A 144179-nucleotide genomic window follows, 5' to 3' on the forward strand; every position below is an offset into this window, starting at 1 on the left:
GGAAATGTTGAAGAGGAGGAAAGTTTAGTCAGCAGATAATTAGTTTTTTTAAATAAGCGCAAGGGGAAAAAAGAAAACCTTCCATCAGTCTCGTGTTTGTAAAAGTTGTCAGCAATCCTGCTTTGACTGTGAAGGGTTTACAGCTATATGTTTGAATAGCTGAAACATCTGTTCAGCAACGTTGTGGAATCCTCGTGTTCGGAACCCCTGATAAGGGGGACTGCTGAGCGATTGGCTCGTCGAGGCTCTACAGGCAGCAAGGGCTGCACATACAGTGGTCACCGCTCGCCTTCCCTCCTCCTGGCCAGAGGAAGACGTAGGAGACCGCTACTATTTTACGCGTGATTTTCCTTTGAGAGGGGGAGAGCAGGAAGTGCCTAGGAAATGGTTCACGAGAGAAACCTAGGAGAGAGGCGGAGGAGAGCTCATGGGTGCAGTCTGTGAACAGTTGAAATACTGATACCACAGCAGCACTGGAAAACCAGACTCCTGCAAGAGCAAGCGCTTCCCAAGCCATCCCGATGGAAGGAGAGGCGGTACCCGAGGCCAGGAGAGCGGCCAGCAAAGCCACACGGATCGCCCTCGGCATCTTTGTGAGTGGCACCGTCGTGCTTGGCACCACACTTTTCTTGGGTGAGTGAAAAAGTTGAAGCTAACCTGAGCATAGCCCTCCCCGGACTGTCTGCTCGGAGAGGGTGTGTGTGCTTCACAACGTGTTTCGATGAAAATCTTGGTCTCTTCTTCCCCCCCCCCCCCCAACTTTTATATTTACCCTGAAATGGAAGTGTGTCAGGAAAGGGATTTGTTATGGGAACATAAGAGCTGGAAGCTGCAACGTGAGCTCATGTAACTTTTGAATGCTGAATTTAAATTTGGATGCTCAGTTAAATGTGTTCCAGCCAGAGCTGGGCTCTTTCACAGAACAGGGAGAAACCGGTGAGATTATGCACATAGGGTGTAGCTCATAGACTGTGACCGATGTGGGCTAATATTCTCTGTTTCCTGAATATGAATCTGTAGTGCACACATTTTATGGAATCTTTTGGGTTTTCCTTCATTTGGTTTTCATTTAGGGCTTTGCTAGAATTCCTGTAGAAGGCTTCAATACTGTGTATGCTTGCACATTTTTTGGATGTTTCTGTTCTACGATGAATTGCAAAGTTGCCTTTGCAAAAATCATAGAGTGCATCCGGGATGAAATTAAAATGTTTTGATCAGATTTATGAGCTCTAGCTGGACACAGCAGAGAAAGAATTAGTTTTTTCTCTCCGGGATTTGGAATCATCTATAGATTGGTTTTGTTGGGATATCACATGGAAGCATATACCTACACCTATAAAATGATGTGAAGAAGTATAAATGTACCCAGAAACCACCAGGCAGAGAAGAGAAAGCCGTGTTGTTTCCTGTAAAAGCTTGCAGAGACAGATCCTCTTTTGGAATAATTCGATCCAACTTTTCATTGCTTTCGACCAACACGGATTTCCCTGGACTGGAGGGAACTTAACCTCTAAGCAGATCTTTTGCTTCCCTCTGATCCTTTATGATCTTGTGGTCTTGTTTGAAGGGTCTGCTTAGTTTATAATCACAACAGAGAAAATTGTGCCAGGTTTTCTACAGAATATTAAAACACCAGGCTCGCACTCAGTTAGTGTTTTTTTGCTCTAGAGCAAGTTCTACAAACATTTCCAGACAAGTAACTTTTGTGTATGTGAGTAATCCCACTCAATTTGACAAAAGTCTTTATAAACTTGAGCAGGATTGAATCTTCAACTTGTTAGTGCAAAATATTTTTTTCTAGATTAAAAATAATGTTTTTCACTTAAAGAACACAATATCAAACACCAGGGAGTAATGGAGACACCTTTTTTTTAGCACTAGTTTGTTTTTGTCTTGCTTGTGAAAAAGCAATAGATGTTTACCACCATAACTTGTCAGAGATAGAAGTGCTTTATCCATAGACCAGATGTGAAAATTCAAGCACATGTATTGATTCTTAGAGATAGTTTTCTAAGTATGCCAAGGCCTATTCTGTAGCCAGTGATTCAGTGTCAAAGTTTTTGTTGGCATAACTGCTAAGGAAATGAAAATGCTGGCCTTGGGTCAACCAAAATGCTTTTAGGATTTGTTTTGAAATTGTCTGAGGTTTTCAACCTAAAGAATAAAGGAAAAAAGTTAAATTGTTTTGGTTTAACATTCTGTCAATGCAATATTTCCATGTTTCATTGTGAAGCTGTGTTTTGTTTGTAAGCTTGAGTTTAACTCTTTTGTAGTTTTATTAAACTGCAGAAAAGGAGGCCATTATTTCTGTTCATGTGAAACATTCTAGGCATCTCAGAATGACCTTTTTTCTTCAGTTTTCACTTAATCTGAAAAACTTACTGTTTCTGGTAGACCTGAAACAATTTCCCTTCCATTTTCCAGCCTGAGGAGTGAAACGTAGCCTTCTCCTGCTTCTCTTGTTTCTTCTTCTCAGAGTTCCTACGACTCTAAGGGGAATCTGTGGGAATCACGTATTTTTATTTAGTGTTGCTCGCTCGTACCTGCTGTAGCCATACTGGGACTTCAGCGGGAGCTACCGGGGGAGTCACTTGGCATCCCACAGGGTCCTGCCTGCAGCTCTCCGGACGGGGCTGTGGGCTGTGGCAGGACAGGACAGGAGCCACCTCCTCCTCGGGAGCTGGGGCCAGAGCAAAAGGAAGCAAACTGGTCTCCAGTCCTCTCTGGGAAAAAGTTAGGCAGCTTTGAACCCCAATTTGGTAGCCTCTCCTCCAGGCTTGGTAGCCCTTGAACTTCTCAGATTATAGGAACATCCGCATTGTTTGCGTCTGCATACTTGTGTGCCTTTTCTCCTTTCAGATTTTTGGGGGGGAATTTTATTACAGTGTATATTTGCTTAAGAATCTGGGAAAAGGCTTAAAGAGGAAGAAGCTGGGACACTGGGTGTTATAACCACAAATGTAGGTAGTAGTGTAACGGTTAGTTCTCTTAACAACAACAAAAAGGCAAGAGAACAAAAGCAAGGCAAAGTGTTTCAGTCAAAATTAGCTGTTAATTAAAAGGGAAACGTTGCTGCCAAAGAATTTTTAAAATTTGCTCTAATGTTGAAATTGTAATTGAACAAAACCATTTGAAATGGCATTTTGCTTTTGTTCGTAAGCACCAAAACATGAGGTCTTCTTCAGATTCTTTACTGTTTTTTTTCTTTCTCCCTTATTTTCCATCAAGTGCAAAATAATTAAGTGGTGTCTGGGAGTTTTTTCTCACTTCTCTGTTAAGAAAAAAATATAGCAGACTTTCAAGGCCTGGACGGGTTCTAAAAGGCTAACTTTGAAGCAGGGAAAAGGTGAGTTGGGAGTAGTGCAACACTTAATTAATAGGCACATTATCAATTATTTGTATTTCATGTGGCTCAAAATTGTATGCTGGAGACCTCCACTTCTCCATTTTCTGCTGTACTTCAATATTCCAATTACAATCTTTATAGGCCTCAAAATCTCGTGTATTTCTTGGCTGATTTGCAAAGGTCGTTGAGGAGGTGTGTTTCACTGAGTCAATGCAAGCTTTAGTAAAGTTGTCCAGAAATATTTTCACATTCTCAGTTATCTAGGAAAATTTGATTGAAATCCAGCCATTTCTGTCATTAATTGTCACTAAAGCTGTAAGCTTGGAAGAGATGAAACAGCTTTATATTAAATTCTAGCTTTAGGTTTTTTATGGTAAAATTTTCCTGTGCTGAAATACCATTTCACACCTTCCAATCCCTTTTTGAACAATATGTAACTACAGGAGAAATTGCTTTATAACTATCAGCACTGGTAGAGCCACGATACCTTACTATATTCCATTGTTCAGGTTTTTTTGTTTGAGTTTTTTTGCTTTTTTTGCCGTGGAGTGAGTTATTAAGCTAATGGATATAACAAGACATTCCTTTATGTGTACCGAGCACATCTACTGAGTCTTATTTCATCCGCCCCTCGGGACTATCCCACCCTCATCCCGAGTATCAATTATCCGCATATTTGCTGCCTGGCAGCAGTGTCTGAAATTAGCAATTCCTATGCTTAAGATTCAGTGGCAAATGTAATACACATTTTTAAAAGATGAGCAAAATGAAGTGGCAGTTTCATAGTTCTTGTCAGCAAGGTTTTTGGAAGCAGACACGAATACAATACTTTTGGGAGCCAGTTCAGACAGGAATTGTGCTGTGCCTTATAAAGCACAGCCATCTGTGCGCCCATCGCTATCGGGTTTATTCCAAGCTGGAGCCAGGGGACCCTGCAAGCGCCCCGTCGGCGCTGGGTCATGCTGCTGGAGGAGGAGGTGCAGCGGAGCAGCAGCTCAGAAGGAGCTGCAAAAACCTGGCAGAAGGTGACCGGGTAGCTCCATGTTGCATCGCCAGCTGCAAAAGGTGCATCGCTGGAAAATGATAGCAGCAATGATTAATTGTTTGTATCGTGGTGGCTGGTGCTCGCCGTCCGTGAGTAAGGCTGAAGGGTTGTCACTCCAGGCGCTGTGCAAAAGTACAGTGAGGGAAAGCCCTCGCTCCATGCTGCCTATGAGCAAAGACAGACGAAGGGGCAAGCAGGCACAGGAGGGGAAAATAATTTGTTAGGAGCTGCAGTATTTACTTAATACACATTCTAACTGTTTTAAATCAGTGCAGTCAGAGATGCATTAAGGCCAGAGCTTGCACTGACATTTGAATGATAAAGTACACAACATTTGGCCGCAATGGTCAAAATTCATTACAAATGATCTCATTATGGTTTTCCATTTTGCAGTTAGCCAAGGTCTTATAAAGTTTCATCAGAAGCAGCAGTACTGTTTGACCTCAGAATGCATTGAAGCTGGTAAGCAACAATTTTATCCTCTCTTTTATGTTATGATTATGGTATGTTAATGAGATATTTATACTGTTAAAATTTTTTCCGTGATACACTTTACTCAGAAAGATTCATTAATAATGAGAGAAAAAAACCCAAACTTTTTTAAAAGTCATTGTTGAAGTGCTGCAGATCTGTTTATTTTCTACAATTAAAATCCATGGTTTAAATTTTTTTAACTCTATTCTACCCAGCTTAACTCAAAGTTTCCTATGGGGTTTATTTATTTTTTTAACAGGAAGCAAAATGGTGGGTGACTTGACCTCCAGGTGTACTTTGTTGTTTCCTTCCCAGTAGTCAGAAAACTAGCAAGTGAATTGTTGAACACAGAGATGCTGTAGGGCCAGATCTTGCACGCACTTGCACAACTTGTAATGTGGTGACTACAACTCAAAATCTGCAGCTACTTCCATAGTGGCAGGTTCTTTTCCCCATGCAGAAATACATGTGGCAACCCTTATAGAGCTGGGACATCCATTAGTATGAAATGCAAACTAAAGGGAATGGGCTTGGTAGGACCTGAGAGAGACCCATTTTGCACTGGTCAGTTCTGACAGAGTTTTGCTCACGCTGAATGAAGGAGAGTTTCACCATCGAGTGTAACGAGACCACAGATCCAACAATAGTTACCATATCTAGAAATCTGCCTCTAGAGGTGTTTTACTGGAAACAGGGTGCATGCTGTATGAACTTATAACAGTATTTATTTCCATTCTGAACAGTATTAAGCGATAAAGTGAGGTGCTTGGTATGTGTTTGAAATCCTGAAAAGTTCTGTGGGGCTCCATAAATTGAAAAGTTTGTAGATCTCAATATGACCAGGACTTTTCTTGTCATTCTGCTTCCGCTCTGCGCTGCACTGACAGTGCTCTTGGCTGCCCTGGGCACCACCCTCCAGAGCTGATTCTTGGATGAGTGCAAATATCTAAGTAAAGTGGGAGACTAATCAACACACCACCACCCCTAAAACCCCAACAAAAAGAAGTGTGTGGGCTTTGTCTCGAGCTTCAGAGCAAAAAAAATGTCACTTAAGAAGTCTGAATCTGAATTTTCTTTCTTCTTCTCATGTGCACATGAAATAACATGGATTTTTTTCTAAGCTCAGCAGAAGCTGGGATTTTGCACCAAGGCAGATTTGGACACCTGCACAACCTGACTGTTTTAGCTCAGTGGACTGCATAGTGACTGCATAGTGTCTCAAGACCTGAGCCCTGCCTTGCCGAACAGCATTTCAGGAGTGATAGAAAATTGCCAAGGACCAAAATGTCTTCAGTGTGGTCAGTTAGAAAGTTGCTAATGTGAGAGAGAGAATACAGCTGATACATAGAAATATCATAGGAAGGGTCACTCTAAGTGGATGAAGAATAGTTACTGGATGCTAGAGATAGCACCATGAAGTCTGTAGAAGTTATCAGATTTCCTGCTAGGATTTTTAATCAGTTATTTGGATAAGCCTCAAAACACATCGTTGTTTAGCCAAAAATGTCCAGTATCCACATATTCCATGTTACTCGACCCATGTAGATTTATGCCACAATAATGCATGACCATTTGAATAGATACTCAAGAGTTATAAAGTCTCTGGCTTGTCAGACTGATCTCTCTCTTACCAGTCTCACCTGCAATAGCTGGCGGGGCTGCAGCCACATGACGGAACTGAAAATACTAGTTATCTTTTCCAATGGTAGATCAGAACTTGATTTGTTTTCTTGTGCAGCTATTCAGCTGAAGGTAAACAGTGCATAATTTCTGGAATGCTAATTACAATCTGTTTGATATGTATTGCTGCTAAATTCCTGAGGCAATTAATTCCATCATGCCAATAGTGGAAACTCTGTCTTCAGGTGTCTGGTTCCAACAGTTCACGTTCCTGTAGTGCTAGGTTCAGTGGTCCTTGCTGTACAGCTCTCAAGAACATTCACTGCAGATATTTTGTCTTTTTTTGGCTTCTCATGTAGGCACTGCTAGATGCTAGAGAGGTTGGGCGATGTTCTTGCTGCTCTTTAAAAAATGGCAGAGATTGGGGCAGCAAGACTTACCTTGCAAGTGAGGTCAGCATCACGTTGCAGAGACTGGTAAATGTTAATTGTCATTTCTGGGCTGTGGCCTCATGTAATTCTCTGTTTAGGAAAAGGTGTTCCAGAAAATCTATGTGGTGTGTTTTTTACAGCTGCTGCGATATTAAGCAAGATAAATCAATCTGTAGACCCATGTGAGAATTTTTATCGATTTGCATGTGATGGCTGGATACATAATCACCCTATTCCTGAAGACATGTCAAACTATGGTGTTTATCCTTGGCTGCGACATAATGTGGACCTCAAACTAAAGGGTAAGTATGTCACTTCTGAAAGTGGTTGGCTGGCTTTTCAATGTGGCTTGTTAACCAGCTGGTTTTGAAATGGGTAAAGACTCCATGCTCCTTTCTGATTGTTGGATGGTATCCAACAGCCCAACTTGATGTTCTCTTTTAAGTACAGTTTTGTTGTTTTTTATTGAAAATAACATGGAGAGATAATGAATTATAACAGAAACAGAATCTAGAAGGAAGAATACAACTGCTGGCAACTCTACAAGTTAAGAACGGAGAGACAGAAGGATACTCCTTATACCAGGGGGCAGGATTTGAGCTCTTTTCCCTGTGCAGTAGACGGGTGGATGAGAGCACAGGAGCAGAGCACACACCTTTAAAAATGTCCCAGATCCAGACAAACATCAGCCTAGGACAGCACTCTGTCTCTGACAGTGGCCAATAGCAGGAAAAGAATATAATAAGGCAAAACCAGAGTGATATTTTCCAGCCTACTTACCTCGCTCTGGCAGGAGGCAATTTATGGACTTCGGAGGTGGAAGTTGTTCGGGTATTGCGTTTCCTTCGCGTTGCCATTCAGGCTGCCGTTGAAGTACCTGAGCTATCATCAGTGAAACAGAAGGCTGCTTAAAAATGTGTGTTTGCAGGAAAAAATAGCCCCAGGGTGGAAACGTGTAGGAAGAGAGGTATTTTAATCTCTGTGTGATGTGGCTTTGTGCTATACTCTGCAGCAAGGCCACCTCATCAGGAAGCTCTGCAGACCAGTTGGGGAGAAAGGGCAATGATTATCGTTAGGTAGGAAAACCCGCCCAGATTCTTATAATCTTTGCTAAAAGCAAGTCATGCAAAACGAGGGGAGATGTGCAACATTTATTATTGTTGGTGGTGTGCTTGAGTGTTGTGCACCTTGAGCACATTATTGACCTATTAGTTGACGTAAGAGTCTGCTTTGAGCTCACTGCAGAACAGAGGTCAGGTTTAGGATGCTGTGCTTAAATAAAGCATTTTTTTTTCTCTGAGATTTTGCACATATGTGCGTGTGTAGGCATCAAAGCCCATCTCCATTTGCTTTCTTCATTCGTATCGTATTCAATTTTTGCATCGTTAAGTATTTTAAAAGCTGCATTCAGTTTCAGAATATGAGTTTGGAGTTTCAGCATAGGACACGATCTGATAACTGCTGTTTTAAGTCTGCTGAAGATGTCACAACCAAAGGGAAAAAATATTGTCAGAGCCTGTTTTAAGTTATGCTTTGCATTCTAATTGTTCTGCTGCCAGAATCAGGCTGTATTAGATAACTGTACATCCTACATGAACCACAGCCACAAAGAAGCCAGGACTAATTGAATATAGAGTAGCAAGCTGTGACTCTCATTCTTAATTTCCTCTTTTTACAGAGCCTAGTCAAGGACATCATGCTAAGCCACATTTTTATATGGTTTTCTTACTGCAGTCCCTTTAGAAGTTGCTAATCCCTAGCTAGGAAAATACAAGACAAAGAAAGAAACATCTAAGTGAGAAGTATTTGCTTAATGGAAACTCCATATCAAAAAAGGTGTGTAATGAAGTGCCTCATAATGACTGAATTAGGAGGCCTAAACTGCTCCTTGGCACGGTGCAGGGACAGAGATGTGAAGTGTTGAGTGGTGTACAGGAGTTGATTTAATGGAAGATTTGTCATCTCCCTAACTTTTTACTTAATAAATTTTCGAAAATATATTCTTGGTGATTAGAAAAGGAAAAGGAGAAAAAAAGTGTTGTATGTCAGTGTTGGTAGCTGAAACAACAAGGCGTACCGTCAGCCTTGGTGTATGTTTGTGTTGTAACTTGAGTTACTTTGATAAATTAGTTTGCCACTCTGAGTTACTCATTTGTGGATGACCACAACCATGCTATCAAATGTTTTAGCAAGGTGAAGAACTCTTGCATAGAGAAACATATATATGGCTGACCAGACCCTGGAAGTCAATTTAACCTCTCCTTCGTAAAGAACTTAGTGGAATTTTGTACTTCATTATAAATGTCCCTGTTTGACATTCAGTAGATTGAAAAAGCCCCAGTCTTTAAAGAGCTGGTTATTACACAAGTTCTATGTTCTGAAATATTTATTATATTAAAGAAAACTATTAATCTTAAAGTGATAACATGGCTTGGTCAGAAAGCCGCATTTTTCATATTTGGTGTTCTTTGATGGTGTGATATAGACGGAGGTATTTATTCAGGCAATATATTAAAAAATTATGTTACTTGAAATAAATTATTTGAACATCTAATCTATTTTCTGGTCCCTGAGTGTTCCTGAATCTTATGTAGAAAGGGAGTTTGGGTATTTGTGAAAAGACCTGTGTATGGCCTTGGTTGCACAAGGGTATCTTCAGTTTTCTGGAAGCTTCATTTTTTGTTCAGAGTAATTTCTACAGAAGACCTTCCCATCAATAATGGGTAGCAAGTGTGAGAATTAGTTTTGCCTTACCATGAAGTGGTAGATGTGGCTGTATAATGTGCTGGTCCCTGCATTAAGTATTGCTGGGTTTGGGAGCAAAGCTCTTTTTTTTATTATCCTGGTTTTTTTTTTCCTTTTTTTTTTCTTTTTTTTTACCTTTTTTTTTTTCCTTTTTTTTGAGGTTGCAGACACACAAGAGCATATAACTTTGCAGGTATCAGCTTCAAGAAAGAGTAGAACTTTTTTTCTTTATCAGTGAAGGTTTTTGGTGCTTTAATAGGGAATTCCAAAGAGAAGAATGGCAATGGGTCAATGGAAAATAGAACTACTCAGCAGTAGATTTTTTGCCTGCATATCTCTGGTTGATTGACAGAACTGGAGAAGAAACATTCGTTTCAGGGTTCTTCTAGATTTGTAAAATTTAATGTGATAGTTAAAAATACTTTTTTTTGTAAGTTTAGGCTTTATAATGGGGTAGGAATATATCATGGAATCATAGAATCATTAAGGTTGGAAAAGAACTCTAAAGTCATGAAGTCCAACTGTCAACCCATCACCGCCATGCCTGATAAAACCTGTCCCTAATCTCCGTATCTATAGGTCTTTTAAATACCTCCAGGGATGGTGCCTCAACCACTTCACTGGGCAGCCTGTTCCAATGCTTTACAACTCTTTCAGTAAAGAAGTTTTTCCTAATATCCAATCTAACCCTCCCCTGTCGCAACTTGAGGCCATTCTTTCTCCAGCTGTCTTAGGGTGGATTCAGACTAAAATTATATCATGATTTCCCCATTAATTTCTTTTCCATCCTTTGTTTGAGGGTCACTTGGATTTCTTTTTCTGCTCTCAGAGGAATCCACGAACCACATGTGCAACTCACTTTGATCTCCTGGCTACATAAAAAGAATAAAATCCTAGCCTGGTGAAAGCAGTGGTAGGTCTTTCCTTGGGTGTCAGCAACAGCAGGATTTCACGTGTTGTGGAGGGCTGTACAGAGGACAATTGCAGATAACCAAAGATATGTTAAAGGCAGAGACTTGTGGTTTTGGTTATACTCCGATCCAGATAATGGACATCTAATATTTAGGTTAATATTTCTTGATTCCTTATAGAACTGTCCTGGGGAGGACAGAGGTACTCCTACTTCCAGTTAACCGTTCCTGGCTGGACCAGACTGTCCCCGACTTGAAGCCAGACTTTCTTTTGCAGTTACACTGTAGGCACATTAAAAAGTGCCTCTCATTGGTTAAGAACAACCCCTTTTAGCGCTGATGGGTCTCTGAGGAAGCTCTTGGAGTCCCTCAAAATGGAAAAAATGGTTTAACTGTGGCACCTGTTGTATGAACAAAAGCTATCTCAAACTGCAACTGTTTCAGCCTCATGTCAGGTTAAGATTGCAACATCTCTGTGAGTTAATAAATGTTTCTCACCTACCACAAAATTTCCTGCAAAGCTATTTGTTTTTTTGCTGAATTTTTCTATATTGATTCATGAGCTTTATTGAGAGTTTAGGAGCGCTGTTGTCTATACTGTTGAAATGCAAGTGGCTTTTTGTGAATATCTCAGAACTGGAAATCAGAGGCAAGTAAATCAGTGCCTATTACCTGTGGTGAATGTTGATCGCAAACCAGGAGGTTTCTTTTCCTTTCTCTGAAGTCTACAGAACAATGATATACAGCTGAGTTTTGGGTTGTTTTTTTTTTCAAGTGACCATGCAGGAAGCAATAAATTAAAAAAAAAAAAAAAAAGAACCCTACGCAAACATTCCTAAGTCTCAGCACTGCAAAGGAGCTGACTTATGTGAATCATTTGTGAACATGTCTTCCAGGCCTTTCAAATTTAATTTATTTCTGTGGAAACCAGTTTACAGATTAAGTCTCCATACTGATCCTGGCCCAGTGAGACACCTACTTCAGACTAATTTGCTGTGCTAAGCTTTCTAACGTGGCTATTTTCTGAATGCCAGTCAATTTAAAGTGAGGAATTGTCAATGTGGCAAAGAGAAAGAAATGGAAGCCATTTAGGAGGATATGGTGTGTGGGTTTTTAAGGAACATGAGACAGACAGCAAACAAAATAACTTGGCAGTGTAGGCAACTTTTCTCAAGATAATTTGCAATGATTCTCTTTAAAAAATAAATTATGTTTAAAGTAGAACCAGTAAGGTAAAAATATCTCAGTATGGAAATTTATGCTATTTGACCATAGGATAGTCCTTTCAGACAAATTCCAGAAGTCAGTGTTGAGCAGCCGCTGTCCTACACAGAGGATCCTGTGCCACAGTGCACTTTAGGGCTGGTTTCTTTTCTCCCACCCTTCAACAGGTTCTCAGTTGGGACCACTAGGATGGCATGGATGTGGCCCGTGGAATCTGTAAGGTAGTTGCTGTCACTTATCCCTAGGTTTCTGTATTAGCTGACCTATGTTTTTTGATTTCTTCCTTCAGAGGTAGCTGGTTGAGAGCTGTCCCAAGTATGAGGGAGAATACCAGTAGTACCTAAAAAAACCCCAAGCCTCAGAGGATATTTATGTTATTGCCTCTAGCATCCTCTTGTTGGAGAGCTGCTCCTGGATAACAAGAGAGTAGCAAACGGCAACAGCACGTAACGCTGCTTTGCTTGGTCATTTCTACTACAAATGTATCTCTTTTTAATGGTGCAGACATTTTTTTTTTTTGTCCAGTGGTCCAGATCTTTCCTATAATGCCTTATTCATCTAAATGTAAGAGAAAACATAAATGGCAAAAATCAGGTGAATGTCTCTGGGCAGCTTTTCAATAAAATGAAGTACCTGAGTGAAAGGTGGAGAAACCAGGACTTTTTCCAGGCTTTGTGGCTGCTCAAAATGAAAGTTGTATTTGTAATCGGTGATTCTGGGAAACCATGAGTACAGAAAGGAGATAATTTTGGTTCCTAAATGAGGTTTTAAGGCAACACAGTAACTGAGCCACAGGATTCCCACAGCATCTCCCTGGTTGGGAGACCAGAGCGGCATCCTCCTGCGAGCCCTGTGCCAGGCTGCTGTTCCTCATGCAGCACAGTATTCCCCCTGGATTTACAGTAAACCTCTATTCTGGCTGTTGCCTGCAGAAGGTTGATATGCTCATATCTGCAGATATTGAGTTTCAGAATTACTGTATGACTGTACATTAGATTACTGTATGACTGGTAATTTTGCAGAAAGAGGATTCATACCTTGGAAGTCATAGCAATCCATGACATCTGATTTCCCATTTTCTGACTAACAAAAAAAATTACACAACTACATGTTAAAAGTATGAATATAATGAAGTAAAGCTTGATGCTGCCACCTAGCACGGAGCTCCACCTATATTGTAACAACTGGGGATCTCACAATCTTCTGATTTCAATGCAGTTTAAACTCTTGTGCCTAATACTGTCATGATGTGTTATCCCCTGCAGCATAATACTGGCAGGCTAGAGGGGCAGGGTAGGTGAGAGGGAAGTATTGCTCAAAAGATTAAGATTTATTATTGAAATCAGATTTATGAACAGAGGCTTTCACATCCCCACAAGTTGGTTATTGGTTTTGTTACAGTTTGTGTACAGTTATGTTAGTTGACTTTTGGAGGAACTAACATGATGTGCTTATCTTCTCATACACAAACTCGGAGAATTTACAAAATGCTGAAACTGTAGAAACAAACAGCATTGACATTTAGGAAATGTGCTGTATATTAGGGCATGGAGCAGCATTAGGAAGCTTTTATGTAAGCACAGCTGTTTGAATGCCATTTCTATGAGAACTTCCATATTGCCAAAATGGATACTTAAGAAAAGGATTGGGGAATTTCTTCTAGGGGTGTGGGGGGCAACTCTAAAATGGCGATATATTAGTTAGATTTATTTGTATAAATACAGCATCCTTTCATGAAACTGGTGTTTGGAAACATTTGTTTGATTTACTTGATTTATGTTCCTTGGGAAGCAGAACCTGTATGAATTGATTAATTACTAAATCTTCATGAATTCCTGTGGACATACATATTAATTATATCCTCACTAATGCAAAATTAATTCATAAGGATTATATGTTCTATCACAATGTCAGAGGAATTAATAATGATGAGCTGGTTATTTTCAAGAGTCACTAGTCTAACCATGGTGAGATGGACGCTGCCATCAAGAAATAGGCTAATGGACCTTAACTGTATCAAATATGAAACATGTTTGCCTGAATTGATTAATGGTGTGTTGGTCATCATTAAATGCCTTTTAAAAAACCCAACAAAACAAACAAACAAACAACCCTCCCCCAGCCCACGAAACAGAACAAGGGGTGGGAGAGATGCAGTTTATCAAAACAAGGCAGGCCTAGATTAAGGCATCCGCTCCACAAAGACAAATCTAAGGAATGAGCTCCTGAAGCTGCAGAATACACTAATGGTTTCTATTTTTAAAAAAAGAAAAAAAAATGGTTTGAAAATATGGAAATTATTATATTTAAGGCGTACCTGAGGGTGCGTAAGCCGACACAAGGCCTTCCAAAAAGGACCAATAGCCCCATTCACTGGCATCCTGGATGCTTCTGCTTTCCAAAGAGGTGGGAATATACAGTACGGCAGGAGGTAGGACAATCTGAGTTGTGTCTAGCACTCTGCCTTATTTCATATTCCTGTGTGAAGAAGGAGTTTGCCTTTATGATAGTTGCTTGGAGTGATTACTTTGAGTCCTTATGTACTCCAGTAAGATGATTCTGGTGACCTGATTATTTACAATATGGAACTGAGAGAAAAAAAGTGAGAAAGTAGTAGAACGCTGATGAAGGAGGGAACACAAAATATGTGAAAGTGGAAATAATATGTGCTTTGGTAGAATTTAAAAGCTACATTATAAGCACCAAAAAAGTGTATCAATTTGCTATTTTATTTTATTTTAGACTCAAAGGGAAAAGCTTTATTGAGGTAAAGGCAGTTTTAAGCATACAGAGAAAGATTTTTGTAAGCCTTTGATGCTAGTATGTTTTTGCATATAAATATATTTAGCAAACAGTAGAGAAATCTGGACCATAATGCATTAGAAATTCAAAATAGGTCTTTATAAAATGCATTTAAATAATTTTTGTAGTGCATTAGACTCTATCTGCTTTGCCTCCAGTCCTCTGAGACTAAACAATATTTACAGCCACCAAGAAAAAAAAGGAAGAGCCTTAATGTCAGTAAGGTGCTGATATTTTTAGAAATTATGTAACTGCAGTGGTGAGAAAATTTTTCATTTTTTGTCTTTTTAGTTGTGAAGGAGTGAAGTTATATCTTTAAACAGTGCATTTTCATATTTTGGAATTCTGAAAACAAACTTTTATTTAAAAAGCAATGGTTTGCAGGTCACGTCCTTTAAAGAGTCTGGTGGGGAAGAAGACTCCAGACTGCATGTGTTGGACTGTGCACCAGACACCTGAACTAGCAAGAAGCATTGCACAACAAATAGCAGACCAGGTGGTTTACAAAAATAAATACATTTAGATTAGTTTATATTTTAGGGAAGCCTCAAAAAACAAATATTGTTATAAATTGTTAATAGAGGAAGTGGGTTGTACTGTACACTAAAGCTGCATATCAGGAGAAATTCTAGGAAGAACTTGTGTTTTAAAGGCATGAAGGAATTTAAGCAGGCCTTGAAATTACGTATTTGAAGTTTGGCTACACTGGTGTCAAAAGAGACCTGTAAATATGCTTCTTTGCCTTCCGCTGAGGTTTGTCTCTGTGGTGTTTTCCAGGCAGGTGAGAACTTGCTTGGCTCTTCTCCCAAGGCTTTCAGATGCATAGCAGCTCTGAAATGGAAGCTGGGCAGGTGCCTTAGTGTGGGAGTTTGACCTGTGCTAATAAACCTGCTAAGAGGGATAAAGTTGTACTGAAATATTACACATTGCGTCCGACAGCAGGAGGTGTCTGTGTCTTTTTCAGGAGAGTGCTCTGACAAAACAGATTTAACTCTAAGAATAATCTTGGCTGAACTATACTTGTCTTGTTCCCAAGAACTATCTACAGCTTTGAAATATGTCAGTTAAGTCTATCACTTCCTTTTAGAACACATGCATGTCAGATTTTCTTCTTTGACAGTCTCATAACCTGGACTGTCTGTGTTGCAGTCTATTAAACTCATATTTTCATGGAGCAAGATGGTGAAGTTACCATTGGTCGAGTGATCGCAATAGTCTTGTGTATAATTTTAGATGCTGTGGCCAGTGCTTTTATTTTGTGGTAGAACACTGTGCCCCTCGTAGGCCTTCATCCATAAAATTTGCCACTGCCAGCTCTCCTTCGCTTAGCTTCGGGCTCTGAAAAAAAGCAACTGGAAACCAGATACTCTAAATGAACGTCAGCTGACCCCAAACCATTCTGAAATAATCACTCCTGGAACATTATAAGCTTGTATTACTGTAATTAAGACTGTAGATTTGTCTAGCTGTGATTTCCATAACAGCAACGTGATTCTGAAGTTTTTTTTGTGTGCCCTTTGGCATCCTGGCCAAATCACTGCTCTGTGAACTGTACTGATCTTGACTTCTCAAGTCCACTGCACTGAGAGTCTGAAGAAAGGGCAGTGCCTTCATGATGGTTGGAGTCCTTAGATTCCCATAATGGCACAAGTGCAGTTGGCTACTTGGGTTTTAGGGGTTACAGTTGCTTTTCAGGAACTCCTTTGCCATAGCTCTTTAGAGTGAAGAAAATATGAGGTTTAAGGATTAGACATTCATAGTGAGGACTGAATTAATCATGGTTATCTTATGGCTCAGGGACCTCCTGGAATGACATTCTGCACACGAGTGTTGTATGTTTGGTTTGACTGCCAAACTCAAACCAAGGTTTGAGTCGATTTTTCTCTACTTTTAACCGGAAATTCCTCACAAGACATCCTTAAAACATCCTGCTGCTGGCATCAGAGGATCTCCTGCAAATTTCCAGAAGATATCTTGGGTTTTGCTTCTTCACAGAGGTAGCACATAACAGTGCTAACCTGAGAAGGAAACAAACCTTGTGACTTATAGCTGGAGAGGGGTGAACAGCTCTTTTAATTATTCTTCTCATCAGTTTAGAAACCTGACCCCTGTAGCTGTAGAGCAGCGTAGAGGGACAGGTGAAGAACTGAGTCTTTGTTTCTCAAGAATTGAAAGAGAAATCTACCTTCTCTGTCATCAGGTATTCACAAAGAAACTCCCTTCCCACAAGCAGAGTTCCCGCATTTTGGTCTAAGAAACTGAAGCTCATAAGCATCATGCAATGCAGAGCAAAATTCTGGTTGCTAGCTACTGCTAACCAAACCAAAGGGAGCATGCTGTTGCCGTGAGGCTTTGACAGGCTCTTACTGTGGACACGGCTGATGAAAGAACATCTGCTACCTTTGGTCCAGTGAATGAGTAAGCATAGGTTTCTGAGAGGCCCTTGGGCTGCTTTCTGGATCTGCTCCTGAAAACAATGCATTACAAATTATTTTCAGTTGTGGTACTGAGCATCATCTGGGCAATGCTGAGCGACTCCCACTGTCACTGACATTAAAGGAATTGAGGGCCATTCACCATCTCCACAGGATCATGCTCTTTGAGTATCTGGATCAAGTTCAGCAAGATCTATGCTCATAAAGGAGCGCCACTCCAATCAGTAGGGTTCTGACATGAGTTAGATAAGGAGGAATTAATCCTCTGTGGTTCACTTTATCTGCAACAACGGATGATGGCTGTATCTCCATGGTCGCACATGTCTAAGTGCTTTGAGATCCTTATCCTATATATATAGAGTGCAATGCTAGAAGTAACCATTAGATTATCTCCTATGACCTTTCTTGTATCACAGACAATTACATTACCCACGTAATGCAGCTCGATAGTTTGCACTGGGATAAAACATAATTCACATTGGGCTAAAGCTTATCTTTGAGAAAAGCATCAAGTCTTGAAGATGTTAAGGGGCAGAGAAGCCACTATCTGTTCTGGTTGCTTGGCTCCAGTGGTTAATCACTGTCACTGCTGAATTTGTCTTCATCTTCGAACAGTTGGCTTTCTATGTGCCTTTTTTCAATAGACTCAAGACCTCTGTGGCACCAAGCATTTTCTAATGGTGAAGTACTTTCATACTATAATCTCATCAGCCTTCTGCCATCTTTTGTGAGACAAATTATGCTCTCTCACTGCATGGCTTTTTTTCCCCCGTTCTATTTCTCAAGCCACTCCACCTCAAGGAATACTCAAGTGGATGTGATATTTTTCTGTACCCGGTCCAGCTGTCCATTGTTTTAAAATGTTGTTTTAAAAATACAGACAGCCAAAGGGCAGGTAGTGTTCCAGTCTGTCTCACCAGCCTGTGATCAATAAGATTGTCTCCTCACTTTGATATTTGTCTGTTTTGGCAGTCCAAGACTGCTGTTTGCTCTAGCACTGCCCTGGGAGTTCATGCTGAATTATTTGTCTGCTTCTGGTTGTTCACCGCTCCAGGATTACAACTTTCCAGGAAATGGGATGTCCCCTTGGGGTTCTTGTGTAGCTTTTTTTTTGTTTGTTTGAAGTCCAAGCTTATTCCCAGTGGGATATTTGCACATGCAGTTGTTTTTATTCAAGATATAAAGCATTATAATATATTTCAAATCATCATCAGATATCACTGTGCAAATACTTCAGTTTGCATTTTCCACATACAACAAATGTTTATAAAAAGATAGAACAAAAATGAATGGAAAAAAACCCCCTGCTACTGTCTTTGCTAGCACAAAGTATTCTCCATATCTAGGGTTAGATAGTGCAGGGAAAACTTACATTTTTCTCTCTAGAACAAGAAACAAGTTTAGCAAATCACACAGTGACTCTCAGGAATGCAGCTCAACTGTATATGTAGAAAACTGTCTGGTAGCATGCAGAAAATACACAAACCGCAGATCAGGACACTGATAAATAGAATCAATACTCCGAATGTGAATAAATGGTAGGTATCTTTCACTGCACAATCCCTTTTCCATGCACTCCGAGTCAGAAGAGAGAAAGGTACTGGATTTCTCAGTGCCATAAATAAAGTATGGTGGTTGAAAACCAAAGTGAAGCTGTGTAAGACAGTAGGCTGGAAAATCAACAAAGGCTAGAAATGGAAAGTAAAATTAAAGGTAACACTTAGCCACAAGACTATCCTTAGCAGCATTAGAATAGTATGCAGTTAAATAAACATACACAAACACAAGCAAAGCTTACTTTGTAAAGTGCCTTGCTCTCACTTTTAACAGAAGATGATTGCTATTTACTGAAGGGTGGTGAGCCACGGGAAGCTGGCCTTTTTTAGCCCTCTTGCCCTGGAAAAGCACTGTCTGAAGGCAAGTCAATATAAATCTCCCTCCTTCCTTCCTTTCCCAACCCCAGCTCCCTGCCCTCTCCAGCTGTGCCTTTTTTGATGTGACTCTGTATCTGAGCATCTACAATTCATACAGCTGAGGATCATTCCCAGCTGTGGCGTGATTTTTGTTGGTGATGCTGAGTCTTTGTGTTTTGTACAAGAGCCAGGGAGAGCGGTGATGCAAACCTGACTGACCTGAAGTACAAGAACTTTGATTTGCAATGGGAACCTGCCTACCCTCAGCCCCTTGGCAGAAGAAAGGGAGTGATGAAGCAGTTTGCTGCCTCAGAAAGTTTAAGATATAATAGATAGATATAAAAGATATAACTACTACTGTTGTGTGCTTTTTCTAGTTCAAAGTGTTGTAACAGTATATTAAGAATTTGCTGAGTACAAGTTGCAGAATTGGTTCCCTCAATTCCAACCGGTCTGTTACGGTCAGATTCTTGTTACAGCCAAAAGGAGCACATCATGCATTCAGAGAAGGAAATTATTGTTAATCTAAGTAAAGTCTTAATACTCTAATCAAATAACTGTTGTTAGACCAGTTATCATTATGCTAACACTTATATTTTATACAGGTAAGGTGGTATATCAGCTCAGGATTTCTAGAATTCATCCTGCTATTACAGTCACCCTTCCACTGCCTCTCTGGCACTTAAGATCAATGATTTCAGCCTGGAGGGGAGGACTATGGAAAACTTTTGGCATCCCAGATCCTTTATGCGGATGAGGATAATGTTGTGTTGACTGTTACTTTCTTGCCACTCCAGGATCTGCCTTGCATCATTTTTGCTGACATGCTTTACACTTTATTTACTGGCTTGCAAGTCCACAGTACATCCAAATTCACATCCACATTCACTATATATAATAAAAAACACCTTTAGCCAGTTTCTGACTGTGCAAGTGGTAGTTGCTTGATGAAATGATTTATGTTACTTCAGCGCTGTGGAGCAGAATTACCAATAGGTTTTGACACTTGCAATAACCAAGCTTTATGTGAAGAGAAACATGAATCTTGCCTTTGGGCATACTGTGCATATGGAGACATGGACAATGAGGTGCTGAGATCAGTAGTGAAGGCCAAGATCCCTTTGATTTTGAAGAGAATGACTTTGGAATGAATTTGAAAGTGAAGGAAACAAAAGACATGACTGAAGAAGAGCTGCTTTGCTAGAACAGCCATTCAAACATGTACTTTATATTTGGCTGGGGAAACGTGATCACAGTCGTTATATTCAAGGGGGCTAAACTGGTGATTTTTGGCTATGATATTCTGCTTTGCATTTGCAGCAGGCTAGTGATAGAAGTCAGAAACAGCAACAAGTTGTTAAGTTGCAGTTGCTCTTAATAATGATCCTGTGCTCTTACAGAGGGTTGTAAATCAGCTTGGACCGTGGTCATTTTTAATATCTTCAGCTAGATTTCTATTCCACCTCTAGCACTATAACATTTAACTGGGACCTAACAAATGAACTTCTTTGAAGGGTTTTCTTTTAATACTGTTGGAGTGCTGTGTGTTTCCTAGTCTGGTGAAAGCCATTTGTTCCTAAAATTTCTTATTTAAAGATGAAGCTAAAAAATGTTGATGGAAGCCTGACAGAATTTCTTTCATAATCAGTGAATATGGTGAAGGATATGTTTTTTTGGTCTATTGAAACTATCTATAGATTCAAGTTGATTTCAGTTAATGTTTGAAGTCCTAAAATGGAAGATTGCTTTAGGGAGTTGGAGCTTTTCATTTTGAAACAAGAAAATGAAGTTTTAAAAAAAAAAGAAAGCTGGAAGAAGAACAGACTCAATGTCCTTCTTAGCACTGAGTGAGCTGCTTTAGTCAAAACGCTGGTAACCCTGATCTCCGTAACTTGGCCACAGTTTCTAATTCCAGCCACTGGACTTTAGAAAAACATATTAGACTGAACTTCTCGGTGGATTTTCATGAACACACACAATCTACTGGTGAAGGATGAGAGCAGGTGCTTGGAAAGGCAGAGCAGGCAACTCAACAGCAGCTCTGTGGGCATCTCACGTGGCTGAACATTAACTGATCTGTGGTTGTCTTTCTCTTCCTATCCCTTGGAAGACCTCATAACTTTTGCTTTCTGTTGTCCAAACAGAAAATATCTGCAGCCATTAAAATTTTTCGAGATAGAAAGACAGTTCTCTCAGCCAACTATAGATAAGAGTTGAATTTTCTCAGAGGGTCTGGATTTGCTCTCTGTGGGTCACTGCCTGGCATTTTCCTCAGTGTAGGTGAGAGCCTGAAATGCCACACTGCACATCAAGAGATGGAGCACTGCTCAGAGGGTGCCTCTCTGTGTTGGTGAGAGTGCAGGATAGCCCTGAGGCAGTTCTGCTCAGCTTGTGGATATCCTCGGATAGCAGAGACTCTGAACTTCAGCCCTTCAAAGTGCTGCACTGCAGTGCTCCGCATGAACCGACCCACAGATGCGGAGATACGGTCAGTGCAGGAGGGGGCCTGTTGCAATCTGCTGCTATGGCCAGGCTAATCACAGTGCCTGAAATTGCTAATTTAAAGATACTTTCATGTGTCTACATTGATTTCAATCCCAGTGGTGACTTTCTTTCCATGGATTCAGCAACCTGTAGATAGACTAATTGATTACCCATATTTTTGATTAGTAGGTGTTGTTTCGTGCCTTTTCCTTCTCTTCTTCTTTAAGAAGAATATAAATTTTCAAGGACATGTAAAATTCACATGTATTTGTGAGTTCAATAAGAAACTAATTTCTAAATCTAGTGTTTGCATTTTATATTAGCTAATGCAGAAATCAAGTGGATCTGACCAGTGCTCCATGTTTGAGCTTCTAAATCTTTCTGGAAGATTGAAGCTAAGGCAGAGGAACCTCTGTAGCCTAAAGAGCACTCATGGATCACATGCCCTATTTCAATGTCCACAGGATTCAGCCACCTTATTAAAGCTTTCCTGATTGATCACTGGATTTTACATCATCACAGAATCACAGAATGGTAGGGGTTGGAAGGGACCTCTGTGGATCATCTAGTCCAACCCCCCTGCCAAAGCAGGGTCACCTACTGTAGGCTGTAGAGGACCTTGTCCAGGTGGGTCTTGAATATCACCAGAGAAGGAGACTCCACAACCTCCCTGGGCAGCCTGTTGCAGTGCTCCGTCACCCTCAGAGGGAAGAAGTTCTTCCTCATGTTCAGTTTGTGCCCATTGCCCCTTGTCCTGTTGCTGGGCACCACTGAAAAGAGTCTGGCCCCATCCTCCTGACACCCACTCTTGAGATATTTATAAGAATTTATTAGGTCCCCTCTCAGCCTTCTCTTCTTCAGGCTGAACAAGCCCAGCTCCCTCAGCCTCTCCTCATAGGAGAGATGCTCCAGTCCCCTCATCATCCTTGTAGCCCTCCGCTGGACTCTCTCCAGTAGCTCTTCATTTTCTTGAAGTGGGGAGCCCAGAACTGGACTCAGTACTCCAGATGAGGCCTCACTAGGGCAGTGTAGAGGGGGAGGAGAACCTCCTTCGACCTACTGGCCACACTCCCCCTAATGCACCCCAGGATCCCATTGGCTTTCTTGGCAGCCAGGGCACACTGCTGGCTCATGGTCAACCTGTCGTCCACCAGGACATCCAGGTCCCTCTCCACAGAGCTGCTCTCCAGCAGGTCCGCCCCAAGCCTGTACTGATGCGTGGGGTTGTTCCTCCCCAGGTGCAGGACCCTGCACTTGCCCTTGTTGAACTTCATCAGGTTCCTCTCTGCTCAGCTCTCCAGCCTGTCCAGGTCACGCTGAATGGCAGCACAGCCTTCTGGTGTATCTACCACTCCTCCCAGTGTGGTGTCATCAGCAAACTTGCTGAGGGTACATTCTAACTCTTCATCCAGGTCATTGATGAAGAATCAGAACCAAGAATTTTCTTTGTAAATTGATTCTGAGCAAACTGGCAGCATCTGCCCTACCTTAGTCTTTGTAATAGTGCAGGGAGTGTTACAGCTTCCTTCGGTCACATAATGAGAGCATTTGATGGGAAAACACCAGGCCTGATTTTAACAAGATTTTATGCAGGTGTATTCCTAGAGTTCATTTTATTTTATTAGATCTCATCCTCCATATCTCTCCTGAGCTTTAGCTGGGCTTTAGCCATTGAATTTTATTAGCCTGAAAATTTCATGACTGTGCAGCTCACTGGCAAGGAACAGAAGTTATTGCAATGGCTTTAAATGAAGTGTATTTTTTCGTCCTTTATTTTATGTAGTTTTCATTTATAGTTTCTTCTAAAATTCCATTCTTAAAATGTGGACAGGTCTGATTATTCTGCTAAGAACTGTGCACACTAGACATATGTGTCAATGATTGGTATTATACTGTATTTAACAAGCTGAGAAATATTAACAATTTGAGGATTGGAAACCAAAGCTATCGGGAAACCTGTCCAGCAGTATTTTTAGGGAAAAGCTTATCCATAACTAAAATGGAATAATCTCATCACATCTCTCAAGAATTCAAGAAAATGAGTTGTGGTCATTTTGTTCGTTTGTTTGTTTTTTAAGGAGAAAAGAGATTGATGGGAGAGAACAAGTGGCATCTGTTCATCACTAGGATATTCTTTGACTAATGAACAGTTTGAGGTCAGCAGTATGGTCCTCAGAGTGTAGATGCTTAGATGAGAACAGGTGGGGAATATCTGAGAGGTGCAGCATGGCAGGTTCTTCAAGGTGCTATCAAAATCCTGGGAAAGAAGTGTCTTTAAATCCTACCTCCAGCAGTGAGCTCCTAATACTGAGCGGAGCAGTGCAAATCCAGACCCTTCTCAGCCATAGAATCCAGTGGTGCCACTGAGCTGGACTTTCGCCTCCTGCAAGAGGTGACATTGGAGGGAGGGCTCTGGCGAGCTGCTGGAAAGGGCAGGGGCAGGAGACCGAGCAGCTGCCACTCATTGCAGGAGGGTGCTGCTCTTGGGTGGCAGCACCACCACTCTTCAGTGCTCTGCATCACCCCAGCCAGTACTGGCAGGGAAGAGTGACCATGCATTGACACCTGGTTAAGCTCCGTGTGGCAGCGGTTTGGTTTTGCCACAGCTTGGTGAGGTTATGAAGTCCAGCGGCCCTCTGCTTTGACAGGTCACTGGGATGCCCATGTTGTACTTTGTTCCCGCTTTTGTGCAGGGTGCGCATCTGAGCTCAGGCACAGCTCCACGTAGGGCCAGTCTGCTCCAAAAAACCCTCTTGAAACCCAGAGCACTGGGGAGTATGATATAGGGAAGGCACTCTCAAATTTGTCAAGGCTGTGTAGCTCTGGCTGAGGATATGACAGGAGGGACTTGGGATGCTTCCAGCGAAGCACTCTCTCCAGCGGTCCCAGTAACAATAATGTAATGGTGTGCAGGACCTGGTTGGGTCTTAGAAAACCGGGTGAGGTCTGACAGGGTTTGCTAGCTGTGTTTCCGTGCTGTGTTGAAGTGCTACCCCTGCTTCTCTTGGCCATGGAAATGCTCATGCTATACTGCACCGGAGCTGATAGATCTCACTGAAGCTAAGCTGTCTCTGCGTTTAGCTGTAGTATGTGTATCTGCAACTGCATCGTGGCTGGTTTACAACTTGGATAAAATGGCTTGAGGCAGCTGAAAGCAGACTGCTGAGTTTCAGATACACTTTTCATGCAATTTCACTTCTGTGACACAATGTGAAGAACACAAGGAATGCAGAGTGATGACAGCTTAGAAAAGCTAGTCTGGCTTTCAGATACCAAGGCGGTTGACACCTATAATGCGAGGGATCTATATAGTGCAGCTTTTCAAACATTAAGCTGGACAATTGACCTCCTGTGTCATTTACAAGACTGAGGTTGTGTGTGTTTGACAGACAGTGGGGCAGTTCTCTGCCGCTTGCTTTCAGCGGCAGCAAAGCTGGCAGAAGTGAATGCCAGTGGTCTTGCTCCTGGGATCCTGTCACCTTCTCCATTAGACTCCGGTTTCGCAACGTACCGGCACCAGAGGCTGAGCTGCTTGCAAAAATTCCTGACTCCTATCCTGTGCACTGGTTCTCACCCTTGCCCCATGATTCCCTGTCTCCTCAGTCTGCTGAACTTGGCTGTTTGTGAGGATGAGCAAGAAACAGTATCTGTCAACTGGCTTTGCAAAAGTCCTTGCAAAAATAAATAAAGAAAATATCCTTCTCTGTTGGGGGTGGAAAAATTGTAAATACCTCTTACGTCTATGTTACTGCTTGAGAAAATATATGTGGAACTTCATCCTTAATTAAATAAATGCTACGATTAAAGCGAATGCTGAGTCAGGCAGATAGTTCCTATGTTTTCCAACATATTGAAATAAAATGTCACTTGTTTTTTCAGCATTGCTGGAGAAACCCATCAGCAAAAGGCGAGACAGTGAAGCTGTACAGAAGGCCAAGATCCTTTACGCATCCTGCATGAACGAGAGTAAGTGGCCTGATTTGAAAGGGACATATACGTGCTACCTGTGTTTACAGAGGCAGGCTCTTCTGCTCTCTGCTGAGCTCTGTGAAGCTCTGTGCAGATGCACAGGTTTTGCTCTTTTAGATTCAACTGAATGCAAAGGGTCTTCTACACATATCTGAAGCTGGCTATCAAAACTGAGGTACAAGGCATGAGAAATCAGTTTTACAGAGACCTCTGCTTGTCAGGGAACTGTGAAGGGACATTTATCTGTGGAAAAGGATGACAAAACTGGGGGTGTGGGAGTAGTGCCTGGTAAATCAGAGGAGCCCTCTGATGAAATTCTCATACTGACCCTTTCAAGAGCCTGTTGCTCAGCAGCGTCCACCTTTGTATAAATCCTTTTAATCAAAACACTTCCACAGGGATGGGTGTAGACAGCCGTGGACTCTTTAGCTTTGAGTCAACTGGATGTCAAGCAAGTTTGGACATGGAGCCCTATAGCCACATTTGTGGAGTATTTATCCTGAGCTTGTAGATGTTGCTGTAAGGTGATGTACGCTAGCCTGGGAGATATCACAACCTTTATGTAGCTACACAGGTGAAAGATGAGTTGGGAGGGAGTGGACTTTGTCCTTCTAAGTACCCTTAGTTCTTCTGAATATTTCAGACTTTATTTCCTGAGCAGTTTTCTTCCCACATAGCCGGAGACTGACTGTCAGCAATTGAGGTAGCCCACCCTGCAGCTTTGGTGCCGAGATGCCGACCCCTCTAGCTTTCATTACGTACAATAATCCCCTCTCAGAACCAGTGAAGTTTCTATGCTAGTTCCTAAGCGGGGAATTTTTTTTAATGACTTAATTTCAGCCCTTTGCCTTTTCTGAAAAGCACTGATTTACCTCTCTTATTCTTGATTCAGATAAACTAGGTTGGACTCCTGCACTTCTGTGCTCACAGCCAGAGCAGAGGCTTTGGGTTTCAGCTATTGTGTTTTGTCTTACCTAGAAACTGATCAATGCCAATCAATCCTTATATCTTGTGTGGCTGCTGCTGGATTTGAATTGTCTCGAATGTAATTGTTGTCACACTTTGACATTTCAGATAAAATTGAAAAAGCCGATATGAAACCCCTGTTAAGTATACTGAGGCATTCACCTTTCCGCTGGCCTGTACTGGAATCCAACATTGGACCTGAAGGGCAGTGGTCAGAAAGGAGGTTTAGCTTAGTCCAAGCCTTGGCAACCCTTCGTGGTCAATACAGCAACTCTGTCTTCATCCGTTTATATGTGGCTGCTGATGACAAAATATCCAATCAGTATATCCTGAAGGTACAATATAGCATATCTAATAGGTTACTTTGGCATGGTATTTTGTGGTCTCATTTTTTTTAAAAACATGTTTACATTCCAAATGTTTACACTTGATTATTGTCGCTGTTATCTACTGACTTACAGATGTACATAGGTGTCAATTTATGGGGCTGTAGAAGCCACTAGGAGCCACAGGCTATTGAAAAATACTTCTTTGCAGGATATTTTCTCCTTTCAAATGGCATAACAAAGGTAAAATATGTTCCCAGTGAACCAATGTCCAGGGTCTATGTGCGTGAAAATGAGAGAGGTGGATATCCAGTCCTGGAGGTGTTCTGGATGCTGCTTGTGACTCACCAGTTGCGTGAAGAATGTTTTTTGTCTGTGAAGATGAAAAATGGTGCATCAGTAGCAGATATTTTGAACCTGAGCTATTTTTCTTGAGATGGAAACACATTATCTTGTGCTTATACAACATCTTACAAGACAGAAGTATCCCAAACACTTCTAAACATGAAATACACAATTTACCTTTTTACTGAAATGCTATTACTTTTGGACCAAAGCATTACCAATTTGTTAACAGTGCATGGCATTACACAATGGTTTAGATTAGTGGGTCTTTTTCCCAAGAAATGTTGCCTCACTGTAGTCTGACAAAACTCCAGAGAGAATTGTAACTGTTACTGTGAGATGTCACCACTGCAAGACCGAGTGCCTGGGCCAAACGCATTGTTGTTGTTTAAGAAGCAGAGATGAGTAGCCAGAGTGGACCAGCCCTCCACTGCTACAAGGAAATAGTTTGTGCAGGCAAGAAAGAAAGGACAAAGAAGAAAGTTATGATGTCATTCAATCCAGCAAAATAGAATCTATGATCTTTACGTTGCTGGCATTTTGAGTAGCTGTAGGAATATAGCAAATAATACATTGTATTTGTGGATCAAACACCAGTTAACTGTGGTGGTAGTGGAGCAGATGTCAATTCTAAGGCAGTTCTTTAAAAATGTCTTTTGACTGAGGTGTTAACTGGTATGAAATTGAAGTGTAACTTTCCCCCATCTCTGGGACATTTTCCTGCACAGTCAAGTCAACAGCAGATCAACGGTTTGCTGTATTAAAGATGTCACTCCGCTAAGATGCTGCTCAGATCCCGTCAGGATTGCTTCAGCTAAGGACTTGTATAAAAGAACTGAAACAGTAGAATCACAGAGATATTTAGGTATCTCCTGTCATAATATTTCAGTCCAGATCACCTGTCAGTGAAAGGCTGGGCAGTTACATCCTGATTGCTGGTCTCTGGGAAATGAATTGTGCCTAGCAGTACAATTCAGTCAGTATGCCTAGTTGCACCTAGGAGTTAGGTTTCTAAATAGCTGAAGCACTACTTGCTATGAATAACATATTATTCCCTAGGGCATTCTGTTGTTGTTAATGTGATTAAGAACTTGATCTGCACAATACATCAGCCACTATTCTACTTTGTCCGTGTTTTAACAAATTCCCAAGGGTGCAGATTTACCACGGAGTATTTCAATCTGCTTGTGAAAACGGTTCTATTGCAAAATTCTTTTTGTTCAGCATTGCAAAATCATGAATGCATCAGAAATAAGTAGAAACTCCAAATAAAACTTGGTTTAGTATTCAACATAATATTTTTTTCTGGAGGGCTAAAGGAGTTGGTTAACTTTTTTGTTTATTCCTCATATTTGTGTTTTCTTTGTTTCAGTGGGTTGTCAAATCTGACTCTTAAGCCAGGAAAATTTGGATAAGCATTTCATGCAACATTCACGTAATTGAAATAGACCAAATCATTTGAAGTTAACTACTACCAGGACACACATATGCAGAGCATAAGAGTATATTCTTTTTGCTTCAATACACTGAAAAAACGAGGTGATACTGTTTTCAAAGAATCAGAGTAGCACTGAGCATTACAGCTACTCTTGTTTTACTGGATGATTTGTTTTATTTTGTTTATGGTATATTTTGAAGGTTGAGAACATCAGTCAATAGAGGAAAAGATGACATTGATTAATTCATTTGTGATTCTAGTTGTATTTATTTAGGTAATTTTCATAAAAGTAGAAAATATGTAATAAAAATGATGTAGGATTTAGAGTAAAAAAGGCTTATGTGAAATTGTATGAATAAATATAATCCTTGTTCATTAGACTTATCTTTCAAAAATCAAACACAGCGTCAAAATAAGAATTTTAGAACATCAAAACTGTTGTTTCTGTTCCCATCATTGTCTTCTTCAGAGTTTGGAAGCAGTTTGAATTGTGTTTTCAGCTTCGGCTTCCATACCCTAACCTAACCTCACCACATTGAAGTGTTTTGGGAAAACTCAGTTTCCAGTAGTAATTTTAAGATATCTACTGCACAGTGATTTTTGCCTGTTAGGAACTTGAAAAGGTATGCAAATACTCCCCTGCAGTTATTTCACTCAAAAAACTAACTGCAGATCTTAATGAATTTTCGAGACTGTCTTAGAAGTTACTCTGAGGACCTTATTCCAATATTAATGTGACCATAGACCAACAAACTTTATCCACATTTAGAAAGAGAAGTGAAAGTCAAAGATCTACCTGGATCTACCAGACGTCTTTAGCTAATGTACTGGAGGCATAACAATTTCCCATGCATGCATGCAATCGTCTCTGTGGCTGGTATCCAGCTGTTTCAGTACATCTGTTCAAAAAGCCAAATACGGCACTCAGTGCTGGTCTAGGGTGAAACTCAGAAGTGTCACCTCAACTTTAGTCAAAGAAGGCTAAAGATACTTTCCAGGCATGCAGCAGCTGACATGCTCCAACACCTAATGCGCATTTATTCCAAATATTGGACTAGTGTTTGTCTCAAGCTGACTCTTGTGCCCCTGAAATATGTATAGCCTGAATGGTCATCAGCACAAACTGTTTGATCCTGTAGACCCAGTCCTATTGCATTACCTACTCACTAATAGAGCCATAAACACATAATCATGTGGGTGATTGTTTGCTGTATTAGGTGGCTCAGATATTGCAAGGAGCATCTGAGGCTCCCCAGATCACAGTAAGGTGACTTAGATAATGTCTGTCAGCACGGCATATAATTTTTCTTTTTTGAAATCCTGTGAAACTCAGGCTGGTGCAATGCATTATGTATTAGATATTTACACACATCTACCATAATTGCCAGAAAAACATGAACTCTTCCAGGGTTGCTCATAGCGCTACCTTTGAATTCTGAAGAACTTTCCTATTAAATGCGTTTTCTTGTTATTTTTAACAGCTCGATCAAGCGACCCTGTCCCTTGCGTCTCGAGAGGATTACCTAGAAAACACCACAGAAGCTAAATCTGTAAGTATTACTAACTGCACTCAGAGTGACAATTTTTCCCCACAGTTTTTTTTCATTGTTACTTTTGCATTGCCAAGCTTCAAAATGAGAAAGGATTGTGACTTGTTTGGTTTTAAATTCTTCAGGATATCTTCCATCAGAAAACACCACCACCACAAGTACCACTACCTCAAACACTCTTGCAAAGTTTCTCAAATTAAGATTTTTGTAAGATTTGGAGTCAGTCCTTCTTTTCTTCCCACTTGGAAGGAGCCTCTAGAGTTCATCTAGTCCAACCCCTCTGCTGAAGCAGGGTTAGTTACAGCAGGTGTCCCAGGACAGTGTCCAGCCAGGTTTTGAATATCTCCACAGATGAAGACTCCACAACCTCTCTGAGCCACCTGTGCCAACCCCCGGTGAAAAAGTGTTTTCTTGTGTTCAGATGAAACGTGGTGTTTCTATTTGTGTCCTTGCTTTTAGTCCTGGCAGCACTGAAAACAGTCTGGCTCTCGTGACTTCTTTATTCTCCTCCATCAGGTATTCGTACATGGGCATGAGATTCCTCTGACCCTTCCCTTCTGTAGGCGGAGGAGTCTTAGCTCTCTCAGCTTCTCAGTGCATAAAAGATGCTCTGGTCCCTTAATCGGCTTTGTTGCCCTGTGCTGGACCCGCTTCAGTACAGCCATGTCTCTGTTGTACTGGAGAACCATGAACTGGACCCAGCCACACCGGTGCTGAGCAAAGGGGAAGGATCACCTTGACCTGCTGGTGATGCTTTGCCTAATGCAGCTCAGGGAGCTGTTGGCCACTTTTGCTGCGAGGGCACATTGCTGGTTCATGTGCAACTTGGTGTCCACCAGGACTCCCAGGGTTTTTTCTGCAGAGCTGTTTTCTAGCAAGTCAGCCACCAGCCTGTGCCCTTTCCTGGGGTTATTTTTCTCCCCCAGTGCAGGACTTGGCACTTCCCCTTGTTGAGCTTCATGAGATTTCCATTGGCCCATTTCTTGAGTCTGTCAAGGTCCCTCTGAACAGCAGCATGACCTTATGGTGCATCAGTCACTCCTCCCAGTTTTGTACTGTCAGCAAACATGATGAGGGTGCACTCTGTCCCAGCATCCAGCTCATTAATGAAAAAGTGGAGCTTTTTTTTTTTCAGCCCCACTGTCAGTCTCTGGGGTGTATTACTTGTGACTGACCTCCAATGGACTTTGTGCTGCTGATCACAATGATTTGGGCCTGGTCATTCAGCTCATTTTCAATCCACCTCACTGTGCACTTCTGTAACCCTGACTTTTTCAGCTTGTCTCTGAGGATGTTAAGGAAGGCAATAATGAAAGCCTTAATAATGTGGTGAACAACAGCAACTGCTCTCCCCTCATCCACCAAGCTATCCATGTAATTGTAGAAGGTTGATTAAGTGTGATTTCTCCTTCATAAATTCATGCTCACTACTGCTGATCGCCTTGTCATGTGTTTGGAAATAATTTCCAGGAGGATTTTCTCCATCACCTTCCCAGGGACTGATATGAAGGTCACCAGCCTGTAGTTCCCTGGAACTTGCTTCTTGCATTTCTTGAAGATATGGGTGATACTTGCCCTCTTCCTGAGGAACCTCTTCCCATAGCTATGACCTTCCAAAGGTTATTGGGAGTGGCCTTGCAATGGGGTTAGCCAGTTCCATCAGCATTCATGAGTGCAACCTATCAGACCTGGATTTAGTTATGTCCTCTTTGCTCCCTAATCTGGTCCTCTTCCATCAAGGATAAGCCCTCCTTGCTCCAGACTTCACCTCCGGTCGAAGGAACCTGGGATTCCTGAAGGCTAGTCTTACTAGTAAAGACTGGAGCAAAGGTAGCATTAAGCATCTTGGCCTTGCCAGTGTCATTTGTCACCCTGCCGCATTTAGCAGCAGGTCTACCTGCTCCCTAATCTTCCTTTCACTGTTAGATACTCATAGGGTCTTTTCTTGTTGGTCTTCACTTGCCTCACCAGATTCAACTTCAGGTTGACCTTGGCTTTCCTAACTATATCCCTGCAAGACTGGTCAGCAGCTCTATACTCCTAGATCATCTGCCCCTGCTTCTACCTCTTGTACACTTCCTTCTTATGTTGGAGTTCAATTAGGAGCTCCTTGTACACCCATGCAGGCCTTCTGCCATCTTTACTTGATTTCCTATTTGTCAGGATGGACCTTACTTGGGTTTGGAGGAGGTCAGGCAGAGCTGCATGCATTCCCACTCATCTCTGCCACAAAAGGCAACTCCCTCTCCTCACCTTCCCAGCCTGTCCTTCCTGAAAATACTGTATCCACCCATTTCAGCACTCCAGTTGTGCAGGTTATCCCACTATGTTTCTGTGATCCCAGTGAGGTCATAGCCATATAACTGCACACAGACTTCTGACTCCTCCTGTTTGTTCCCCATGCTGTGTGCATTAGTGTAAAGCTATTTCCAAGGGACATCCAGTCATACTGACTCCTCAGTATGGCCTTGAGAGCTTTCCCTATGAGGCTAACCTGCAGGCACTTCCTTTTTTACATACCTACCCTCAAAGTCATTTCATTTCAGCTCTGTTTTGTTGGTTGCCATGTCCTCTCTTTTCACTTTGCCCTGGGCCCTTGACTTGCCTACTCTACCCTCACTTGCCTCAGTTATTTTTTGAGGAATCACTCCCTCCTCGTTTCTCATTTAAAGCTTTCTCTACCACGTTCGCCAGCCTGTTGGCAAAGATACTCTTGCCCTGTTTAGTCAGATGGATCCTGTGTCTTCCAAGACACTGTGAATTCTCAAGAGGGTCCCATGATGAGCCTGGGGACCATGCCCCGTGGCGTGTGACCACCATACCTAAGGATGGGTGTGCCAGATTGAGTTTGCTGGCCTTTTCTCTGTGAACTGCTGCATCTATCGACAGCCTTTGGGAGATATGCTCTGGGCCTGGCTCTGATGTCGGCCTCTCTCTGGCATGGGCTCAAAGGGTGCTCGACCCTCCCTCATCTTTCTCCACTGAGAGGGTGGTTGGTCTCTGGACCAGGCTCCCCAGAGAAGAGGTCATGGCACTGAGTCTGTCAGTTCAAATAGGTGTATCCATGCTCAGACTAAAATGTGCTTGACTAGGATAGCCCGAGGAGGGCAGAGCAGAGCACTGTAGCAGGTGCATGTGCTGCAGCGCCGTGGCAGGAATAGCAGGGAGAGCTCAGTGGACTGTCCCTTTATCTCCCTATCTTCTCAGCCACTTGCACTTGTATTTAAGTACTTTTTAAGTCCTACACTAATTACTGTATGAGTTTGCGTAAAATATTGGTGTACACTCATACACGTTGTCTAATCCCACTGTAAGAGCTGTAAGCATTGTCAGTCTGATCTGAAAGTGTCATTTGCATTTCCTGAGATTTATGCTATGTGAACGACAGCAGGTATCTCCATCATTCACAGTATGTTTATAGATTTATTTCTCTTTTTCTCCTTGATGACAGCCAGTGTTCAAGGTAAGGAAAGTACAATTTCGGTTGCTAGGTCATAAAAGTACAAAGTACTATACTCTTTGCTATAGCTGGTCTTTTCTGGCCTACTGCTACAGCTGTGCTCAAGGGCAAATCCAGTGGTCATCTCACTTTTGCTCTCTTTCTTTTTCTTTTTTTTCTTTTATTTACAGTACCGGGATGCCTTTTTGCAGTTCATGGTTGATACAGCAGTGCTTCTGGGTGCAAACGCTTCACGAGCCGAATCTGATATGAAGTCAGTTCTAAGACTGGAAGTTAAAATAGCTGAGGTTGGTAATTTAATGCAGCATTGAAGCTAGATTTTTTAAGAAAACAAAAGTACAAACCTGTTTCAAAATTGAAAGCCATTTTATCAACAGCCTTGGCAACAGTGTTTTTTGGAAGTAGAAGGAAAGGAACAGAACATGATGAAGAAATTATGAACAGCCTTCCTCCCTTAGTTAATTGTTAAACTGATTATTTTATTCTTGGGGGGGGAAAAAATCTTAGCCAAGTACCCTTGTCCTTTAAATTGTTAATATTTCTTAATTTTGAACTTGGGCAGACTTTGAGTCCCTGCTGTGTGGCTGTGTTGTGAATACCTTACTATCTATTCAAGAAGCAGACCAGGCTGATTCTCTGAGGAAGAGTCTCAAAGCAGTGCAAGGCTGAGGTGGGATATTGATGCTTGGTGGTGAGAGGGCAGTGATTACGGTAGGGCCACAGTTAGCTCAAGAGCTGCTTTCACCAGCTACCCTGGGAAAGGGGACGAGAAACTCCGTGAGTTTTCATTTAGGGACCAACTGAGCTTGGTAAAGCTAAGCAGATTTAGTCAGACACTCAGTTCTGACTGATTTATTTGGTGAAATTTTTGCCCCTTTGTGGCATTTAATTTACATATTAGGACTGTTGCAGGCTGAAGGAGCATTTCTCCTTTCCCATATCCCTATTTCAGTATGGATACTGCAGGAATCCCGCTTCTGGGAGCTCTAACTCCCCCATGGTTTCCACTTCTTCCAAAGTGAGATAGGCATGAGCCTCAATGTTGGGAAACCAGCAAAAGTTAAGGCTGCAAACTTGACGCTGATTTGCAGAACTGCCAACTGTGCTGAGGATTTCTTCATATCGCCAGGGAAAGATGCTATCTTTCCCACTAGCCCCTGTGGAATGCTGGGTGTCCTGTTAACAGAGAAGCCTGTTGCACAGGGCAGATGATGCAACAGAAAATGACGTTTCGCTGGGTTCTGCTGTTGCCATCTACAGGAGGAAAGGCAGTGATGCTGCTTAATGGTGCTTGTGCACAGAACTGAGGGCCATCCACAACAGTGAATCAGTTTCCATGTCTCCACTGAAAAAGGAGATGAAATTTTGTCAAACCTTGAAATAAAGCCCAATATTTAGATTTAGTTACTAGCCTGGATGGACTAATGAGCAGATACTTTAGCAAATTTATTTATTTAGCAAAATACCCAGTAGACTCAAAAACCAGTAAAAGTTTCTTCCGTTTATCGTTGATGTGATAAGAAGATGCATTGCTGTCTCTGGTAGTTTTAATGCTTTACTTAATGAATGTCTTACAGAGCTTTAATCCACAAAGTATATAGGTGAAGTTTCCATACAACGTGACATGGATTGTGTAACAGACTTCAGGATCCATGAAGCATACATACTATGACGCAACAGGCCATACTTGCTCACCGTTACCTAATCTCCCTTTAGTGTCAATAATCTTCCTAAAATATATCCATATTTTAGGCATGAGTGCAGCAATGTGGATTATTGCATGAACCCTAATGAGCACAATGAATTATATAAATATCTTACCATGATTGACTTCAGAGGAGATAGATAGTCCTGTTTGTTAGTTGGGCTTTTACTGTATCCTGTGTTTCTCAGTATTTGTTTTAAGTGAACGCACGTAATGGAGAACTTGCATGCTCAGAAAGAGAGACAGCAAGAATAAAGGGAAGATAAGTTGGATGCAGGAAGGAGTGGCATGCTTTGAGAGAACCTGTTGTGTACAAGGAAGATTTCAAGTAGGTTTGAATTACTGGAGGGAGAGGGAAAGTTTTGAGAAGAAGGGAGCAAATGGGTTCAAGCAGAGTGTAAAGATTTGTCAGATAAATGAAATTTGCTGAAGCAGAGAAGGAAGTGATTTTTTTTTTCTGTGTGGCTTGAGCAATAGTAAAACTGCAGACACTTACTGGAGAATTTTGGTTGGAGAACTGCCAGCTGTCTGGTTAGTCTGGCATCAATCACTGTCCCCTTTAAACTGCACAGCATACAGCCTGTTGTGTAGGATTCAGCTTAGAGCGGGGCTGGAATTGCCATCGGGAATTCTTGTTTCTCTTGAACGCTGAGAAAATGTTGAGCTATATCTTGTACTTGGTTTGTTTTTCTATTATGAACCATACTGACATCTTGGAATCTGAATGTCCCCTGTCAGTTGTAAAAGGACTTGCTTTATATTTAGGATTCCTTTTGCTATGTCCTTGGACTTTGACACTACAGAAGATCCTGAGATCTGGCTCCTCTGATCACCCAGATGAGAGGCCTGGTTGGAGAATGCTTTAACTCATGTCTCACCTATATGCCCAGATTTCCTGCTATGGAAATCAGGATGCTGGTGTAAAATGAGTAGAAACGTGTGTGTATCTGGCTCTTCCCGTCAACGGAGTCAGTCCGTATCAAGAACGTATTCAAATCCAAGAGATGAGATGCACTTCCAGCATTGCTATCCCATATTTGACCTTTTAAACCACATAGTTTGGAGCTGGCTTCTACCTGACATGACAGGATGAAGAAGTGTTAATGCTCTAGGTGTGCTTTTATATCTGATGAGTCAACATGCATTTCCTTAGGATAATCAATCTAAAATCAGTCTCATGTGTTCAAAGAAGACATGCAGCTCATTAAATTTCCCAGTAAGGAGTTAAACTGACAATCAACTCCGTTCCCTTTCTCCTAGTAAAATGCCATCCTCAGAAAGGGAAGTTAATGCCATGAATGCTTGACAAACAGGTGGTGAGATATTTCTGCACTGGAACTATGATGGACAGTAATGGTGTAAGAGTAGGTCTTTGCAAGATAATCATTGTTCTAATGGATTTTTTGGTTTGTTTTTTTTTTTTTTTTCGTCCAGATCATGATCCCATATGAAAATCGAACAAGTGAGGTGATGTACAACAAAATGAACGTATCGGAGCTGAGTGCCATGATTCCACAGGTTGGTTGGGGATAATTGCAAAACTATTCTTTTAATGTCTGATCTATGTAATTAAAATTGCATGTAGTGCACAGAGCAGCGTGTTAAAGGAATATCACTAGGAATTTGTGTACTCAATTACAATATATGTTCTTTTAAATACGATTACAACTTTAATGAGGTTTGAAAACACATGTAATGACAAAGTGCAATAGTTTCTAAATTTTGAATAAGTAAAGCTTTGAATCCATTAGTCTCAAAGGTGCCACTTTGTTAATAAATCATCTCTCTTCATAATCTGCTTTAGCCAGTCTTCTCTTTGTCATTGCAGTTTGACTGGCTGGGGTACATCAAGAAGGTGATTGACACCAGACTCTATCCTGAGCTCAAAGATATAGGTCCTTCAGAAAATGTGATTGTCCGTGTTCCCCAGTACTTCAAAGATTTATTCAGGATACTAGAAAATGAAAGGAAAAAGTAAGTATCCTATGATGGCTTCACCTGCATTTATGAGGGGACATCAAGTACTGGGCTTTTCCTGTTTTTTTCAGGTGCTTCAGATATTCTTGGAATCAAGTCTTTAGGCAAAACGTCTGCTTGGTTTTGTCTGAATGAGGATATAGATATTAGCTTGTGTGTAGCAGGAGAATTTGCGGTTTCAACAAGTTCCTTTTTTTACTGAAAACATAGGTTGCACTAAAGATGCTTTTTGCAGATGCATTCAGCATCTCTTCACTTGTACAGGGTCTTGTATTGTGTGAAATCATTTACACCTGTAGAACATAGTTGTAAAATGCAGGTAGCTCAGATTAAACATAGTAGATGTGCTTTGCACAGAGAAGCAAGACAGCTTTGGGCAGTGTGATGAAAAAGTGTGTGTGAAGATGATATCCCACTTTGAAACAGCATTATTGATGACATTAAGTGATTTCTGTGATGATTTGCTTTCTGCTGAGCCTGTTGCTGAACTTTATAAAAAACGTTGTTAGGCTGTTGTCTCCAAAAATCATTTCATTCTTTGCTGATTGTACAGTATGACCACAACTATATTTATATTTCAGAAAAAAGACTGATTCAGAAGTGTTATTCCTATACTGTTGCTCTATGTCTCCAGTGACAGAATGATTGCAATAATCCATAGTACCTCTAAAAATAACATAGAGATCAAACAATAAGAAAAATAAAAATAATTGATCTGCCTACAGATCATCAAACATCCTTACTTTATAAAATTCAGACAAATATTGTTAGTGTGCCACCAGTTTTAATCATCTGAAGAAAGCCTTCTAAATGGTTTGGCCTGTCCATGCTTTATATCTCACAAATTGAATTATGTAAGTGGGGATAAAACTGATTTAGAGCATGCACATGTAGCAAGACAACAGAGAATTAGTTATTCTCTGTGTAGAAATACACTTACATGCAAATATTTTCTCTAACTACAGAGTAAATACCTGGAGGCTTTTTCCATTCGTGTGTTATTCAGGGAAAATCTGGCTCCGAGTGTTGAAGAGAATTTAAGCCAGCCAGTGTGTCATGGCAGAGGGAGGCTGGAGTAATGACCAGAAAGAATGGCAATGCCTGACTTCAGCAAAGCTTGAGACCACCCTCCTCATCCCCATAGGTCGGTGGGGTGGGCAAAAAAGCAGTATCTGATTTGCAATATATTCAGGCTGAATATCTTATAGCTGACAATGGTTTAGGCATCTTCTGCTCAGTCTTACCCTAAGAAATTTGCATCGTAAAATGTTAGAAAAAGCAAATAGAGTGATAAACTCAACCCAAGCAGACTTCAGGTTCTTATATGTAAAATCCATCCAAACAGTCACTGCATGATAATAAAAATCATGTTTTTCTATTAGATGATAGCGTTCATTACTGAAAGTGTTATAGCTTGCTCCAGAAGTAACCTTGTTATCTGGCCTGAGGAAATTAGGAAATAATCTTAATGTGAACTCGTAACAATGAGGTCTTAACATTTTTCCCTGTAGGGTGAACTCTAAAATCTTGACAAGGATATTTTCTTTTAGGTAATCTCATTTGTCATTCTCCATATGAAATTTTAAAGGTTAAATTAATGCAAACAACGTGAATTTGGTTTGTTACAGTAAATATCTAGACCAATCAAATTCCTAGTAAAGCATTCAAAAATTTCAGACTTGCTTCAGTGACTAGAATGTGAATGAACTTTTCATCATTTCAGGAGATGCAGTGTCATTAGGAGACACAGGTACTTTCACTCAGTTCATATTGTTTTTAGTTACAAACCTTCTATACCTAAATTATACTTTTATTCCAATGCTTTGTCTGTCCTCTTCCCAGACGAGCACCCTGCTGGCATGGGTGCTATTCAAAATGGCAGAGAAAGATGGTTCACACCACAGTGATCTGGCAAAGTACTCTGTGAAGTTTGTTTCAGGTGGAGGGAAGAAAGGAGTGAAAATTAAGTCTGGCTACAGAAGCAGTTCTTACTGATAGAGGTGAGAAGTCATATGGACTCACAATCACCATATTAAAAACTGCTCCCTCAGAAAACCTGCTGAACAATCTTGAATTGTGAAGTCATTCACATGGCATTGTTACTAGAAAATAGCACACTGGCAGGCTGTAGAGTGAATTTAGTAGAATGAGACTGTTATTTACCTGACAGCCCTGCTGCATATAATCAAGTTACCTTGTGGAGCTTGAAATATGTGCAGCAGGGTGGTTCAGAAGTCTGCCTGAAATTCCCAAGCCAGGGAATTCACTGCTGTGAATCCAGCCTAGAGCATGAGTCTCTGTAGCAAGCTGTTCAAGAAGCTGAATAACTAGCCTGCAGGAGTTTTCATCAGCCCTGGGCTAGCTAGTGTAATGCGTGTCGAATGTTCAGTGCCAAAGTCACACCTTCGTAAGAAGTCTTCAGGGATTCCTTCAGTTTTTTAGTGTACTGGTTGATTTTTAATGGAGTTTATATCTATTACAGAAAGAGGAGGTGTATGTTGAAAACATAGATGTAGCTGTGGTATAAGTTAGGTAACAGCAGAGCTCCAGTGCACTTGTGCCCTATGAGGGGGTAGATGGGACTGTGCTGGCAGCAGTTAGCAGCCCCTTGTATCCCTTCCCTAATACCTGCATGATGGTACTTTGTGTGTGAGATGATAGAAATAGAATACAGTAAATTATGTCCTTGTTGGAGACACTTGCAGCTGTTGAAGGAAGCAGTCTTATTGTCCTCGTGGATGTCAGAATGAATAACTGGTTTCCTTTGCCTTTCCTTACCCCATCTTTAAAGTACGGGACAATTAATAGAGAAGTACTGTATAATTCCTGCAGCATAAGAGGAATTTTCTTCAGAGAGGGATGGGGGCACTAGATCTATTTTCTGGTCTCAGCCTGCCTCTGAAAAATTATTTAGAGAGGGAAGTTACGATAATTTGTCTTGAACTTCTGCCTCTAGCAATAGAGACAGAAGTTTTCCAGTACTTTATAATTTGATTCATGACTCAATTATGAATACAATTTTCAGATAGATCTCAAAATTTGTGAAAGGGATCTTTTTCTTAAAATGTCAGTTAGTTTGTCCATCTATCTCATATTAAATCTATCCTCTTTAATTGCCACTGTGTCTGTTGATCGAAATATTACAAACTCACAGAATTTTACATGAGCAACCTACTTTATTCCCAGACAGGGTAGAGCATTCCTTAGTAGATATTCATAAGAGCTGGTATAATTTTAACTGTTCCAGCAAACAAGATCTCTACCACTTCCTTTGGAAATGTGTATCACAAGAATGGTCACACTGGTTTAGAAAGAGCCTACACTTGTTTCTGTAACAGTCATTTTGAAGTTAAAACAAGGCACTATGTACTGTACTCTTCCAAAAGGTTACAACAACAAATGCTGTGGTCTCCTTGAAAGAGCAGAGTGGATTTATATGGTTTATTTGTGTGTTGGATTTTGCTCCATGTGAAGAGGTTAACTTCTCTGAGCTTACTTGTGAAAGCAGGGTGAAAGTCACCCCAAGATAGGCACTGGAGAAATTTCATGACCAAGAAGTGTCAGTTTTTAAACCAAATGAAGATGACCAAATTTTAAGTTTGTATAGTTAGCCAAAAAGGTAAAATGATCATCCCCCAAACAAGTAAACAAATTCAGATAAAATACAATTCTGTTTTGTTTTGAAAAACAAAATGAAAAGTACCACTCCTCAAACAAACAACAACAAAACCCCCTCAACCTTTCCCAGCCTTATGCCCACCCAGCAAATAAACATACCTCTGGGCTTTGAAGTGAAACCTTCCTGTTCTTTTATGCATCATATGCTTCAGTGGATTCTAGTGTGATTACAATCAGAAATTATTACCGTCTCATCAGACATCTTGGTTTTAAGATAAGTCAGCCTTATTTTCCTTACCAAATTAAAAGAAACCTCAATTAATTGTGGGATATTTTCTGCAACTCACAGCTGTCTTTATTACTTATGCCTGATGATACAAAAGTTTTTGAATTCCCGTTGATAACAGTGTCTTTGAAGAAGTCACCTTTATGAGACTCATCCTTTACAAATATCAATCTTTCATTCACTGCCAATTTGACAAAGGTTCTCCAACTCAAATGTTAAGGACAAACACTGCTGGATGAGAACAAGAAGCACACAGAAAGGAGAACTGATTTTTTCGTAGCAATTATGTACTGAATTTTAACAAATAATTGGTTTATGACAGCGGACTACTTAGCTGAGGTTTTTTACCTAAGACTTTTGATCAAAATTAAATCTTTACACATTTTAATCTGTAGGACTTGCGTGAATACTGTTTTAGATCCGCAAAGTAGTTACTGCAGGATTGTGGATGCTTTTCAGCCATGCTGAAATACCTGAGCCAGATAGTTGTGAGACTTGTGGAGTATGAGTCATTTACAGAACCAGGGAGAGCTGAGCACTTTTAGGGTGCTTCATTTGCCATTGAGTGAGGAAATTCCACATCGTTGGAAATGTGCTAAGTGGAAAATCTATACTTTCTGGTATCTCGTAGGCTGGAATGAATTTTTAATGACCCTAAGTGTTATCTCAGAATGGTTTGATCATCTAAGCAGAGCTAACTATTTTGGCTTTTTTAACATGTACTCTGTTATAAATGTACATTACTCATGCTAAAAAGCTTTTTCAGATATGTTTTATGATTATTGTGGGGATTTATGTGTACTATATGATATATCTGTATACTGAAAGAGGGAATATGCCCAGGGTTATGCGGCATGTCTGAAGTTACGTCAGGCTGCACAGGATGAATTCAGACCTGAGTGCCTAGGAAATGAAATGGAAGAAAGGCTTTACATTAATGCTTTGTGAAAGCCTCTCTCCACAGCGTGAGAGATGAGGAGTAGAAAAGGCGGGACTTACAAATCACAGCAATTCTTTGCTCCCCTGTAGAAGTTGCCACTGGCCACAAAGACTCGTTGAGTACCAGGTGCCTACCTTTGCGGTAACCGTTGGCTTGAGACTGCACTCTCAAGTTTTCCTGTGTGAAATTGGTAGAGCATATATCTGACCTATAAGCATATGCAGACCTAACTGGTGAGAAGCACAGGCTTCACCAAGGCTGTCGCAGACGCACAACTGCCGTGCAGGTTCACATGAGTATGGACGCTTGTGCCAGCTTCAGTTTGGCTGGAGCAGCCTGCAGGGACAGCCAAATCCAGCAGCACTGCAGAGTGCCTGCCTTCCGTGGCCACTCACCGCTGTGCCTGACCAGGCTGGTCCCCAGCGCACCTCTCAGCCAGCTCAGAGAGAGCAGGCAGCCACCCCTCTGCTCTTGGTGTAGTGTCCTGCTTGACGTGTGCGTGCTGCTGGAGTTACTGGGTTATCGTGTGCTCAGTCAGTAACAGACAACGCATAGTCTTAAAACTCTCTGTTGTCACCTCTTTATCACCTCCGTGGCTGAACAACCAGGAGTGTAAGCTTGTAGCAAAAACATAGCTTGAGCTGGAGTCTTTGTATGGATGGACTGGAGCTTAGTTAGAGGCAAAACTCAGGTTAAGGCTCAGGTGAATGCTGCTGTGAAGACAACACGCCCACAAAATGTGTTTACAACCTGCTGTGATTCAGAGGATGGGACAGTATGGGATGTGTCTGTGAATGAAGCCAAAAGAGTGACACTGTAGGAACAGCTACTCTGCTCCACTCCTGTGGTATAGGGAGCTTGCAGAAATGGGATTTTTAGAGAAGGGGGAGTTCTTCAGACAGTCCATAACGGCATCTTCTGTTGCAAAGCAGCAGTTTTCACCCCTATGGAGAAGTCTGTGGCCTGCCCAAAATGTTACATATATTGCAAAGTAGAGCAAACAACTTTTGGATATCCATAGCTTTAGAGCAGACTGTCTTTGAAAAGTATGTGAAGTATAAGACGAGGAAAATGTTTTTAGGCCATTGCTGGCCTTGTTTTGAGACTGTTTGAAGCTGAATTGCCTATTTCACAATGCACCTTTACCTCATACAGCTTCTGCTGAGTATGGAGAGAGAGCTCAGTCTAGACTAGGTAAATCCTTCAGTGAAGCATTTGAAGTTTTAGAAAAGGGGCTTGGATGTTAGGTCTCTTGGGAAGTTTGAACAACTTCTTCCTGGATCTCTCAGCATCAGTTCTTACGAGATTTTTGTGACTGAGACCTCCCTTTTTTGGTATTTCAATTATCCATCTGCAAAAGAGTGGTAATATTTTAATAACTCTGTGGGTAGTAAGAAATTTTGAAAGCATATTGACAACTTCTAATCAAAGGTACAAATATGAGATAATGATAGTATATATGGGCTGGACCGTTATCTATTCTGCTCCATAGTTACAATTTCTGTGCTCTACTAATGAGGAGAGATAACATTCACTTTGATTTATGAAAGAAAAATCGGTTATTTTCTTATCTCTGGAGAGAACTTTTATGCAGCTATTATTATGACACGGTTCTTGCCACTTCTATGGAAAATGAAAACTGCCTTTTGAAAACAGCATTACCTAAAAATGACATGCTAGGAGATGGACTCATAATAAATATGTGCTAGAAGATAGTTATCATGGTGCAATTACATATTAACTGGCTGCAATCATACAGGTTCTTCTGTGTAATAGGAATTTATCAATTTGGTCATCACTTATTAATTTTCAAGGTGAAATTTCCACCGTTTGGTTGAAATGTTCATAGAGATATTTCTGTGAGTGCTTTGAGGTACATCATATGCATTCAGATGTCTGATAAAAATATGTTTGATTTAACAGGACTCTTGCCAACTATCTGGTGTGGAGGATGGTTTATTCAAGGTTATTTAACCTCAGTAGACGTTTTCAGTATCGGTGGCTGGAATTTTCTCGGGTAAGTTAGAATTTTTATGGCATTTACAATGGTACTAATGTTGACACTATTAGTTTTCCTTATAGCTGCTTATACCTTTGCAAAACACAAAATGCTTTCCATGCTGGATAAATTTCTTGAATAAACTTTTATTGTTAAAGACTCCCTCTAAAACAATTAAGACTTATATATTCTTATAGATGACACTAAGATTATGTTAAGGAGTTCTTGAGACTTCCCCCTTAAAAAGCTAAGTCTTCTTATGCAGTAACTTGAAATCTGGAAAGTTTTAAAGGTATGTGTGCATGTGTTAATATAGTTCTGGTAAAACAAAAGTCTAAGATTTCATCCTTTCTAAGCTTGTTCAAAGCTCTTTCATGCTCTAGTGCCAGCTTTACATGAGCTCTAACACATACATCCATCTGCCATTTCCACAGAGAAGCTGATCAGGTGCCTTCTAGCTTGGGGTTGAAGAAGCCCCAGAAGACATTAGTCAGTCACTGCCCAAAGCTATGAGAGAAGAGCTAATTACCTATAAACTAGTATGGGCATTTATGTAAAACACACACATTTGATTAAGTGAACCCTGACTAGAAATCCACCCTGATGATCCTGTGGGCAGCATGAAGGCCCTTTAAGCAAACCAAGGATGAAACTGAAATGTGCTTTATCATCTTGTTTCCATGCCACCTTAGTTTAGACAGTGAACTTTTTGGTTGTTATGAAAATTGGCTGCTTGGTGACATCACGATGAGAGAAGGCTGTCATGATGCTGCCGGAGATGTGGCACAGGAGGTGTGGGAGCTGTGTTTTCCGTGGTGAGACATGCAGATGGCTAATTGAAGCACCCGTAATGTCTTTCCTGAGTGGTACTGGAATAGTTCTGAGTTGATCACATATCTAAAAATAAACTCCAAAGAGCTTGATGGAAACAACACAGAAAAGGCAGTCTCTTATACTTCTGAAGTCATATTCAAAGAAGTCTTGTTAAAGATACCATTTTCTTCATGCAAAAATGTGAGAAACTGGCTGCCAGAACCACAGCAACAAGTTTGTAAGTGTGTCCCCACCTAGGACATTCCTTGCTAGCCAGGTAAAACAGATTGATACTGGCCGTCAGCCAGTCTGCAGCATAATACTGAGTTAGATTGAGTTACATTATGGCCAGAAAAATTTCTGGAAGGAAACTTTAAGCTTTGGATACTGTGTGTTTTGATATGGTAACTAGCTGCTGTCACTTCTCTGGGTACTTTCTGCAGAAGCTTAGGGAAACATCTAATTCAAGCTGATTCAATGCTTATTAACAATGTCATCAAGTGTGTCACGTAGGTGATTGTGAAAACTTAAGAACAGCACAGTAAGGGCAGTGAGCCAGCAGCTCATTCCTGTTATCTGCCCCTGGGACCTGGAGATGGAGCGTTAGTTAAGTGCAGTAAACAGCAATAGCGAATAGTTAATAGCTAAAGTTAAGCACAGTAAACAGCTCGGGGGAACAGACTTCACAGGTCAGCAGAAAGGACTTGAGGAATGCAGTCCAAGGCAAAAGCTTTGTTGAACAGATTTGCCCAGTCAGAGACTGGAGGACTAAAGGCACACAGGTCCTTTGGGATCATAAAAAGCACCCACCAAGCTTTTGCCAGGTAAGAGAATAAAACATTGAATGACTGCTAAAAAGTCATGACCATGAGATGAATCTGTGACCTTTAAAGAAAAGGCTATCTTTTATTCATTCATTCATTAATTCAGTCAGCATCAGCCTCATCCATCATAAGCATAGTATTTTTTTGAGCAGGTCCTCATTTTCTGTTGGTGGCTTTCACATCTTACATGTAGAAATCCTGGCATCAAGACACTTACACTCTGCAAAGGGAGGGGGAAAAAAGACATCATGAAACTTCAGAAAACCTCAGACTGAGAAACAGGACAAACCTGCTGACTCCAGAGAAAGTGCTTTGATTACCACATCAGCAGCCGTCAGGAGCTCCTCTGCAGTGGCGCTTGGAGTCCTAGAAAATGTGCAGCGGCACCCGGGAAGAGATCAGTTAATTGTGTTGTGGAGCTCTGAAATGACTGGGAGGGACTGAAGCCTGCTATTTATAGCCGCTGTTACTACCTGGAGTACTGTGTTTTAGAGTGGTACATTAATATTAGGAGGACCATTTTGAGGGAGTTCTAGTTGGCTATTGTAACATAAATACCAATAAAGCGGCTGTGAGATATAATCCATTCCTCTCAGCTCTGTTTTTATTGGTCTCAGAGCCTGTGCTGCTGTTCTGCCCTCCTTACAGTCAAGCCTCCCACAAAATGATAATTATTGCCTTGTAATAATAATATGTCACAGTCTAAAAGCCGGCTCTGTCTCCTGATTCTTTCTGTGGCTGATGTGTAGCCAAAGCTTTCATAAGGAATTTCAAACTCTGATGACGAATGCCATGACTTCCTTTCCTCTTCTGCATCAGGAAAAATCTCCATTGTGGTTTTGCGTGGACTCTGGAGAGAATTTTCATCTCGCTTTTTATTTTTTCTTCTTTTTTTTTTGATTTTTTGAGTGCTGTGTTATATACGACGGTTGAAGTATTTGGAAAAGCAGTTTATTTTCAGATTTGGCTCTGCTTAAGAAACTATTACCTTATCATGTACAGGTTTGCATAATGTGGTTTTCTTACAGAAACAGTGTTCTCTCTGTCATTGAAAATCTATTAATGCGCATACAGTATTAATAAAAAGCATTTAAAAATGCTATTCAGCGGTGTATTTCAGGATGAGTCATTGATTAAGCTTAATTACAGACAACATGAGGGAGAAAATCAATCTTTGAACTACCGAGATATCTGACCTTCAATAGCTGAGGGTTAAGCTACTCTGGAATTTTCCAGTGAAATCTTTTCCTATTGGAAAACAAAAAATTTAAACCCTCCAGTTTTGCTAGAAATTTAATCTTAGGCTCAAAGGAAGAGAAGACTGGGGAAAATAATAGGATCAGAAACTACTAGATCAGTGCTTAAAAGGATTGTTTATTCTGTGAGAGGCCAAAAGACTATCCCACCTGACCTGGCGTGCTGTTGACTGTACTCTGCTTTTACACAGCTGATAGGTGTTAACTACCTGACTGGGATTTTGCTTGTTCTCTGTGGAAAAGCTTAATAAGTTCCTTAAGTGGAAAGGGAACTCTTTGAACCTTGAAAGTAGCAAAAGTTTCCTACATCAGCACTGCATTTCTATTTGCTTACATGGACCCATCTCATACTTTGTGTTGTGTGTACTATTTTTTATGAACTTCTACCTTGATGAGAAAACATAATGTTAACTGAGTAAGTGTCAACAGTAACAACATTCTTCTTGTGAGAAACAGCAACCAAGGCAGCAAGGTGCTTGAGATCTATTTCACCTGATTCATTGGTGTGTTGACCATTCTTGACTATTGCTCTTTTGAAGCTCATGTATGGTGGTGCAGGGACTTCATCAGAGCCTGGAGGGGTCTGTCTAACCACCATTCCTTTAGTAAACTACACAACCTGTTCTACTAACATCTTTCTGCCGTAACAAGGAGTGCAACTTCTGGAGGACAAACACTTTATTCGGTGTTCTTGATCATTCAAATCTGTTTTCTCTTGATAATATTCATTTGGGAAAGGGACTGAAAGCAACTACGTCTTTTACACTGACTGTGGTAAGAGTAACTAAACAGGTGAATGGCAAAAAGGTGTGGACATGTACCTACCAATGTTAGACATTATTAAGTTGGCACAGATAAGTTCGTGGCAGTGGAAGGCTCTGTAGGAGGTGCTTCATAAGAACTGACCTCACTTTCATGAGCATGATGTCCCTAGGCTTCTCGCCTAGTCAGTGGAGAGAGAAAAAAATTTTTGGAGGTATCTCAGAGCAGGGATTTGCTGGAGAATATGTCTCTTGACCGAACACTGAAAGACTGTCAAAATTAGTCTAAAATTGTTACATGGGAATGCCTGCCTATAACTAACCCTCTAAGCCTAGTCTCTCGAAGTAATTACTGTGGTACTGTTTCCAAGTTTAAAATTTTTCAGCTCTTTTGTGGGGTTCAAAACATTTGTCATAGCACTTCATAAAAATTGAAATAACTGTAAAGTGTTGTTATTGTTTTTACCTTTTGTTATTATTATTATTAAGTGTTGTTATTGTTTTTACCTATTGTTTATTACCTTTTGGTAGTTCTGTGACAAACACGCTTTAGACTATACTGTATGTGGATGCAGACTTGTTCATCTTAAACAGCATGATGTTATGACCTACTACATGTACCTGCCAACAGGTGATCCATGGAACCACATCTTTGCTGCCCCAGTGGGATAAATGTGTGGACCTCGTAGAAAGCACGCTCCCTTACGTTGTGGGCAAGCTGTTTGTGAATGCCCATTTTCAAGAAGACAAGAAAGAGATGGTGAGTCCTCTGAGGTCTCTGCCTAGAAACTTTTAGTTAAACTTTTAATGACAATTTCTCACAAACTGTCTCTGATGTTAGACCGAAGTTTACAAAGAAACAATTTTCTTAGAAATTGTTTAACTAAAAAAGATAAAAAGGCAAGGAGAGAACAGAACAAATTCAAAGAAATGTCAACTTTCTGTCCATCTGGGCACTGTCCATTCCTTCCATTTGCAGCCCTTCAGACAAGTATGTAGCCAGATCAAAACCAGGCTGAACACCATTAATTTGTGTTAGTAATGACAGCCAGGCTGTGGAGCAACAGAGTGAGGAGTAGTATAGATAGTGTAACTCATTATTTTAACTGTTTTTACTGACTAGTTAAAACACTGGTCAAGATTTCTCTACTTCAGGGTGACCCTTTCAAAGCTGACTGTGCTACACCTGCAGTCCACGCAGGAGAAGTGTAGCTGATTTCTGGCCCAAACTAAGGGAAGCTTAGAGCCACATACTGAGAGTTTGTCTTTGTGATTTGAATCTTTATTTTCTCAATGGCGAAGGACAGTATTCTTCCACGCTGCTAAGTCCAGGGAATAGCTTTTAGCTGGATGTTCATCCTCATTCTAAAACTTCAAAACATAGCTACATTATCACTTTTTTTAATAACATATTCAAATGATCAATTACCCTTCACAATAATTTATGACTTATTTTCTGTTCATTTTTTTTCTCACAAGGTTTTCCAATATCTACTTTTCCAGCCATTGATTTTCCAACAATAATCAGTTTAAAATTAACTAATTTAGTCATTGAACTTAGCTCTTGGTGCAGCAGAGGCACAACCATTTAGTAAAAATGTGAAATAGCATCCTGCACTGGGAGCAACAGCTCTGTGATAGTCCTGCACTGCCCTGGCACAGTAGCCTGAGTTTGTCTGTTTGACTTTATCTAGTTTGACTCTTTCCTCAGGGAAAGACTCCATTTTAGACAGACCAACACTCTGATTTGGCTTGTCCAGATCTTTATGACATGTGTTTCCCTCTCAGGTTCTGCTTTTCTTTTGCTGCTTGCCTTCAGCTTGAGATTCCCTCTCTGAGATCCAGCTTTTCTGTTCCCCGATTCTTGATGGAGTTTGTAATGTGCTATATGGCAGTTTAGTGGCAAAAATGTTTCAGGGATACACAGTATGTCCTGTGCATAGGGTAAGTGGAAAGAGAAGGAGAAATATACACTTTGTGGAGGGGATGGACACATTTTCATGTTTGTCTATGTGAGGGAAATTTATGAGATGCTGATAGAGAATGGTTTTCCAATGAAATGCGACCTAATTAAAATTTTGCTTAGCAGAAAATTTCTTTCAGACCAAATCTTTGAAAAACTATCAAGTCTGAATTCACAGTAGCCCCCGTAGTAAAAAATGCATATAAAATTTATAGTGTAGATCGCAAGATTCAGACTTACAGTGAACTGCCCATTGAGATAAAATTAGATACAGGTGAAATTTGTTGCAATGCACTTAGAAGTGTGCTTTTCAAGTTAATCATTTATGGTGTTATCATTTTCATTTCACTGGTTGTCAATTCCATTTCTCTTTCTCAAGCAGTAAGAAAGCACTTGAGAAAAGCACACTTATTTGTGCAGAGTTTTTTTTTTTTCCCTAGCTAATGACATATATCTGTCTATGATAAACAAATCCTGAGTTATGGATAATATGGATTCTTTTTCCCCCATGTTTTGTCACTAATGTTTCATACCTTAGACACTTCTCTCCTTTTATCAAGAAAGACATTATTTGTGGCTAAATATAGCACTGTTTCTAACCCAGAGTGCCTGCAGTGTTTCTTACAGCTATGCCTGAGCAGTTTCAGTAATAACTTTGATAGCAGGAATAGGTTTCTTCCCCTGTCCCTACAGTGACAGCTGGTGCATAAAGCCTAAGTATACACCAGGGCCCAGGTGCAGAGCTTGAGTTGGAACTTGTAACCTCCAAATACAGGGATTTCACCTCATTAGTGCACTAAGTTAATTGAGTCAGTGCTCTGTCATCAATATCTGTAAGTTACCTTATTCCCTGGGATGCAGTTTACTGTGAATGTTGTTTAGTCATATTTGATGCTAGACCAGTCTAGTTGTCCCATATTGTCTCTAAAAATAAAAAAATGTTTTTTGAAAAGGGTAGAAAAAGATGAATAATCAAAGGAGCTTTGCTATGTTTTGTCTGGCTCCCCCACAGATAAAGAACAGTTGCAGATCTAAATATGCATCTGACACATAGATGACAATTTAGCTAAGGGTAACATTGTTTTCCAGGGTGTACTCCCCACTTTTAATGACATTTCAGAGCTACCAAATCTACACAATAAAATGGAAATCTCTGGTACTTGACATTTTCATTAATTTTAAAGGTAACATAACTGATAACACAAAGATCCAATAAGTCTTCATGTAATGATTATCTGCTATGTCTTGTGTTTTCTCAACTCTGGTTTGGTCTGTGCTAAAGGACTCCAGCTACGGCTGGATCCCCCACATTGCCTCACTCTCGCAGTATTCTCAGTGACCTACTGTCCTGAGGTTCATCTACTGACATAAATAGAAGCAGCTGATGTGTACACCTTTCTAGTTTGTGCTGCCAGACGGAGGCAGGGGCGTGAGGACATTTCTGCTCTTTAGACCGATGTAGTGCATCTTTTAGCCGTGAGATTTCTTGTTTTCTGTCATTTCAGGGGACTGTTAGTGTGCATGCTCACTAAACACTCCTATTATTATTTTTTTCACTTGCTTGTGGTATGCTTATGGCTTTGTATAGGTGTCTGAAGAAGCAGCCAGGCTAAAATGGCTGTCGGTTTTCCTAGTTTTGCACAGATGCAAGCTGTCACTGGTGCTTCAAGACCACAGAGGCAGTTAAGGCTGCTCAGTGTTGTGAGCCACAGCCTCTATCCCTGCAGTAAGTAGAGGGTAGGAGTACTTCACAAATATAGCTAAACACAGGCTAAATATTTGGATACTGCTTTGTATTTGGATCGTGATACTGCCAGCCCAATTTCAGTCCTTTGGCAGTGTTAACAAGGCATGTCTCAGCCTGACATAAACCAAACAAGGCTACAGATGCTTTTTCTGCAGAAAAGGCTTTGTTTGTGCAAACACCTTGCTGCTTCTGCATGGGCTAGTGATCTAGAACCGGTGTCAGAAAACTCCCCAAGTCACCGCAAATTTCCAAGTATTTTTTATGATTTCAAGACAGACATTCTCACAGTTGTGACATCAAAGGGTCAGCAAGAAACAGGTTGTGTGGTACACCTGAAGGAAAAGAAAATGGAAAGAAACTTATTTTCAGAAGCGTCTGAGCGCTGGAGAAAGAAATTAGCCTTCAAGAGAAAACAGCAGATACTGTCTGATTTGGAATTGTTCCTGGTCTAACCAGATCCGTCACTCCTGCATGCACCAAACCTTTGCTTATAATGATTCTGCCGTGACATATTTTACTGGGGTGGGGTTTGCTAAATGTTTTGCAGATGGAGGAGTTGACTGAAGGAATTCGCTGGGCTTTTATTGACATGTTGGAAAAGGAAAATGACTGGATGGACTCTGAAACAAAAAGAAAAGCTTATGAGAAGGTAACAAATGTAAAAGTTGAATGGGTAAAATCCTCTTATGGTGAAGATTTCACTTGAGTGGGAACAGAATGTCATGGACTGTACTTGCAGTTCCAGTAACTTACCCATTGTTTTGTTTGCGAAGAGACATGTGCCACATTTATTTTTCTAGAAGCTGAGCCGTCTGAGCTCCTGCTTCTCTGCTGAAGTTATTTTTGTTGCCTTGTTCTTCCTCCCTTGCCTCCATCTTTCCCCATCTGGCTCTGGCTGATGTAGACTGTGAGGTCATTTCAGATTTGCCTTGTCTTGACAAGATCTTCATCTTGTTTGGGGTGTCAGGGGCACACCAACCCACAAAGAGAAAACAGTGTCTAAAACATCTGGGAGAGCTGAGGGCATTTGCTGTGAAGATGGAGTGTCTGGCCTAGAAGGGAATATGAGAATAGTCCAGATCTCATACCTTCTCCAATGCCATGATGGAAGGCCTACCTTGAAAGCCAGCTTCCAGGAACACAATGACCATCCCAGCGGAACACCCGTCTCCGCATAGAATAATGCCAGTTATGAAGTGTTATGATCAAGGATGGGCATTACTGATTACTTTTGGATGGGGTGACAGTAAAATGCAGGAGGTAAAGGTGAAGGCAGGAGGAGATACTCAAAGCTCCCTTTTCACTCTATTCCCACATTTACAGCGTGTGATATGTGGAAAGGGACTTCTCCAAATGCAGAGCTCTGCCCCCAGAGCAGCAGTTGGAAGAGGCATAAACAAAGCAGAGTGGAGGGCAATGTGTAGGACTGTCTCCTTATTTGTTGAGGCAATGGGATATCAGTGAATTAGTAAATACCCTCTGAATAAACTGGTATGCAAGCACAGCTGAACTGTTCCTGCTCTCTGTGCTTGAATAAAAATAGCGGTGTTTTGATTTAAAAACAAACAAGGACTTCAAAGTTTTTTGGTAATTCTGATGAAGAGGCTGTTGAGACGTTTTATCATTGGAAACTTTTAAACTCCGTATACAGTTATTTACATTTTATACAGCAGTGCTCTGCACAGATGTGCAAATGAAACAGAGTTGCATAAATGCAATAAGCTCTATAGCAAGCGAACAATAGTAAGATGCCATTTATCTCATGCTAACCTGATGGTAAATAGACTGCAGTTATTACTTCTTACTGGCTGTTATGCCTGTTTTTTTTTACTAGAAATACCCTTAGAAATTATCTGTAATTTAGATATTTGACAAATATGATGCAAAATAAGACAGGAAGGTTTTCTAATTACTTCCTTAATAGAGATGTTTCTACATACCTTTACAGGCATATGCAAGTCTGATACTGATTTTTCTAGCAAACAATCTGCTTAACCAATTTGTTCTGCCTTTCAGCAGAGAAACAATACAAGCATTTCTGCAAACTAATCAGCTCCCTAAAAAGCTCCTCTTCTTTTCCCAAATTAAACAGAGTTTTGTTTCAGAAGGTAGGTTAGATCTTTTCTAGGTACAGATGCCGGTTTCCTCTGTTGACACATTTAGGAAGCTTATGGCACTTAGCTTGCAATTTAGGCATCCCCTCTAAGTTTCTGAAGTTAATGGGGTGAGTCTGGGTCAAACAATGCATGACGGACTAACTTCAAGCAGTACAATAAAAATAATACTACAAGCCATAGCACTGCAAATAGTGAATAGTTTAAATCCATTCTCACAGATCTGAACAACAATTTTATAGTTTACCTACATAGGAAGATGGTCAAGCTTTTAAGGCACAAATATTACATAATGACTTAGAAATTGCAGCAACAATTATGTGGTAGGACTTACGACTGTAAGGTTAAGTTCAGATTCACAGAAACAGCCACTTGGCCAGAAGGAGGGAGTCCAGAGAGACATTTTGGTGGATTTCCAGACATGGATTTTGTGCGTGTTTATTAAGTAATATTTATTGCTAATGATAGATACTGCATTTGTCCTGGGACATTTGGACGGGTATGTTTTTAATTCAAGAAACAGATTCATTACATGAGTGGTCAGGTAATTCACTGGGGAAATCTAAGATTTATAATACAATAGAACCTTCAAAGTCTGTGACTCTGTCCCAGATAAATCTCATGAGCCCAGCACATTATGCTGTCACTTTTTTAATACTTACACTTTAATAAAGCAGCACAGACAACAGGAATTTTGGAGTGGGGATTGTTTGTTGGTTTACAAAAAACACTATTACTTTACTACTTTCTTATATATGGATCAGTAAACGTGAAATTTCTTTGTCAATAAGTGTCACCTGCATCTGAGAGGATAGTGCAAGTGCCGTGGATTTCACAGTTTAGGAAGAAGCTTAGTTTCTTCTTGAATTGAAGAGCAAGTTATATTGTCCTGCGGTCTTCTCAGGTTTACTCTTAATTTTGGACCACTGTAAAAACAGAAACTAGAGCTATGAGAGAGCGCAGTGGAATGCTGAAGGTACCTTCTTTCAGACGAAGGCCAGAAAAGAGTCTCCGCTTTGACTTTTTGTATAGGCAAATTGTAGTATGTTAGCCAATTATCATTGGCCTGAGTAAAATAACATGTAAAACAACTCTTCTAGTTCTCTGTGATTGCTAACACCTCCATGGAATATTTTTATTAGGGCAGGATATTCTGCTTGGAAATAAATTTCAGTCCTGTGTGAGCATCTTCTGCTCATTGCCATTTTCAGAACAAAAGGTGACATCTACTTCATTATTAATCTGATATCCTTCTATGAGAAGGTCACCTGCCTAGTGGATGAAGGGAAGACAGTTGATGTCATTTTTCTGGATTTTAGTAAGACTTTTGATGCTGTCCCTCACAGCATACTTCTGGACAAGTTGTCCAACTGTGAGATGAGCAGGTACACAGTGCACTGAGTGAAGAACTGGCCAAACAGCAGGGCTCAAAGGGATGTAGTGAAAGGGGCTACATCTGGCTGACGAATGGTCACCAGCGGTGTTCTTCAGGGCTCAATCCTAGGGCCAGTTCTGTTCAATATTTCTGTATGTGATCTGGATGTGGGAGTTGAATGCACCATTAGCAAGTTTGCTGACAATATGAAACTGGGAGGTGCTTTTGATTCTCTGAAGGGACAATAGGTCTTGCAATGGGATCTAGATAGGTTGGAGCACTGGGAAATGATTTAATGGGATGAAATTTAACGAGTTCAAATGCCAGATTCTGCACCCAGGACAGAGTAATGCTGGGCACAAGTAAAATGGGGAGAGGAGTGGCTGGAGAGCAGCCCTGCAGAAAGGGATCTGGGGGTGCTGGTCGGCAGCAGGCTCAACACGAGCCAGCAGCGTGGCTGGGCAGCCCAGAGGACAAGCCGCATCCTAAGGTGCATCAAACAGCACAACCAGCCGGTCCAGAGAGGTGGTTAATCCCACTGTGTTTAACGGTGCAGCCTCACCTTGAGCACTGTGTGCAGTTCTGGGCCCCACACTTTAACAAGGATGTCAAGGTCCTTGAACGAGTCCAGTGGAGGGCAACAAAGCTGGTGACAGGGCTGGAAGGCAGGTGCTGTGAGGAACAGCTGAGGGCTCTGGGTTTGCCTAGTTTGGAGAGCAGGAGGCTGAGGGGTGACCTCTTTGCTCCCTACAGCTTCCTGAGGAGGAGAAGAGGAGAGGGAGGGGCTGAGCTCTTCTCCCTGGGATCCAGTGCCAAGGTACGTGAGAACGGTTCAAAGCTCCATCAGAAAAGGTTCAGACTTGGTATTAGGAAGCATTTCTTTACCAAGAGGGTGGTCAAACACCAGAGCAGGCTTCGAGCGAGGTGGTCAGTGCCCCAAGCCTGTCCGTGCTTAAGAGGCATTTGGACAAAGCCCTTAATAACACACTTCAACTTTTGGTCAGCCCTGAAGTGATCAGGAAGTTGGACCAGACGATCGCTGTAGGTCCCTTCCAACTGAAATATCCTCTTTCAGAGAATTAACTGCAAATCCTCTCCATAATTCGGATACTCACTCTTTTGCCTGTTTTCTGCTACCTGTTTTCTGACTGACGTTCACCTGTCCTGTGCACTTGGCAGAGGCCAAACTTGTATACCTTGCTGTCAGCATGATGCTTTGTAATCAAAGGGACCATTGACCTCTGAAGGACTTACAAAAGGCCCTCTGGTAGAATCAATGCTTAAATTCTACTTTCGGCAGCCAGTCAGCTCCATCTAATCACTGAAATGTTTCTCCGTCTGTGACTCTCTTTGTGTCTGTTCTGTTGTTTTAAGTTACTCAGAGGGGACACTAGTAATCTGATAAGCCCAAACCCTATTAAAAGGATCAAATCAATGAGTCCATGTGACATAACGAACAATTGTCTCGCAGCCTTGATTTTTGAGAATCACCCTTTTAGCCCTTGTGTACTTTGGAGTTAAGGTTTGACTTTCCTTCTGTAACAGAACAATATAATGAGATAACATCTAATAATTTCCTTCTATCCTCCCTCTGTTCCTCTCTCTCTGTGATCGAAACATGGATTGAAACCAGACCATCTGAAGGCCAATCTTGCAAAGACGGCTTTTAACAGGGTTAGGTGACTCGGCGTGTCTTGACGTGCAGTTCTCGCCTAGCTCTCTGGATGGAGCTCATGCCGCTTCCAAAGGAGCACCGAGTCGGAGAGAAGCATTCGGCTCTGTGCTCTGATGCTCTGCTTTCTGCCCTGTCCTTCCTCCTGCGCTCTGTACAAGCCTTGCTTTATTGCTCTGTATTTGACTATCTGAAATTTGCTTAGACTATGCTGTTAACCTCCCGAGTTTTCAATGGAGATCTCTGATTTTAAAAAAAAAAAGGCAAAAATTTCCTCTTCTTGCCCTTTTAGCCTCCGTTTTTTTGTGAAGGTCTTTAAATTTTGCTCTCATTTGAAGAACAGAGAAATTATTCAAATGACTGCAGCTCCAAGGGTGTGTCTGGCAACAGTCTTCATGTACGTGGTCTGCGAGTTACAGAAGCCATGCGGAAAGATCCCTCGTCTGCTGCCCAAGGACCTCTCTGAGCACCTTGCAGCCTCAGAGAAGGATGGCAAATGAGGAGCGGGGAGAGAGGAGAGCCTTTTGTTTCCCTTACAATGAAGGTGCAGAATGCAGCTGGCTATGTCAGCCAAATGGTATTGACAGCTGCGTCTTGTAACAGTGGGCTACAGGGAAAAGGGAGAACCTGCAACTGAAACTTCGTTGACATGACTTGTGTGATCAGGGCTCTCGTCTTTAAAATGGTAATTTTTTGCTGCTGCTCTTCAAAGGGTAATTCAGTGAAAGATCATCACTGAGATGTAAAATTGTTCCCTTTCCTGGGCAGGAGGCATTATTTTATTAATCACTTTTCCTTCCTGAAATGCTCTTTGTTCTTGGGTTTAACTGGCGACTTGAAAAAGAGGCTTTTACACAAAAGCCTGTTTTCTGAAAGTTTGCATATCTCCTGTAAAATAGCCTGTATTCTAGGAGGTTATTTATTTTTCTTTGCAATAATATTTTTAAAGCATGGATGATAAGCCAAAAAAAAAAGCTTGTTTTTCCTCTATAAAAATTTTTCTGTAACTTTATTAGCTTCTTTAGGTCATGGAGCACAAATCCGAAGTTTACTGTGCAATCACTTTTTGCCTACTGAACTTGCCTGCTGCTTGGCTTTACTTCTCTTTAAGGAAGTTGTATATGCAACATTTGTTCTCTTCACATCTCTGAGTCTGAAGACTGAGGCAAGAGAACCACAGGAAAATATAAGGACAGTGCCTAGCTATAGATGTCTCTCTCAGGCAGTGTTAGGCACCTCTGTCTGGCCTACAGGGTTTGTTCTGCTGCTTCAGAGAGCTACAGCAAACCTCCCTGGATAACACAGTGTAATTTAGGCCAATAGCCCTTAGGAAATCAAGAGCCATCTGTACAAGCCCCGATTTAACAAAGTATAGGTACTTTAAATGAGGTAGGTGTCCATGGGTTATCCCACTGAAGCCATTCGCTTCTTAGCTGGAACCTCCAGTCAATTAGCTGAACCCGTGCCATCTTTCCCAGTTCTCCCCGGTCTCTCTCTCTTCACACTTGGGTGATTTCCCTACGAACATGACAGCCATACTGCTCAGACCAGAGGTCCAATGTCTGGCTCTGGCAGTGGCCAACCGGTAGCAGATGTTTAAAGATGAACATAAGGACAGGGCAAGCAGAAAGGGATACATTCCTGCTGTCCTCTCCTGGCCCCTGACAATCTGCAGCTCGGTTGCTTCCTGAGCCAGAAGTGGTCTCTTTCTATTTATTCGTATTTTTCTGCTGTGAGTTTGCCTAATGACTTTTTGAACCCATGACAATTTTTATCATCCACAACTTCCCAAGGCAATGTTTTCCACTGGCTCACTGTGCTCTGTGTGAGAAAGCATCTCCTTTTGCTTGTCTGGAAAATGTCACCTTCTCCCCCTGTGTTCTTGTAGTGGGGAAACCAGAGAATCATCACTGCCCATTCTTTTCTGGTGCTCACTCTTCCCTCCGTATAATCCTGGCACAACAATACATCCAGGGTGCGTGGAGCCTCCTGTGTTTGTTCACTGAGACTGTTCAGGTCATGCACTAGATACAGTTCTGAAAAACAACTTTTCATTAAGATCTGAGGCATAGCCAGAAAAAAAGACCAAACACTACAGCTTCAGGAGCTGAAACTGATCTTGGGAATGCCATGCTAATTTTGCACAAAGATGACAAAGCATCCAATCTTGAGAGTGGCCGCTGAGTGCTCTGCAAAACGAAAAAATGCCTATTGTGCCTTGTGCGGTCCGTGGACCCATCCTGTACAATGTAGTGCAAAAACATATCAGAAGAACTAGCCCTGACTCTCAATACCTCCCATATGTTAAGTGGGCTTTTTCTGGAATGAAGGCCAGCACAAGGCTGACAGAACAACACTTCGTAAAAGAGGGGGATGGAGTTTCAAAATCGGAGATCCCAAAACACCTTTTACTGGTTCTTTTAAGATGACTTTATATCTTTGTTTCAATGACCTCAGAGAACCTCAGAAAGTGTAAGACTGCTTCAGAGCACTAATAGAAGACTCACTTCAGAAGAACAAGGAAAAGAGGGAGAATTTTCCAAAGGCTCTAATTGCATTTAGGCACTTCGTTCCTCTTCAAAAGGCAGTGGAGGTGACAGCTGAGTTCCAAATTTACTGGTTTTAATAGGAAGTTTTATTCAGATCTTCTTGATATAACCTTGTCATTTCTAAACTGGATATCATATTTCTACTTAGTGCTAATTGAACCTTGACCACACTTCTCCTTTGTGGAAGTAAACTTTCTGAAATTAGAGTAGCCTCTGTCTAGACTAGCACTTGGATGCAAAAATTTAGGGTCCTGCCTCTACTGTAGCAGTTGCACTGCAGGGAGCAATGAGCACGTCTCCTGATAAAGTCGAAACGCAGGTTGGAGTTCAGAAGAGGCAGTCACATTTTAACTCTTTTGCTATATGTCTGCAGTTCCCTTGGGCATTAAATGTATCACCAGGAGCTTACCTTCATGGTGTAGCTCATCTTTATCCTACCATGTGCTTGGACATGTGAAGAGAAGGGGACAACGTGATAGGAAGCAGGAAGTAAAGTAGATGCTGCTGAGCTCAGAAGTGACGTAGGGGATTTGAACAGTTTGCTTTACTTACCTGGTTTGGAATTTGGTCAGGACATTGAGGCTACCACTCCCACACCATCCGTGGGACAGCTGTTTGGAAAATGCCAGTGTTTCGACGAACATTTTTAACCTGGAAGGTGCAGAGAATGCAAGGTACTTTCCTTCTAGCGTAGAAATGCTCCTTGCTTTGCTCTGAATAGAAATAGGACTTCACTTTCTATCAGATTTACAACACTTTCTCTTTTTTTTTTTTTAAGTCATATGTTTATTTCTCATCACAAACTTTAATTTTTTAACTCAAAGAGTAATCTCTCCCACATCCTGAATTTAATTTAACCTTCTCAGGAGGACTGGACTTTACTGTTCAGTAACCACAGGAGATGTTCTTCTCCATTGGCCAGAGCTGAAACTAATAGCCATGGCATGTTTGCTTATCTCTTATCTCTGGGGTTAGATCGCTGCTGTCAGCTTCTCCCTTGTTATCTGGCTGCTGCTACTGCTCACTCAGTTGTGCAGGGATGTCAGTTCCATTAATAACATGAGCACCGTGCAAACAGATAGTGGAAAACAGGTGAAGGGAGAGGAAATTGTGTTTAACCCTGATCACGCAGTTGTCATTTTTCAGACTTCGCCACAACTCCACAAGGCCAGAATGGGTGTGTGACATCAAAACACTTGTGACAAATCTTGTGCTTGAAATAGAAGGAGGGAGACAGATGGATGGACACACCTGCAGATGCTCAGAGACCAGAGTGTATCTGAAGCTTTTGTGGCAGAAATGCAGCATGAAAGCATTAGTATGCTAAAAGACAGATTAATTCTTCCAAAGGGCAGAAAGTCCTCCACCACCCTAAAGTCGCAGGCAGTTTCAGCTTTAACTTTCAGTATGTTTGTTGTTTTACCAAGTAAAACACCCTTCTGTAAAGGAACAGTTACAAAGATGTTGTAGTCCCCCAACAACTCAACACTGAGAGATACTGAGGTATGGGAGACCCATTCTCTCTATGGAGGAGTCTGTGAGGGCATGCTTAGGTACCTACTTGGCATTCCTTCTTTATTTCCCATGAATGTGCATTTCTGGCTGCTGTGATCTCCCTGTCGTGTGTATGCCTGCCTGAGCCACTGAGAGGAAAGCTGCCTGCTCACTGGGCAGGGCCGTGGGCTGGGGCTCTGGCATGGACTCTCAGCCTTGGGCAAGGAGCCAGCCAGGACCACGAGCCTCAGCAGCGCTTAGCACGTTGCTCAGGTGTTGTACTAGTTACGGAGGACTGAAACAGAGTCTTGAAATGTTTAAATGGCTTCAGGTACTGGTATGGTTGGAGTTTACTTTTAGAAGAGCTTTACCTCAAGGAGGCCATCAGACTTAGGAATTTGCTCCTTTAGTGGCCTTTCAGAAGCTGGGACACTGTGCCTAGGAGTGAAGGCTTCCTCGGCTGCCCTCGTTTGTGAGGGAGCTGTGAGGAGTCCAGTGCTCAGTTTTCTGGGTGAGTGGTGAGTTCCATCAATGTGAAAATAAATACATATATACAATTTATTTTAAAATAAAAATATGTAAATATTTGGAATAGAGAGGGACTTGGTCTTGAGTAGATAGTAGAGCATTTCCTGCACAGTTTTTCTGTATTGTGCAGCCTATGTTTTTGTCTATATATACATCTGCTTTTCCCCCATGTATTATAAGGCATGGGCAACTGATAGTGGCACGCTTACTGGTACACTGCTGGTCGGGGTCCCTGTTCAAGCAAAAGGAATTTCTCCTCAGAGAGAAAACCTACAAGTCCCAACCCAAGTAATACTTGTGTTTAGGTCCTCAGTCCCTAGGTCAATTTTAGAGTAGTGTAAGAACGAATATCTGCCATGTCTAGTCTCAGCCGCATCTAGAATGGCTCTGATGCTCACCTGTGGCTAGAAATATAAAGAGAATTTTTTACACTCTATTCATTAAAAAATAAGAAGTTGCTCTGCAACCTTTGCTTAAGCAAAGATAACCTTGAAAATGTTAAATGAATATAAACAGATGCAAGCAGAGGCTAAGGTCAGAAGCTGTCCCTCTTTGGAACAGAGGTTTGCATAAAACTACCAAAAGAAACGCTGTACCACTCATACCCCATACAGCTGTGATGGGGAGAGAGCTTCCTGGCCCTTTCCCAGTCCCTGGGGCCATCCTTCTCTCAGGGTTCAGTGCCAGAGATCTCTTCAGCACACTGGGCTTTTTGGGTCCTTGGGGACTTTTATTTTGTCAGCACAGTAGTTTTTGTTAAACCTGCTGTTTTCCCAGAACTAAAACAAAAACAGCAGAAAAGATTTTGCAGCAAGGTGGGTGTATTTTTAGCAAGAGGTGGCATGACAGTGGGAGTATGGATCGACTGATGAGGAGCTCTGGCAGTGAGCAGTGAAATGAGTCCAGGAAGGAGTTTCTGAAAAAAATGCAACATAATAATTTCTGCAGCTCGCTAATGTGCCAAAGCCTGGTCAAATGTGGCTTTTTCTTTGCGTCACTGCAAATCCTTAGGATTATGGTGCAAAATTTGTTTGGTAAGGATGTCTAATGTAATTTCAAAAGACAGATAAAGATAATTTTGAGTTGGGGGTGTGTGTTTGGTTGTTTGGAGTTTTTTTGGGTTTGTTTTTAGTTTTAAGAGAAATTTGGACTAGAAAGATAGAGCATTGCCTGAAAATAAAGGTATGAGGAGGTACAGTCTTCTACGGTGCTAATGATGTGTCTAAAGCTTAACTCAGGTGCATGAGCTATTAGAACTGTGTCAAACGGAGCTGAGCAGCATATACAATGGGGCATATGTATATACCAGCATGACACTAATGATGGTCTGTGCCTTCAGACCACAACACTTGCTTCTGGCTCCTTTGAAGTGCAACTGAAGGAGCTCCCAGCTGTCCGCACACAGACTGGTGTGGTCATGCCCGAAGTGATCCATGGGTGAGTAGAGGGGAATCCAGTGCAGAAATCCCCATGCTGGAGTGGACCTGTCACTGCTGGCGTGGTGATGTGATGCCATAGCTGGACCTAGTGCAGATTGAGTCAGTTTGCATTTCTGTGCACCACCCTTTCTTCTAGTCCACAGGCATGATCCCAGCTCCACTGAGAACCCAGAGGCCCTTAAAACTAACTGAGGAGCTTTGGACACTAATGGTTAGGTGTTCAATACATCTTTTGTCAGATACTCAGCTGTGCTGGTCTGCTGCGTTTAGGTATCATATAATCAGAGAGGAAGGTATTTGCTGTGTGCCACGAAGAAATGTATTTAATTTACAGAGCTGTGTTTCTGCTCATGAAAGACAGCATTTATGTCTGTCATATATACTAATCTAAGTATAAAATAATGGAATTGTGGTAACTGTTACACAGAGATTAAAAATGGAAAATGGAATTAAAATAAAATGGACAAAGGAATTCTTTCTCTTCACAAAATTAAAGTGTTGCTGGCAGCAGGATGAGTCTGGAACCATGCTGGTAGGAGAAAATACGAGTAGGTCTATTATTTATACTGCTGCATTGAACTAAGGAGTTATGCTTGTGAAAATATCACAGTGAATTTATATTTTTATATTTGTGTTTAAGTAAGACTGTTTCAGATTTTCTGTGATTTAGTTCTATTGCTAAAAAAAATAAGTGCAGTTTAAACTGAAAAATTTATTCCAGTGAAGCTACCATCACAGTGCTTGAACCAACGACTGAGTCTTTGTCTTCCAGAGAGCCAGAAGCAAAAGGGGATTTAGGACAGGAAAGAGTGGCACTAATGTACATTATTGCTTTTTCTGACTCTGTACAGTCCTACTTAACTTTTAGGTGCTTGCAACTTTATGGTTAGTGATAATATTGTCTTGATAGCTAGTGGATATGAAGACTGAATACACAATCTTAGCTAACAGTTTGCTTAGAAAATTTGTTGTCCCTTTTTCCCTCATTTTCCTAGGAAAGTAATGTATGGTATGGTCCCTTTTCAAGTGTACTAATATTTTCTTGTCAGGAAGTTTCCTCTGAGTGAGGCTTTGGTTTCAAAAGATGATTCAGAGGAAGGGGTAAACAAAGGTAACATGTAATCCCTTTGCTGTTCCTTCTTCACTTTCCCACATCATGTGTTTCCAGCACTTGTCTTCTGCTAGTTCCAGCACTTGCTGGGTCTCTCTGTGTAGTGATTCAGCTCACTCATGTGGCAGAAAATCAGCTGGGGAGAAACTTGGATAGATTTCTGCTATGCTAGTGAGCTAAGCAGTCTCACAGAAAGATGTGGCAAGGAGTTGAGAGAGCTCATGGAGTCTGTGGGTGCAGGCAGCATGGCCAGAAGTATGGACAGAGATGGGAAGAGCAAGGGAGAAGACCAAGGGCTAGGATTTTTTTTTCTATTTTTTTCTATTTTTTTCTATTTTTCCATTTGGCACCACAAAGCTGTTAAAAGGAACCAGCTAATTTTGAAACCACAGTGCATATTTAACTGAAAAAAATTTTATGTGTACTTCATGGAAATGATTATTCACATAAGACACTTGATTTTTTTTTTTTTTTTTTACCCCAGGGCTCATGCTATTACAAGACTAGAGCAATAGCTGTATTTCCTATCTTCATAACTGATTAATGTAGACCATTCAAAACAATTATTGAAATATGTTGGGGAGGGTTATGGTGCAGTGTGAGGTGGTGGTATGTGAAATATTATTAAATGAAACACTAGCTCTGAAAAATCTTTAAAAGTCTACACAGTATGTATTGTTGTGATATGCAAATATAAGAGGAAAGTTAAAGCCAAAGTTTAAAAATAAATAGTTGAATAATTAGCTATATTCTGGAGTATGGATTGTAGCCAGTTCACTGCAGATCAAGTGCTCTTAAAAATTATCATTTCAGACCTAATGTTCATGTTTGAGTTGCCACTTTACTTTTGATTGCAGCTGATGATGTGCAAATCCCTGACATTTCATGTGGCCCCTGCACAGAAAGTAAGGTGGGCCCAGTCCATCTCCCACTCAAGTCGGTGGGTCACTTCCTAGTGATATCTTTAGGACTGGGCTTTAGCCCTGTGATGGGTTTTTTCTGTGTTTTACCCAGGTCTATCACCCCATTTTTCTGGTCCTTCTATATGTAAAACCTAAATTGATGCAGTGATATTTATGCACCAGTTGTACCAGATGTCTCTTGAATCATCTGTTTTCAATGAAAAATGAAAAGACCAGACACGTACATAAAGGCTGAATTAATCTTTGTAATTAAATGGAACATTACTTTGCCATGAATGATTTTAGCTTTCGCAATGTATTTCATGCTAATTTTTCAGTGAACTGTAATTGTATGAATTTTTTATATTTTTAGAAGCTTGAAAATGATGTTTGCAAAGTTATTGTGAGTCAAGTTGATATACAGAAGACCTGTGTCAGACAGATATAAGTTTGTCAGGTGTATTGTATTGTTTTGGTTTTACAGTAAGTGCAATATGTCAGTACTTGGTGTTCCTAGCAGGCCTACAAGATATCCAAATCATACTATGATGGGAAAAAAGGGCTCTCAGAAGGCTCACATGCCAAGTTCGGTTGCCAAGCGAGAATTTGACTAGACTGGAAACTGGGCTGCTTTGTAGCATTGGAACACATGTATGCAGTCCCACATTGGCAAGTTGTGAAGAGTGAAAGGGCATTTATTATTTTGTCTCTGTAGTAAACTGACTTGCAATGCTTTCATCGTGACAGAAGGACACACTGATGATCAAATCCTGACTGTGCTGAAGTCAGTGGTGAAGCTTCCTTGCGTAGCCAGTGTTAGAAGGAGCAGTCCCACTCTGAGTCCTCTGCCTCAGAGTCTGCTCTCTCTGGCTTCAGGGACAGAAAACAGTTATCATGTCTTACTCTAAAGCATGCTGCTGCTCTGCATCCCCCCTCCAAGAGCCTCTTGCTTTCAGTGACAGGAGAGGAAGCCTGCAGAGATGAGTTTTCTTAATGTACTCAACAGCCTAAGGTAGTCTGTGTACTTAACAATATCTGGGGGAAATACCCTGTCACTCCTTTTCTTCCTGTACATGTTATTATTTAATATGCAAATTAGAGATAGGAATTAAATGAGCCTATAAACCATAAAAATTTGTGCTTGGTGCGTTTACGGTGGATTCATGTGCAATTACCACATGGGTAGTTCCTGCACATTTGTCACGTTTCATTTGCTTTCCCCATATGTGTGTGCATGCCTCCCGGAAGGCTGGTCTCTTAAACATACTTTTAATCTTATCAAGGGGAAAATGCAAACTTCATTATCAATGAGCAAGCCAGTCATAGAAGAGTTTTCCACTTTCTGGTGCTAAATGAATAAGCAGTGTTTGAACTGCCATTAAATAGTAGTCAAGTGAACAGTAAAGATAACTAAAGAAGCAAGAGACTTCCAACATTAAAATTTAGAAACCTGCTCTTAAGACACTTCTTTCTAACTTTTCTGTTGTGTGAAAAAAATGGGCTGTGTGCTGGGCTCAGCTGAATGGGCTTGGACCTAATGCAAAGCCCCTAGGAGGTGTCCCGGTTGGAGGGATTCCCAGGGACTTCAGAGGGCTTCCTATGTCCTCTCACAGGTTTTGCTTTGGCTATAGGAAACAGTCCTCTCCACCAGTGGCCACACATCCTTCACTGTCAGCACCAGGGAACTTACTGGTGTGCCACAGCCTTCTGGCTTGCCACCCACACTGCCTGCCCTAAGTGCCTGCAGGGGCCATATGGCCCTGGACGTCACCCCAGGCTGGAGTCAGGATGTTGGAGACAGCCCTTCAAAAAGAGAGATGCACTTTGTCCTGCAGATCAAGCAAACTTTTTCCTCTGTTCCTCCCACACCAGTATGTGCTACACAGCAGACATCAGATGGTCCCGAGCCACTAGCTTGGCAGGGTCTCAGGGGAGTATGGCACACCTCTAAATTTTTGGCCGCATCATACATAGCATTAGGACCAATTTGAGACACATTCCTTTTCTGGGAGAAGCTATATAGTGAGAAGTGGATTGCACATGACAACCTTGTGTCAGTTGGCTCTTCACCAGCTCGTGCTCCAGATGTTCTCAAGAAGGCATCCTAAAAGATGTTGTTTATTTGTGATTTTAGATGGTACAGAAGCTTTGTAAGGTTGTTTAAGCATGTACCTATGTTTTCTAATAACAAATTAACTTGGTGGTGTAGTAACAAAGTGTGTACTTTTCTGAATCTGTTATCCTGCATGACTGGTGGAATATTTAAGAAGGCACTGGAATTAGTGGTAGTAAGGTCTACCATAGAGTTCAGTCATTACAGAGTATAGAGTTGCCTGTGTGTCTTGCTCAGACTCCTGAAACACACATATTGTTGTAAAAAACTTATAAGTAACAAATGCAATAAAATAGCATTTTTGCCTTATGTATATATATACACCTGTCTTACAAAATAGAGACAGCTTTAGCTATTGATAAAGTATCAAAGTACTAGGAGCAGCATTACCTTTTGAGTTTACTTTCAAAAAACTCTTTGAGACACAGTGTTATTTACTAGGATTTTATGTAGGCCTTATAACAAAATATCTCTGTAGTGCCTGATCATTTTTCTCTCTTACATGCAAATCGTAAGCTCACAACATCAATTCTCAAATACACAAAGCAAGCATATGTATGACCTAACGAGTGAGCCCAGCTGTCCTGAGGCAATCTGATTGGGAGAACTCTTCCCATCTTCCTGTCTAATGCAGCAGGGCCATGAAAAGACTAAAGGATTTAACTTAAAGGATTTATATGATTATTTATTACATTATAAGATTATATATGATATTTAGGTCAACCTCTGTCAGACTTGCTATTAAGGAGCCTGGAGGAATCATCCTCACTCTTGGAGATGTTTGGTTAAAGAATGAGGTCTAAAACGGCCAAAACCTGGCAGTTCCAAGCTGCTGCTCTCAGTGGACAGCTGTGGAAGCAAGGACTGAGATGGATGTGGTAGATACATGAGCAGATATATTCAATGAGGGTGGCGAAACACTGAAACAGGTTGCACAGAGCGGTGGTAGATGCCCCATCCCTGGCAACATTCAAGGTCAGGCTGGACAGGGCTCTGAGCAACCTGATCGAGTTGAAGGTGTCCCTGCTCATTGCAGTGGGGTTGGACTAGATGACCTTTAAATGTCTCTTCCAGCCAAAATCATTCCATGATTCTGTCATTCTATATTCTACAAAGACCCCCAAATGTTCATGTGGTGAAGTGGAGATAGACATACCGTGGTCACAACCATGCAACTAGCACCATGCGTTTGAGGGCAGGGCCCATCTCTGCTTCTTCCAGCAAAGAAACACTACCAGATCTAGGCTGGCTTCATAATCTTCTTCATTTACAACCAGCAAGGCATGAATTTATTTGCTTTTATTTGGAAGGCAGTCTGGAAATTGAGTATTTTTAAAGGATATAATATCACTCAAAGCCAAAACTGCTCTTTTATGTTCCAAAATTCAATCAACAATTTTTATCGACGTTGTACTGGCTAAATCATTGGTGAAATGACAGTGCACTGACACAGCTAATCCTTACTTTTGCTTTAGAAGCCACAGTTGAATTTTTGCAAGTTGCACTGTAAATTGTTTTTGAAAGGTTTACTCTTCATCGTATAGTTCAGCTTTTAAATTAAATCTGTTTCATCAAAATGCTAAGGGGCTCAATTAAGTAGATTCAGCACAGCCTACTGTAACTGATTCAGATGGGTACTCTGGAACACATGCAGAACATTTGAGATTCACAGAACTTGTTTAAGCAGCTGACTCAGTAAAAACTAAAACTGATGAGTTTTGTACTTTGCTTTCTCAAGACTTGTATAAAAACTCACACTGAAACCTTTAAAATAGAAACCGGAAATTTTCCAGTTCCTTGCAAAGTTCAGTCAGCTGGTCTTGACAAGACCACCAGGAAGAAAAAAAAAAAGATGCTTTTGATTATATACAAACTTGCCGATAAATTGTGTTCCCGGTCCCCAGTTTTTATTCTCCCGCCAGGCATTTAAAGTATCTTGAACGGCTGCTCTGCCTTCTGGAAAAACAAGAAAACATTCTGTTGAGAGTTAATTTGTCTCATTTCATATTTCCTGTTTAGCATTTGTCTTCCATAGTTTTTTTTTATCACTAGGGATATTTGCATGACAATGGGATCTTTCTTGCTTAAGAGTTCATCTGCTCCTGCTGCTAATTTCCTACCTGAAGTCGTAATCTTCTGTTTGTGACATCTTAATTATCTCAACTGCAACTAATTGTGATGTCACAAATAGAGGATTATGACTTCAGGTTGGAAATAAGATTGAGAAATTGAAGCAGTTTGAAGTAGGAAAGAGGACTTTCTTCTTGAAAAATAAAAGAGGAGACAAAATAATTTTGGTAAAACGGAGGCAGTCCTCTATCAGCTTCCTTCTTATAGTCGTGGAACAGACGTTGCTAATTCTTGCTGTCATAGGAGGCCCTGTTGTATTGAGACACTGTGGAGGGGAAGAAAGGGGCAAGGATTTTATTGTGGAGGAAGGGGAATTTTCCCCTGAGCAGCCACCCCGTGCAGCAAAAGCGAAATAGAAGTCAGTCGGTCCCCAGAGAGGTGCAGGCTCTGCTCGCAGAGAATAAAACACAGAGTTGATATGGCTGAAGTTGTTTTAAAGGCAAATCCATTTATTCCATTTCATATCTTGCAATATTCATCTGGATTTAGACATTTGAGTTTGAAGAACAAATTCCCAGAAGAGCATTTTTTGAGGGATGGGGGGAATTCCAAAGACTTAAGCAGAAATTCCATTCAGCAGCCCGAAAACATACAAAGTGGCTTTGTGCTATCACAGTCCATTGTGGCTTAAATTTATTCCATGGACCTGTCATATATCCCTTCTTCGTATGTCGCCTTAGCCTTTTGTATGCTTCTGCTTTTCTTCTGGAAAAGCGTTGTTCCCACAGAGATGCTGGGTGGCTGGGTGGCCTGATGGTGTTTTTGTGAGGATATTGCTAAGGCTGTTTATGATTTATGAAGTGGGAATATGCGTCTACAGCTACTATCACTTCACACCAGAGTCTTTACACAGGTTGTGCATGAACATTGGGACCAAGTCATGACCGAAAAAGGAAAAAACCCAAAGTTAATGAATAGGGAAGTGTCTTATTTTAACACTTCTACTGACGTTAGGGAAAGGGCAAAGACTGCAAAGTAGAGGGATGAAACTGGAGAGTGAAACAAACATTAGCCATGTGGTTTTAGGAAAGTACAGTGTCCTTCAGAAAAGTGTGCACCCATCTTCAGGTGTAAATGGAAGTGACTCTCAGTGGAAATAAGCCAGTCTGCACTTGCTTGGACCCAGGTTCATCCGTATCTGTGTATCAAATCTGCTTTATCAGTTGGATGAGTACCAGCTACTGCGCCATAGTGAAACGGGCCATTTCCTGTTGTCTTTTGGAAAATGTTGTAAAAACAGGCATTTGACCATCTGATTAACACAAAAAACAGTAGGGAAAATCAGCTGTTAAGATTTTGCACTCAAACACATTGCTGTAAGCCTGCAAAAGCTCTGCAGGTGACAACAGACCCACTGTGATTATCTGACAACAGAACCTGGACCCTCCATGTTGTGATGAGAAGCTCATTTGCGGCACCAACTTTACCTTGTCGGCAAGTTGGTTTGAAGCTAAATTAGTTTGCTTTCAAGGAGGCATCATAATACGAATTGGAAATAGAATGGGGGGAAAAAAAAGGCATATGCTGACAAATGGTTATATCTGCCAACACTTTTTTTTTTCCCTCTCTTTTTCAAAGGCAAAAGCAGTTATGGCAAAAGTGGGTTACCCTAAGTTTATAATGAATGACACATATATTAATGAAGACATCAAAACAGTAAGTGTCAGACTTGCAGCTTTCCTCTTTTACATATTGCAGCCATTCTTTGCTCTATTTCGCTGCTGTCTAAAATCAAAGCTCCTCTTTTGTTTGGCACGCATCTGGAGTTCTGCTGGCCTGGTTATTTTTAGACGTTGAATTAAGTATGCTAGCTCTCTTGTCTAAATTGTCAATGCTGGTGTGTCTAAGCGAGATGACCATGAGGTCTGCTGGGAGTAAAATGTGCCTGGGTGCAAAGAACCTTCCTGTTATTAAACATTTTAAAGGTTAAACATGCACTGTCATAAATTTTGCATTTATTCATAAAAATGAAACAAAACAAAAGCAGTTCTCCTCAAAGTAATGGTCTTCAAAAATTCTAATGCGTTTTTCCTTGGAATATCACAATTTGTGACGTCCTGTATAGGCTCTCCTCATCTCTCCAGGCTATGAATTTCATTTATGATTGTTGCTTATAATCATGCCTAGAGGTCCTAAATAATGTATAGGCCTACTGTGCTAGCTGCTGGACTAGGATACTGCGGGGGGACTCCTTCCTGACCCGGTATCTGTTTAGCCTGACTAAGGCAGGAAGGCAGATGATAAAGAATAATATATTTTACTATTTTCCAAAGGAGTAACTGTGGGATGCATATGATGAATTGTATTACTGAAAGTCACAGGCAAAGTAGAATTACAAATTCAATCCTGAACCAACAAAATACAGGAGTGATAGTCATCGTTGCCAGAGAATATGAACACACACTAAACAGAGGCATAATTTATTGAGAAAACTTTGAAGAACCAACTCTACCAGCCTAGTCCTTGTTCCTGGAAAGAGTAGGGTGAGATCGTGCTGTGAAGACAGTGTAATGAGACAGAAGATGTGACCAACTTTATCACTTAGCATATGGAATTCTTTGCCCAGTTAAGTGGTAATGTCTAGCGAAAAACACTTGTTAATCACAGTTGCAAAACCATAACCTACATCTGAAGTACAACTTCCTCACAAGTCCTAGAACTGCATGAAACTGGTGACAGGGATATCAGCTGGATTTTTAAACTATTAACATCCTTTTTTCTTGCGTGGTTAGTTGAGGGGGAGGAAATGCTATTAGATTTGGAGGCTTATGCAAGCATGGAGCACTACATCTGTAAACGTTTAATGTGAGAAACAGTAAGAAAGCAGTGGCAGAACCCTCAGAGGGCACAGAGTATGAAGTATTTGTAAGAAAATGCAAAACAAACTGAAAAAGGGGGCTTTGTTACATTTTTGAAAGTGGTTTTAAAATGTACTTTAAGATATAGAAGTAGACCTATTTACTTCTGGCAAAGAGACTGTCTTAATATTAGCCTTAGAAACGTGCAGTCTGCAGTTCATCGCTGGGTACTTCTGATTTCCTCAGCTCCTCTCTGCACAGGGAAGAGCTTTTCCAATGTCCCAGTCCCTTGTGTAGATCAGTTCAGCTACAGTTTTTTAACTAAGCTCAAAAAATATTTATTCTTCCTACGAAGTATGAAAATTTTAGTTGCCTTGATAATGGCTAAAAAATTAGGGGATTAACTTATTTAAAATAAAAGTTCTGATTGTTTTATGTCAACTTTTGTTTCCTTGGACATGCTTTAAAAACCTCTGTGCTTTATCTATACAGCTGAAGTTTACAGAAAGTGACTATTTTGGCAATGTGTTGCAAACTCGCAAATACGCAGCCCAATCTGATTTCTACTGGCTTAGAAAAGAAGTTCCAAAAACAGAGTGAGTAGACAAAAGGCAAATTTACATGATCTTCTAGCAATATTTCAATTTATATTATCTGATTTATACAATTTATGTTTTAATGGAAATATATACACAGCAACGTATTATGATAAAGAAACCCTGTGGGAAAACCCCCCAGAAACTGCTGTGGATATTTTTTTTTGGTGAGTTCTAGGTATCTTTTTTCTGATGCACAGTACTCATATGCTTGCAGCTTAAACTTAATTTAATGAAAAAAGGGGTAATTGAATGTCATTTAAAAATGGATTATGTCTCTTGGTCACAGAATTTGGAATGGTACAGCAGGGATTTATGAAATAAATTTTCTAAGAATGGAACCATTAGTAAGAGATAATGTTATTATTAGTAATAGTAATCAGCATTGTTAGTTACCTGCTGTTGATAGCAATGATATGGAATAAAACATCGTTTAATTTACATATGTTATTTTTGTTTATTTGTAAACCTGAGAGTGCAGATTGTGTCACATACTGTCATCAAATACATGAGAGAATCAGTCTCTTTTCTTACTGGTGGGTAATCAAATCCTTAAAATGCAAATTAAAACTTAAACAGAACTTAATTAGTCTAATCATGCTACTTAAAAATGACTCCTGCTACACAGACTTTGAAATCGGTGCTGCTGCTTAGCTCCTCTGGTGGTATTTCCTTAGGGCTCCAGAAATTCCTACTCAAACTGAACTATACCTTGTTTCAGAGGTGGCTCTGTGTTGACTGTGAGGCAGGTAGAGGATGTCAGCAGCATAGGCGCAGGCTATTCCTGGTTAGGGTGTTGTAATTTGGCCCTGATTTTTGAGGGGTTCCTTATAGCTTAATTTTAATTGTGAATTTCATCTTCTCATCACACCTTTCTCTGACATTGCAATGACTAGTTCTAGGGGATGCTTTCCTGCAGCCCTGGATGCCAGAGCTAGATCACGACAGTATATTCTCTTCAGACCAACAGCTTCCATGAAAGCAGTGAAGTAACACCTGCCTCTCTATAGCGATGGTGATCAGCAACCTCCTCCTCGACAGCATTGGGGCAGCACAAATGCAGATCACGTAGATTCATGGCGCAGGGGGGAATTTCCCCATGCAAGCAAATTAATTGGCAGGTAACCCCTGTCTGTACACCTCAAGGGCTGTAATCTGAGAACTGTCACATGAGTATGCTTAAAAAATGAAAGTTTTACCCGATTGCTCACTACAAGACTGAGCACTTTCTCATGCTTATCTTTATCATCTTATTTCAAGGACTACCTAACAGCAGCCCCCTCATCACTTTGTCTTGCTTCTCTTGTCATCCTAAGAGGCACATTCTGGGCTGGGGGATCCCAGTTTGATTTTTGGCCTCTTTGTCGGCACAGCTATATGCTCTGCCTTCTGCTGGTCTAGGGGTAACATCCACCTGAGCCCTCAGTTGTAATTATTCCTGCTGGGAGATTATTCTGCCTTTGCACCTGCTCAGTGATAGAAAAGGGCTCTGAAATTGATGTCCCTTACACTGTCCACTTTTTCTGTGTCTGCTGAGGGGTACCAATGTACAAAGAGTCGTTGCCACCTCCAGTAATTTTTTAAAAATTTGTTATAATAAACCAATAACTCCCACCCACCAGTCTGAGGTATGTCAAATCTGGCCTTAAAAATATCAGTGCTTGCCACATTTCAACTATTGGACTCTACTGCTTTCTGATGCCTTTCCCTTTCCTTTCCTTTCCTTTCCTTTCCTTTCCTTTCCTTTCCTTTCCTTTCCTTTCCTTTCCTTTCCTTTCCTTTCCTTTCCTTTCCTTTCCTTTCCTTTCCTTTCCTTTCCTTTCCTTTCCTTTCCTTTCCTTTCCTTTCCTTTCCTTTCCTTTCCTTTCCTTTCCTTTCCTTTCCTTTCCTTTCCGTTCTCCTCTCCTCTCCTCTCCTCTCCTCTCCTCTCCTCTCCTCTCCTCTCCTCTCCTCTCCTCTCCCCTCCCCTCCCCTCCTCTCCCCTCCTTTTTCTGTTTTTGCTTTTTTTAAGCTCTTATATTTCATACAACTCTACAGATCTTTGGTCTACACTGAAGCCTGGCACTGTGTTAGTACAGAATTACCCTTGAGGTTTTGTTTCTGTTTGCTTCATTTCTTCTTTTCCCTGGTTCAGTAGCTTTTAGCATAGCATTTATGTTTAGACATAGATATTATAAAATTATCCAAGTAGTGGACTGAAAAAGGTAAATGAGAAAATAAATGTTTAAGGAAAGAAGTTACCACCTAGTAAAGCAATATTAAACCCAAAAGGTAAAACACTATATTCATTTAGCAGACAATCCAGATTTCTCAGCAATATTATTTCAGACTGGACTCACTTTCCTCAGCATAGTCAACTAAATGGAAGAATCAAAACGGTGGTTCACTTAAAGCAGCAGGAAAACACCATGGGGGACAAGAAAGAGGAGCTGGGAGGTACAAGACAAAGCAGTTTGATAAAGCAAGGAGGAATGTGGATATCAAAGAGGAAATAAGTTATTCTGGAAATTCAACAGTTTTGCCAATTAAAAAGAGGAAAAAAATCCCCCAAAGTGGAAGCAATCATCAAAATTCTTTGTCCTCTATTTTGCACCCTCCCTCCCTCGCACTTACCTGCCTTACAGGAAAGGGAGCGTGGAGGGAGTGGGGTGAGGCATTGCTCAGGGCACGGGTGGGGGGACGTACCCAGCCCGACTGGTACCAAGGAGGTCTGACAGGGCGTCGGGGCCCCGGAGCCACCTGCTGTGCCGGTCCCGGAGACCAGGCTACCCTGCAGGCACCACAGCTATGAGCGGAGCAACTTACTGTACTCAACATCCACTTTGGACACCAGCTGTGATCCTAGCAGCTGGTTGGGGCAATCACAGAATCACAGAATGTTAGGGGTTGGAAGGGACCTCTGCAGATCATCTAGTCCAACCCCCCTGCCAAAGCAGGGTCACCTAGAATGGGCTGCACAGGACCTTGTGCAGGTGGATCTTGAATATCTCCAGAGAAGGAGAATGCACAACCTCTCTGGGCAACCTGTTCCAGTGCTCTGTCGCCCTCAGAGTGAAGAAGTTCTTCTTCATGTTCAGATGGAACTTCCTGTGCTTCAGTTTGTGCCCGTTGCCCCTTGTCCTGTCGCTGGGCACCACTGCAAAGAGTCTGGCCCCATCCTTTTGACACCCACCCTTCAGATATTTATAGGCATTTATAAGGTCCCCTCTCAGCCTTCTCTTCTTCAGGCTAAACAAGCCCAGCTCCCTCAGCCTTTCCTCATAGGAGAGATGCTCCATTCCCCTCATCATCTTCGTAGCCCTCCTCTGGACTCTCTCCAGTAGCTCTTCATCTTTCTTGAACTGAGGAGCCCAGAACTGGACACAGCACTCCAGGTGGGGCCTCACAAGGGCAGAGTAGAGGGGAAGGAGAACCTCCCTCAACCTGCTGGCCACACTCTTCTTAATGCACCCCAGGATATCATTGGCCTTCTTGACAGCCATGGCACACTGCTGGCTCATGGTCAACCTGTCATCTACCAGGACACCCAGGTCCCTCTCCACAGAGCTGCTCTCCAGCAGGTCCACCCCAAGCCTGTACTGATGCATGGGGTTGTTCCTCCCCAGGTGCAGGACCCTGCACTTGCCCTTGTTGAAATTCATCAGGTTAATGGCTGTCATCTTCACAGCTGGCTCTATCAAACAAGAGAAAAAGTGCTCAGGTGTCAGGAGAGAGATGTACGAAAGGGAATTGTGGCAGGAGCTGAGGAATGCAATGCACAAAACAGCACAGGTTGGATCGAGAGGGCTGAATGGAGGAGGCGAGGCTAGAAGGGTGGAGCACTGGAGGAAGGGGACCAGGCATGAGGACAGTTATAACAATCCAGGTGAGAAACGACTATAGCAGAGGGAGGTGAAAGGCAGTGCATGGGGAAGTGATGACCATGTGGAAGGAAGAGATAAAGGAGAATCAGGGTTTTAGTGGCATTTTCTTATCCATCCATGGAGCCAGACATGTTCATACATACAAATATACATACACGTGTGTGTATATGTGTATGTATATATAAACACCCACCCACACCTTTTTAACAGTAATTGAATCTATTCTTCTTAACACTGACGTAATATTTGCAAATAGCAAGGCATCAGAGGACTTCTTGGGCATACCACTTCCTAATTATTAATCTTTCTCCTTCGAAGTCAGGACATCTTCTGTAAGATTTTTAGACCTGGCCAAATCTGTCTTCGCTTTTCACTCAACTGTCAGTGCTGGAGATGTAGGCATCTAGTTGCCCTATAAGAGGTCACAGTGGAAGTGTAGTATGAGAAGATTCCTGGGTCTCCTCCAGGACCTATTCCAGTTTCTTGACCACCTCCTGTTGTTTGTGAGCCCTGGCTCTTGATTTGCCGCAGGGGCGGGCAGCTCTGAGAGGTGCTGGTTTGGATGCCGTTAAGGACAGTGCAAAAGCTCCTTCTGCGAAAAGGGAAAAGCAGCCATGAAGGACACTGGGCAGGCTGTTGTCTGTTGGAGAGATGCTGCTGGAGAGCTTGGAAATCCTGTGGGTGGACCTTCTCTGGAGAGGAGAGGCTGGAAAGAAGCCTCATGGACCTTTTTCCTCGTCTTTGAACCTCATTTTAAGCAATCCCGGCTTCTTGCCCAGCTCCAGATGGCAGCCTGGCCTGGCGGGCTAATCCTCTGTTTCTGTATGAGGGAATGTATAAAACAGACTAACAAGGAGAAGAGGAAATAATACACTTTTGAAAGACACCTTGAAAATTGCTTCCTGTTTAGAAGTTTTCCTTTATAGTCCTTTCTTGGGAAGAGATTTTCCAGATTCCACCTCCATTAGCAACTTTGTACGGCCTTTCACTTCTAACCAGCTTAAGTGTGTTGTACATTCCCAAGTTCATTTTCTTTACCTATATGATTTTTTTTTTTTTTTTAATCTTGCTTGGGACATTGAACACCAAATTCTACTCCACCTGAGTGATTTCTTCTAACTCAAAAATTTGAGAGAAAAAGTTGCAAATTCAGTTTGTGCTTTACAGATAATTAAATTAATTAATAAGCTTTTCCCTGTATTGTAAATGTTCCCAGTCACCCCTCTACATGACTGGCAATGTAGCACACTATACTCTTAGCTCAGAAAAGAAAATATAACGGAGAAAATTGTAGCCGAAAGAAGCACAAACCTAAGAAAGTATCTGTCCCACTTTCCTATCTTGGTGCAGGTTTCAGTTTTTATTTCTGTGAGAGAAATCTCAAAATTACAAGCTTGAAGTCCGCAGCATTAGTTTCTGACTGCTGCAGTAATTGATAGGTAACCTTACAGGACGTCATTCAAAGCTGTTCCTTTTCTACCTGCTAATAGCAAATGGAAAGAGTGTAAACAATTCTAGATGGTTTTTTTTATTTAGTTTGTAATTAGTAAGAGCTTAGAGTTTGTGATGCCTGTCTTTTTTTTTACTTTCCTTCTGTTAATATATCAAATACACTGGAATAATAACCAAAACTAGAGCAAATGCCCAGGCAACCTGACTTCAAACAGGAATGAGAGCACTATTTCTAAATTTACTTCACCTTAAAATTTAACAGCGACAGCTATTTATTACAGACCTTCATACAGTAATTTGATATGTTATTAGTTAAGGTCTGTCGCTGAAGGTTCAGTCATTTCAAGGAGCACACTGAAAGAGGATGAAAGATGAGAGGTGAAGTTCTGCTGATAGTCTGAATGGAAGCAGTCTCGGTTATTTCTGCTCTTTTGTGGAAAATGCTTCCTAAATCTTTTTGCCAGTGGCTCAGAGTGGTACAACAAAAAGCTGGAGTGTAAATAAGCTCCTTATTGAGTGTCTATATGTCAAATATGAAATTCAGCAGTATACTCTGCTTGCCACTAGAGAATGCTTGTTCTTCCTGACTCCTCGGTATGACTGTTAAGTCTCCTCTTCCTAGCTGCTTGAAAACATAAAAAACGTCATATGAGGTCATTCATGAGGCCTCGTTATGAAAGAGCAACTTGGAAAGAACTTAGTTCAGTTCTACAGTGAGACAATCGAGGCTGCTATGAGTCTTTGGCTCATACTAAGCTCAGGAAACAGAATGGTCTGTTATTGCGGTGGTAGATAGTGAAGAAAGAAGCTGTCTCAGGATGGGGACATTGTGATGAGTTTTAGCAGCTACTCCACAAGCTATGAGTCTATGAGTTCATAGGTGTGAAAGCATGGCCAGCCATGGTGTGATGTCCTCCCTCGGCAGCTGCAGACCAAAAGGCAACAGCATTTGCTCTAGCTCTCGGGCAGAGTGAGGTGCTCCTGTGGTGACAAGTACGTGCATCCCTGGTTAGCTCCTCACCCAACAAAAGCAGGTGCAAACTTGCACCGTTAGAGAGGTGTTGCTTGTCAGTGAAGAGCTCTTTAACCACTGCTTGTGGTGGTTCCTGTCTTGAACTAGCTGTGGTGAGACCCTGGGGCTGCAGCAGCAAAGAGGATGGGGAGAAGAGAAAAGCGCATTAGTCTTTTTTGAAGTATCTGTTATCTGTCTCAGGCCCTTGATCCTGTGCCTGGAAATCAGAGGCCTTGTAAGACACTCGCTCTAAGAAGGATTTGCAAAAAGGGAGGATGATTTGTCCCGGAAGCCTTTTTCATGCTTAAACATTGCTGTTCAAGAGATCAGAAAGGCCTTTGCAAGTAGAAAAAGCCAACAGGGTGAGGTGGAAGTCACAATGCTATGTGTCTTGTTCGAACTTACAGCAAAATCTAAGTTAAAGTGTTGAGTGTTTCAGATAGGTCCCTTTCAGATGGAAGGACAGAGTCTTCCAGAGCTACTGCTGAGCCGGGAGAGCAGGTCCCACCACAGAACTGGCTGGCTTGCATCCTTCAAAGCAGTTTAGCCGATTGCTGCTGTGAACAAGCATGAAATGGAAATGTAGCTAATTAAGACCTGTAATTTTTTCTTCATCCCTTCACCATAAACATTCCTTCTTCAATTTTCCATTATTTCACTACATTACCTCTAACATTTAATCTCTTTATTCTGGAGGAAACAGAAAACACACCAGAAAACAACCTCCCCCTTCTCCCCGCCCTTCAGAATCTCCTAGTAAACAGAACAGGGAGTGCTATCTGTGGCAGTTAGAGCCTATAATGCAATGGATGGTTAAGATATTTACATGACAACACTGTTTGCTTTATTGGCTAGTTTTTCTGGTTGCATTGTAAAATCAGCTGCTCAGCTTTGAAGATGAGAGAAGCAGATAAATTTATTGATAAAAGACAGAATGCTGCCATTCAAAAAGTCTCCCCTTTATTTTGTGGTTTATGTGAGGACATCAGTTGCCAGAAAAACAGTCAGGATCTGCAGATAACTCACTCATTTTATGGTGCTCTTTTGAAGTACAGACCGTGTGTGTGTGTGATGTTAGTGACATCACACATTTTCCATGTTCTTATAGATTTTCCATTGTCTTACTCTTCATTTTGCAGCTCCCATCTCTTGTCTTTGAAATGAATTTTCCAAAGCAATTGCGTTGCATTCATTTGGTTTCACAAAACTTCCAAATAATGTGTTGCTAATGACATCAGTATGGTCCTGTCTGGACATTTACTAGAGTTGATTCCAATTTATTATGAATTAATCTATAATTCTCATAATCTTTATTATTTCTCTTTTGTCTCAGTTCTTCCTTTTAAAATCGTAAAGTGAAATCTTAGACTCACTGAACTCAGAGATTCATCTGAGGGGATTTGGATCTTGCTGAAGCCAACTGAGATTTTCCACTCATATGTGTGAAACCACTTTCAATATACATGAGCTTAGGCTAAGGAGATTCATAAACCCTATCTGCAATTAAAATCTAGGTTTCCCTCCATTATCTGTGAGAAATCTAACTATGAGAAGAAATGTTAATATTCTTTTTAAAATGCGTTTTGCCTTGCAAGAAGTCCATTTGTTTATGAGCACACTGATGGCCATGTTCATTGTATTGGGTATAGAATGTGAAGCTGTTTATTTTGAATGCAGGTTCCCAGAAAGCACCTGCCCATTTTGCTGGCATCGTCCTAATTGTTCAAGTAGTTTTTCAGTAAAGCGTCTGAAGCCACTCATTTCAAAACATTATTCTCCAATTTCAAGAGGGAGTTTCTCCATGCATGGTTGAAAGACACCTAAGAGAGTTTTCACAGCTGCTGTCAGTGTTGCAGCCTCTGTTGGACAAGCTTAGCAGACCTCACAAGCACAAAGGTCACCTAGAAAAAAAACAGATTAGGTAATAGAAAGCTTAACAGTTGTTCCTGTAGAACATTCATTGACTGTGTGCACTTAAAATAGAGCCATTAAAGAATAGATTTCAATGTTATAGAAAGTGTAGGTGGCATGTGTTTAAATGGAGAAATACTTAAACTTTAGTGTACCCTAGGTCTTTGACATTTTTGCTTCCTTCCACTGTGTTCACTTTTTACCTTTGCTCAGTCTATTCATAAAGATGTGTAAGTGTGCTGACAGCCGATTTCTTTTGCTCTTACTACAGGTGGTTTACAAGCCCAACTACTGTAAATGCTTTTTATAGTGCATCTACCAACCAAATCAGTGAGTATCTGACTTCTGAGTCTCCTTATAAAGTGCCTGTTTGGGAAATTATGTATCAAGCTTCAGATAATATCCGTACGGTTTGTGTGTTTGTGACTGAAAATCAAAACCTGCAACCTGGTAATTCAGCTGTGAGACATCTTAAGTGAGAGGATAGTTATGGGAAGTCAAGGGCTCCCCCAAATTTGAATTAGTGTTGCTTAATGAGTTACTCCATGTCAGCTGAGTTGCAGTGACCGTTTGTGTGTGTACTCTGTCCATAGAAAAGGTTATCTTCATTCACTTTTATTAAAGCTTAATGTTTCTATCTTCTGTCTTCTGTAGCATAAAAGGTGTGTACACATACCTCCGTAAGGATGCAGTCTTCCAGTATTAATAGATATGTAGCAATAAACGTGACTAGAGGAGACTGTGATATAGACCAGAAAACCTAAGAAGGGGTGTCCAGCAGATGTATTCAATACTTTCAAGGACAAGGATTGGTATCTATAGTTAACTTTAAATTCTTGCCTGTATAGTTTGATGAAATTACCTTGTATGTACAGTACAACCTGTCTTACACTAATTTTAGTTATTAGTTGGTTTTTAGAGAGCATAAATCCTGGTTTGGAAGCTTATGAGATGAAAGAGCTGAGTTTTTCAAAGATGTGTGTGAATCTGGATGTTCATTCCCATTTGCTTTAATGGGACTTTGCATAGAAAATTTCTAACTGGCTTTAAAAGTCTGTACCAGTATTTCTGTGTAGAACAGTGTTATCTTTACCCCAACACTTCTTTTCACTCTTATTAGCTTTGCAAGTTAAATCAGCCTGCTTGTTCTGTGCCAGCAGGATCTGGAAGGCAGCTGCCATAATCTCCGTGGTCTCGGTCCCCAAGGACAGGCATGTCAAAAATTGCTGAGTGACCCCCCCCTTTTTCTCCCAAATCTCTTTTGGTTGCAAAGAGAGGTAGCTTCTGAAAGACACAGAATGAATATGTCGCGCTGAAGAGGTTACAGCACAGGACTGGCAATATGGGTCTGCTGGTATCTGCTCCTACTGATTTCCGTAAACAATTTTTGCCTTCAAACCACTCACTTAAATTATTTTGTGTCTAAGAGAGTTCGTTTGTAAAGTGTGTGTGATAATTAGGCAGTTCTTTAGATTAAAATTATTTCTAGTCCTAGACTGCTCTACCATAATTAGAGGGCTGCCGTCATTAGCCAGCCACATTTGTGTTCATAATTGCAGGAAGCCCTTGAGGCAGACTTCCCCGAGCTGATCACAGCTCTGAGGTTCATAAAAAGCATGACAGCTGCTGCTCCTGCTAGACTGAGCACCGGCCACCGCCGCTGCTTCAGAAGTGTCGTGTGAACGCGGAAGAAGCCCAGTTGGTGCAAAATGAGAACCATTGCTGTTATGACTGCTTTGATATTGGGTCCTTTCAAGTTTCAGCAGCACCCTCAGCCTCTCTGCCATGGCACATTATAGAAAGCTGTAACGAGAAGCTGGAGTCACTGAAGCTAAATTTCACCCTCACTGTGTCTAGCAGTGCCACGAAGCAGAGAGCTGTCAAACGTAACCAATCAGTCATGGCTGTAGTGGCAATTGTATTTTCTGTCATAACTGATGACCTTGTACTGCTGGCATCTGACCCTGAACTTTGGATAGTGCTGCTCACTGTCCTTTTAGGACTGTTCCTAAGAGCAAAAGGATTTAGGTGACTCTTTCTGAACAAAACCCGCTCCTACCTGAGAGAGAGGTACAAATGTAATCATGACCTAAAAAAGATGCACAACAGGAGGGAGGATTTGAACAAAGCCACAGTACAAACAGTCTTCCACTGCTGACTGGTGTGATTTGCAGGGGAAGAGGCCCTGTGAGATGTGGGAGGAACATGCTGAGGTCTGAAGCTGCTGATAAATATTTGACACATCACTATAGACTTCCTATTAATGCTGCTGGGAAAGAACTTCACTGTAGAAGACAGAAGTTTGCAAATATATGCATACTCATATTGTATGATTTATGATGTATCGCGCCCAGCGGTTATCACCTTACTGCTTTGCAGCTATGTTTTCAGTAGTAATCCATACAAAGTTCCGTAGGGGCTGGTGATATGCTACAAAAACTGTGGCCTTTTTAAAGGCCTAGTTAAACAACAGAAAAAAAGTTCTACAACTGAGAGTCACCTGAGATTAAGAAATAAGCATGAACTCTAGCAAGTTAAATGTAAAGTTGTGGTATAGCAAGCCCACAAAGATTTTGAGGACCAACTTTGTAAAAGCATAAGAACTAATAACAAAACCTTTTTTCAAAAACACTGAAAGGGGGGAGTCTGTAAGGCATAGATACAAGATAATTCTTTGCATAGGAAGTTTGGGAAGTTCATAGCCTGGAGCTTTTTCTTATGTGAGGTAAGTCCCAGGAAGTGTTTCAAATTTAGTGTTAATAGAAAGTACTTTAGAAGAAATTCATGTAATGAACTGTGACACATATAAGGACCAGATAATATTTTCTCAGGTGTTTCAAAGGAACTTAGACAAGAAATTACACAACAACCAGCTCTGATGCAAAGCTTATCACTTATAGTGGCCCTAGTACAGCAAAATAGGTGTGACAAGTGTCAAATCCTTTTTTTCAAAAGAGAATCCGGATCGATCTGCATAAAAAGTCATTCTAGCCCCTATATGAAGGAAAGTGGTTGTGACCACAACATGAATGAATAAGAGAGAATGAATAATCACATGATATAATGGGGAAGAGTCAATGTGACTTGGTTTTTGCTTTTTCTTTTAGAAAAAAATCACCCTTTCTTAGTCTATCAGAGTTTTTTGAAATTCAGAAAGCAAGTAAGTATGCTTGATATACTATGTTTATTTCCATAGAACACTTTTGATGAGGTTCATTCCCAATGCTATTAACGGGAAGTTGCCACGGGGCAAGAAGGAAGGTCTTTTCATAAATTAGTGACTGATTAGAGACAAAAAAAGCAGGTAATAACAAATTACTTGTTTTCAAAATAGTTGGAGCGGTGTGGTACGAGGATCTGTGATGGTCACTGTATTAGCAGATGATATGAAAAAGAGGGCATTCTGTTCTGAACAAAAGAAGAGACAGATATAAACTCAGTCTAAGATGATAGGTCCCTTTGCTACTGGTTGCTGGAAAGTAGAAAGTTATACTAGTAAAATAATTATCTCACAGATATGTGCCTAGCACTCTTTGCCTATGCATCTACTACTGGTCATGGCTGGGAATAAGAGAACGAACCAGACAGATAGGGTCTTCGTCTTCTTGACTGCCTCTGATCTTCAGTAAGCAAACTAGATTTTAGTGTGTTCAAGGCACACCTATTTGCCTTTTGGTAAATGAGTTGAATTGTTTCTGGAAAGCGGCTTCTACACTAACTGGAAAATATTTCATTCCAATGTTGATTCAAAAAATTAAGACCATTCAATTTGGAAATGGAAATGTACTGTGTGATGTTATGAACCTACCCACAAGCAACTCCAAAACTGATTAGTTACTGAAAGCTTCATTTAATAGTTCAGAGAAAAAGCAACATCAGTGCCTCGAACCATGGATTCTGAAAACGAGAGGTCATCAGCTACCTGCAGAATTGGAGGAGAACATGGAGGTCCTGATCACTTCTGAACTTCAGGAATATGCTTTTGCTTTCTGTGCTCAGAGCGCAGGGAGGTCTCTGACACAATCCTGATGGAAGGACTACAAATTCTTCTGTCTCTATAGTCTGTGTCACTGACATAAGCATTAAACAAAAAATCACTGCGATCTCCATACAAGCCTATGCAATCTTCATACATGGGCAAGCTGTTGGTGTTTTTAGCTTGACTACTTGACTAAGAAGTTTAAGACTAAGAAAAAGTCTTTCTTCACTAAAAGTAGAAACTAGATAATTTAGAAAATTATTACATTTAAGAGAATACAGCAAAACTTGCATATGCAGTAGATGATTGTAATAAATTTTGCTGTACTTCAGTGCAAACTTCCTTAAGTTTGCTGTTGCTTCATTTTGTTACTAAAATCCAAAGGAGAAATAAGTAGATGTATCAAGGCAAGATGTGCTGCGAAGAACAGAGTTAAAAAATATGGTACATATAATTTATCTCGTTAGTTTACAAGTTTACTCCTGATGTTCTGTTTTCATGGGTTCTATTTATTTTTTTCCTCTTTTTTCACAATTTCAGAGTGTCTAAGATTAACAACCATGCATGTTTATAATGGTTGTTAATCATTTTTCAATCCTAGTTTGGATATTTTTTTCAATTTTCTCTGTGTTTGCTCATTGATTTCCCCTCAATTATAGGTGATGAACAGGGACAACAGGTACATGCCATTGCCTTTAGATTCTAAAAAGGTGTATAAGTACACTTTGTATTATCTAAGCAGCATAAATACTATCTTTTTAATTATCATCATTGGAATACAAAAACACTTTTCAAAAGGCTCCATTTATTTTAATGAGCTCTAGAGCAGTCAAGAAATATGGGCTGAAAATAGATACAAGTGATGATCAAAGTATCCTAACATACTTCTGTTGAAGAAAGGTTTTATTTCATTACAGCACTAAAATATTGGCCCTTGAATATGTTAAGGATAGAAGGGAACTGCTCATTAGACATTTGGCATATTTAATTTTCTTTCCAAGTGTAAATATTTATGCCTCTAGAATACATCAAAAAATGGAACGTTTGTGAATTTTGAGCAGTAATGAAAGGGAGATTTACAGTGAACTGAGGCAAACAAGCAATATACTCATGAGGTGTAGGCTTGAATAGATGTATTGGATAAATAACTGCTGTTGATATTATCTCTATAAGTTTATACCCATGCTCCTTCTAAGTCATTTGTGCTTGTACTGCAGTTCGCTACTGAAAGTGAAGAGGCCTCTTTACAGAGTGGCTTCATTACATGTTACAGGAAGAAGATATAATCTAAAACAGAATTTTAAAATTACGTTTGAATTAGCACCCATAGAGAAAACCACAGATGAGAGCTCATATTAGCCAATAAGTATCATCTTTATAGAAAGTGGTAAGCTGATATTGATGCTGGCAGCTTGCTGATGCTGTGAGTTGCAAGGGAGAAAGCTTATCTTGCCAGGAGCTGGGGAACTGCTGGCAAACAGCACATGGTGCTGTGGCCGGGGGAGGACGAGGGGACTGCATGAAGGGGCACTTTCTCTTCCCTTAAGAACCAGACTAATTGGAAGGTTGTTGATGAAGTAGTTTCAAGTGCGCCATTAGTTTCCAGGAGGTTAACGAACATAACAGATTCGGACTGAACACTTTCTGAGCCCTGTTATTAAGTAAGCTTTACATGTTCTTAAGTCAGCCCACATTTTCAATTTTCCCTATTTACTAATGACCATAATTCTCTTTTATTTAATTATGGTCAGAGGTGAGATGATGCATCACCCTTACATCCATTCATTATTTCTTCCTAAAATTCTTATCTATAAATCTATAAAACAGGAGAACTTTTTCTTTGTTATTTTCTTTTTTTCCTGGCCAATCTATTCCTTCAGAAAATAAAGATTAAAGTTTCTCCTAAAAACAGGTGTTTTTACAGGTTTCCTAGTCCTTTAGCACACAATATTCCTTGACCCCTCACAAATCATCTCATGTTTCTCCTCACATTGCCCCACCGGGGTTGGGAAATGCTGGGTTCTCTCTTTTTCATGAGCAGCAAAGAGCCTCTTGTCAGGTAAAGAAGAAACTGAGCCAGGAACTGAACCAGAGGCTGCTGAGTCCTCTGCTTTAAGACCATCACCCCTCTTTATCTGTTAATGAATTTATTCACTTCTCCTCGGAAAGTTCAGCTTTGTATTCATGCATAACATGGAACAGTTATTGTGCCTTACATAATTTATATTTTCTATCCTTAGACAATTTGTGTTTTCTATGCTCTTTGTTGACAGGATAAAACTTGAAATTAAGTGTAGGATTCAGGTCCATGTTATGACAGAGAGTATGATACTAATCATCTACATATAGGTGCTCAAATCTATCTGGGATGCTCTACAGCACCTGATATGTTTCCCCACATCTGGCATACCTGAGATACTTGCAGAAGACTCTTGCCCATCGAGACTGGCAGCTAAAGCCCAAGCAGGACATGAAAAGTCATCTTAAAAACCACTGGGAATTGATTCAGTAGTCCAAACAGAAGTCTGTGGAACCCTTTTAAAAAAATATATCCTGCCCTTCATGCTGTTTTTAGGTAGTTAACCAACACTCTAGTCATCTTCATGTTTAATTGCTTACGTGAATTCAATATCCTTTGTTTACTGACCAGCAGTTAGTCTTCTGCTTGTATCTTATCCCTTTAAAACTCTCCATCTGAATTGATTCAATGACACTTGAAAAACAAGTTACAGCTTTTAAACCCAACTGAGAATCGCCAGTACAATGATTGGCAGAGTACCCTGTATATCACACAATTTAGCACAGCTGTCTCCTATATCCGTTATTTACATACTGGATTTACTAGCCTGTCAGAAGTTGCTTTAAACAAACCAACTAATTACTGGAAATTGTAAATGCACTGATTTGGAATAAGGCTTTACTAGATCTTGTCTTGCTTAGTTAAAAATATCATGCAATATAACTGAATAACGCAATTGAACTATAGAATTTGAATCCATATTTAGATTTGAACTCCAAATTTCCTCATGATTTGGTGAGCCATCTCATGTGGTTTTAGTTTACTTCATCCATTATTAGTCTGCATCATTTCAGTGAACTATCAGATGAAATGTGATTGTTTGTGTCTCCTCGGTGAAGTAGCAATATTACACTAGGTCTCGGGGCATTCATGTGCAAAATGTGTATAATAATACTATGAAGGTATTAGCTGGTAAATGGATTTATTGATGGCAGTAAAGTCCCTGAAAAACTGAAAAAAAATCCCAACCCAGTTTCAAATTTGAAATATATTCTGACATGCTTTATAGCTCCTCGCTGCAAAGAGAGGCTGATACAATGGATAAAATGAAGCTAGAAACCTTCTATTAAGTTAAAAGTAACCCTGTGCAGGTAAAGAGTGCTATCAAACCTTCAGGATCAGCATAAATTTAGAGTGAAATATTTGAAGTAAGCCAGATGTGCTCCACTGCTTGAAATGCCCCTGTGTTCCAGAGCAGTAAGATGAGTAATAGGAAAGTTCAGCAAAGAGTCACTATTCAAGGGTCCAGACACAGGGGTTAGCAAAGTCAAAACCTACACGGAGATGAAACTGACAAGGGAAGTGAAGGGCATCAAGAAATGTTTCTGCAAGTGTAACAGCAGCAGAAGAAAGTCTAGGGAAAATGTGGTTCAGTGCTGAATGGGAGCAGGGGACCTGGTGACAAATGACGTGGAAAAGGCTGAAGTGCTCAATGCCTTCATTTCCTCAGTCTTTACTGGTAAGACTGCCTTTCAGGAATCCCAGGGCCTTGAGACCAGAGGGGAAGTCTGGCGCAAGGAGACTTACCCTCCGTGGAGAAGGAGAAGTTTAGGGAATATTCAAACAGACTGGGCAGACACAAGTCCAAGGGCTCTGACAGGGTGCACCTATGAGTGCTGAAGGAACTGGCTGGTGTCATTGTAAGGCCACTCTTGATTGTCTTTGAAAGGTTGTGGTGACTGGGGAGGTTCCTGAGGACTGGAAGGAAGCAAATGTCTGTCCTGTCTTCAAGAAGCAAGATAAACGGAACTACAAACTGGTCAGCCTCGCATCAGTCCCGGTGTACATGATGGAGTAAATCCTGGAAATAGTTTCCTTGACCAGCCTTCTACAATGAGATGACTAGCATAGTGGATGAAGGGAGAGCCGCGAATGTGATTCATCTTGACTTTACCAAGACTGTCAGTGCTGTCTCCGCTCAAATGCTCAATTACAAACTGCTTAAGAATGGACTAGACAAGTAGATAGTCAGGTGGACTGAAAACTCATTGAACTGCTGGGCTTAAAGGGCTATGATCAGAACTGCTGGGCCTAAAGTGTGATCAGTGGCACACAGTCCATCTGGAGGATGGTGTAGCCTGGCTGTCCCACCTTGCCACCTGTAAGATGCATGGATGTTGGGTATTAGTGCTATTGTGAGAACTCAGCTCGAACTCAGCTGTCCCCAGGCCTCCAGTGCTCTCATGGCATGTGACACCAGTGCCTATCTCTGAATGATGCTGCAATCCTATGACATTGCCCCCAAAGTAGGTAGGTTGTGAGAAGGTAGGCAAGGCAGATTCTGCAAGTCCAGGTTCTACACATGGCAGATAGGTTTGTGTGGCGTCTGTAGTAAGACAACACAGTTTTCTTTCTGCATGCTGTTGGTGAGTGATGGCTCCGAGCCTGCACTAGCAATAACGTGTATGGAGAGAGAGACTTTCAGCCCATATCCCTCTTCTGGGGCTGTGTAGCGGGAGAAAGCATGAAAAGATTCACTACAGGCCAAATTTATGGTGAAGTGTTAGCTTAAAGTACCTTCCCGGTGCCTGTATCCATTCCTTAAGATATGAAATTCTCTGAAGTCTGTCTGACTTACTCCTCCAGATGAGTGCTTTGCTTGCTTGAAATCCAGTGGCATATAAATAATTCCATTAGTATTTACTGCTTCTACAGCCTACTATGAGCTCTCTGAGTTTTGTCATTAATTCTTTTAGGTACAGTATGCCAAGCAAACAAGAAACAGACTTGACAAGGGAATTGCCTAAATTGAGGGATTCAAAACAACATAAAATAAGAAACTGTCAGGTGATCTATCTCCTGTTATAATTTCAAGGAGATTCTAGGTCCAGGAAGTTGTTATCCTTGTTCCCTCCAAGGATGATCTGGTTGACGCTTGCCTGAGGGAAACACTGCATACAGAAGGATGCCCTGTGTTGCCAACTCCGAATCTGTTCCTCATAGCATTGCAATAGTGGACAAGCACTCTCCCTCGTTTATGGCTACTAATATCTGGAGAACAGGACACCTTTGTTTTACTAGCTGCCCAAGAATCACTTTCAAAGCTAGATAATTTTTTTCTTAAAAAAGAAAAAAAAATCCTATTGTGGGTAATACATTCCAGTTCCCTGAGTTTTTATTAAATGTGTATTACATTCTAGTGACCTCTGACTCTGCTTTAGCCTGAAAACACTTTCTAAGCTTCCTTTAGGGCAATCAAACTACAAAGGTGTTTCGTACAGCTGTCCAGAAGCAGAAACCACTCATTCAACAAGCTCTATGCTCAGGCATGTCTTACCTAAACTGGATCCTGACTTTGAGTAAAATAATTACCAACTTGTTGTATGGATTCAGCATTGGAGCTTCTTCCCATTTATTCACATGACAGTGAAAAATTTATCTCATGGCTTAACTCACATCTGATGGTGTTTCAGCAATGTCCTATGAAGACACCTTTAGATTATATTTCTTATATGGATAAGCCTGAGTGAAGGTTTGCACCTAGGTTACAGCAAATAATGTATATTACCTGGCACACAAGCAAGTGCAAATTCACTACACAAGCCTGTATCTGGAAAAAAAAATTGCAGCTACTCACAACATCTTGATGGCCTCTTGGTGTAGTGACAGGCACACAGGATTGTGTGATCCCTAAATGTGATTTGTGGGGTGCCTATGCTGCCTTGGCTCATACCATTTTCAGTATGGAATCATTTGTTTGTTTTGGCCACAGTTCCTCTCATCTGATGTTGAGGGGAGAGGATCATTCAAGGTTAGTGAACCCTAATGATTCCTTCATTAAATGGTCTCTTTGGCATGTCCAGAAAACCTTTCCCGAGGTTCAGTATTTGGAAGGAACCAAGCAATAGCTCACACTAGATTTCTAGCTCTTGACACTAGCTCTTACCTTAGTGTACTAACAAGCAGTTTATGTTTAAAAACATACATAGAAAATGCTCGTCTGTGTGTGCTGGATGGCAAAGACAGATCAGGAAAATTTTGTCCTTGACATTGGTAAAATTGTGTTTTGTAGCACTGGAAAAGCAAATGATAGCATACTTGAAGCAACAGAATGGCATTCGGAGAAATAGGAGAAAAAAATCACTCAGAAAATAAGTTTGAAAACCACAGTGTTTGTAAGCTAATTGCAAATAGGTAGTCAAGGCAGCTGGGCAGTAGCAGCAGAAAAACACAGATGGGCAGGCTAGGAGGACATGCCACTTGCCACAACATTTGACATGAATTACACTCAGCCTATTGTCTTCAAATACTTTATAAGGAAAGGATGAAAATCTTGCCTGACAATTTATCTCATATAAAAAGAAATCCATGTCCTATTTATCAAAAAAAAACTGAATAGGGTCAAGTGAATGTGGTTTTTGTATTGATCTGAGTTGCCTGGTGATTCCTTGAAGAGAGACCCACAAGCTGAAGCAGAGGTTCCTGGGAAAGGAAGTGAATCACCTGAGGAAACTGGTTCCTCATTGACAAAATGATGTCCATGTGAAGTAACCTTCAAAGTAGGTGTGTGCCCATGCTTTATGGATGGGAATTCATGACATGAGACATCAAATTCCATATTTGGGCCTGGAAGGACTGCACTTTTCACCAGCATTTGAAAGCTTTGTCCATAGGTGTCTGGTTTATTTAGCAGTTCTTTGGGCTGTTAAAGCTTACCATGTTCAGCTCCACTGTGTTCAGAATAGTAACACTGAAATCATAGAATCACAGAATCATAAGTTGGAAAAGACCTCTAAGATCATCAAGTCCGACCATCTGTGTCATCCCAGAATTTGAAATAGGCCCATGACTTTGAATCTGAGGAACAATTACGGTTCCTATGTGCAACATTGTAGATCACCACTCACTAGAGTGTCTCCATGGACAGACTTTTGGCGACTAGTTAGTCTACCAGAAGCAGTCAGGTAATTACTGTAGCTAGACTGACTCTACAGCCTGAATAGTCTACAGCTCTCCTTTACTGAAGTGAAGTGCCTAAATATGTTCATTTACCTTTGATTTTCATAGACTATATAGAATTATGCTTACATTTTGTCACTTTCAGATGACTCTTGCTGCACTGAAGCCTCACTAATGCTAACACTCTCTGAATTCTTGTTGCGTTTTACTTATATGATGTCAGTTGATCTGTCAACAGATCTGAGGGCAATCTAGTAGTTTTCCTCACAGGAAACACTAGATGTTTTTTCACAGAAACACATGCACTGAGACATACAGGCATGCGTGCAACCATGGAAGAAAACAAAGTTCTTGCAGTGCAGCATCTTGTTGCCATTGTGGTCCTGAAGGAGGGAGGACCTCTGCTTCTTCTCAAAGATTCTCTCCAGTGCATTTTGAAACTAACACCTGAGGGAAAGCTCCTCTAGCAAAACCTTCTGAAACTAAACAAAAAAGGTCATAAAATCCATATCCTTGGGCCTTGTGACTGCTATTCAGCGGTATTGAACTAGGGACCTCACTATTACTGTTCTTGCTATTGTAGGATTTCCAGCTGGAGAGCTGCAAAAACCTTTCTTTTGGGGAACAGAGTATCCTAGGTAAGTACTGCACCTCATACACCTGGAAATAAGCAATAGCAGGGAAAGGGAAATACATATAGACAGAGAAGTGGGCATGGAGAAGAAGACTATACTGCCAAAGAAGACCAACAGATAGTGCACAGGAATACTGTGTTGTCCTTCTGCAGGGAAAGCCTGGCCCTTGGGTTGTGTGTTCTTCCCTGATGCATCCTCCTTTTCCTATTGAAAAACTAGACTTTGAAAACTGCTGCTTTGTACGATAACTTTTCCTACCCTTGGGAGCTGTATGTGTTGCTGTTGTCTTAAACTGATGACTGATTTGTCACAGGAATTGCTAATTAAGTGCACCTGAGTGGAAGTGTTTCAATGCTGCAGCATGCAGATGCAGCAGTGTGCACATGGCGGGTATTAAAAGGAATCATAAATCAGGTAGCTAACACTTCCTGAACAGAAGTGAATACCCTGAGAAGCCATTTATTAGCAATGTATTGTTCACTTTCTGCTAATATCTAAGATTAACAGTGGGCCTTTTCCTGTGCCTCTTGAGGTGCGTGAGAATATCTCTGTATGCAGAAGTGATTGCCTGAGCAGGCCCATGTGTCACTGCAGCTGAGGAAGAGTAATTATAGGTCACATATAACTAATTTTGAAAAATCACTGCTTTTGTGCAGTTCAATAACTTTCTATTTTAGGACAGGATAAGACCATCAAAAGTTTCTGACAGAAGCTTCTGAAAATTATTTTGTAGTTATATAAAGCCAATTACTGATGAAACATATCCTTAATACATCTTTGTTAAAAAAAAAAAAAAGTTTTAAAATGTTTGGGGTTTGCCACCTTCCAATCTGGATGTGTCCCTGTAAACAGGAAATTTGGCAATATATGTACGGAGGCACATTCAATTTAGGAACAAATGAACTTGCATTCAAAGACAATTCTTATGAGCCAGGTGACTGTCTAAGTGGTAATTGGGGATAGAAGAAAGTCCTTTCTTGTTAACGTGAACTTCATTTCTGCTGTGGTTGTTGTAGACCTGTGTCCAGCTTTGCTTTCTGAAGAGATTTCTCTGTACCCTGACCTTCTGCCATAGCGATAAAATTGTGGTTCTTTCAAAGAATTATTCTGTGCTCACTTCACTTCTTCAAAGGTTACCTTAGCTTAAATTGGTTTTGCTTGACTACGTATCAAAATGAAATTTAGTAAACAAATGTGGCTGGTTTATATCAGACAACAGATTGCTTTTGTCCTTGAAATATTCTGGATCTGTTTTCTGTCTGCTAAAAAGAAACAGTACATGGCACTGGAATAGAAAAATCGTCAAAAAGTCATCAGCACTTGCTGGAAAACTGATTTAGCAGATATTTAACATTTAGTGGTGTTTTACTGTCCAGTTCCAGCACAACCACTATAAAACAGCTGCATCCATTTGCATAAAGAGAAGCTAAGTTATCACTTTACATCTCAGTACGTGAAATAAAATACCATTCAAATGCCATCATTCACAGTTATGAGTCTTCAATTGCAGATATATTGATACAGAGACCTCAGACTACCTGAGATGGTAGCTTCATTACAGTCCACATTACAGTCCCCCATTACAGTCCAGTCCCAGAAAGTTCCCCTCTAATATAGTACCTGTCGGGCTTCAGCTAATCCCCTCCACCTCTGTCCAGCTGTACCCCAGAAGTGAAGAGCATGAACAGAGCTGGGAGCATTTCTGGCGAAAAATGTTGTTCAGCTGGACAAAATGCAGAAAGCGGTTCACAGAAGGAAAGGCCAAAATTCACCCCGAACTTCACCTCATATTTTGGAGCTGGGGAAAGCCCTAGGAGTGCCTGGGCACCAGCCTGTTCTTTGTCTATGCCCCTTATGGTGACCAAGAACCTTAGGGGAAAAATAAGATGTATTTAGTAATACGGCTTATTGGTTCTTCTTGACCTCTTTACATGTTTCATGCCATTCTTTTTATACTTCTCCAACTGCAAAAGATCCCAAATATCTCATATATTTCCAGATGTGGAAAACAAGTCAAATCTAGTACATTTATTATGGGTAATTATCACTGTGTGCTACACTCAATTACAAATTTATCACACAAAAGGATGATATTTCCATTGCTGAAATGTATAATTTTAACCAGCATTTTTTAGTGAAGATTTGCAATAGTACTTGGGGGAAAAAAAACAGTAGGGAAGATTTTACCACATGCAAATTACCTTTTAGGAAAGAAAAAAACAAAGTGAAATATTATCATGGGAGCAGGGGCAATTAAATCATATAATACTTCTTGGGCATGACTGAGATGAGCAATTAGTGTGCTATGGATCATTAGGTCCAGTAATATGCTACTTCGAAACCCTCTGCCTTTCTCCTATTTCAAGACTATGTGTTAGAAATAGTATAAGCTAATTTGAAGTATGGCGTCTCAATAACTGAAATAATTAAAATCACAACAAACAACTTAACAAATGAAAGATGCGTTTACTGCATCACTTTGCCCCCGCAATATCCACTGTATTGGATAGAAAAAAGCCCTGAATCTTTCTCACTTTCATCTGTGTTTCTCCCATATGCATGTTTATTTAGATATAATGAGGAAAATATAATTAATTATCAATCAGGAATACTAAGTATTTCTTTCTATTCTGGTTCTCTGGAGTCAGTGATTTGCAAGTCTGTCTGTTGCACACTGGTGAAGAATGATTGGAGCTGGCATTACAGAAGCCCATTTCAGCCTTTGATCTATTCTTTTTTTGATGACGACAGCAAGAGAATAATTTCACCTATAACTTTGTCCTGTTCTCAGTTACAATATACACAATTGCAGTCAGCTGAAGGAGACTTTCTGGAGCTCATATGATACTAATAAGAGGTTTGATTAGAAGAGTGAACTATCACAATGCTTTTTAAAGTTTTATATTAAAAGTTATTTTTAAACATGTAAGAGTTTAACATTCAGACTTTCAACAACTTTAAGCCAAAATCATGCAGGTATGATTTTTAGTCCCATTCCCCACCTCACTGCCAGTTTAAATAAATAATCATCTTCTCTGAGGTAGAAATCTGTTTGATTCTTCTGTGTTCTGTCCTTTGATGGTCACGAGTGTGGACACTTTCTGAGGAAACTTCTTCTGTGTTTTACAGGTCATTAAGCTACGGTGCCATAGGAGTAATTGTTGGCCACGAGTTTACTCATGGATTTGATAGCAATGGTGAATATTTGTCTGCATGTTGATTTTTGTTTTTTTCAAGGTTGGCAGGTTAGAAAGCTGACTTGTATATGCTTCAGTTCTTTATTCTTTTGTTTTTTAACAATGCTGAATTGTTTGAAAAAAATTATAAAGTTGTATATTTTAATTTATTTACATACAATCTTGCTTGTCTGAACCAGATTTTGTTTGGTAAGGAGTGCCACAAGATTGATGTTTTCTGTATATTTTGAATGGAAACTAAATCAGCAACAGATTCAGAAAGTCCTGGCTGGGGGGAGTGGGAAAGGCAAAAGGATAACTTCTGGTTGATATAGATGACTTCCAAGAAAACTTGTTATTTCATTTTTGACCTTTTTCAAAAGACAATTACGTATGAATATTAAAATACAACACTGGAATAAAAGTGGAACAGAAAACATAGTGCAAAATTAAAAAAAAAAAAAAAAGACAGAGAGAGAGAAGAAATGGTCTGAAAATGTCAAACCAACTGTCCTGAAAAACTGGGTGGAGTGAGGCATTACCACCATCTAACTTTGGCTATCTCGGTAAAGTGCTTTTTAAAATTGGGCTCCTGAGAGAGAAAGGGGGTGGGAAAGGGAGAGAGAAACATGAACCTCCTCCTCCGGGGAGCAATTCTGAGTGTCTGACTGACATCCCGCTCTGACTCACTGTCTAGAGAAACCTCTTTCCACTGAAAATATGGCAATTTTAAGGAAAAGCAGGCTCCTAGCTCACTGCCTAACTGAAGTAAGTTTGCTTATGTTGTGTTACTTTGAATACCTTTTAAAAAATAAAAGGAAAACCTTGTATCCTGCTGGCACTGCTCTGCAACATTTTGTGTCAGCGAACACTCCAGAACTGAGAAGTGTTTCTTCACAAACTCTCATTTGTAGGAGAGTAGCTAACCTCCATCATGCCTCTAGCCAGTCTGAGAGGAACCTAAGATTTGATTCCCTGAGCAGACCACTACCTCTTGTCCAGGCTCTTACCTTACAAATATAGAAATAAATACGTCTCTAGGGAATTTGACATCTTGAACAAGACAACACACCGGGAAAAAAATAAAGAAATAAAATGACAAAAGAGAACATCTTCAGTACTTGGTGTCATGTCTGCTAGCTGCTCCCTACCTCTCTTTCCTGCAGCTGTAACCAAGAATCAAACCACAGAGCAAGGCTGCATCCACATGGGCAGCTAAACCTGCTCTCAAAAGAAGTCCTAATGTGTCTTATTTCTGACTGGCTGGAGAGGTGATGGACATTAAACACCCTCCTACAAATGAGACGGAGCATGGACCTGAGGCTGAATCTTCCATGAGCCATTGCTGTAACCATCAATGTGGGGAACGGGATGTATGTATTCTCCTTGCTCCCACAAATAGGGTTCAAATGTTCCGGTTTTGCTCCAGCGCAAAAAATGGAAACTCCAGGTGTTACCATGAAACAGATTTTTTTTTTTCTAGTCAAGCATGTAATTAATTAATAATAAATTAGTTATCATCAAGTTTGCAGAATCAAAGACATATGGGCTAAGAATGAAAAATACTCACAATTATACTTCCAAGAAATCTCATATGCCTCTTACACTATGTACTTTACAAAAAGTACTATAGAACTCATTCGTCATTACTATTTTTTTCTGAAAATGGAAATTATGACAATAAATAGAACACCAGCTTTTCACTACTGACTTGAATGGGGTCAAGATTTTGCTTACTAATCTTATCTGTTTTGTACGTACACTTGCATGAGTACATTCACCTCTCATTTCTGTGCAGGTGATAGATTCCAAAACTGTAAATGTATGGGTTTTTCTCCAAGAAAAATACCTGTTTTGTTTCTTTGCTTCTTTCTTTTTTTTTTAAGGTCGAAAATATGACAGAAATGGAAATTTAGACCCTTGGTGGACAACTGACTCGGAAGAAAAATTTAAAGAGAAAACAAAATGCATGGTTAATCAATACAGCAATTACTACTGGAAGAGAGCTGGCTTACATGTATGGAAAACACCAGTGATTGAAAGCAGTGGTACATTAGGAGTTTGGGGATTTTTTTTTGAAGTTATCTTTTTATACATCTCAACATATTGGGGTATTAGGCTACCAAATTCATTTCTCACAACAAATCATTTTTTGAAGTGAATAATTGTGATAAAAATTGTCTGTCAGATTTGATTAGTCCAGTCAAATACCACTACCCACATACTGATGACAGGGTTAAACCACTTCTCCCCATCACATCATATTGGAATGAGAGGAAGAGGATGAAGCCACTCAGCAGGGCTGGTCTAATTACTGTGAGCGTGTTAAATGTCTTCTGAAGATGAGGTCCATAATGAAAACTGAGCAGCCACTCTTTCTGAAAGAAGAATATAATAGCATGTTTTATAGATTCCTTTAGCAATTCCACCTGTTATTTATTACAGCTATAAAATGGATGCATAAACCCTACTTCATTTCTGATTCAACTCTTGCTATTTCTTCCATGTCTGCACGCAGACCCAATTTGTGTCTCAAATGAAAGGAGTATGATAGCAGTAGCTCATAGAAAAGGATTGAGGAGGAAAGTGCAAGGGAATGTTTACCGTTTCATTGTCTATCAGACCTATGTGCTTCCCTGAAAATGTACACATTATGTAAGTGTCCAAAATGACAGATAAATAGGATAAATTCCAGACCGTGAGAAATTAATAGCTAAAATTCCAGTGATGTTGGCTGGGACATGATTTTAATCTTAATTTTCAGGATAAGACACATACCCCACTCCCTACTCAATTCTACCACCTCTACTTACATTTTAGAATCAGAAATACAGTTATGTCTTTGCCTTTCAGCAATAGAGAGGTCACACTGAATGCTTAGCAATAATCTTAACACTTTCCCCAGGCTGTTTGTTTTAGTCTCAGAGATATCAAGGACATACTGCAGTCCAGTCTGAAGTCCAACAACTCAGACTTGAAGTACTTCATATAAGCTAATTTACAAATAAAAATTCTCAAGCTTATTCCCTAATATCTGAAGGACAAAAACTGTAAATACAAAAATGCCACGTAAAGGTCATTAAAAACACAGCCCCAAGGATGTGACTGAGCCCTTCCCATGCTCCTGCCATTGGCTTGGCCATTCCCTTTGCCTTCTGCGGTGTCTCTTGAGGTAGGAAGCTCTGAATTTCCCCTCCAGTGTAGCTACTGCCTTTGAAGTCCATGGATGGACTTACTAGAGAAATCCAGTTACCCATAGCCTTGTCATCCACAAGGCTTTTTCCTTCTATTTCCATGGGATAACCTAGAGCACTTTTTAGATGATAGAAGAAGAATCTTCGTATTTTCTGCCATATTTTATAGCTTCTGTCTGAACAGCTATACATGCAAAGAGCTTTTTTTTGGGGGGCTTTGAAATTAATATTTGTACATTGTTCAGGTTTTTCACCCCTATACGAATATTTCACACGGATCAGGAAACGTATTTACTCTTGTTCTTTCTCATTCAGTTCACAATAAAAAAGTCTCCATAAAAGAAGTGTGATGAAAGAAAAAGTGGATATAGGAATAGTTTCAGAGTGCAGTAATCGCATAAAGTTGTCTGACCAAGTAAAGGGCTTACTGTGGTCCCTGAGCCCTGTCATGAACTGTCTGCACAGAGTAGTCTCAGATACTTGACCCAGAGCAGCCTGAGATCAACAAAAAGACTTCCTCTGCTTATTAAAATGACCTATGATCCATGTGCCACTGCTAGGTTACTCTCATGTTATTGTCTACATCAGTCTACTTCACAAGTCCACTGCAAGAACAATGTATGAGTATGAAGGCCAGAAAAAGAGACGACATCTTTTCTCCAAAAATCCTCTCTACCACCTCAATCTCCAGCCTCCTTAGGGGAGGGAGGGCTGGCAGGAAAGGGCTGTGCTTTTTTCTGTTGCTCCCATTTCTCCTTTGGTACAAGCCTGGGTGTAATATTGAACCTAAGGCATCAAGCAAGATGCCTTAAGTCCAATCCAGGTGCTCATCTGCACTGAGTGGTGGGCCTGGGCACATGTACCTGGGTATCCTGTAGGTCCCTTTACCTCTTCTCCCCTGCTTTCCCCTCTTTTACCACGCTGAAACTAAGATGGGTGCTGACACCAACCCCCCTGTACTCATCCCTGCAACATAGGACACCCTGTCATTGGAAGATTTGCAAGACAGCTTTGACCTCCAGAGCTCTGCTCAAAACTATACTTGATTACCCCACTCATTTGAAGCATAGTAGAGAGTAAAAGTGCTTAATCACGAAAACCAGTTTGATAACACTAAGACCCTAGTAGGCTGGCTGATCAGGATAGTGCTGCACTTGCAGAAAGGAGAACTTCTGCATAATGACATTGCACTTAGTAATACCAGGAGACTGGCTTTTTCGGAAAGTTTAGATGGCGTTGCTTCTTGCAATGTATTTTTGTTGCTCTTGCTCTTGAATCAATACTGGGGAAAAGCAATGTGTATGCCCTTCGCAGATATTTTTAGAACACTGAATATACTATCAATTTCAATTCTGTCTTTGGCAATTATTTTTAATTATGCTATTTCAGGTTATGACTTAAAAGTTATTTTAGCATCCCAGTAGTGTAGAGAGTTATGTAGAGAAACATTTCCAGAGGGCTACTAGATCTCACATGTAACCACAGAAAAACAGTCCTGAGGGGAAAATTATTGATGCTTAGGTCAAAGATCAGTGACTGGATTCCTGAGTGCATTTTATCTACTACATTTTGTGCTACAGAGATCTAGGATCAGGGCCAGGATAACTCATCACAGAGAATTGTTTACTGACAGTTTTCACATTGGAATCCAGTTTTCTTAACAAGAGATATGATGGGTGAAATTGGCTGAGGTCATTCTTGCCTTGTTTTAATTTTGCCCCTATTTCTTGAAGTTGATCAAGAAGGAAGTTCAGAAACGAGTCAAATGACTATGTTCCTTCATTCTGCCAGGTGAAAGGCAAGAGGACTTTGGCAGAAAATATTGCAGATAATGGAGGTTTGCGAGAGGCTTTCAGGGTAAGTAGATGAAAATATCTGAAACATAGTATTACTTAAAAAAAAAAAAAAGGAAAAGCTGTGGTTAGGCTCCACATTGCTGAAAGGCGCTCAGTATCTCTTTCTCATCAGGCATACAGGAGATGGATTGCAGAAAAGAGGGGAGGAGAAGAGGAGCCTTTACTGCCAGGCCTTGAGTTCACACACAACCAGCTTTTCTTTCTGAGTTATGCCCATGTGAGTAGTACAAATGTGTTTTGTGTCCCCACCTATTAACCTGCACAATGTACAGTGCAGAGATGAGACTGCTTTGTTTTAACAATCTACACCAGCCAGACTTCGACTTTTCAGGGTATAAGCAGAGACTTCTTCTCCCAGGACTATTATTTCTTTTCTCTTTCTCTCTTTGTCCTCATCTGTCTATCCACGGTGCCAGAACTGCTGAAATTATTCTTGGTTTTGCACAGCGTTCTCATGGCAGCTTTCTTTCCTCTTGCTGCTTCCCTCTGTTGCAAGAGTCTTCTTGGTACGTATTGACTCCTTAACTCCTTTCCACTTTAGCCTCCCAGTTTTCTGCTGCCTGCCATATGCACCAGTTTCTGACTGCTTCCACCACAGACTCCTGTTGCAAATGTACCACCACCATTCACTACTGAGCGTGTTGTTTAGAGAAACTAAGCAGCAGTGAAGAAAATCTTAGTTTATTTTTTCCCATCTTTGTTTGCTGTTCACTAAATATGCTGTGGTAAAACTTTGATAGGGAATGTAATTTTTTTAGAATAATATGTAGAACAAGAGAGAGAATCAGAAATTATTTCTTTGGTTAAGAGAGTTGGGATAAACTCCCTATATAAGGAGTAAAAGTTGGGCTATAAAACTTTGCCCACCATTTGAAGGAATGAGTCATCTAAACTGAAGAAACAGGACCCAATGCAGCCAATGCTGGTTTTTAACCAGCCCTGGCTGAAAATCACTTCTCTGCCGAGAGTCAGTGTAGCAGTGTGTGGGTCTATGGCCACTTAAGTTTGACAATACTGACTAACGAGAAGACTCTACTTTTTGGTTTTCTGTGCTGAGTTAAGTTTGACACTATGTCAGTTTTTCTCCAGGACAACTTTGAAGCCACAGGGAAGATCTGAGGGTCTTACAGGATCACTGCAGGAATCGTACGTCCAGTGGACCCTCTGAGGGGAGGCACATGCACAGTGAGAATACTTTATGCCAGGTACCCTTGAGCTCAGCCTATTTCCACAGAGCTCAAGACCCTCAACAGATTCATTCAAACTGTCAGGGCTGTCTTCAGCCAGACAAAATTGCACTGAAATCCACATACCCAATGGACAGTCTGGTGTAAAGGATTTTGTCAATAGCAAATATTCAACACAGAGGCTTATGTAAGGCAGGGGCTGCCTAAATTAGATTTTTCATGCAATGGATACAGCATAAGAGGGATTACTCAGTTGTGCAAATATGCTCTCTACCCTGTTTTGTGGTCAGTGACAACTGGCTCAAGTACTGTATTAGGAATAGTGAACTGGGGACCACTGGTAGAAACTTAAAAAATGTCTGATTTCAAAAGAAAGTGACATTCCAACATGGAACAAATGTGTCAGGTAATATAGCTGTAATTCTAGAGATGATAAGCATCATTCCGTGTACCTTTTATACACATTGCATAGCGTTGAGACCACAAGTATGCTTAGTAACTATTAAGGTGTCAGATGCTACAGCACAAGCTGAAAAGTAAGCTGCCATTATATAGAACCTCAAAAAAAGAACTAGGAAAGTGACTGTGATTAGAGGATGGAATGAGTGGGTGGAGAATAACAGTGGGTGGAAACTGGATCCATTCAGGGATTTGAAAAACAAGAGAATATACCAACAGAAAACTGCAAGTTAGCAAAGGTGGAACAAAGTAGGAGTTTGTGCTGTCTTTCCATTTTGCGCATTCTGTAAGTCATAGGCATCTTAAGAACAGTGACATTACATTCTACTTCACTTCCAAAGTCATCCCAGATAACATGCCTGTTTCTGCTTTTTATCTTTTATTAGGTGAGATGCAACTCCTTTAGACCAGAATCTGCGAGAGAGCAAATCTATATTGGAGCTCACAGCCCTCCTCAGTTCAGGTAGTGCAAATAATGTATGTACTCAGTATACATACAGAATTAATCACTGCAGCACACAAGTGCAGAAATTTAGCATGCTAAGAGGGGTTTAAGAGCAAACACAAAATTGGACTGTGCTCTTGGCTTAGATTGAAATTGAACTGTTTTTATTAGCTTATCTTTCACTATTACAAATGCTCTTTTGTAAAAATGAGGGCCTTGCATCTACCTTCAAAAACAGTTGAACCAGCACACATTCTGACCCTGTGATGTTCTATAATAATGGCCCGAGTATCTAAAATGTCTAATCTATCACCTTTTTTTCTATGCAATTCTACTTTAGAAAACAATGAATATTAGGAGGGTCCTTGATTTAATCTGCCTGAGTTCATTAAAAGCTTTAAAGTGAGTACCTTGAATTATATTGATAATGCTCTGTAAGTACAGTTCAAGACTGAACTCCTAGTTGCCCTTCAAGAAACACTTTTCTTGAAGGAGCTGTGGCAGTCCAGTCATAACAGCGTCTGTGTCCTTGCCCAAAAGGCCTCCCACAGGCTCTTCTAACCAGAGACATCTGCAAACCTCAAGAAGGAAAGGCTGGAAAAGGAGGATGATTTAAAGACTTCATAGAAATTAGGAAGCCAGAGTTTATTTCTCTACTTCTCCACAGAGTTTATGAGACCAAGAGCAAGTTTCTTCTGCTGGGATTCATGGCGGTTGTATTTACTTAATTAAGAATTGTGTGTTTGTCTTCAGTCGAGTGCTACATTACCTCTGTATCTGGGGGAAGGATATGAACTCCACAAGCTGATTCATAATGGCGGTGTCTCCAATACAAAGGATTAGTTGCCTTCTGGAGATTCCTACTTCTTTCTGTTGACAAAAGAGAGAGCTGGGATCCCACATTCTCTACAGCTAAATTTAGGTGATGAGCCCCCTTTGCCTCAGTTCTTTCTTGGTAAAGTAAAAATAGCAATACTGCCCTCACAGGGGAGTAGTGAGGTTGCTTCATAGGTACTCTGACATGTTCCGCTGACACAGCCACGCCAAAACTGAAGACAAACATGGCATGCATAACACACCTTGGGCCACTTATAGTCAAAATGGATTAAGACATAATGGAACTGGAAACATGATGACATAAATTCAATATAAGCTAGCATTGCAGATGTGTGTGCTAGGTCTTTAGATTTCTATACTCTGCATTGATACCTGCACTACTGTACCTTTGCAACACCTGTTACACCAGTTAGGTATGGTAAAACTAGAGCAGTATGCAAATCTGCATGCCTTTTAACAATTAAAAATACACCTTGACAATGAGGGCAGGAGTATCTGGCTGATCTTCAGCCTACAGAGTGATATTTTTTTATAATTCCTATCCTTGCTAATTTTTTGGCAAATAACCATCTCTTGCCTTTTGAAGTCCTCTTATTTATTTACCTACATGTATACTTGTATATTCTGAATCGTTACATAGCTACATCTCCATGAGCTGGTGTAAGCCACAAAATATACAGGGAATCCTGGGGACAGATCATTCATGAGGAAAATTCATGAAGGAATTGAGCTAAGAAAGAAAATTCCAGAGAAGATGAGATGAATTTGGGGTCAAGAAAATACAGAAAAAACTTATTTATTATGTGAGATACTCAGAACAGGCTTCAGTTTCAAACCTGAAGAGAAATTGTGGTTCTTGTCTCTTCTTGCAAAACATATCAACTCTGTCAACAAACTATATTGTCTGTTTCCCCCAGCTTTGCTTCATTAATGTCCCAAGACCATTATCAGTATAACAGCAGTAGAGCTAGTTTCAACATTGATAGCTCTTGGTATCCAAAAATCCCAAACAGCCCTTTTTAAAGTAATTATGAAAAGTAACTATAAAAGATGATAGAAATGAGCAACACATCTGAGCATAGGTGTGTGCATCTGAGCTAGTCACCTCAGGTTCTTTCCACAGTCAAAAAAGAATAGGCATAGTCCAAAAAGAATAGGCATTTTGAAAGTGTGTATATATAGTATATATCTATCTCTACATATCATCTTTCTATAAGTAATAAATTTGGATTACTTAGGCTCTGCAAGTACATCTTTATATTGACTGTCAAGGGAGCCCAGAGTGACCTGTTCAGGGGAAGGTGTCTCTGTTGTAGTTGAACGGGATGAAATCCGGACAGCCCACTCTGATTCCACAGCTAATGTGTGGCTATTTTTGAATGCAGGTTTCAGAGTGACATCCCTAGCATGGCAGGCAGAACTCCCACCACCTTCAGCAGCAGCAGTTCTGCATGACCAGCTCTTGTTGTTCCACTCCCTGAATATATATTTGCAATGTTTTTACAGTAAAGCTGTGTATCTTATTTGAAGCCTAAAATAATTTTTTAATTCTCCCTACAAAACTGACCTTTAGAAATTTTTGCACCAGCTGACTGCAAATTTTCTTACCCACAGAAAATCTAATCAATGTAATAAGAATGTTTTCTACCACGCTGAGCTATGCTGAGAAGCTGATTGTCTGCAATGGAGAAAAATGCCTTCCCAATGCATAACAAAGAGGCTGGAAAGGCATACAGTTAATATCTCAGTAGATACTTTTCTGCTTTTAACTCAGGATGCTGTTTACTTTAATGCCATTGCAAATTTGAGGTTAGTAAATTCCAACATGCCTGAAAGCATAGGATAAATCAGCAAACACCACAATCCCAATTTAGCAATGGTAAAATAATAATTTCTGACAGCATGGAATAACACAGACATGAAAGCAGGAGGCAAGGATGACTGCATTCAAAGAGCGAGCTCTTCCCCTGTGCCTGCAGGTGCCAGTCTGGGCTGCAGACACATTGTCTAGCTTGTGAGGCAGGGATGCGCTGCTCTTTCAATGTCTCACCATCTGTGGCAGAAGCAAGAGAGCTTGGGAGCTGGTCAGGGCAGAAGCCTCAGAAAACCTGTTTCCGAAATATCAGAGGAGATGGGATGCTTACAGGTCTGAGGCTGAGCTGGCCCGTAAGAGGCTCTGTCTGCCCGCCCAGCTGCAGGCTGCGAAGTCCCGGGGAGCCAGCAAGCGTCCGTGTGTGTGTACGTGGGTGGGCAGAGGGTTTTGCTGCAAGAATCTGGCTGGCACCAGCCAAATCAAACCACCTCCACCACAACCATGGTGTGTGCTCACGTGCTCCCGCCTGCTGGACTGCAGCGGTTTGGCAGGTGCTGGGAGAAGGATTCCACCGTGCAAGGCTACCGCTGAGCTCCCACCTGTGCTGCGGCGGGTCGGATTACAAAATTGTTCTAAATGACCTGGTATCCACAAAATGCAGCTGGTTTTGGCTGAGTTTCTAGCAAAGTAAGATGCTTCTCAAAGCACCAAATGAAACAAGATTGTCTTCACATTAACTTTAAATGGGAGTGCTTCTCCTGGACTTTTTGGTTTTCTTTGTGGAAAAATGACATGCGAAGCCTGAAAATACAATCCAAAGTGAACACAGTGAAACACTTACAGGCCTGTAGTGTTTAACAGAAGACAACCTGCACGTTGATCACTTCTCTTTTCTCTTTGCAGAGTTATCGGTGCCATGAGCAACTTCGAAGAGTTCCGTAAAGCTTTCAATTGCCCAACAAATACAACGATGAACCGAGGGGCAGAATCCTGCCGGCTGTGGTAGACATCCCTTCCTGGTCTTCTGTGAAGAGGCATCTGCAATGTGAACTGCTGCATCTGAGCTCCAGCCCACTGCTAGAGTTTCAGGATAATGTTCTGCAGTCTGGAGAGATGTTACTTCAAGAGTGTCTTCCTTATTCATGCTAATAATCTGCATGGATCTAATCACTCTCTATCCAGAGCCTAGAAACTTTTCAAATAGGGGAAGAGGATAGCTTTTCTTTAATAATAACAAAAAATAGGAACTCCTTTTACCTATAAAGTTACTCCTGTTCATCTGCGTTTGCATTGCTGTTGATGGATAACTGCCATTATCAATTCTAATTCCCGATTTATAGTTAAGCAAGAGGTAAATGCTAAAATCCAGTTTTAATTTATTGCGCTGCAGGGCTGCTATGCAGAATGCTCCCAAACAAAATTTATTCTTTCTGGATGAAGAAATTCATGAGACTTGCTATAAAGCCAGCTCTGATCTGCTGTCTGATACATCATTTTCATAACTTAAACTGTCACCGCCCAGCATGCCACAAATGATGTTGCGTGATGTAAAGACACAAGACTTTATATAGATTCAGTTTAGTATGTCAGATTCGTGCTTCAGGTTTTGGAATAGATTCAAGCTGAGAAAGCACCTCATGGTTTCCATCTGCTCGGACTAAACAGAAAGGATACTTGTCAGATCCTAGCCTTTTCTAATTTTAGAACTGCTTATGAAAAATCAATGTATGGTTTAAATCCAAGGCTCGCAGAGGGAATTCCCAGCATCATGATACTCAGAAATGTTACAGCGCTTATTCCTGTTTACAGTGTGGGCAGTTTTTTTTGCAAGGGGTGGTTTTTACCTCGTGCTGAATGTAGCTTCACCTGTATTTATTTTTAAGCCTGAAATACCATACCAGTTTCAATTTAGGTTTTTCTTAGTGTCTGGGTCTCACAGAAGAATGTAAGTAGTGTGCATATTCTGGACGGGGCAGGGTGACTTCTGATTTTAAGGAAAGAAGGATATGTGACTGAAACAAAGAGTATCGGCAGCATTTGACTTGTCTGGATAGAAATAGCATTTCAGGAGTAGAGGACTTTTCAGTACAACATACACACAGGTCAGTGGAGTTTTTAATTTTATTTGTCACAATATTAATAAAAAACATATTTTATTGCAACTGAAGATAACACATAACTATTACTAAAGCAGAAAAAACAAAGCAAGCCTTTCCTCCCCAACAGAAAGATACATATTTAACTGGTATTTATTTATACCTTATGCATTAATTCTTTTTTACAAGGTGGAATTTTTTCAAATGGAGAGAGAGTTTCTTTAGACTGACATAGTTACTGCAAATCTATATATGTCTCTGAGTGTATATACTTTTATATATATATATACAAAAATATATAAATTTTTCTATTTGTTTAAATTTTATTTTATCAGTATAGAAATGTTAGAATAGAATGTTAGTATAGAATGCTTTTTTACAAGGATTGGTAAAATATTTTCCAACAGTCAAGGTGCAGGAAGGTTCAACTGAAGACAAGTTTTTGCAAATGGGGTTAGTTTCCTATGTTTCTTTATAAAGAAGGGTGATACCATGGAAATAAAATTTACACAAGGAGACAGGCCCTCAAGCTACCTTCCAAAGAGAAGGAAGCTGAGACTCCTAAACTCAAGGCACTATTGCCACTTCTTAAAAATGAAATATTATAGTTTTGGACTAGGACTTTTTTTTTTTTAGTTTTTCCCTGAAGAAGTCAAAGTTTTCGTAAGAGGAAGAGCACTTTTGCTTCCTTCAAGCCAGCTCCATTCCTGAGTTCCATGCATTACAGTTTGTCATTTGAATTGCCACTGTTAAATTTTTTCCCTGGAGGTATTTTTCGCATAAACTGTTTAGATGGCAGTATTTTATAGAGACTTTCCTCAAACAAGCAGGGATGGGTTTTGAGCAAAGTGATACTGTTTGCCTATTAATGGGAAACTTCCTCAGCAAATTGAGTACTGTACTGAATTCATTCCTGTGCTCATATGAGCACTGACATGACTTGATGTTGTCTGCTTTGGATCAACAGCACAAAGTTCAGCGGTAATGCCCTGGCCCCATTAAAGGTAGTACCAATACGGTCGTTGTCCTTAGAAAAGTCAGGACAACAACTTGAACTTATCTTTCTCAATTACTGGACTATGCAAAGCTGGTTTCACAGTCAGCTCTGAGATTTCTGTTTTATCTCTCAGGTCAGAGATGCATTTGCAAAAGTTCCTCTCTCATGGCTTTTTTCCAGTGGGACAGATTCCAGCATTTTGTGGTTTATGGCGTTGTTTCTCTGTACTGAATAGAGATTTCTTCGAAAACACCTTATGTTCACTGCCTTGAATGTCACTGTTGCTGCTCCTTGCTAGGCCCAGGTCTTTCATGTTTAATACGAAGGATTTTTGAACTGTGGTATGCATATTCCCAGCAGCTCAGGAACCACTGCAAAACTGTCTCAACCTTGCTCGGGCAAGACCCGTCTCCCACAGCGGACAGGGGACTTGTTCCTGGATTAGGAGGACAGCAGGGAGCTGGAGGATTTGGAGGCAATGAACTAGGAGGGAGCAAGAGGGGGCATGGCCAAATTTTGGACCCTGATTTTAGCAGCTGAGGGGGCCTACACGCTGCCAGGAAGGACAGAAGTCCTTGCTGCTGATTGGCACACTCATGGTTAGCATCCAAGTTTGGGGCATCCTTGCTGTTGATGGAGTTTATCAGTGGCTTGGGCTTAGGTCTTGCATATGCCCACGTGAGGATCCCAGCCTGGCTCACCTGCATGCTTTTTACCTCAAACCAAACAGTTGATGACGCAATTTACAGTTCACTTTGGAATCAGCTATTTAGGTATCCATTGGAAAGCAAAGCAGAAGGTAATTAAACACATTCTTAAAACTTAATCACCAAAGGTAGCTAAAGCATAGCGATGGTTTGTGAGGGCTCTTCCCATGGCCTCTGTTTTATCAGACTCCCTGGCCCTGCTTTGCCTTCATATTGTGCCTCCTGGGTCTATGCTAGCACTGCCTTCCTGTGTTGCTCTCAGGCTCACGTATTACATCTATGCAAACACATCCTTCATCATATATAGTCTTCTCCCAGAGCTTTTAAACTGGTACTTTTTTTAATTGCCAGTAATTATGTCAGCACAACAATCTTTTTCCTGTAAGTGTATTGTAAAATGTTACTTCCTATTGGCTTGGCAATCTTCTCTTCCAGTGATCAGGAGGGGAAGGCTCACCTATGAACAAAATGTGTGGTTTTGTAGACATATTTTGAAATTTGAAGGGATATGTTTCTTCTGTGTAGACATAAGGAAATAACCCCTACTCCTGTCCTACATCCCATTTATTTGAATCATGAAAATATGTAAACCTTTTTTTCCCATTCTGGTCTGTTCTAAGCCTTCTTTTTCTGGCCCAACCCTGAAAATGCTAACACACCACCTTGTATACTGTGAGTATTTCTGCTGACCGCATTGTAAAAGAGTTAGCTTTACACATAGGTAGCTCTCTGAAAAAGCAGCTGTGCTATTCACCTGTGTAAACTGCTTAAATATATAAATGATGTCCAAGCTGGGTCTTCATGCTGAAGGACCAAAAACCTCATTTGCATTATAAAGCTCTGCCTTGTGCAGGGGGCCTTCAGCATGCTTTAGGTAGGAATGCTATTATGACTCTAAATGTTTGAATTATTTATAAAATAATCAGGTGGTTTTATGTATAACTATTAGCTGAGTATTATTCAAAGAATTCTGTGCTTGGAAGTGTATCTCACAGCAATGTTTTATATATAGATATATATATGTCTCCAAAGAAATATTAAAAGACTGACAACTCAAGAAGGCAGAACTATAGTGAGTTAAAAGGTCGTTTGTGTTTATGTCTTTTTAATCTGGATTTTTATTTTGTTAGTCAGTCTATCACACTTTTAAATTTTTCTTCCTGCATAATACGTTGATTGACTGTTTTAAAGACAGTTGTGTTATCCAATAAAGGCCAAAGTGATGAACATTTTTCCTTGCTGCAGTATGGCAAAAGCTGCTTGGCCTGTCACTGTTGAGCTCTACAACGTTACTTCTGCAATATATCGTCTTTATAAAATGTAATGAACGGTACAATGACATGGCCCCAGGTTCTCAAGGCTACAGTTACTGCTTGACAGCCTAAGCAGGGCCTCCTCTCTCAGAGTCATCTAGCCTTCCACAGCCAGGGTTTACTAAGCTCCACTTGCCCCCACTAATCTGCTGGAGGCAATTAAAATGAGCGTAGGCTGAGCTACTGTGGATGATGGTTGGAGCGAGGCGGCAGAGCTGTCCCAACCAGAAGCCACCGGAGAATAAGAAGGGCTGGGAGAAGATCCACCTGCCCATCAGCCTCACTGTCCTCCTCCTGCCCCAGTCCATTCCTGCCTTGGCCCACCCTTTGTAGCCTCACCTGCTTTTCAAATGCTTTTAAGCATTTTCCAGAAGTGTTTTTAATAGGACAATCCTATCGCCGTGCCCGAGTTTGAACAGCAGCTCAGCGACGTCTCTTCCCAGTGGGCACAGGGGAGTGGTTCTGCTGCCTTGCCAGGTTGGGTTGTGTCTGTGGGCAGCTGCTCCTCACCATGCACTTCATGAGCCTGATGGAACATCTGTTTGAGGGCTGTTCAGGCACAGGGACCATGCCAAGGCCTTGCTCATTAATAACTTGGCTCTTCTGGGCTAAATGCCCTACTTCTTGGGCTCTGACCAGTTTCCTGACACTGCTTGGGTGCCCAGAAGCAGCGGTGCTGGCCCACCTCAGGGCAGCATGAAGCCTGTGAGCAGTGAGGAGCAATTGTGCCTGGTGGGGATGATGGCTGAAGTTGGCCTCGCTGCATCTTTTGAACGATGCTCTGTGGCAACACAGCCTCTCAAAGCCCATAGCTGTGCAGGCAGCTTTCCACACAGCTCTTGGGCTTGGGGTGGCAGGGAGATTTTGTCTTTGAAAGCCTGCATCAGTTCTGTCACCTACTTTACAGTGCAACCTTACCAACATTTCTATGGGCAAAAGCAAAGGTTTGCGTGGAGGAAGATGAATGAACAAAGCAAAGGTTGGGGTTCTCAGAAAGATGCTTTAACAATGGCTGTAGGTTGCCCTGAGGAATTCAGGCTTTATCTGCTACAGCAAGAGCCTGCTTCACTAATCAGACAATTTAATCCCATTTAAAATGTAATATATATTTAAAAAGAAAAGAAATTAAAGATTCCCAAGGGATTCTCCAACACAGCATTATGTTTTATTAAATATAACATCAAAGTTGGAAGTTACTGAGAATGAAGATAATGTGTTACACCAGTTTGTGATCAAAGAGATATAATGATATAATTTTAATCATCCACAAGCACTGCAGCTGAAACAGCTTTCCATGCGAGGTTACACACATATACAGCTGCATACATTAACTGTGGGTGTGAATTTAGACACAGATTTTTTTAAATGTCTCTAAAAATTTCATTGCATCCATTGAGCTGGTGCAAAAGTGACCCCTTTAACAAAGCTTGGGGAAAGGCTTCTGTCACAAATGAGTGGTTAGGTCATTTAAAGAATCACTGTCAAAGGTATTTGGAGGAAGTGGTTCCTAAAGGTATTTGTAGGAAGTGAAGTAGGTGCAAGGCATTCGACACTGTCCCGCATGATGTGCTTGTCTTTAAATTGGAAGGACATGGATTTGACAGATGGATCACTCATTGCATAAGGAACTGGCTCAATGGACACACTCAAAGAGTTGCAGTCAATGGCTCGATGTCCAGGTGGAGACCAGTGATGAGTGGTGTGCCTCAGGGGTCGGTACTGGGGCCAGTGCGGTTTAATATCTTTGTTGGCGACATGGGCAATGGGACTGAGTGCACCCTCAGCAAGTTTGAAGGTCAAGGGAGGTGATTCTACCCCTTTACTCTGCTCTCATGAGACACCACCTGCTGTACTGCATCCAGCTCTGGAGCCCCCAACATAAGAAGGTCATGGATGTGTTGGAGTGGGTCCAGAGGAGGGCCACGAAGATGATCAGAGGGCTGGAGTACCTCTCCTGTGAGGACAGGCTATAAGAGTTGGGGCTGATCAGCCTGGAGAAGAGAAGGCTCCAGGGTGACCTTAGAGCAGCCTTCCAGTACCTGAAGGGGCCTACAGGAAGGATGGAGAGGGACTTTTCAGAAGGGTGTGTAGTGATAGGACAAGAGGGAATGGATTTAAACTAAAAGAGGGCAGATTTAGATTAGATATTAGGAAGAAATTCTTCACCATGAGGGTGGTGAAACACTGGCATAGGTTTCCCAGAGAAGTTGTGGATGCCCCCTCCCCGGAAGTGTTCAAGGCCAGGCTGGATGGAGCTCTGAGCAACCTGGTCTAGTGGAAGATGTCCCTGCTCACGTCAGGCGGGGTTGGAACCAGATCATCTTTAAGGTCCCTTCCAACCCAAACCATTCTATGATTCTATGATTCTTAATAGGAATTTGTAAAATGTGATTTAACAAAGTTTGTCGGCAAGGTTTGTTCTGTTACTTATTAAATGAATGCAATACAAAATCGAGGGAATTTTAAAAGGGATTTAAAACTCTCTCTACCACAAAGTTTATTTAACATGCCAGCACTGTTATGAGCAATGACAGTGATGGTTGATTCATATGGACAATACATGCTCTCCTGGAATGTGAGTAGCAGAGATATCAGTGCAGGAATCTGAAAAAACATGACATCACATCCTCTTACTTTAACAGTAGGAAAGTATTTGGGTAAAACTAGCAGAAAAAATTATCTTCTGAAATACAGCAATTACAGGAAAATGCATATATGAATACATGCCATGGTATGTAATTAAAAAAAATGCTCTTGTAGAAGATGCAGTTGCCCAGCTGGACAACTGATCTCCATTTCATGTCATTTTAAATGAAAAAAATTGTGCCTTTACAGGTCTGTGTTGCAAAGCAATGCAGCCTCACTGCACCTTAAAAACACTGGCATGTTTTGTGGAATAGGGTTGCTTTTAATCAGACACTTAAAGCATGTGCTTTCATGTCATTCTGCTAGAATGGGGCTTCAATGGTTTGCGCTGGAGCGAGAGCAACGTGTGGAGTGACTTCTGAATAGGACGAGGAAGAGAGATTAGAAACTCTTTTCTTCAGTGTTGTACATCATTAAAAGATTTTACAAATCATTAGTACAAGTACTGCTATAAAAGATAATATATATGTGGGCACAGCACAGGAAGTCTGTAAGTCTGCGCTATGTAAGTGTATATAAACATGTCAGAAATATGAATTATTTTTAAATAAATAGAGTCTCAGGGTAAAACTCTGACGCCACTGACTTCATTGGGTGATTAACATCTGTGGGGCCAGAATTTTACTCCATCTCGATAACTGCACACAGACTTTACTGATTTAAAACTATTTGGGACACAGCTCTTCTTCTAGCCATAAGAAAATTTCTAGCCTTTGGGATTTTCAAAACCTGCCCTGTCCTCAGTTGTTTGCATAGGACTGACTGTTTGCTCTTATCTAGCAGGTGCAGCATTTTTGTCTTTTTAAACCCCTTAAGAGTTACTTTATCACTTGTTTCAGAATTGTGAAGTAGTATTTTTTAACTTGACTTTCCCAGATAAGGCTCTATCAACAATTAAAGTAAATGCAGTATGTCCTATCAAACTAAATGTAGGCTTATTTATGCCACTGAGGTGTTTCTGTCTCCACAATGAGCCAGCAGAGTTTCATGCTACCGGAGCAACAGGGAAACCCGGCGGTGCCCGTGGTAGGGCACAGGGTGGCCGGGGAGCCGGTGTGTGCTCCGCTGCCTGCCCTCGGCACCTTGCACGATATTGAAGGCACTTAAATGGTACCGCCTAGCGACACAAAGACATCTATTGTCCCGATCAAGGAACTAAGTCAAAAAGGTGAGAAGAATCGAGCCATCCTACTGACTGACAGAAGCACCCATGTCTTGCCTGTGCGGGCTGCGGCAGGGTCACAGGTGTGGGCATCCGCAGAGCCACCCCTGCCTGCCGGTGCGCCTGTCCCCACGTTTGGAGGCAAACCGAAAGGCTGGATGGGCTGAGCGAGGAGCAAATCCCCTGCCATGGGGAAGGCAGTGCAGAAGGAGGGTTCGGTGGGAAACAGGCACCCCCGTGCTGCCCGGCCAGCAGTCACCAGCGACTCCAGCACCGGTGCCCATTGCACCTCCTCACAGAGTCCGGTTTAACCCCGTTTGGTTAAACCTCCTGCTTCCTTAGAGAGGCCTGCCTTCGAAAAACCAAATGAAACAGGGAGGAGGAAGGGGTTCGGCCCAGCGAGATCTGTCCTACCAGCTGGCACCGGTGCCAGGGCTGGTGCAAGCACAGCTGCCGGGGCTCCCGCGCTTCTCCTCCCTGCCTGCCATTTCATGTGCACCTTCATGTGCTGTGCACATCTGCAATGTGCTCTGCCTCTGGCCTACCCACCAGCTTCTCCTCATGGCTGCTCCCTCCTGCAGCTAACAAGGCGAAACAAGGCCGAGCAGGGGTGGGAAGGGAGCAGTGTGGTCCCTCGCCGAACCGCTCTGGCGGGGCTGATCCGCTGGAAGGCACAGCTTGCAGCGTCTGCCCCTAACACCACTACCTGGGACCGACCTGAGGCAGTGGGAAGGGTCAGGTCATCTTAGGGACAATATGGGAACTTTTCTCCTCCTAGCCTGGGCTGAAGTAAAATGTCACGGTCTGACTTCAGCCTAATAATTATTATTTTATCTCTTCAGCGTGTGATGGAAGGGCAAAATACGGAGCCTCCCTTTAGTGAATACTTTCATTAGTTCAGCTGGGTTTTCCTTTGTTCTGCAGTCAGTTCAGCAACAGCCGGCAGTTCAGACCTGCTAGCACAGTACTTCTTGCAAGAACAACATGTGTTGAGGCAATCATTGTGTCTGTATTCAGCGTGCTTATTCAGCTTTGTTTTAATAAATCCAGTAACAGGCTTTCAGAGGCAATGAAGGGAAAAGAATAATTTGAAAACAAAAGCTGTTGAAAAGAATACAATGCACACACAATAGAGAAGACTGTGATTTTGGAGGTCTGTGCAGCTGTTTTATTTCTTTAGAGAATTTTAATCAACCTGATTACATGGGGAAGTAAAGGCATTTTTAAAACAGTGTGGTGATAATCAGCCAGAAGAGAAAACAAAGGGGTGGTTTCCCTCTCTCGTACCCCTTCATTTTTTTTTCTCCCTTTCATGTGATTTTACAAATAGAAATGCCACATTAACTCATTTTAATTAAAAAAGCTATCCACACTGAGCTTTTGCTAGAGAAGCAATTTCAGTCTTTACCCACTATATCATTCAATCAAAGATATCCTAAATGCTTTCAAGATTGCCATAGCTGCACCAGTCCGATTGCCATCAGTGTAATGGCTTTCCCAGTGGATTGGAAAAAAACTGTAATTGGACATGAGTCCATCCTTTCAAGTGGGATTAGCAGCTCTGCTGCAGTCTTCCCCTAAATTTCAGGGTCTGATGTTCTTGTCTTACTCCTTGTGTACTGACTGTCACTGCTGCAAAACATCTCTCCAGTGCCACCATTTGAGTTGGGCTATACAGGCATAGCAAAGGGAAGGAGCATGGAGCTGCAGGGCTGCGACAGGCCACGTCTCTGCATCATCAGGAGCCAGCAACTCGTGGCTGGTTAAGCCTGGGGGTGACCCTACATCATTCCTTAAAAATAGAAAGGGGGAGGGGGGGGGTGGTGGAATTTTGTCCAACATTCTGCTCCCACCTACACCCTCTCCCTGACAGTGTGCAGGTCAGGGCACAAAAGCAAAGCACCGGCAGTGTTTTCTCTGCCTCAGCAGCCACCTTCTGCACGTTCCACCTGGAGGTCTGAGGCTTGGCTCCTCTCCGATCTTCCAGCGCTGCATCACTCATTACCCTGTCAGCACAGCTGGTTCACACAGCACCTCCTACAGACCACATGCAAGCAGGTCCTTTCACCACGGTGCAAACACAGGGTGACCTCCCTATGGTGCACCAGAGGAGTAAAGAGCCTTCAGGCACATTCCTATGAGCAAAGGCCCACAGAAACCTTCATAGATGTGGGACTTCATGTGCTGCCTTGGAGTGCCCAGGACCAGCCCTGCTCCCTGCCTGCTTTTGTAGGTGTAGGAGTATTGACCGTTAACACAGAGAAATTGCCTCCTTCTGTCTGGGATCCAGAGCTGTCCCTGTACACACCATTTTTGTTCTGCTCTGTGTTAGGTGGTAAACTCTAGCTCATAATTAACACCATCCTTTCTGTCAATAATAATGGTTCCCTAATTTATTTCCTGCTCTCCTCGGTTTCCCTGTTTTCAGCTGCAAGTGAGGGGGTTTTTGAAAGTGAGTCCTCAGCAGGACTGATCTCTCTCTTGCCTGCTTCCCAACTCTGAGTGCTTCTGCTCTTCAAAGCAAATGGTCTCTTCTAGGAGGTGTAAATGGTCCAGCTCTGATGGGAAGTTGAACACTCATTTTAAAAGATTTCAAATTGCTTTAAGTGTATTTATAAAAAAAAAAAAAATACTAGGGGGAATTGGAGAGAGAAGTGGCATTTCCTAATGGATCTAATCGGATGCCAGTCTAAAATGTGTTCCTTTGTTCAACTACAAAGTATGGGTTTAATGGAGGAATTAATGTGGAAAATTCTGTGGCCTGCCTTATTCAGATGCTCAGATTTGATATTCATAATGGTCCTTTATGGCCTTAAAACCAATGAACTGAAGAATAATTCCTGTTGCTCCTTTTCTTGTCCTTTGGGGAATCATTTTGTTTATGAAATTCTATGCCTCTGAAAAAACAGATTTTCTTTCTTCTGCAGAGAATAACATTTCCACCAAAAAGCCTTGGAGCCAGGTATTTGTAGAAAAGTAGGTGCTTTTCTTTAGCCCTCCCCCAGTGTCAAAACTTTTCAGAGCCCAACTTCTAGCAGACTGGTGTTTGCAATGTTATGTAAGCATTTACATTGCCAAAGCATAGGAAGTCCCAAAGAGGAAGGCTTACTGTGGGCAGGGGCAAACCTACGCCAGCACGGGAACCACACGCATGCTGTCTCCTGCCACCCCACATACCACAGCTGGGTCACTGCAGCAGATGCAGCAGCACCAAAGCACCCAGCTACTAAGCAGCTGACAGGCCAGGGGCAGTGCATGAGGGGTCTCATGTCTCAGCTGGAGAGAGGTGATTTGATGGGCTTACAAAATGGCTGATCTGGGTTTGGTGCCTGCTGTGGAAAATTTTCATTTTAAGGCATTTCCAGATCAGTTTGTTGGACCGATGTTACATCAGGCAACAGCTCAGGATACGCAGACAGATCAGGTGGAACTGAAAGTGACGAGTGTCTGTCCAGATCCTTCTCTTGGGGCAACAGAGTGAAATATCTTTGGTGTCAAGAGTACACTGGGATAGGCCCTGAGTGATACTCATCAAAGTTGAATTTCCTGGGAGTTCAGAGGGCTCATGAAGAGTGTCCCGGGCTTGCTTGGTTCTTCTTGTGTGGAGGGTGGATATTACTGAAAAATACAACTATTTAGAAGGAACACTTAGTCCTGAAAATATTTGGTTTCAATATATGTGATTTTAAAAACAATTTTCAGATAATTCTGTCAGGAATTAACTAACCATGATGTCCTGGTTTCAGCTGGGATACAGTTAATTTTCACAAGAAGCTGGGAGGGGACACAGCTGACCCAACGTAGCCAAAGGGATACTCCATACCATATGACATCACGCTCACTATATAAACTCAGGGAGTTGGCTGGGGGCCGGGGATTGCTGCTTGGAAACGGGCTGGGCATCGGGTTCCAGGTGTTAAGCAACTGCACTGCTCAGCACTCACTTTGTATCCTCTTTTATTTGTATTACAGTAGTTATTCTTCTCTTCCTTTGCTGTCCTATTAGACTACCTTTATCCCAACACATGAGTTTTACATTTTTATTCCAATTTCCCTCCCCATCCCACTGCGGGGGGGGAGGAGTGAGTGACCATCCACACGGTACTTAGTTACCAGCTGGGGCTAAACCACAAAGTATGATTACGTAGTATAGGAGCTGGAAGAGCCCTGCTCTCCATGTCAACATGACACACAGGAGGTATGATTTTAGGTGTGGTACAACAGAGATGTGAATCTATGATACAGCTCATGAAAGTTTAAAAGCAAGTGTTTAAAAGCTGCTCTTGGAAGCTGGACAAAAGGAGAGAGGATTAAGCAAGCAGGTCCTAGGTAGGACTTGGGACAAAATATGCAGCAAGAATACAGGAAGATCTAAAATGAACCCCTGATGAAAGCCTTTTCATTTGCCAGGCAAAGCTCCTAGGCCTTGACTGAAGTGGTTAAACAATCATTAACCAGGACAGCGTCAGTGAAAATACCACATGAATTGAGAAACAGAAAGGTGATTCTTAAGCTGACATGAGAAGAGGCTGCAAGAGCTGAAAAAACATGCATGGTGTAGGGAATGAATATAGTAATAGTCATATTATCCCAGAAGAGTTTTTCACAGCGGCAATGGACCACAGTGCAAGAGACCATGTATCCAAAAAAAAGCAATGAAGATGGTGAAGGGTCTAGAGACCAAGTCTTACGAGGAGCAGCTGAGGGAGCTGGGGTTGTTTAGCCTACAGAAAAGGAGGCTCAGGGGAGCTCTTTACAACTACCTGAAAAAAGATGGTGGCTAGGTGGGTGTCAGTCTCTTCTCCCAGGTAACAAGTGATAGGATGAGAGAAAATGGCCTCCAGTTGTGCCAGGGGAGGTTTAGTATGGATATTAGGAAAAATTTCTTCACTGAAAGGGTTATCAAGCATCGGAAGAGACTGCCCAGGGAAGTGGTTGAGTTGCCATCCCTGGAGGTATTTAAAAGACATGTAGACGTGTTGCTTAGGGACATGGTATAGTTGTGGACTTGGCAGTGTTGTGTTGGACTCGATGATTTTAAAGGTCTTTTCCAGTCTAAATGGTTCTATGATTCTATGATTCCACGATGTATAAATGGACAACTTCAAAGCAATGTACTATTTTGGCATTTTAAGTTGAAATACAACCAGATACTTGCTGCCTCAGGTCCCTACCAAGGAAGAAGCGGTGTGCCTGAAGGCAGGGGCTAAAGGAGGATCCAGGCTGGCTCTGGACATTAATGCACTTAACCAGCAGATGTAAATGTGTGACTAAGTATGTGCTTTGTTTTAGTGGAAAATGAAATGAAACAGGAAATCTTCCCTTACGCATCACTGTAAGAAGTTAAAAAGAAAAAGAGATAAAATATTTGGCATCAAAGAAAACAGGAGGCAATTTTGGCAAAATAGCTGATATCAATTTTTCTTTTAGCTTTACAGTGACAACCTCAGACGGTAAAGTCACTTGAAAAAAAGACAGGAGTCCAGGCAGCACCCTCTTTGATAGTCATTGTTTTCTCTTCCTGCCATTTTCATAGCTGATGTATTTCATGAGAAAATGTCACAAATTTCTGGTAGCGAAGACAGCAAACATGTTGAACCCTCTATGAGCTACAGCGTAGTTCACACGAAATATGAAGATTAATGCCTGGCAGCAAACTAGAATCTTTAAAGGAAAGATCAAGGACACATTTTATCCTCTTCTAGGGTTTTTATATTTACAAGTTGGAAACATTGTCATCTTTCATTGTGAAGACAAATCGGAATATAACCCTTATTGTTTTCCGAACTTTTGTTTGCACCGAGATTCTCCTAGGAAGGCCTTAGGGAGCAAGGATTTGAAGGACGCAGTGCTTTGTCCCCTGTGTGTGTGCTCAACCATGGATTTAATTATTTTTTTTCCAGGGCTGTCTTTCATCTTTCCAAAGAATGATGTCTCACACTTGACAGAAGTGGTAGCACTCCCAAGCATCTGAATCCAATTCTGGGCAGCTTAATTAATAAAGTGCTTATCTTAATGCCCCATAGGGAAAAAACCAAAAGTTTTCCAAGTGAAAATAGATATAATGTGCTGGCAGAATGTTAAAATACAACTGGTGATTAGTGTGCATTGTGAGGTAAAAAATACAGAGCAAGAGTCAGAGTTTGGGAAAGGATTTGAGATGCACAGTAACAAAACAGAACAATGAATTTTGTCTCTCTCTGATGTCTTTTATAAAATGATTTTTTATAAATGAGCAGTTTTCTTTGAGGGTTTGACATCTTCCGTGGAGGGTTGACATCTGGAAATTATCCCTTTCCATCTGGGAACTGCTTCCAAGTCTCGAAAGATTTTGATGCATTTGGCTAGTTCCCTTACGTAAATGGCTCCACTGAGTTCTTCCTTAGAGTTTTTCTTCCTACCAATGGGATGAATTAAACTAATTTACTGTAATATAAGAAAACATAGGGATACCAGAAAAGCAGCTGGAGTTTGAATTAGCAAGAGACGTGAAGGACAACAAGAAGGGCTTCTATAACAGAATAGCAAAAGCAAACCCAAAGAAACTATGAGCCTGCTGCTAAGCACAGCTAGAGATCAAGGGACAAAGGACATGGAAAAGGATGATGTAGTTCGTGCCTTTTTGCCGTTTTTGCTACTAGCACTGCCTTCAGAACTCACACGCCCTTCAATCTGGTTGCAGAGTCTGGGGGAGTGCAGCAATACCCAGAGGAGAGGGAGATAGAGTAAGGGAGTACTAAAGGAAGCTGGATATATGCAAGCCAGATGGACCAGATGGGGTGTCTCCAGGGGCACCAGGGCTGCTCTGGAACAGCTTTGGAAGGACATGACAAAGTTTATGGAGAGAGTCCTCTAGGAGGTCCTGTCCAGGTGCTTGAATGTCAAAAAGGTGATTGGAAGCAGCCAGCATGGAGTTACCAACAGCGTATTGTGCCTGACGATATCGATTGCCTTCTGTGATGAGATAGAGGACTCTCAATGAGGACAGAGTGATGGATATTGTATATTTTTATTTCAGCAAAGTCTTTGGTGTGGTTTCCCATAGTATCCTGATAGCTAAATTGATGAGATATGGTTTGGCTAGGTGGACAATAAGCAACAAGGTGAATGGAAAATTGTCTGGACTACTGATCTTAAAGGATTGCAATTAATTGTACAACATGCATCTAGTTGGTGATCACTAGTGACGGCCTTCAGGGAATGATATTTGGGACAAGACTGTTTCATGTCTTTTTTGAATACCTGGATGGCAGGACAGTGTGCAGTCTCAGAAATTCATAGTCGACACCAAGCTGGGTTCAGGGAGATCTTGCTAGACTGGAGCCATGCAATGTTCAGCAAAGTGAAGTGCAAAGTCCTGCACCTGGGAAAGGAGAATCCTTACAACAGTATTGCGGAGGAGTGGCTGGAAAGCTGCCTGGCAGAAAAGGACCTGGGGGTGTTGGTCGACAGCTGGCTGAACGTGAGCCAGCAGTGTGCCCAGGTGGTCAAGAAGGCCAACAGCATCCTGGCTTGTATCGGGAATAGTGTGGCCAGCAGGAGTAGCGAAGTGATCTTTCCCCCTGTACTCGACACTGGTGAGGCTGCACCTCGAGTACTGTATTCAGTTTTGAGCTCCTCACTGCAAGAAAGACACCAAGGTGCTGGAGTGTGTCCAAAGAAGGGCAACAAAGCTGGTGAAGGGTCTAGAGAACAAGTCCCATGAGGAGCAGCTGAGGGAACTGGAATTGTTTAGCCTGGAGAAAAGGCTCAGGGGAGACCTTATTGCTCTCTTCAACTACCTGAGAGGAGATTGTAACAAGGTGGTCTCTTCTAAGTAATAAGTGATAGGACAAGAGAAAATGGCCTCCAGTTAGATCAGGGGAGGTTTGGAAGCTGCCCAGGGAAGTGGTTGAGTCACCATCCCTGGAGGTGTTTAGAAGACCTGCAGATGTGGTGCTAGGGACATGGTTTAGTGGCGGACTTGGCAGTATTAAGTTAATGGTTGGACTCGATGATCTTAAAGGTCCTTTCCAACTTAAATGATTCTATGATTCTATGATTCTATGAACTATGTTTTTTCAACTTGGAGAAAACAAGGTAAAGGAGAGATCTTATTGCTATCCACAGCTAAGGGGAGGATGTAGAGAAGACAGAGCCAAACTCTGCTCAGAGGAGGGCCGTGAGAAGAGACAACAGACAGAAATAGCTATAAAGAAAACTGTAAATAAGTAGTAGGAAAAAATTCTTCACTGTGTGGGAGGTTAAACATTGACACAAATGCCCAGGGAGATTATGGAGTCTCCATCCTAGGAAATACTCAAACCTCCACTGGAGGCAACCAAGACAACCTGCTCTAGCTGTTCCCGTTTTGTGTGGGAATTGGACTGGAGACTGCCAGCGGTCTCTTCCAACGTGAAATACTCTGTGATTCTCTGACAGTGTTAGTCTGATAACAGGAACACTGTGTGAAGCTAGAAGATGGTAGATTAGAGACCACCATCAGAGCAACTGTTTTGGTTAGTCAATTCAAGTATGGGGGTGCTGACAAATTTTTAGTTGCAAGAGTAGACACAAGAGCACTTTGGGATTTGTTTGATGAGGTGAGCCAGTCTTGCAAGAGGTAAGGAAAGAAACTGATGCAGGGGCCAAGCACAGTGACTGCAATGCTAGTAAGAGCCTTAGGAAGAGTCCTGAATAGTTACATGCTTGTGAATGCCGTGCACATAAAATTACGAGTGAGAAATCTGAGGGCCCTTCATTAGGGAGATCAGCATTTAAGGGTTGATAACTGTTTCCGGAGTGAGCTGGACCAAAATGCCATGGCAAATGCTCAGAGCTTTGAAAGACCTTCAGTGCTAGACCTAACTAATACCTTAGAGAAAGGGTAGGGGTGCTTTCAGCTGTGCTTTTGTATGAACAGTCCTTCCTAAAAAAACAGCAAGGTGAACAACCTTAAAAGATAGTTTATTTAATGAAGTTCATCTTTCGAGTTGTCAGTCAGAGTACAAGGATTTTTAGACTGACTCGGAATAAATAGTTTGTGTGGCTATTTATTGTGACCTGACTGTAGTCAGTGGCTTGCTTGCCATAGCTCAAAGGGTTTAGTTAGCTCAAAGGTTTGGCTGTCCAGTATGACACGCAGTTTGTGCTCAGTGACCTGAATGTATGATGCTGAACCTCTTCTTTGGTAGGAGGATCTAATTAGCACTACATTTCTCAAAAAAAAGCATTTTCTTTAATTGCAGAATGAAATTAATTTATTCTGAGATCTTATTTTCATGATCGCGAATAATATCTCAACATATTCTTAGTTGTTATCTAGAAAATGTCTGCCAGTATCATGTTACAGGGCTAGGGTTTTAAGTAACTAGCTTTGTTGCAGCTTGAAAAATTATTTTTTACGGGAGGGTGCTAATGCACTCAGGCCATTTTTACATAGTTAATAATTGTAAAGGACATAGCTACCTGACTTCATGATTTTCATTAATAAAATTGCTACTCTGAAAGGGCTGTGTCAAATGGCATCCTAGAATGCTTCTCCACAAACCCATTTGTATCAGCAAGCTTACAATACTCGTTCTGTCTCTACTGACATATATTGATCCTAAGTTCTCACGACAGAGATAATGGCTTTGCTAATGACACAGTAAGTATCACAATTTACATCAGCTATAAATCATCAAGCATCTCAAGAGCATACAATCTACCATGAATGGGCTGAGTCATAAATTGTGACCCAGTTACATTTGTGCCAAACGTACAGCAAACCTGTATCAGTCATCTCTCACATTTCTAAGTGCTACAGAAAAAAAAAAGAGACAACAGGTATCAGGTAATTTATTTCCAGACATGTAACAACACATCTAAGAAAGGTCAGCTAGTAAACTTCTTGGGATTGTTGGAGAAATAAAGTAAAATTGATGCAACCCTAAAAATCCAAGGAGACAGCAAATTCATTTATCTACCTCCTGGCTTTCAAATACACCTGTGGCCTCATCATTTAGGAGGAAGGACATGAAGCCCAGACAGAGCCACACACAAGGACAATGCATTAAACTGAACTTTTTGTCCATCATCATGAGCAAGTGGGATTGTCTTCAGAAATGGTGCGGCACTTTCCTGGCCTGCTGTGGAGCAGATTTTCACAGGCGGCCAAGCAGCTCATCTAAATGCCTTTGTCTCTGCTCCCCACAAGAAAGACAAGCTTTCCCGGCTGGGTAGAGGGCAGAGTCACCTGCTGCCACAGGGGACACGAATGCAGTCTCAGTTTTACATAACTGCTTTTAAAAATTTAAGCTGTCGTGCTCCAAGACCCAAAGACTTGAGTGAATCTAGGGAGCAACCCTTGGCTAGTTTTCCACTAATCTCCATCCTGACTGCCTTGCATTTTATCTGTGTCTGGCATTAACAAACACGGTGGCTGTAAAAACCTTCAGAAAAAGGGAAAGATTGAGGTAGGGCACCAAACTAGATGTTTTCCTGGCACTCCTTCTGCTGGGGCAGTGCTGCTTTGGAACTCAGACTCAGGAATGATGTGCTCTGTCACAGGGGCTCTTAAATTCATAGGTATCTGGTCGGACTCTCCATTTGTCTCTCCCATGGACGCTACTAGTTGTGAACAGTGTGCTTGTCCAGGTGTCTCTTGAGGCTTTGCAAAGCTGTGCCTGAACTGTTTAGTACTCAGCCTACATTACATCCAACAAGTCACACTGGGCTCTTGTGCATTTTAGCTTGGGAGAAAAAAGGTCAGTCTGCTGAATGGCGTATCAGGGTTGCAAGTAGGAATCAGTCTGTCTTGTGGGTTTATGTAGGGTCTCGGTGGAATTAGCAATGCAAGCCTAGTTCAGTTGTTTTGCTGAGCCTAACTGTTTGCATGAGACACAAAGACGTTTGACATGAATAACAAGGAGGGAGTCTACAGAAAAATTGGTTGCAGTACTGTCTTTCAGTGTAGCTTGAATTGCAAGTTCGTTCCATGAAGAGCATTATTAAACATTGTGATGTCATTCTTGGGCAAGGAAAACAGAACAAATCACCCCACCCATGCTGCAGAAAGGTTTTCAGCTAGTTGTAGAGGATACATATTTCAATTAGCAGGCTATATTACACATACTGCTAAAACTAACCTTGATATGAACCAAACTAAGATATTTTGTAGGACAGGTGTTTACAAATAGCAATTATATCTCTTGATTATTGCAAATTTCTCATATTATTTAGAAACGTTTCTAATGAAAATTGTGGCTGTTAGCATAGACTGTGCATATGAAAAATCTGCACATAATAACACAGATACAGATTAAATTGTTGAATTGTGAAATGATTGGCTCTTTTTGTGCAATTCCCTTTGCTGAGGCCCAGAAAAGCCATGAGAAAAGCCCTGTGCTATACCAAGTTACCCAGATTTCCACAAAGTCATCCTAAGATCCTTTGCTATTCTGCCCAGAGAGGTGAAAGCCAGAGTATGGGATTTTCGTATTTATTTCAGGCAATGCAGCAAGTTGAGACAAAATGCTATTCTGAAGACAATGGTAGGCAGAAACCCAATTAACTTCCCTTCACATTGGACCTGTGCAGTCATTTGTTTGGTGTTAAAGACATTTCATAGGAGTTTTTTTTTTACTGAACCTTTCACTATGTAAAAACTGCTGTTGAGCACTGGTTTCTTGGAAACAGAACAATTACTAGCTAGAATGCCTCCAAATTTATAACTCATTCTTCTGTGAGTGACGGTGGATGATAAAGAAGTATGTCATGGTGGAGTTGTCTGCCCTGCCGTGTGTGTTCCATTTTAGAGTAATAACTCATTTTCTTCATAACTGAATAATATATGGTCTTTAATATTTGAATAGTCCCTCAAACTAAAATAAAGTACACTTTGAAACATTTTACTCTTAAATAATACTATAATTAGTATATGTTTCATTACAAAGTTTCTGAAGAGCTTTCCTATTCCTTTTTCTAAGGAGTACTCAATCAAATCCAGCTATTCTGGGGCTGGAACACAAGAATTTCTTTGTGATAAGATTATGATGGAGTATGCTTGCTATGGAATGGGAACATCCTAGGTCCATAGAAAGCTATAGACAATTAAGTAGAACTGGTCTCTTCACAAAATGCTTTTCATCTATGAAACATTATATAGATTTTTCTTTTTTAAAAAGCCTGAGCATTTGGAAAGAACCAAAGCATTTTTTTCAGAAAGAGTGTTTTAGGCAAAAGGCTGTATTTCAATAAAATATTTTCACAAGGAAAATAAAAAAGTTTTTGTAATAATTGCCACCTCTTTTTGTTTCATCTCCAAAGTCGTATATTTTACTTTGGGCCTTTCCCCACAGATTGCTATGATAAATAATAGATGCTATACAATTTCTTAAACGTTATTTTTCTGTTCTTTCTATTTCAACAAATCCTGTCATTTTCTAACATTAGGAAGTCTCCATGGCTGGCGTCTAAAAACATTTCTCAGCATAAAAAATATGATCTTCACTTTCCTTTACTCATTTGTTCTTGACTAAAGTTTATGGGTGCATTTCAGCTGAAAAGAAATTAATACCAGGGTTGGGAATCCCTTGATATCACTGCAAAGAGCTGTGGGTGGAAGGAGAGAAGAAGAGAAAGGGATGATTACTTCTCTATAAATAGAATATTTTCTGCACATCACTGATCCTGCACAGATGTCTGTCAATGACAGAGATGCTCCTGCAGAAATTACTTAAACAGCTGCATTCCAGGCAGAGAGGAGACAATTAACAAATGGATTTGGGTTGCAGAAGAATTTAGTTTGGTGACAGATGTTTGGATACAATCTGACTTTTTATTTATGGAATAACTGCTCTTAATCTGATTACCTTTTATTATTTGTCAGAAGAACATAAGTAATTATCTTCTAGGTGAAAGTGTTTATAACACAATTTAAGAGTCACTGATTTATTATTTTACTCGGAGAAAGTAGATGCCTTTGATGTAGTATTTGACTAACCACAGACCTTGTCTCTGGGCAAAGGAGAAGCACAATGTCTGATGAGGGAATATACAAATTGTGAGACACGGGGGCTCCTTTCCATGGAGAGGATAGAACTTCGCAGGGAGCACTTGTCTAGGACTGTATTGGTCCATCCCTTCCAAATGTTCTTTATGGGGATGTACACTTAATTTTTCAAGTTTCCAAACCCAAAATTAATTTCTTTCTCGTGATTCATAAATTGGAGAGTCATAAATTGTATAAACACTTTTTCCTAGAAAATAATTCCTTACAGAGTAACAAACAACTTGAGTTCCCAGGGTAACATGGAACAAATTCAATATCGAGGATTATGCACAAAGTCAGATTAGGTAACCTACTGGTGTCTCCTAGTCTTAAAACCTATGCATCCTTAAAAATTCAGTGGGTGACTTTCAGACTCTGACAATGGATGCCACCATATACAAACTGTTTCAATCAAGTTGTTCAGAAATACCCCAGAGAAGGGTTTGCATTTCTTGGTAGTTCCCCCTCATTCTACCAGTGTCTGAAACAAATCCAGAGAACTCCTAAAGGGACCAGGATTGCGTGACTGGTTATTGCAGTTATTTGCCTGAATCTTTTTCCCTTTTTGACTTTGCCTAATAATCTATGCATTTGTTTCAGATTGGCTGGCATTAACACAGTGGGGGTGAAGGACACAAGGCACGGGGAACTGGAATGACATTTCAGGGAGTGTGGGGAACGAGGCAAGTGCAATGGGAAGGAACCCGGCCACTGTGATTCGAGGCTCGTGGTACATGTTAGGGTGAAACAAAGCACATGCAGGGAGCTAATGGAGCTAGTGTACTCTCCCAGAAGAGTTAATTTAAGCACGTTGGATATTTTAACTACCTTTTTTAAAGCCTGAAATCATTTGGTTCTAATTTCTGAGCAGGGACTAGCAGCCCACACAGCAGCAGGTCTTGATAATTATTAATTATATGTTTTTCCTCTGTTCTGTGTGACCTTGTTTGTAAAAGCTGTGTGGTAAAGCTAGAATATCAAGAGGTTTTTGGGCCCTGGCATGCCACCTAGCTGGAATAGAGTAAAAGATTTAAAGAACAAATGGATAATCAAAAGTATAGCCTTGAATTCACATCCTTCCAGAAGGCACTGAATCCAGAGTGCACACTTGTCCAATGCACACAACAACTGAAAGAGCAAGAAGGTTATTTTCTGATTTAGCTAAAATTAAAAATCACATACACTGCCTTCTGACAGTCTGATTTAAAATGGCAGCAGTCTGCAAAGGCAGACAGCAAGCTATCCATGCAGGGAATTGTAGCTTGAAAATCTGCGTTACCTTTATCCTAGCAAAGACCCAGACACCATGGCTTTGGCCCAAGCATTAGGGTGTATTACAAAAATGAAAGACTCATATACCATGGGGAAACCAAATTAGATCTGAAGAGGAGAGGCTTTGGTTTGAAGTTTTTGTCTCTACTTCATCTGCATTACCTTGTATGGAGCTGCACTACCCTCCTACTACAAGATCACTGTGTTCGTCTCCGAATATGCATATTAATCTAAAAATCCAGCCTTCTGTAAGTGTGAACATTTAGGTTGGATTTTACTTTGTACCTACTTAGAGAAGTGCTGCCATCTGATTGCCCAACTCCCCCAGAAAGAATTTTTTTCACATTAGAAATAATGAAGCAACCCGACTTGCAACAGGGTAAAAATGTCCTGGAAACGCCAAAAGCAGCTTGTTTGCCGCAGTTACAAAGAAAAAGTATCAGTGGACCTGGATTTCAAAATGCTGAAGAGATATATGCTACTTTTGACTTCTCTGAAAAATCAGTTGGCCTTCAAGCCTTGATACACACACAGAAGAAAATATATTTCCTTATTAGCTATGTTTTGTTTTCTTCTACAGGTTTGGAACATAACGTCATTCTCTGCATGGTAGCTCATACAGCAAATGAACTGTTGCAGTGTGCTTGGGAAGAGGGCCTGAAGAGGTTCATGCACTATAAAACCAGTGTCTGTCCACACTTTGCTTTTAACATTATCGTGCAACACAAGCACAGAATAGTTCAAATTAAGTTAGAAATCTCACACCTTTTTTCTCCCGCCCTTTTGACTAACAACGTTATGTGCTTCTCAGCTCTTTAAATTGCAGAAAGTGGTCTCACTAGAGTTGCAAACTTCCGTGGTAAAGATTTATGTACGATTATGACAAGTAAGAGAGGAAAAAGAAAAGCAGTTTCATGAAATCATAGATGTCTGCTGCAAAAGGTAGATTGGCTGGGAAAATTAGAAGAATATGACACCCTTTCTTATCTGAATAACATTTTAAACACAAGTGGTCCCCATGAAGTCACTGCTTGCAGTGTGATGAGTCCTGCCAAGAGGTCACAGCTGGCTCTCGGAGCTGCTTGGAAAATGGAAAAAATTATGAGTTCTGCTGTCACTTTGCCTTGTCTTTGTCCTCTCCAGATTTGTTTCATCTATCGCTTGTGCCTTTTTGCTGACTCCATAGCTGTACTGTCTCTGAGATGAAGAACTAACTGCCTTTTTACCTGACTGGGGTCTCTAGCTGCCAATGTATATGGCAGCAATATATATGTGTAACGACAACAGTTGCTCAGCTCCTTCTGGAGAGGACTAGAAGCTGAAAACTGTTTAGCAGAACCCCTGATGCTCAGATTAAGTGCTGCCAAAACCAGCTGTCCAGGTAAGACTTGAAATAGATTGCACCTGGGCCATTATTTTTTTCACAAAGAGCTAGCTGAAGTGAGAAAGTGAAGGTTGAGTAAAAATGCTGTGGAAAGAGAAGAGACTGTTACCATGCCCATCCACTGTCAGTCAACAGTGAGGCATCAGCAGCAGATACAGATCCTGCAGCTTATGAGTACATTGAGGGAAAAAGCAGAAGCACAAGAGGAAAATCTGGCACCAAGGAAAAGCAACAGGGTCTTGACCCCAACTTTGGTGTCAGCCATGGTTTGGCTCTCAGTCCCTGGAAGAGTGATGGTTATTAGTGGAGTCTGTACGAACTGGATTTTATAGAGAGTAGGAAATCTCAGGGAAAGACATTTTCCAGGTGGAAAAACTCTGTCTGAAACACAAAATAGGGTCTGAGTGTATGCATTTCTGGGTCAGTTCCCAGGGAGCTGCAGAGATGTGATTGCTTTCCCCTTTATGGTGATTTATAGGAGCACAGACCACCTGGAGCATCAGGTCTGCTCTTCCACTCTGTTTTTCTTAGTGCTCAGCCATCACTCCTTTCCTTAGCAGCTGCTCGTAAGACTCCAGTGATTCACATTTTCTTGTCTCCCTCTCAATATAGTTAGATTATCATTTAGAAGCCTGGATGCAATTTGGGCAAAGAAAATATAATTAATGCACCATTACTTTATTTGTAATCCCTGCACCCAACGTTACATTTCCAATTAAATATTCTGATAAAACATATAAGTACTAGAAATGTTAGCACAGGGCTATGTAAACAAAGAAACTGGCACAAACGAAGATTTATCCTGCTGCAGTCTGTTATCACAGGGATTTTGCTCGATTAAATTGAGCATGCAGTGAGAGCTGTGTCCACATCAATGAAAGAAAATTCCTCACCAAAGGAAATACACCAAGGTACAAATGCAACATACAACAACTTCTTTACACAGTGTGCACTTCTGACTGTAGTCACCTGGACTTCGATGGATTTTGAACAGTGTGCCCCGGGTTATTATATTTCCATTGTATGTCAGGGAGATTACTGATGCATTTAATTGTGTGCTTTTTACAGCAGTATTGTACAGAATCGTTTACCTGTCACTTGACAGTATAAGAACATATAGAGTTAATGATGATAAGATCTTTTCTTAATGTTCTTTTCAGGTCTTGAAGCTTAGTGTTTGTTGTTTTTTTTTTTAACTAAAATTAATATAGTTCTTATATTGCAGTGCTAGAATGCCTATAACCACAGCTGTCCATAGTAGTCATCTGTGGCAGAAGAAGAAGAGTTATTCAACTTTAATATACAATGCAGTCGTGAGAACTTGGGTGTCAGTTAACCAAGTTGATGCCAATGAAAATCTACTTTTAAAATGAACCATTTACATCAATGAAGAAAGATGGCAGGGTAGTAAGAACATATTGTCTGGGACAACCAGACGCTATTAGGTCTGGTTAGGCTCAGCTATAGCCTTCTTATGTTATTACGAGCAAGACAACTAATCACTCAGTGCCTCTGTTGCTCAGCTATATAATAAAGGGGATAATTCCTTGCCTAACTGTTCCTTTTTACTTGTCTCTTCAAGGCATAGTCTGCACAGTGTAGGACCATATGTTTCGCTTTCGGCTGCCGCCGGCAACAAAAGCGCCACGCGGCCGCCCCTCCCCCCGCCGGCGTGCGGAGGAGAATGGAAAGAAAGAGGCAGAAACCGGTGGGTCGGGATAAGGGCAGTTTAACAGAACAGCAAAACAGAGGGAAACAGGAACAACAACGATACAAATAAGGAGAAAACACAACAACGAACCGTCCGGCCCAGACAGCCGCTCTCCCGAAACAGGACCAGCGCCGCGCCCCCCCAAGCCGCGAGTGCGTTCCCGCCGCGCCGCCCCCCCCCCCCCCCCCGGAACCCAGCGTGACGTCACATGGTATGGAATACCCGGCTCTGTATGGCCAGGTGGGGTCAGCCCCCACCCCCCGGCTGTGCCCCTTCCTGGAGTCCGGTGAAAATTAACCCTGTTCTGGCCAAACCCAGGACACCATATTACAGTGTATTACTTTTATAGCATTAGTACATTCAAATACCAAATGTAGGCTAAAGCACCTGGCTTTGTTGTTATTACTATAATAAAATAAACCCTGTTTTAGATTTAGCAGGGGCCTCAACACAGAATCTAGCTGCTAAGTAAGCCGTCTATTTAGAGTTAATTTTGGATTAATATACATCAGGTTTTAAATAATTCAACATTCAAATGAATTGTGATGGCATTTTGCTCATGAAGGGTAGAATGTTCAAGTTTTACCTTTCTAAGGTTGCTTGCCTGGTTAGAGCATTTTAGCACCCAGTCTCTGCTGCATTAATTTTGGCTATGCAAAGTGTGGAGGGTGATGGCTTTTCTTTGCCAAAAAATGAGAAATTCCATTTCTAAGTACAGAAGGAAAATCTAATGTTCAGAGCTATTGCTTTGAATCGCATGGCATCACTTGGTTTCACTCACGTTTAGCACCATTTGCCAGCCCACTGGAACAGGGACTTTGGAGGTGATTTTCCTCCGCTAGTGGGTTACAGGGGAACATGCTGGGTGAAGAGTAGCTGGTTTGCAGTGTTGAAACATCCAAAGAAGAAGTAAGACAGAAAGCAGAAATGCGTAAAAGTGTTAATTGGGGGTAATTAAGAGCAAGCAGCAGTGCAGCCTGTCCCACTGCAGGGACACGGCAGCGGCAGGCAGTGCGTGGTGAGAGGCATCAGCAGGAAGATGTAGGGAGGTGCAATGGCCCTGAGCGGGATACTGCCATCACCCCAGCATGAGGGACTGTGCACGACAGAGAGCGTAGGAAAACACTTTGACCTGCTTGCATTACACAGGTAATGTGTTTTGGAAGTGTCACTTCGCCTGAAATCTGCCAGAGCCTTTCAGACATCTTCACAAACAGCTCCGCTGCTGGTTTCCCCTGACTGCTTTTCTTCCACATTTTCCTACTCCACTGCCCAGATACTTTGTCAGGGATTTGTGCCACAGGAAAGGGTAGCCTGATTGTACTGTCTGTTGGCTCCTTGTATTAAACCCCTCCATGCTCTGGGCTTCTCTGGTTCAGGAAAGCTCATGGCGCATCGTGCCGAAAGGAGTGGAGGGGATAAGAGAGGCTTCCACACCTGGAGGGGTCTTGCAGACATACGTGGACATGGGCGGGGCCTTTGTGGTTCTTTCAGCAGAACGAAGGGATGGGCAGGGTGGATATTCAGTTCCCAGCTTTAGTAAATTAGCTTTTATTAACTCAGAATTGTTTTTTTAGCTTTATAGATCTTTTTACTTTGGCCTGGCTGTTTGTGTATGAACTTGGAAGATTCAACAAATTCCAGTCCATGCTCGTAAGGTTTGAATCACCACGCTGTTGTGCACCTCACCCTTTTTTCTTGCAGGTAATAAAGGAAGAACTTTCTGTTCTCCACAGGAGCACGAGCATATTATTTTTAGGCAGCATATTGCTTCTTTTCCTTTCCTCCTGCAGCTGTTTTGTAAAAGACAAGTTGCCTTTGCAGCATGCCAAGGGGGGGCATATTTTCTTCCTACACGCAGTTCTAACCTACATGATCCAAGCAACAAATGCCATGTTTTGTATAGTCATGGGGAAGTGACTGTAATGAATGACCAATTTCAAGAATCGACCCATTGCTCCCATTTGCAAATTGTCAATAAAAGGCCTGAGATTTAAAGATGTGTTACTCATTCCAAAATAATTAATCAGGGAAGAGATTAAACTAGCCACAGCGGTTTCACCAAGAAGCTGTGGATGCAGAAGGCTGAGAGTTTTACAGACTGGGTGAGGGGAGTCCAGGTGCCTTGGGGATGATTGAGCAAGCAGCCTTGGCAGGGTGCTGCCCACAGCCGCGGCAGGCTTGACACGCAGCTGCTGGGAGCTGACTGCGGTGGAAATGCCAGAGCTGGGCAAGTTTTAAATCCTGCCTGTGTCTGCATGGAGCCCTAGGGTGGCCTTCTCACAGGGGCAGTGGTGGAGAACCTGCAAGCATGTTCTGTTAGAGAGCAGGGTAGAGCATAGCATCCCTGCCCTCCTGGTGTTTGCATGGTGACTTAATTACCGTGTTGCCATCAGACTCCCTTTTGCATGTGCTTTCAGACCAAACGACTCTGGATTTCCTTGCTACCCCAGAATTGGTGTGCCCTGCACATTGGGGAAAACCTGTCCCAGGGCCTTCCCATGGGAACTGCACTCTCCTGAAGAAGCAGTCTGGCTTTCCCAGGGAAGTTCATGGTCCAACAGAGTATCTAAGATGTACTCCTCTGCCTCCTCCTACTTTAAATGCAAGCAGCGGTGTGCCACTGTACTTTACCATGAACAAAAAAGTGTCTATACATATTATGTTTGCTCACAAAATGCCTTTCACATCAATACTCACAGCAGGGTCTGGTGGGAAGCCATCTTCTGCCTGGATGTCCATCAGGGTTAGCATCTCTTCGGGCCAGTTCAAGTCTGACAGAAATACCTAGGAACACCACAAATCTTTATGAATGTGACTTTTCATCAGAGTAGTAGCTTTCCTCTTTGGTTCTGGCTCTTCCTCACCACACAGCAGCTGTTGGGTTTGCGATAGTTCTTGGAAGCCCCGCAGTATTTTGGTTATATTTTCAGTCTTGCACAGCCTCAGCTGAGTGTGGGCACTTGAAGTGGTGGGGACAGCAAGCACTGGGTAACAGAGGTGAGGCTTTCTGTGCAGAAACATTTCTGATGGATAAGGCTTGTCACTTCTGTGCAAGTTCCCTTTGAGCATCTCTTCAGCATTTCCCTGGGTTTTAAAGGTTTTAAGGTTATTCACATGACCAAGATCAAGCTGCTGGTACCACGTCTCTGCTGAATATTGCTGTGCACTCCTGCAGATAAATACCTGACTCCTCCGGCTGGGTAGGTTATCCCTCCGTGTCTAATCTGTCACAAAGGATTTGTGTTTGAAAGAAAAAGTAGGGGGGGGTTATTTTATTTTTTATTGCTGTAAATCTGTGAAAGGGAAGCAGCTGGAGCAGAGCTCTACATCCTGAGGGAAAACAAGAAAAAAAAATTGTTTTGATGGGAAACTCTGCTAAATAATTTAAATTAGGAATTACTGACACTGTGGCTTCTGGAGGTGCAAAGTGAACACCTAACTACTTGAAACAAGAGACTGTGAAAAGTCAGAGAAGTTTTGCAAAAAAGATCATAACGGACCCTCTTCTTTGGTGCTTGCTAACCTGATAACATTTTCTTCATCGAAATATCATGTGGTGCTGTGAGGAAGTGGTTGATTTACTGTTAAACCGTAGGGCTGGAATCTGAAGAAGCAGTGGATAAAATCTATCAGAGAAGGAAGCTGACAGTCAAGTTTCAGATTGCATCGTCTGATGCTTCTGTGGCCTCACAGCTACGAAACCTCACCCTCACGCAACAGCAGCATCTGTTTCAGCAGTGAGCAAGCATTACTTCACTTGCCCAAGGACACGGAGAAGGGTCTGGGCTGGACTATGTCCATGTCAGGGTGCAGAGGTATCCTAAAGCAGTGCCTTAGCCAGACCTGATGTCTCTCCTGACATCAGGTACCAAGGGGTCTGCCCATCCACCTCTTCACTCACCAAATGAAATTGAAGGATGGTGTGGAGTACCACAGAGATTAATTCAGAGGAGATGAGCATGAAAGCACCGAGCATCTCACAGCAATGTTCCCACTAGAGACTGAGCACAGCCAGGACCGAGGCAACTCTCCCTGCAGGTGCAGGGAAGGGCCAGGCTCTGCGGCCGCTCACTGGACAGGGAGGTGGGGAAGCAGGGGGGCTGGCGGCGAGGTGGTGCTGAGATGACTGAGCTGCTGGGGAGGGTACCTTTATTTGACACCAGGGCCTTTGCCAGCTGCATTCAGGTACACGGAGATCTCTGATTTCCCAGCTGCTCCAACAGCCATCTCCCGGGGGACCTGTGCAGTGTCCTTGGGACTGCTGCATGCAATGGCTGAAGCACTCAGGTGCCTGTTGTGTCAAAAGTTGATATACTTTTGCTTCTGGGTTATACTGAGCTAGACAAAAGGAAGCAAGTGAATCTGGTAAATAACATTAGCCAGAGGTGTTCAGAAATTGTTCTCCAGGCCCAGACACTGAGAGAGGGGGAGGGTAAAGGGACAGCTGCACTGGGCAGGAGGGCAGGGTGCCGTCGGGGGTCTTCTCCCGCCAGCGCGCAGTGGGGCTCACATCCACCGGCCCTGTTCCTTGAGGGCAGCGTGAGAGCCCTTGCTGCAGCAACAGGAGCTGCCCCACAGAAAAGAGGGGGCCTGAGCTCAGGTCCCCTCACTGCGTCCCTAGCTAACGCAAAGGGTGGAGGGCATTACTTCAATTCCCCAAGCTATTTCTTTCTAGTAACAGATGTTGCATCAATTCAGGATCTTTACTGCTGTTGAGAGCTGATTTACTGCACAAGGAGGCTCCAGGAAGACAACCAAACACTTTCTAAAGAATGACATGAAAGTCTGGACAAATTGGTGGAGACGGTGATACAAAATGATGCTGCACTTCACTGCAGAAGGCTGTCTTTCACTCCTGAGCAAAGACCAGCGTCCTGAGCTATCAGGGGACTCCACTGTAGCACTTTCTATTGAAGTTAAATTCACAGCCTAGAGTGAGTCACCTTCTCCAAGTAATGAACTAGAGGTATCAGCAAGGGCTTCACCAGAGGCAGCACCCTAACTGGAAATACAAAAAGGTGGATGTAAAATCCTTGTGTGTGAAATGGCAATATTGATTGTACAGACTGCATGTGAGGGAGCACATGGGCAGTATGACTGAACAAGTGCATGCATGCCTCACTGTTTATGATAATTAAAATTTGCAGGGCAAAGTGTGTGTTAGATGCAAGTTGCTGCATTCATCTCAAAGCTCTTTATAAAGAGTATTTATTTGTTACAGAAAACTGTTCCTCATCTCACACGTGCAACCCTGGTTGACAGTGGGAGCTCTGCACATGTATGCTGAGTGAAAGTGACCCACCTTTGAACTCCCACCCTACCCCATCCCATCCCACCCCATCCCATCCCATGCATGCCAGCCAGGTTAACCTCAGAAATGTGAGATTATTATAACCTCCCAAATGAGTTTGCTGTAATTACTCAATGGCAATAAACAAATTTTTATAAACAGAACACAAGACATTAAACATATCATTAATGAACACTTCACATTTCTTTGAAGTCATTATGACTAGAGAAACATAATTTAATACTGCCATGCATTATGAAATGACTTAGATTTCAGTTTCTCCTTCACTGGTTACCAAACCAAATCTATTATGTTTTTTTTTCCTTTTTTCTCCTATAAATATACCCTACCCAGTGCGATACCTCCAAGACACACATTTCATTTTTATTAACCAGGCTGTGTGAGTCATGCTGTTAATCAGTATCAGTAGCAACGCATCACCAGACTGTCCTTTGCTGCACAGCCTATATTTAGAAAGAGAATGAGACTGCCGCTGCATTATATAATGATGCAGCTATTTGTAGATCGCCATTAAACCTAGAGAGCACCGTCCTGCCGTCTGAGCTGTGAGCAGTCAGGCTGACAGGGGTGTGATTATAGATTCGGCATCCTCCCTATCCTTCCCCCAGACACGTTTGCAATTTTGTTTACCTGCCATTATTTTGGTTTATTCCTCCTGCAGTAAAAGTACATTTGAAATCCTATGTGTTCAGGCAAAAAAAAACATTTTAGAATCTGTTATTGCTTGTGGAAAGGTAAAACAGACAGTCGCAATGCCAACAAAATAACTATGTTTTCATTTCCTTTCTTTTTGGTTGCATGAACCTAGCCAAATGTAGCTGCCTTAAAAATACACCCATATTTCAAGTAGCAGTGCCCTAAAATTATCAGATTCCAATGTTTTTCCACTTTTTTCTTTTTTCATACTGATTTTTGGTGGCTACTGGTAGAAAAAGCTATTGAAGACAGATGACTTATTGTTGGGCCTAAGCAAACATAAGGAGGGGGGAGGCAAGCATTAGCGTCGGAGGCGGAAATGTGGTTTCTGCTGTCTCCAGCATGCCTCCCAACAAAATACTTGTTAGCCCTGCACAGCAGTTAGTTCAGCTGAAATACAGTTTCAGACAAGCAGTTGCAAAGCAGATATTAACAGTTTAAGATGAGCTACATAAATACGGATTAGGGCATGGTCTTCATGCTTGCACACCTGAGGCATTTCAGACCTTGGGTGTTCATTTGTAAGCTGTCTAGAACTGTAAATTTACTTTTAGAGTAGTAAATAGATTAGATTCCTGCCCTGGCCTCTCGGTTGCCCACACCACCACAAGTAGCAGGCTCAGCCTTGTCTAGAACCACTGAAGCTATGCAGTTAGCTCACACTGAAGCACAGACGCATCCCACAGTAGTGCGCTGGCTGTAGGAGAGCGTAAGACTCTGCAGCTAGTACAAAACTGGGAGGGGTGGCTGATGCACCAGAGGATTGTGCTGCCATCCAGAGGGATGTCAACGGGCTGGAGAAATGGGCTGACAGGAACCTCATGAAGTTCAACCAGGGGAAGTGCCAAGTCCTGTACCTGGGGAGGAACAACCCCATTCATCAGTACATGCCGTTGACTGACTGGCTTGGAAGCAGCTTTGCAGAGAAGGAAGAGGTTTTCTCATAATTTTTGCAGAGAAGGATCAGGATTTTCTCCTTCCCCTCTACACTGCCCTAGTGAGGCCTCATCTGGAGTACTGTGTCCAGTTCTGGGGTCCCCACTTCAAGAAAGATGAGGAGCTACTGGAGAGAGTCCAGCGGAGGGCTATGACGATGGTGAGGGGACTGGAGTATCTCTCCTACGAGGAGAGGCTGAGGGAGCTGGGCTTGTTCAGCCTGAAGAAGAGAAGGCTGAGAGGGGACCTAATATATGCTTATAAATATCTGAAGGGTGGGTGTCAGGAGGATGGGGCCAGACTCTTTTCAGTGGTGCCCAGCGACAGGACAAGGGGCAATGAGCACAAACTGAAGCACAGGAATTTCCGTCTGAACATGAGGAAGAACTTCTTCCCTCTGAGGGTGATGGAGCACTGGAACAGGTTGCCCAGAGAGGTTGTGAAGTCTCCTTCTCTGGAGATATTCAAGACCCGCCTGGACAAGGTCCTGTGCAGCCTGCTGTAGGTGACCCTGCTTCGGCAGGGGGGTTGGACTAGATGACCCACAGAGGTCCCTTCCAACCCCTACCATTCTGTGATTCTGTGATTCCGTGATTCTGTGAGGGGATCCTCATGGACACCAGGTTGGACATGAGCCAGCAATGTGTCCTACCTACAAAGAAGGCCAACAGCACCCTGGGCTGCATTAGGCAGTGTCACCAGCGGGCCAAAGGAAGTGACTCAGCCCTGGTGAGACACTTCTGGAGTGCTGGGGTTGAACTTGACCATCTCCAGAAGCGCTTTCCCACCTCAGCCTGCCTGCAGGTCTGGAAAAGCTGTTCTTCAGCTGTAGGATCACTGCCTCATGAAAAGGACTGTGTTGGCGTGGGGTAGTGAGTGCCAGGCTCTACTGGCTGGAGGAATCCAGGTCATCTGAGGGTAGCGCCTGGGTCCTTCGTGCAGTGCAAAGGAGGGGTAAGGTATGACAGAGAAGATCCATGGGACTTAAAGTGCCGAGAGCAGAGCTACCAAAGGTAGTCTACACAGAACATAGATGACTATGAATATTATGACTTGCCCCTTTGTGGTTTTTCATTGCTGTCAAATGTCTACCTCCAAAAGGGATGCAAAACGTACTCTGGAGTTGTGCAGCTTTTGTTTCAGAAAAGCAGGCAGGTGGTTGTCCTGCTGTGTAATAACTCAGCAGTTAAAGCTCTCCAGCAGGCTGTCGGAAATTTGGATCTGTCCATTCCTCCGCTCCAAGGGATTTATAGCCTTGGGGTGGGAGTGAGGGCTGCTCAGAGTCCTGTTGGTTGCAGCCCAATTGCACTCAAATACTCAGGAGAGATCAGTACCGAGCTATTGTAGTGGCTAAAAGTAACCAGCTCTTAGATGGGGCAGTCAGATGCATTTTCCTCCAGCTCCCTGACTTTGCATGGATTTGTTTCTTGCCCAGCCCGTGGAGACCCATGCACCAGAGTGGAGCACAGGGAACCCCAGAGCGTGAAGTCCAGGTGTGTTCATGCTGTTGAGTATGACTGTGCTTGGCAGGGTTTAAAGCCCAGCTGCTGCTTTTTAGCTGGTGTGTGCAGGCTGGGTTACGTGGTGCCAGGAGTTGGGACAAGGCAAGCGGCGAATATGCTAAGGTCTGCGTCTAGCAGCGAACATGCTGCTTTAGGTTCTCTGATGTCTAATCAGACAAGAACTTTTCTCTTTCCCCTTTTCCCTTTTTCATTTTCCCTTCCTGTTCTACCTTCCCCTCTTCCCTTTGGGTATTAAACAGGTCTCTCTTAACCCTGCTCAGACACCCAGCGCTCCCAGAGCTGGCAAGAGTAGGATATTCTTGGCAGCTCATCAAAGTTGGTTGAAGCTGGCTACTGACTCAACAGGTTTCAGAGACAAATACACACACGGGCACACTCAGTGCAAGCATGTAAACCAGGGTTAAAGAAATTTCCTTGTAGTATCACAATGGTTTATCTTGTAGTACCTATTTCTGGGGTTTTTTTTGCTAGATTTACAACACCCCATGTCATCACATTGTGTCAGACCGCTGTCTAGAACAAGTACAATAGTTTCAGCTTATATCATCATGCACTATTTAAAGAGCTTAAAATATTAACCATCATATATCAGTCTCTTTACTACAATTATCAGCAGCTTGTTTCTGCAAATTGAGATAGGTAGTGATACAAAAATTAATTAAATGGTGAACATTTCATTCCTGGCCATGGTTGCATTTCTTTTGCACCCGGGATTTACTAATTTTCCTCCACCATTTTTCTTTGTACATGCAATGCATACATAAGTATCACAAGACAATTACAATATAAAGAGGGGCTTCATCAATCTGATGGCCATTAAAACATGGTCACTGACCAAATCCCTTAATATACTGAGTTACTGCGGTTGGCTTTAGGATACACTTTGGAGAGGATTAACTGCAAAGCATGTTAAACCAAGGGCATATCTCCCATTCTCAGCTGCCACGAATGGGTTGTAAGTTTTGCATACAGAAAGAAGGAGCAGGTTTTCGACAGCTGGAGATGCTTATCTTCCCTTACCACAGGGAAAGCCGGACAAGATGCTGCCTGCCACCTTTCCAGGCTGACATTATCTACACATCAGCAAAGCCGCTGAATGTCAGTCTGTGATAACCGGGGAGCCCTTGCTTCCATATGCAGAGGAGCTTGCCACCACACACCAGCAGCAGATCATGCTTTTGGAGAAGGGCAGGGGAAGGAAGGCAGAAAGCCTGCATTCAGCTTACACACCACCCTCACAAATTAATTTGAGGATGGTTTATTAAAACATGCAATAAAATTACAAATGCCTATGTTAGCTAGAAATCATTATCCATCATATTTTATGAGTCTATTGATGTTTAACTTACTCTGAGTCTTTTGTTAATATATGGAGTTTGATATATTGTGGCAGCTATTGAATAGTAATAAAATACCTTTTCTGTCACAATGAGGACAGGTCAAAATGCTGTATAAGACAAGAGCTGTTGCTGAAATTTAACAGCTTTTTAATATCCTGGAAGCAATTCAGGTGAACCTGTTCCAGCTGGAGGTGACACAAGCCCTAGCTGTGGAGATAGTGTGGAGGGGATGGATGCCATTTTGTCAGGACTTGATGCAACTATAAGCTGTCTTTAGGACCCGGAATGATGCACTGTTTGGACAAGAACTTTTCCAGATCCTACAAAGAGGTTCTCAGAATATAATAATTTAAATATTCAAATATCCCTGCAGCATGTTCTTGTGGTGTAATATTACTCTGTGGACCCTGTTTGCATGTTTTGCTGTATTTACAACAGTGGGTATTGTGTCCTCCCATGGACTAGGGCACTGCTTGTGTTTCTTGATTAGGGAATCCCTTCAGCAGCAAATATACATCTTCTCTATCCTGTCAATCTCTTCAAACAGGAGTGCTTATGGAACAAAGAGCTCTCTCAGTTTTTCCTCCTCACTGTGTAGCTGTGAATGTGAGACTCACGAGACCAGGTTGCAGTGAGGCCAGGAAAGGAGTAGCCTCCAAAACTTGTTTTGCTGCTGCAGCATAATGAAGCTAGGGTAATAGCAGGCAAGTGGGAACAGAGCTCTCTAGCCCTGTGATTTACTCAGTCACTCACTCGGGAAGAAAAAGAGGCAGACATTGCTTCCAGTTACAGGGGCTGATGATGCGCTTTTGCAATCCACAACTAACCACCTCCCTCCTTTGCAAAACGAACAAACAAACAAACCAACCCAGAAAAACTCCAAGCCCCACAATCCAGGATCAGGAACCAGATCCTTTTTCCCATGGGAGTGCTCACCACATTCGTTTACCAAAAGAATGTAAGAACCTAGCAGCCATTCTTCCATTAAGGTTAGTGGACCATACTGTCAACCCAGTTAATTGAGCCAGGAGAACTATTGACTAGGCCAAATGTTGACATCTGTTGTAGGTAAACCCCCTCGGCCCTGCCAACCAGAACGAGTTGGGGCAAGGCTCATCTGCTTAAATATGGCATTATTCTGGTGTTATCCTGCCTCTCTTCAGGAGGCTGAGATCTTCCCTAAGCTCCACATCACATCAGTCAGCCCTGTGTGGGTGTCTTGGCTACCTTCTGGGTGTCTCAAATGGCACTGGGAGGTGATGTTAGGGAGCTGAACTGGAACCTGACTCCCTATGGTTTACAGTCACGATCTGGGCATTTTGTTCACATCTTAACACTTAACATGCCACACTTAGCTTTAGGTATCACACCCTGCCAGCAAGATCTCACTGCTTGTATTTCCCCCAGGCAAACCCTTGGCAAATTCCCTCTCAGACTACAGGTTTCTGGGTCCTGGTGTACTCAGCTGGATGGACATGGGATCTAGATCCCAGATGTCTCTGAACACCAGGTTTTGGCTTTAGTTGCAGCAACAAGAGAAAAAAAAACAAGCTTCAGCTCTCCATGAGAGCAGATCTTGGAGTATGGGGCAGGCAGGGATGAATGGGACAGTGAACAAGGTGTGGCAGAAGAGGTCTCGTTGCTTTACTAAGCAGCTCTCTTGGCAGACCTGCTTTTCTTTAATCACTGTCAAATATGTTCTCAGTGAAATGTCTACAAATGATCCTTCAAATGTATAAACAATTTTTTTGTTTTGTTTAATAGACTCACAGCTAGTAAAATACTGATCGCTCATTCTGGCTTAAGTGCTGTCAGGAACTTGAATACTTGGGAATAGCTGCTATAAAAGGTTTGAGGTCAGGATCCTGAGATTTTAAAATGCATCACCGAGTTTTTAACTAGTTTCTCTATGCTGTCTCTCCCTGCCCCCAGTTGGTGGGCTTTGTCTTTCAGGATCCTGCTGTGCATAAAAGATGTGCATTACCTAAAGAAAAATAAAACTGCCCTTTAGCAAATATATTGCTTTTCAAAGCAAATTGGTTTCACTATATCTGGAAGCCCATACATGCTGAAAAAAAAATCCTTTGACTGAGAAGAGTTACCCAAAGCCCGTAAAATATATGCACAGTAAATGTTCGTGAGCTCAAAACAGGGAGCTCTTTGGTTGAACTGCAGGAGACACGACACAATCGTAGAACATTGTTTTCTCCTTTCCTTCACGTTTTGCTCATTGCTATGAAAAGCCAGTGTTATCTAATGGTAGAAACAACATTCTGGCTATATCCCTTCTGAGGTATTTACAAAACAGATACAATGCAAATTAAGTAAACTCTGAGGTTTCCCTTAGCTTTTCAGTTAACTAGTTTTAAAGACTTCTGTTGTACTTCAGAGCTGACTCAGAAGTAGCATGTCCTTGTCAGGCACTCAGTCTGGGGCACTCTTTGGGTATATACCTATGCCTCATATTCTGCTTGAACCTTAGGGGACCATGGAGAGTCCAAGGACAATCCTGGGATACTGAGCTTCAGATAACTACTAGAGAGCTGGACTCTGATACCATTGATGAGCTCTTGCATCCCCCATGGCAAAAGCATTTCCCAGAGCTGTATCTGTGTGGGTGTCAGTGCTTTACCTCTCAGGGATTAAGAGATAGGCAAGGGCTGAGTTAACCTGGGCGTACGAGGGCTTCCCAAGAGCCCTGCCTGAATTGTCGTGCACCGTGCGTCACAGCCTGGGGAGAACCTGCCCTCCTTCTCTCAGAGACAGACAGAGACCCTTGTATTTGGGAAACAGATAAATGAGGGGGTGTGACTCTTCAAGGGTGATTTCTTAATGGTAAAATCTTTACAAGGTAGATCA

The 144179-nt window shown here is 41.5% G+C and overlaps 1 protein-coding gene across 1 annotated transcript; it reads left to right on the forward strand.

The window, feature by feature from the left end:
* The first annotated feature begins 521 nt into the window (after window positions 1-521).
* Window positions 522-106217, forward strand: PHEX (phosphate regulating endopeptidase X-linked). The gene is made up of 22 exons (XM_075442480.1): window positions 522-633; window positions 4785-4853; window positions 7057-7218; window positions 25310-25396; window positions 26474-26700; window positions 29956-30024; window positions 33655-33771; window positions 36624-36707; window positions 37018-37163; window positions 43934-44027; window positions 48295-48423; window positions 51921-52022; window positions 70379-70456; window positions 72091-72194; window positions 80704-80762; window positions 92193-92247; window positions 95374-95441; window positions 97307-97437; window positions 100406-100471; window positions 100583-100687; window positions 102503-102579; window positions 106115-106217. Exons 1-22 carry the CDS (start codon window positions 522-524, stop codon window positions 106215-106217), a joined length of 2244 nt encoding a protein of 747 aa, XP_075298595.1.
* The last annotated feature ends 37962 nt before the right edge of the window (window positions 106218-144179 follow it).

The sequence above is a fragment of the Opisthocomus hoazin genome, chromosome 1, assembly GCF_030867145.1.
Source record: "Opisthocomus hoazin isolate bOpiHoa1 chromosome 1, bOpiHoa1.hap1, whole genome shotgun sequence".
Taxonomy (NCBI): Eukaryota; Metazoa; Chordata; class Aves; order Opisthocomiformes; family Opisthocomidae; genus Opisthocomus; species Opisthocomus hoazin.

Coding starts and splice junctions, on each gene's coding strand:
- PHEX (XM_075442480.1), top strand. CDS start 522: ATGGAAGGAGAGGCGGTACCCGAGGCCAGGAGAGCGGCCAGCAAAGCC. Junction 4,854..7,056: donor CTCAGAATGCATTGAAGCTG/GTAAGCAACAAT, acceptor TGTTTTTTACAG/CTGCTGCGATATTAAGCAAG. Junction 95,442..97,306: donor TCATGGATTTGATAGCAATG/GTGAATATTTGT, acceptor TTTTTTTTTAAG/GTCGAAAATATGACAGAAAT.